The sequence below is a fragment of the Dryobates pubescens genome, chromosome 26, assembly GCF_014839835.1.
Source record: "Dryobates pubescens isolate bDryPub1 chromosome 26, bDryPub1.pri, whole genome shotgun sequence".
Classification (NCBI taxonomy): domain Eukaryota; kingdom Metazoa; phylum Chordata; class Aves; order Piciformes; family Picidae; genus Dryobates; species Dryobates pubescens.
Window position 1 is genome coordinate 6,045,861 of NC_071637.1, and position 140,324 is coordinate 6,186,184.

The 140,324-nt window shown below is 52.4% G+C and overlaps 3 protein-coding genes across 6 annotated transcripts; 1 reads left to right on the plus strand and 2 right to left on the minus strand.

Moving 5' to 3' along the window:
- Positions 1-5,236: 5,236 nt before the first annotated feature.
- ZHX3 (zinc fingers and homeoboxes 3) lies at positions 5,237-57,231 on the minus strand. Of its 4 annotated transcripts, none has more exons than XM_054173748.1 (4): positions 57,092-57,231; positions 35,049-35,155; positions 7,761-10,691; positions 5,237-6,302 (listed from the first exon to the last, which is right to left on the minus strand). In XM_054173748.1, exons 3-4 carry the CDS (start codon positions 10,528-10,530, stop codon positions 6,292-6,294), a joined length of 2,781 nt encoding a protein of 926 aa, XP_054029723.1. In that variant the 5' UTR covers positions 10,531-10,691; positions 35,049-35,155; positions 57,092-57,231; the 3' UTR covers positions 5,237-6,291. The 4 variants fall into 4 exon arrangements, with proteins under 4 accessions (XP_054029723.1, XP_054029724.1, XP_054029725.1 ...); XM_054173749.1 differs by lacking the exon at positions 57,092-57,231 and adding an exon at positions 37,761-37,833; XM_054173750.1 differs by lacking the exon at positions 35,049-35,155.
- Positions 57,232-66,605: 9,374 nt separating this feature from the next.
- On the plus strand, positions 66,606-76,435 carry LPIN3 (lipin 3). The gene is made up of 19 exons (XM_054173349.1): positions 66,606-66,807; positions 67,961-68,056; positions 68,811-69,037; positions 69,266-69,373; positions 69,802-69,922; positions 70,105-70,531; positions 71,297-71,396; positions 71,518-71,678; positions 71,759-71,852; positions 72,056-72,125; positions 72,718-72,810; positions 73,231-73,292; positions 73,552-73,681; positions 73,937-74,085; positions 74,249-74,335; positions 75,402-75,554; positions 75,833-75,944; positions 76,048-76,151; positions 76,280-76,435. The coding sequence occupies exons 1-19, from the start codon at positions 66,616-66,618 to the stop codon at positions 76,422-76,424; spliced, it is 2,631 nt and encodes an 876-aa protein (XP_054029324.1). The 5' UTR covers positions 66,606-66,615; the 3' UTR covers positions 76,425-76,435.
- Positions 76,436-80,517: 4,082 nt separating this feature from the next.
- On the minus strand, positions 80,518-88,901 carry EMILIN3 (elastin microfibril interfacer 3). The gene is made up of 4 exons (XM_009908657.2): positions 88,711-88,901; positions 85,019-85,141; positions 83,111-83,358; positions 80,518-82,475 (listed from the first exon to the last, which is right to left on the minus strand). The coding sequence occupies exons 1-4, from the start codon at positions 88,899-88,901 to the stop codon at positions 80,581-80,583; spliced, it is 2,457 nt and encodes an 818-aa protein (XP_009906959.2). The 3' UTR covers positions 80,518-80,580.
- Positions 88,902-140,324: the final 51,423 nt, after the last annotated feature.

Below are 140,324 nucleotides of genomic sequence, written 5' to 3' on the forward strand. Positions count from 1 at the left end.
GACCCAGCTGCGGTTGAGAGGATGCAGCCCAGCGCCATCCTTCCCAGATGCAGCCCAGCTCCATCCTTCCTGGCTTCAGGAAGTCTGCAGCTACTGGGGTTTCAAAATAACCAGGAGTAGGCCCAGCTTTAATGTTGTTCACTCAGAAGAGTAAACCAAGCTGTGCCACAGCTGACCATGCTGTTCTGAACCAGAGTGGGGATGAGCAGTCACCCCAGGCTGCAGGGGGTGCTCCTAGGATGGAGGCATCTGGGCTGTAGTATGCTGCTGGACTTCACCCTGCAGGGAAGCTGTCCTTTTAAAACACACATGAGGGCTGTGATGAGCACTGCCCACTCCTGGACAAGGCACATCTCCTTGCATCAGCAGGAAGCACCCCCTGGGCACTTCAGCACCCCACACTGCATAGGCTTCCCCACATCACCAGTCGACTCAGGCTCGTCTTTTACGCTCTTTATTTAGGAACAACCAAAAATGTCTGGTTTCATTTCAACAAACTGTACAAGCAAGCTCTTCCCCTTGCCCACCCTCACATCCACATATACAAAAGGAAGGGAAACTTGCCATTCACTTCTCAGAAGTGGCATTGTTACTACAGGGAGTTCTTGCCCTCAGCACAAGAGCAGGTGAAGTCCATAGCAGGTACAAGCTACCCTAGCCCTAGTAATAGCCACAGCTCACAATCACAGGCAGCTTCACTTGAGTTTTGTTTTTTGTTTGTTTAATCTCTTTAAAACCTTTACCAAAAGTAAAAACTTTTTTCCTGTCTCACACGATTGCCAAGGTGACCAGCTAAAATTGTGGTCTAAAAGAACAAAAACCCCAACCCAAACACAGTAATAAGCCCACTGGAACCCCACCCCAGACATCCCTGGTACAAAGACAGTTCACGCAGCAGAGCCCTTGCCCTGCTCCCTAGCTGCACAGCCACCCTTATGAAAGGTCCCACTGCAGCTACAATTGCATTTTCCTTTGGATAAATCCAAGCAAAACAAAACAAAAAAAAAGTAAAAGTAAAATAATTCCAGGTCATTCAGCACCAGCATGATCTCTAAATAATAATTAAAAGGGGAAAAAACAACAACCAAGGAAGAAAAAAAGAGACCCCATTAAGCTGACTTTGTGGCCTGCTGAGAACCAAAGTGATCAACACACCGTTCCCAAAGTCTCTCTTGTAGTGCAATGTTAGTGTGTGCAAGGGGGGGTGGGGATCACAGCCACGTACCCATAACATCACCACGAGCCAGCTGGGGCAGAGAGAAAGTGCAATTGGAGCAAGAAGTTTTTTTTAGGCCATGGATTCCGAGCCCAACCTTCACTAGCACCAGTGAGCAGGAGCCCTCCTAAAACCAGCCTCCAGCGGTACAGGAAAGAAGTGGCTTTAACTGTGCCGTCACAATATGGCCAACATCAGGCAGCGCTGCGCTAGAACAGGCAAAATGATGAGAACACACACACACAATGATACTAAATCAATCACTGCTTAGGTAACAGAGCTGCCTTGCTCTGCTTGGTAAAGTTTTGTGATGCCAATCCAGCATTCCTGGCAGGGACCACTGCCAGCACAACATACAGCAGAAACTAAATTGGCAGGAAGGGGAAAAAAAAGGTACAGCTTGCAAGGGTCTCATCTCCTACCTCCACGTGAAGCATTGCCTGGTTTTACCCTGCTGGGTTGGTGATCAGCTGGGAAATTGCTGCAGTAAGCTGAATCACACTGGGCCACCGAGTGACTCGAAAAGAGCAAAGCCAAAATCATCTGGGCAACAGGAGGGAGAAGTTCACAAGTCCTTTAAACACCAGCAACGTGAGGGGAAGGTGCAGAATCATGGTAGCTTTCTCCTTTGTGCCTAAGTGCAGAAAGATCACCTTCCTCTTCTGATCCCCAGTTTCCAAACACCACCTTCCCATCACGTTGCCTCTCTAATATCTCTGAGTGGGGCTGCAGGGAAGACAGAATACAACACTTCTACTTGTGACCAAAAATGGTTGCTTTTCACTAAAAAAACAAAACAACCAAACACCACAACAACAACAAAATCAAAGCAAAACTAAAAAGCCCAAATCCTAAACGGGAACCCAACCTTCTCCAGCCTCCTTTTCCTCCTGCACAGAGAGAGGACACCCATCAAAAACTAACCAAGCAGGTAGCTGGCAACTCCAGCCTCTGGAGCGTGGATGGGCAGGGGGACGTTCTGCATTCAGCTGGGGGCTGCCTACAGAGTCTCTCCTCACTGCTACCAGAAGCTGCTGCTTCTGCTAGTGGCTTCTCATGGTGACCCACACAAGTCCCTGGCAGGGAGGAGACAAATACCTACATGCCAGGCATCAAAGCAAGCTCCTGTGCCCACTCCTATGGCTATGGTTGCAAGCTGGATATGCAGCAGCACCTGGCTCTAAAGCCTGGACACCCTGGTTTGGAGATAGGAGCCTGGACACCCAGGGTTGGTTAGTGTTCTGCTGATGGAAAAAAAAGGAAAAAAAGAGTGATTGCCAGGTTGCTAGTTAAGGAGCTGAAAAATAAGACACACAGAGCCATGTCTAGAAATCTCAGGGCTTGCTGGCAGTGAATCAAGTAACTCTGTTCTTGCATCAGGAGAACCAGCAGCCCTCTATGCGAGCGAGCCAGGCACGGCACAAAGCAGGGTTTTGGGTTATTAAGCAATTGGATTGTGCCCTTAATCTAAGCAGCCTCAGAGACATAAATAACAAGATTCACAGGGATTACAAATGATGGTTGCTACGTGCCTGCCGAGCCCAAGCTCTCACACAGCGGATGGCGAAGAATTCAATTTCCCTTCCTCGCTGACGCTGGCCGCACAACCGCTAGCTCACAGCCCTCCTTTCAAGTCAAGACAGTCATCTCTGATTAGATGATGATAAATATTCACACACCGTGCAGAATTGTGGTGACACTTCCTCTCAACACCAGAAGAGCTGCTTGCTGGGACTGTCAAGCCACCTCTCAATTATTCCTTCGAGCTTCAGATGCAAACACATTTCTCACGTCCTGCACCACAACCTGAGCCTGTTTGGAGAGGGCACCTGCTGCCCCTCAGCTTCAAAACTGGTGCCATAGGGAAACAGAGGGCCACAGAGCTAAACCCTCTGGATCTTTAGCTTATACTTACAGGGGGGTTTCAAGAAGGAATGTAGCAGTTAGAAAGGGAACTCGATTTCCATTTGATTTTTGTCTCTGGCTCTCGCCCTGCCCCCTGGAACGGGGCTCTGCCAGCCCTGCTGCCACATCCAAGGGCAGGCTGCATGGAACCACTTTTTAAAATTCCTCTGACCCAAAAGAAAGAAAGCTCCTGCTGTGCTTGTATGAATGCATGGAGACAAAGCTCAGAAACCTCAGCAGCTTCCAACCCTCAAGGCTGTTTTTTCTGTGTACACCGGGAAATTCTCCCTCTAGCTCACAAGGCTTCTCTTTTCCAAATGGAATTTTTCATTTGGGGTTTTTTTTCCTCCCCCCACCACACTCTGGAAAACTGGCCAAATCCAACCCAAGTGCAAAACATTTCAGCTAGTGCATGGAAAAACGGTTCAAGGGGGCCAGTTCACACCACAGTCCTTCAGCATTTCTGTAGATGGAATGGGGATTGCTCTTCCAAGTAGCCATAGGGCCTTTAGAGTGTACACCAAAAATCCCACAGAAAATCACCTTGAATGGGCAAACTGCACTTCCAACACATTTATATAGCAAGTAGTTAGTAAAAGTGTACATTTTTTAATGTACAGCTTAATGCAATAAAGAATCAATGGCATATCTGAACTGTATATATGTGTACTTAAATAAACCTGCATGTACATAGACACTAGAGAGTAAATTGACCTACCTGTATTTGTTCTCTGAAGGTAACACTGTACACACACACTCATTCTCTCAGGCTGCATGGCTTCCAGATCGGCTCCCTCCAGCTCTAGGGCCACTCAGATCCCCCCTGTCACCGGTGACATTTCAGGGTGTGCAGGATTGAACCCCTGGGGCTCTGCCTTTGCAGTGCAGCTGGGTTTGCTCTGCTGGAGGTGAGCGGCAGGGATGCTGCCCAGCTGAGCCAATGCTCCAACCACGGCATGAGCAGCAACAGTGCTTCCCAAGAGAGAGCTGGGGAGCCAGGTGTCACAGCAGGGTGCTCCCAGTCAACACCACCCCTGCTCAGTGTTTTGGGGAGGGTTTGACTGCTAAGAGATGGTTGCAGCACTCTGTCCCATCATTCTGTAGGGTGCAGGTCATCTGCTGAAGCAGATGCTCAGGCTTGGCCCCAGGGGTTACACCATGTGCCCAGGGAGCTCAGCACCAGCACCCACCACATATCACCAGGTGAGAGGAAGCCCTTCCTCTTGCGAAGCACTGAGAGATTAAATCCCTCCTAGCTGCTCAGCAAGGCAGCCTCTTAAGGCAGGGATGAGGAAAGAATTGGAAAAGCAAGGGCATTTGAAGGTAGAAATCAGACACCCTCCTTGGAAGAGGTTCTGAAAGAGCTTTTTGTTTTTAAACCAGATTTTTCTGTAAATCTCTGGATCCGATCCTTTGGGGCTTGCTACCCACCCTTCTAATAAATATCATTTACCACCACCAATAAAGTCTCCCACATTAAAAAGCTCTCACTAAATAAAAACCTTCTACTGAAAAAGCTTGGAAAAAAAAAAACCAACCCAAACCAAAAAAAAAAAAAAAAAGGAGCCCTGACTACTCTCCATAAATACATCAGTGGCTAAAACACCAAAAGCTATTTAAGTTAAAGGACAATGTTGGCTCCAAAACAAACCAGGAATAAACCAGCCCCCAATTAATGCAAGCTAGAAATTTAAATAAAGAAAGTTTCTGAGCATTGTGAGGGCAGTGAGGTTCTGGAGCAGCCTTCCAAGAGCAAAAGTGAAGGCGAGACATGGAACTAATTTCGAGCTGGGGCTTGATTAGTTTGTGACAGAACAGCCTGACACAGCATTTGGCTGGACTAAGCAGCTCAAGAGCTTCCCTTCTAGATCTTGTTTTCTATTAGAAAAGAATCTGGAAAAAAAAAAGAAGGAAGGCAAAAAAAAAAAGACTAAATCTTCAAGTGGTTGCATCACACAGCAAGCACTCAGAGCAAACACGGGCAGGTTAGAAATGTGCAGGGAGCGGGAAGCAGGAAGGCTCACTGGGAAGTGGGTTTTGTTCTTTCACCAGAACTATTGCAGAGAAACTGGGATGAAAAAAAAGGAAGGGAAGAAAAAGCAAAAAGGCCTGGGACAAACACTTGAAGCACTGCAGCACTGCTGCAGGAGATCTGTCACGTAGGGCTGCAAGAGGGAAACTTCCTGATTGCAGAAGAGCTGCTGCCTCGCCGATCCCTTGGAGACGACGACTTGAACCGCTCACAGCGATGCCGCCTGCTCGCTGTGTTTGTTCTCTGAAGAACAGCTTGTTCTCTCTGAACAATGAAAAGGATTCCAGGTCAGGATGGAAAAATTATGATGTGCTAGTTCTCAGTGATTAAAGGGAGACTTGGAGATTTAATAGCCTGCTACAGTCAGTCTCCGGGAGCACAGGGGAAAAATATTTTAGCCAGCAAAGGACAAACGACACCGAGCTCCATCTCCTGGGTTGTCTGGGTCTGAGAACCTGCTGCTTATTGGAGATGCTAAACTGAACCTCATCTGCAGGGATGGAAATCTCACTCCACTCCCACTGGACTTGCAAAACTGCCTGTTTCCTTCTCAGGTACCTTTCCTTTCCTAACACACACACTTGTGTGCCTGCAAAGCCCTTCATTGCAGGGCTTAAGGACCATAAAGGGCAGAGAGGATCTGTGCAGCCATGCCAACCTTTAGAGAACAAACACCTTAAAGGACAGATGAAAAAAACCCAAACAAAACCCCAACCAAAACAGAAAAAAAGTACTGTGCCATGATAGTCCATATCTAAGCAATGACCTTGCTTACACAAGGTCTGAGATTTGTTATGCTTGTATAGGCAGCTGTAGGCATCGGTATATGAATATGAAATCTGAAAGTCTGTCCATTGGGAAGCAAAGAAGAGCATCCTCTTTCCTGGGTGCAAGCTGCCCCCTGCCTCTGCCAGCTCTCAGCCATCCCCTTGGCCGGGCCACTGAGAGCTCTGCACCGAGTGCCCAGTTTTGCACGTGTGCTCTCACGTCTGCTGTGCTCAAAGGTCTCATTTATGGCAGTGCTTTATCACCACGTCCTGCTCCCGAGGCTTGGATCACGCCTGCCCATGGGTTTCTTACAGACCAAAAATTTGTTCTCAAGGATAAAAGTTGATCCTCCAGGGCTGCTGGTTTCAGTTCAGTCTGTTTCTGAAAAAGAACAGAGGTGTCAGAGATGCTTTGGCTTGCTACAGGGGCCTAAAATCCACAGGGAGTGCTGAGTGAAGAGGAAGGGGTACAGGGATTCCCTGGGATAGGCAAAGTTGGGAGCCTCAATGGAGTCAGCTGTGGAGAAAGGCCAGGACATTCATAAGGGCCAGGAAACCCAAAATCCTTGTGGGAGTAGAGCTGGGTTTTGGCCAGCAGCTAGGCTGAGCCATGACACAGCCAACAGCAATCCAAAGCCATGAATCCTCACTGAGCACCTCCTGCCTCCGTGCCACAAGGGGTGACAGGGCCACCTTGCTCTGGGTACCATAAAGCCAGGCTTGGAAGGTGCTAGTAGGGGCATGGCCATGCCCCTGGCATGGGCACAAACACACCACCCTTTCCCAAAACCACTCCTGAGTCAGCAGCTGCTCCCCAGCAAAGCGTACAGGGCAGTGCACATCCAGATCTATCAGCTGCAAGGAGGGCAGGGCCTCTTTCGAACCCAAGCTCCACCTCTTCCAAACCAGACAGAGGAAGAAAGCAATGGATCTTACTGGGTTATCTTCTCTGAAGGCCTGCAGCCATGGCAGAAGTGCATGGGAGGCTCTGAAGCAAGGCAGCAGGCCTGGAGAAGATCCCAGCTGCCCAGCACACTGGCAAGGAGCTGTGTGCACGGAGGAGGCGAGGGGCTGCACAGTCCTTGGTGGGATAGGGTGAGCATTTGGCCAGCCCCATCTGGTGGGAATCCAGCCAGGGAGGAAACAGCCCCCAGCTGCATTTCTGAAGAGTCCAGGGAGAGCCTGGAAACCACCTCTCCTCTCCTCCACATACATGTGCACACACACAAACGCCTTTCAGAAGTGAGTTCTGGAGGAGAGGCAGGGCCAGCAGCTGTTATCACCATCCCTTCATGTCCTCTCCCTCCTTGTAGCCTGCATCTTCACCACTCGAGCCTTGCCCTGCACCCAACAAGGATGTTCTGAGAGCTGGCAGGAGGAGAGAGAAAGGAGGAGGCTCTCAACAGGATTACATCTGCTGCCCAAAGCCAGGGGAGGCATGGAAGAAAGCTGTGGCATGGGACACAGTAGCCAAGCCCCTTCCTTCCTAAATACCCATCCCCTTCATAAATAAACCCAAGGGTCACGTTCCCCTGGGACAGATAAAGGGACCAGATGCTCCTGCTGGTTTTACTTAGGCTTAAAATGAAGCCAAGAACTGGTATCTGAGTGGAGCCAGAATCCAGTGACCAAGGCAGGCAGGGGCAGGTGGGCAGCAGCACCCATGGCGCCTCACCACTCTCCTCATCCTCCTTCCCCAGGGATTTCTTCACCACTTCCTTGGTTAAATCCCAAACACCAGAACCAGACACTAGACCCTTTTACTAAAAGGAAAGGCTCCATGCCCCATGCTCACCCAGCCCCTAGGCAGAGCCAGCCCTGTCCGTGGCAGGGGTCTTACCGAGCCGTGCAGGGGGCGGTGGGCCAGGAGCGTCGGGCGTCCCAGCGCCGCCTTCCTGGCCGCCCGGCTCCCAGGACTCGCTGCTCTCCGACACCTCCGAGCCAGCCTCGCATGGCCCTTTCTGGCTCCCTGCCGCCTCACTGCCAGCCTCCTCGGGGCCGGTGGTGGCCTTGCTCTCCTCCTCTGCCTTCATGGCAAACCACACCTTGAGCTGCTGGGCGCTGAGGTGGGAGCGCTCGCAGAGCGTGGGCAGGTCCTCGTCCCGCAGCACCTTGTGCTTCTCGTAGTAGTCCTCCAGCACTTCCCGCCCCGCGGGGCTGACCTCCACCAGCCCTGGGGGGAAGACTCCCCTCCTGTAGTTCTCATACCACTTCAGCTGCCCGTTCTTGTAGCCGTAGCGGCTGTCCCCGAACCAGCGAATGACCTCTGCCCGCGGCAGGCCGGTCTGGGACACGATGGCGTCGTACTCCTGGTTGGTGGGCCGCTGGGTCTGCACAAACATCTGCTTCAGCAGGTGCCGCTGCTGGGCTGTTTTCTTGAAGTTCATTTTGGTTTTTGGAGGGGTGGGTGGCCGGCTGGAGCTGCCGTCCCCTTTCTCACTCACGCTGGCCCCCGGTACCTCATCTTTGCCATTGGACTCGGTCACTCGTAGGTTCTTCAGGTTGATTTTGATGGGACTCACTTTGCGCTCGGCTGAGCTCAGGCTGGCATCCACTGAGCCATTTTCACCTGCAGCTTTCAACTCATCTGAAGAGTCCTCCCCTTCTCTACCGCCATTTTCTGCATCCTCCTCCTCCTGCTGAGTTGCCTCTTCCACCTTCTTATTTTCTTCTGCCACCTTCTTCTTCCTCCTCTCGGAGAACCAGCTGTCAATCTCCCTCCGGGTCATCTTCGTCTCTCCCCTCAGGCGGTTCACCTCTTCCTCTGCAGGAAGGGGATTTTGGGCAAAACTGCTCTCCAGAGCCTTCAGCTGCTCTGGTGCCCGCTCCTTGTACTTGGTTGGCGTGAAGTCGGGTGCCTGGTGCCACGACTGCCGCCGCGGCGGGTGGTGAGGGGCTGGCACAGCTGCTGCTGCTGCTGCAGGGCTCAGCTCGGCTCCTCTGGACGAGGCGTCGAAGGTTATCTCAGGCAGCGAATCGAGAGCGCCGTCTCCGGGGAACACGGCCCGGCCGCCTCTCACGTTCCTGTAGTGGTACCTCCTGTCACTGAACCATTTTCGGATCTCCTTGGTGGACAGGCCCGTGATTTTTGTCAGCCGCTCCACTTCAGCCTGGCCAGGGAACTGGTTTCTGCAGAAGCTGCCTTTCAAGGCTGAGAGCTGCTCATGGGACTTCTTATTTTTGTAGACGTTGGGATCCAGGAAGGTCTGGGAGGAGATGGTGGGGCAGGCGGTGAGCAGCGACTGGCCACTGTTGACCACCTTTACCCCTGACGTGTTGCTGGAGCTCACCGTGCTGTGCTGTGCTGCCGGCTGTACCTTGGGGACAGAAGTCACTGACAGGGTGAAGGAGGAGCTGGTGCCCTTCAATCCATTTGCCATGATGGGCTGTGTGACCAGCAGCCCCCCTGTCCCCTCTGGCTGCCCCACCACGTGGCCTGGTAATGTAGCCTGGATCAGATGGGGGACAGTCCCAGGGTTGGCCACCAGCGGCGTGTTCAGGACTGTGATGGTGGGCTGCGGGACGGACTGGATAACAGTGTTGAACATCTTCTTCCTGGCATCCTCGATCTCCTCTGGCGACCAGCTGATGCCTTGCTTCAACCTCTGGGCAGTGAACCAGATCTTCAGCTGCTCTTCCGGGTACTTTGTTACCACGGTCAAGTAGCAGAGCTCAGCTTTGGTGGGGTAGGGGAACTTGTGGAAGGAGTTTTTCAGGAAGCTGTTGGAGTCCATGGCTGCATTGTAGGTTGGAATGCTGCTCAGTGGGATCATCACCTTGGGAAGGGACTTGGAGGTGGGTAGTTGCTGATGCAATGGGGGTTGCTGCTGCAGGGACACAAGCTGTGCAACGCCTGCCTGCAGCACAGGCACGTTTCCTATGATGGAGCCATTCATGATATGAGATGATTTTGCTGAACCTGCAGTGGGCTGGCTAACTGGCACAGACCCATTTGGGAATGAATGCTCTCCATCTTTCACCTCCAACTCGCTGCCCAGCTGGCTTGACACATTCTCCTTCAGCGTGTGGATTTTTTTGGCCTCAGGTTTACCTTTCATGATCTTCATGATGGGGGTTTTGGTAATGATAATTTCAGACTGGCCATCCACCCCTTCTTCAGGGGCCTCTCCTGGAGGGTCATGGCTGCCGGTGGCCTCAGAAAGACTTTGCTCCACCGTTGTACGACTGTCCTGCTTAGCCACCCTCCAGATGAAGTTCGTTTCTCCGGCGTGTGACTCCGCGTTGTGGTGCGAGAGCCCTTCCTGGCTGTTTGCCAGAAAGCTGCAGGCAATGCAGGCAAACACAGGGTCTTTGCTAAAGTCTAAGTGCTCAGAGTCCAAGTGTGCAAAGAACTGGTGAACCTCTTGAGATCCAAAGTCACAAGACTTGCAGATGTAAGTGTCACCATCAGCAATACCACGGTGCCCATTAGACAAAGCTCCATTGTTACTGGTACTGGCACCAGCATCACTAGCTGCTGGCCCTTCTGCTGGAGCATCCTGTTGTGTTCCCTCATTGTCATCTTCTACAGTGTCCAGTTCAGTCTCCTGCAGCACCAGCGTTTTTACTGGTATCATGCAGGGAGTCGTGGATTTTCTTTTGCTAGCCATCACTGCGATTGGTCCAGCTGACTACTTTTGCTTCGATTTCAATTAAATTCAAATTTAAAAGGTGCTATTGCAAGTGCTCTGTGGCCCAGATTCCAGCAAGTTCATGGTGTCCCAAGGAGTCATTGTCAAGTGTTGATGAATGTTCATATTTGCCTCTGAACCTGACGACACAGAGAGAGAGAGGAGAGGTTAGTTTCTTTGGCATTAGACAAAGCACAACTGTCCTGCTAGTTAACTGCTTCACTCAATAAATCATTTTCAGCATGTTTCACTGGAAAAAATTGACTTCACCCTGGATTTACCCTCTCTTCACACACATGAACCTGAGAATCACCAGTTTAATATCAAAACCACAAAGATGCACCTTTTATGGCCCACATCAAAATCTCATTTGAGAAGGAAACCCACCAGAATTTCCCCTCACCTTGCCAAGACCCATCATTGGTGTTCCAGCGTGGACAGCAGCGCCTGGGCTCCCTGTATGCACAGACTTCTGGCTTAGCAGCACGCAGGAGGTAATACCAGACAGGGTCACCCCAGGTTTTTCCATCACAAAACCCCCTGAGGAAATAGCAACAAGTTCCCCACAGAACATTTCAATTTCTTCAAAACTGGCATTTTCCAACCATTCTGTCGGGAAGTTCCTGGCCGGCTCAAAGCACCATGCCCGTGCCAAGGACCTCTGCCTGCAGAGAAGCCCAGAGCTCTGCTGCAGGGAGCAAGGAGGCCAGGCCCACATATTTTCATAGAATCACAGAATTGGTTAGGATAGAAAAGACCTTTAAGATCAAGTCCAACTGTTAACCCAGCACTCACAGGGCACCACTAAACCATGTCCCTCAGCACCGCTTCTACACAACTTTTAAATCCCTTCAGGGATGGAGACTCCACCACTGCCCTGGGCAGCCTGTTCAAGAGCTTCAAAACCCTTCTGGGGAAGAAATTGTTCCTGATGTCCAACCTATACCTCCCTTGGTGCAACTTGAGGCTATTTCCTCTTGTCCTATCACTTCTTACAAGGGAGAACAGACCAATCCCAACCTGGCTCCAACCTCCTTTTAGGGAGTTGTAGAGAGCCAGGAGGGTCTCACCCAAGCCTCCCTTCCTCCAGGCTGAACACCCCCAGTTCTTTCAGCTGCTTCTCACCAGACCTGCTTCTCCAGACTCTTCACCAGCTTCGTTTCCCTTCTCTGTATCTGCTCCAGCAACTCAATGTCCTTGTAATGAGGGGCCCTGAGCTGAGCCAAGTATTCCAGGTGCAGCCTCATCAGTGCCAAGTACAGAGGGATGATCCCTGCCCTGGTCCTTCTGGCCAGTTTCAGCTCTCCTTGTTCAGTAAGCTCACAGAGCTTTTGTGAGATTCCCTCCTCACCCTGTGCATACTTCATTACTTTAATAGCATCTGTTGAATCTTCAGCTGGAGCTACATGAGAAGGTAAGGCCCCAGAACTCAAGAGCAGCATCACACAGACATTCCTGGCTTCCAGCCTTCCCCCATCCCACCACATTTTCAGCCTCTGGCATTCACACATTTTGCTGGGCTTGGGGTGAGGAGAGATCTGTCAAACCAGGAAGAGAAGAAAAGGGAAAGGGTGGGGGGAGGAAAAAACAAGGAATTTTTTTTCTTTTTTCCCCATTTTTCTGAAGCTAAAGCAATTCCCAAACTGCTCCAGCCTGTGGCAGCTGGAGCATCAGCCAGAACCTTATTGCTGGCCTGCCACAGCTTCACCATCTGCACCGCGGGTGCTCCGTGCCGGAGATCACGACCCGAGGGCAGCAGAGCTGCCTGCTGTAGCTGGCACCAGGAGTCCCTTGCCTGGTGACAGTCCAACGACAGGGAAAGCAGCACACTGGAAGCAGCACAAATCTCTGCCTTAACCCCTCCATCAACTATTTTTTTTACAGCAGCTCTGTTTTTTTCCCCTTTAAACACAGGGCTCAGGAGGTATTTTTCCAGCCTGCCAGGTCCCTTGGAAGCGTATGGATGCACTGACTCATCCCACCAAGCCTCTGTGCCAGATCTGCCTGGGATTTACTCTCACAGCCCCAGAGAGCTTTGTAACACACTCATGAAAACTTGCACTTCAAACAAATAACCAGACCAACTTACCATCCTACCAGCTGACTCACAAGGTAACTCCTATCAGCCACAGCAGCTGTGCACCAGGAGCTTTCTCCTATCAGATGTTCTGAGCTGATCTCATGCAGCCAGAAACGCCGATCAGGCAAATGGCTTGGTGGTGCTTATGCAATACCTCCCCCTGCTTATTGCTGTCGGTAGCTTTTTAGAACAGAGGAATGCAAGCTCCTGGGGGGGGGGTGGGGAGGGGAGAAACAACAACAAAAATAACACACACACACAAACACAAACCAACACCAAAACAAAACCAAAAAGAAGAGAGGGAAAAAACAAAACCCCCAAAATTCAAACCAGAGGAAGTAGAATTTGACCTTCCTAAGTTCATCAGGAATTTTTTAACAAACTGTTGGGAAAGCTGACATCATTTTTTCCAGGCTGCAGAGCCTGGATGGCCGACTGGCCTCAGCAGCTCTCCGGCACCGGGCGTTGGGAGGACTGATGGGAAAACGTAACTTCCCGTTAATGTGGGCTGATCTGAGATTACAAAACAGTCCTGTAAATAGTGTTAGTCATCACTGAACTTGGCATCAGGCAAGACTGTTTGCTATGCTAAAGGCTTCAGGAAAAGCTAGACATTCTACCTTAAAAAAAAAAGGAAAGGAAAAAGCAGCATTAAAGCTGGGATCTGGATTTTTGCAGCGCAAATTCACCCTCTCAATACCTGCTTTATGCTGCTCTCGTCCCACCTTTCAGTTGGTTACCATTCCCCTCTGCAGAGGGCCAGAAAGTTATTCATTAGCACCAGCAAGTCGAATACTTGGATGGCTATGAATGGGCTTTGCTATTCAGAGGGGAACTGCATCATATTTGACACCGGTCCCAAGCTCCTCATTTTTAATTCTAAGTTAAATATTACACAATCGAGCAGGTTATGATGACCTTTCCAAGACCAGCCAATTAGGGAAAAAATAAAAACCAATAAGAGCAGCCTGAAGGCTACAAAAATCTAGCTTGAAAGGTTGAAAGGAGGTTCGTGTCAGGGAGGCAAGGGTAAAAGGGAATTCAGATGGAATTTTGTTCTGCAGCTCTCACAGAGGCCAGGGAGAAACTGCTGGGCTCTCTGCAAGCCTTTTTTTTGTTGTTTCCAGTAAACTCCTGATGGAGATCCAGTTCCAAAAGCTCCATTACTGAGACAGCCAGAATCCCAGGTAGATCTCACCTAGTGTTCAAGGAGCTGCCAGCTATCAAAAAGATGATTTTTATCTGTCAACAGGGAAAATTTGATACAGAGCAACGGGGACACACAAAGACCCCCATTGTGCCACGCTAGCAGAGTGCCTCCCCGAGCACGCCATCCCTATTATTTGGGGTAAAAGGGAAAGGCCTGACCCACCTACAGAGAACCTAAAAGCTCTGCATTTCATTTACCAGCACATTTGCATCGAGCTCTGTGCTCTCTCCAACAACTTCAGTTCAAAATGCAATCAGAGCGGCCCCAGCCACCTCGGCTCTCCTGCTGGGGCTCTGATATTAATGCCACCTGAGAACACAGATTGTGAGTTTAGCTGGAAGTGAATCACAGTGCCAATTTACTGGGGGGGAGGGAGGGGAGGGGAGGGGAAATAAATAATAAAATTAATCAAATGTACTGTTTGTCCATTTCATTTCCACGGAACAGTTGCATAACCACATGTTGGGAGCATGTTTCATTCGCTGCTCACCTTCTGGAATGCACTAATGCTGTAATGCACCACTAATGTATCACAGGATGGATAATTCATCCATTTCTTCATCATGTTTTAATGGACAGGATAAAAAAATATTCATCAGTTAAAAACCAGCCATACAAGAGAGCTCAGAAAAGATACCCCTGTGAATGCCTCAGACCAATTCCTACGGCTGTGTGTGAAGGATTTCATTCCTTGTGCACTATTTTATGATGAACTGGAGAAGGAGAAGTTAGCTGAATTGGAATAGCTACCTGACAGCCAGGAAGACAAAGGGATTGTACTTAAATTGATGGCTCCCTATTGAATTTATGCCTGCTAATTCAATAGAGAGGTGGGAAATCTAAGAGAAAAACTGACTTAAGGCAGAGTCAAATCAATTCAGCCCCAGTGACGCTCCCAGCAAAATCAATGCTGGAAGAAAAGAAGCCCTAGGCTCCTTTGGGCAGGCTGGACCCAGAACGTGGCTGGGAGTATGGATCTCTCATATCTAAAGCACCAGGAACTGACCCTGGGGCTGATGTGTGTTCACTCACACGACAGTGAGACAGTGCACACCCAGCTCCTGTGACAGAGACGAGCAGCTCTTTGCACAAGGCAGGCACAGAACCATGAGAACAGGTTAGGCTGGCTTGTGTTCCCCATGCTTGATGTACAGCCACAGCTGCCCCTCTGCACAGCTCCCAACCCGAAACAGCTTAAAAAACATAAACACTGTAGAATCACAAACTACTTTGGGTTGAAAGGGATCTTTAAAGCTCATCTAGTCCAACTTCCCTGCAGTCAGCAGGGACACCTGCAACTAGAGCAGGTTGCTCAGACCCCTATCCAACCTGACCTGGAATGTTTCTAGGGTGGGGCATCTACCATCTCTTTGGGCAGCCTGGGCTTACCACCTTCACTGTCCTGCCATTAACAGGCCCTGCTAAAAAGTCTTCCTCAGAAACCTCTGTAAGTGCTGAAAGGACACAAGGTCTCTGCAGAGCTCTCTCTTCTCACCAGGGAAAGATCTGTTCCACTGCAGGTTCACACTATTATCACAACATCATGGCAACAGGGACAGACAGGTTGGTGGCCACCTGACAGTTTCTGAAGGGCTGCGGTTCACGAGTGACAAGCCTCAGATCTGGGGCCATGAGTGAGGGCAAGGGAGCTTCGGGCTCCTGGACTGCCCATGTCTGCCCATCTCTCCCCCGTGAGAGAGGTCCACAAAGGACACACACCCATGACTCACCTCCAGCTTACCAACAAGAAGAAAGAGGACCATGAGACGTGCTAGGCTGTGATTTCAAGCACTCCCATGATTCAGAATGGAATAAGACAGGAACTGTGAAGTCTGGGTTCCACATCAACGAGAACAAGGCAGCAACAGCCCCAAACCTACACCACTGCTGTGAGCATTGCCCTCCTGCAATGCTCCCTCCACCAACCCTCCTTCCTCCCCAGCACAGGAACCTTCCCATCCCCATCAGCAGGCCCAGGTACACTCCACTAACCCTCAGCAGAGCGGCTTCGCCTCTGCTGAGCAAAACAATGCCCAGAGCGGTCAAAGTGAGCTTAGACACTGCAGAAAATTTACTTCTGCAGAGATTAACAAAGGGAGGTTTCGAAATCTGCATTGCTGAGTATGAACTTTCAGCTTTTTCCAGCTTGGCTGGATGTAACTGGTTTGGTTTTAAATGTTTCAGTGAATTAACGAGTTAGGTTGTTAATGCAAAACATTCATTCCCTGCAGTGCCAAGGTCCCCAGTTAGAAGATTAATTTTTGTGACCTTTTGCAAACCTCGCCTAGAAACAACCACCAGAGAACCCCCCAGGCAGCAGCACTGACCAGCCAGGGCACAGCCAGGCATGGCAGCTCCAGTCCTGGGCACGGGGACCGCAGGACAGTCATCATTCTGCTCCCAGACCGGTCATTTCCTGCGTGCCCGACACTCACACAGGCAAAAGACTCCACATAGAACCACAGAATGGTAGGGGTTGGAAGAGCTCTCTGGAGATCATCTAGTCTAACTCACCTACTAAAGCAGATTAACCTAGGTCACACTGCACAGGAATGTATCCAGGTGGATTTTGAAAGCCTCCAGAGAAGGAGACTCCACCTCTCTCTGGGCAGCCTGCTCCAGTGCTTCATCACCCCCTGAGCAAAGAAGCTTCTTCTTAAGCTCAAGTAAAACCTCCTGTGTTCTAGTTTCATAGAATCATAGAATCAATAAGGTTGGAAAAGACCTCAAAGATCATCAAGTCCAACCTGTCACCCAACATCTCATGACTACTAAACCACAGCACCAAGTGTCATGTCCAGTCCCCTCTTGAACACCTCCAGGGATGGCGACTCCACCACCTCCCTGGGCAGCACATTCCAACGACAAATTACTCTTCCTGTGAAGAGCTTTCTCCTCACCTCGAGCCTAAACTTCCCCTGGTGCAGCTTGAGACTGTGTCCTCTTGTTCTGGTGCTGGGTGCCTGGGAGAAGAGACCAACCCCCACCGGGCTACAACCTCCCTTCAGGTAGTCATAGACAGCAAGGAGGTCTCCTCTGAGCCTCCTCTTCCCCAGGCTAAACAATCCCAGCTTCCTCAGCCTCTCCTCCCAGGGCTGTGCTCAGGGCCTCTCCCCAGCCTCACTGCCCTTCCCTGGATATGTTCAAGAGTCTGAATGTCCTTCTTAAATTGAGGGCCCCAGAACTGGACGCAGTACTCAAGCTGTGGCCTAACCAGTGCTGAGTACAGGGGCACAATGACTTCCCTGCTCCAAAAGCAGGGAAGCCTCCAGAGGAGACGACTCCACCTCTCTCTCTGGGCAGCCTGCTCCAGTGCTTCATCCCTGCCTGAGCAAAGAAGCTGCTTCTTAAGCTCAAGTAAAACCTCCTGTGTTCTAGTTTATACCTGCTGCCCCTTGTCCTGCCACGTGGACCCGTAGGACAGCTTAGGAGCTCTGCTTTGGGCTCCAGGGTTTGATGCAGCTCTGCTGAAGAGCAAGTGCTCAGATTTAAAAAAAAAAAGAAAAAAAAGGAAAAAAGAAAAAAAAAATCAACACCAAAATAGAAGTAAAATAACAGTTTTCTCAACACTTTCAGTGCCTGCTAGGCAGGCAGACACACTACCCCAGGTCAGTGACGACGTCGTCGTTTCTGTCTCATATGAGGCCAAGCACAATATTGGCACTTTCAAGAACAGTGGTGTGTTCTGAAGCTGAAACTCTGCACGCCCCAGATGAAAGAATAATATTGGGGGAGGAGGGAGAGGATTAAAACAACATAAAATCCAAAGAGTTAAAAAAAAAAATAGTAATAATTGTGGTTGAGAGGTTTGCATCTCTCCCCTTCAGGCTCTCCAGCCAGGCCCAGAAGATGCACATCTGCCCTTGGGAAGTCCATGGAGGATGTCCCAATTCCCCACTGGTAATTAGCAACTAAAGGTCAATAAAGAAAAGATTCCTTCTTGTAGCACCCAGCCCTGAGGGTTGATCTTTCCCTTTCCTATCACCAAGCATCCCAGAGGGAAACTCCACCGTGTTTTGCAGCAGGTCCCCCCAGTGTGGCAGACACCCAGTTTGCACTGGGCAGCACTGGGTGCATTCATCTGAGTGCTGTGGAAGGGAGCAAAAAGCCCCACACAGCAGCAAGCTTATTGGCAAAATATACCTGGCGTGGGCTGGCAGGAGATGGGGAGGAGGCTGGAGACTCCTGCACCCTCTAGACCCAGGTGAGAAGGGCCAAAGGCTTATTCCCCAGCCAGAGGCTTTGCCACACCAGCTCTAACCTGTGTTTCAACAGCACACACTTGGAGCTTCAGGCTTTGGTTACAAGAAGAGCGTAACAAAGTGCAGGGAGAGGTCATGCAGCAGCACAGTCCCCAGCCAGGAACAGCACAGCTATTGCTGATGCATCTCAGGGACACAATGCGGAGGAACAAGCCCTAGCAACTCGACAAGGTCCTCTTCAGGCTACATCTTTGCAGTTCATTATGGACAGACAGTTAGCAGGAACAGCCTACCTCTCCAGAGCAAGCCCAAACTTCCCAGGTGCAAACAGGGCCTCTCATTTAGCTGCACCAGCACAGCCCTTCAACAGAGAAAAGGCAGAGTTTGGCAGGGTTGAGTTCCTGTTCCTGGTCTGTGGCTGTGCATCCCAGCTGGGGTCCAGCATCCTCTGTGGGTCGCTTTGCAAAGCCTGCAGCTGGAAGGGGAATGAGGAGATGTAACCATCTCCAGCAGCCTAAAGATGCCAGGATCAGAGCATCATCCTGGCTCCCAGCAAGCGGTGCACATCATGCCCCTGCCCAGAGCTGACACCTGTAGGCAGCATCTGCCCCCCAGAGCACGGTCCATAACCCAGACCAGGGTCATGACACAACTAATTCTGGGGTTGGACCCCATATGGGTCTGCACGTTCCCTGGAATAACAAAGTTATTATAACAAAGACTCCCTCCCCAGAGCAGATCGCTCCCACGCTAGCACCACAGGCACTCAACATTCAGGTGCTCTCAACCCAGAATCACTGTGGCTGGAAAGAGACCCTTCAGACTAACTACCAAGGAAAGCAACCAGCAAGGAAATAACCACCACCTGAGAGGGGCCACGCAGGCACAAAAAGCCTCCTCGCATCTCATTATTCTGCCCTGCACAAATGTACAAACACACGCACGAATCTCAGCGGGCTGGAGCTTCAAGCAGCATCACATAGTCAACATTTGTCCTAAGGAACAATCTCTCTTTATGCAGGCTGGTCAGGGGGCTTTGGAGCTTAAGCCTGGCTTTGAAACCGCGGGTACAGTCTAAAGGCAGCGGCAGCCGGCTGACTGAACAATCGTTTTCATTCTCCATTACTTGGCAGGCCTGAAGCAGGAGGAGGGGGGTGAAAAAAAGTCTTTTCCATCTAGGCTAGTTAAACAGAGCTATTCATTCAAATTTCACCCTTCTACAAGCTGCTGCACTTCTCCAGCTAAAATCTGCTTTTAAGAGAAGAGCTCTCTCCTCTGCCCCCACCACGCTCCTCATCGCCCCGCTTCAGCCGTCGCCCATCTCCGAGAGCGGTTTTCGGATCGCTCTCACTGCTTCCATGGCAGCAGCAGCTCCTCGCCTTTGCCATCGTTACCTGAGCAGAGGCTGGCACAGCCTCAGCACTTGGGCACCAGAGGTAATTATCTGCCCTCTGGTTTTTCATTATTTTTTTTTCACCAGGAGAGCACAAAACCCAGCGAGATGGAAGGCTGGGAAGGGGTGGCTGAAACAGAACGCGATTACGAGTATAAAAATAGGTCACTAGGATAATATAACCTTTAGACTGTTGGCAACGTGCCCCCCTTAGAGACAAGCCTGTGTGCTGTACTGCAGGAGAATGTCAGGAATATAACCAAAAGAAGAAAAAAATAAAAAAAAAAAAAAGAGAAGAAAAAAAAAAAAGAAAAAGACACAACAGACATCAAACCAAAACCACCGCTCGGCCCTCGGAGCGCTGCGTGCTTCTGTTTGAACACCGCTAACATCAATTCATTCACTCATTTTCCTCTGCCCTCATCCATTTGCTCAAGCACAAAATAAATGTTATGCAATCAGACCATTAACGTCCTCCAAAAAAATAAATCATCATCCCTTTTGGCGTGGAGGCTTCGGTACAGACTCGCTCCCAGTTGCGCTGCCCAAGCAGGGTTCACAGCCCCAGCATCCCACGGACTCACCTCCACTGCTTCAATCCTTGCCTTTTCTCCGTGCTGCAAATCATCCCTAGCATTCCCTCAAAGGAAAAGGTCCAGCAGACAGATAATCATCTCTGGCCAGAGCCCATTCTGAGGTTAGCGCTACCAGCAGAGGACACCAGATAGCATTAATGGAGCTTCAAGAAGTCCCTCATCCAATCCATACCTGGGTCTCCCAACAGCTTGCACTCCTCTGGTATTCACCAGCGGGGTGGTTTGTGCCTGAACAGGACAGCATGAGAACATTGATTGTGTTTATAAATGCGCAGGAGCTCCAATTTCAGCTCCCTGGGCTTTCTCCAGGAGGTTTTCTTTCTGTTTGCATTGTAAGGGCTCTGCCTGTGACTGCAGCTGGATCACAGGCACCACAGCCAGCCTCACACTGCACTCGGACTTGCCACACACCTTGCGATTCCATACTGACTATCAAGCATCACTAGGAGCCTAGATTCATCTCAGGAGAGGATGCACTTCCAGAGAAGAGCATTTTGGGGTCTGCACGTGGACAGTGGACACAGTGGCTGTGGTGCTTGGGGATATGGTATAGGGGTGACCTTTGTAGAGTAGGGTTATTGGTTGGACATGGTGATCCTGGGGGTCTTTTCCAACCTGAATGTTTCTGTGATTCCGTGATCATCACTCAAGTAGGGCAAGACCAGCTTTGGCAGACACAGTCCTTTGGAATGCATGTGAAAAGGGGGAGGTTACACCAAATATACCCTACTTTGTGGTTTTATTATCTGGAATTGCTGAACTGGCCAAAAAACTACCAGGGAGCTTGGAGGAAAGACTTCCCATTCCCAAAGCAAAATGAGAAGCAGAGGTAGATCTTGGTCCATGCTAAAATTCTGACAAGGGTACTCAACTGCTGCTTCAGCCTGCCCACACCCAAGGAGTCATTCTGGGGGAAGCCTCCAAGCCTGTGTTTCTAAAGCACTTCTGCTCACTACCCCACTTCCAGGTTTGCACATGGGCTCCACATGGGTCACTCCATTTGGTGGCCATCACTCCAAATCCAGGCACCACAGCCCTATATTGCTTAGAACCAAATCCATTGTTGAAAGAGAATCGGCATTAGCATTTACACCAGCACCAAAACAATCCCACTAAAGAACCACAAACCCTAAAGCATGCTTGAGGGTGACACAGTTTTCTCACCAAACATCCAATTCCCTTGTGCAACCACAAAAACAAAGCCTGCTGAAGACAAGCTGGTCACCAGCTACCAAGGAGCCATGTATGGGACAGACCTGCAGCAGTTCCAAGGAAATAAAGAGTGTCCAGAACCTCAGTGGGAAAGAGAGAATTGAGCTACTCAACAGCATCAGACAGCAGGTCAAGGGAGATGATTCTCCCCCTCCACTCCACTCTGGTGAGACCCCACCTGGAGTACTGCATCCAGTTTAGGAGCCCCTATTACAGGGAGGATCTGGAGGTGCTGGAAGGTGTCCAGAGAAGGGCCACAGGGACGATCAGAGGGCTGGAGCTCCTCTCCTATGAGGCCAGACAGAGCGTTGGGGCTGCTTAGTCTGGAGAAGAGACGGCTCTGAGGAGGACCTTACTGTGACCTGCCAGTACTTGAAGGGGGCCTACAAGAAAGCTGGGGAGGGACTTTTTAGGGTGTCAGGTAATGATAGGACTAGGGGGAATGGAACAAAACTAGAAATGGATAGATTCTGATTGGATGTTAGGAAGAAGTTCTTCCCCATGAGGATGCTGAGACACCAGAACAGGTTGCCCAGGGAGGTGGTAGAAGCCTCATCCCTGGAGGTTTTTAAGGCTGGACGTGGCTCTGGGCAACCTGCTCTAGTGTGAGGTGTCCCTGCCCATTGCAGGGGGGTTGGAACTAGATGATCCCTGAAGTCCCTTCCAACCCTATATGTTGATATATAGATGTCTGGTGTGTGTGTATATATATATGATATGTTGGACACTGGAGCTGATCATCTGCAACGCAGCCTGAAGACTGTGAGTGCTGCAGCCCCTTCCCAGCTGAGCATTTTTGGATCACTCCCTCCTCCCTGCCCTTTTGCAATATGCTAGCTTTGAACGCTGCGTTATGCTCTGGCTCCGCATCAGCTCCTCTTCCCCCACTTACAGTTGCTGTAACCAAAAGGACAACTGCAAAATACTTGCTGAAAGCAAGGCAACAGGGGTTTGGCAGGTCGGGGTCGTGGGTTTTGGAGGGGTTTTTCTCCCCCCATGGATCCTGCTTTGGGGTTGTCCTCTCAGGCCCCGAGCGCAGCCGATGGCTTTTGCAGCTCAGCGAGTCCGCTGGTTTATGGCAATGTTTTTCTGCTCACTGAACTGGCTCATTCTTTTAGCAGAACAAACTGTTCCACGTTGAGGCAGGAGTTGGCTGTGTTTTAACAAAGGATTTTTTCCCCTTCTGACAGTGTTTTGCAAAAGACCCAAAAAAAAGGAGTTTGGAGCCAAGTTACAAAAGGTCAGGAGAGGCGAGTCAAGCGCTGGGTGTAGTTCCTGTATGTCACAGCCAGTCAAGGAAATGGGTGGGGAGAAGAGGAATGGCATTTCGAGCTGCAAGAATATGTATAAAGTGATATCAATGAAAACTGGCCTTCTGAATGAGGATGGCAAGTACACAGGCACTGTAATTCTTGCTTTATGAGAGCAGGCTGGTTAGGTAGGCTGAGGTCTCTGCAATCATTTATCCACTGAAGTATGCATTTGAGAGGGTTCAAGTAGCACTAGCAGCAAGAGAAAGGCGGTCTTCTTTGCTTCTCCTCCCTGAGCTGATTTCAAGGAGCTCCCATACTCTCATCTCCTGTCATCCAAATGAATATTCAAAAGACTTTTGCCAAGCAACTGCTGGTCTATCACCAGCACAATCCTGGGTGAAGGAAACACCAGGCTGAGAGATCTATGTGGGACTGGCACCTTTTGTCCCTCCCAAACTCTGCTCCAGTATCCTGACCAGTTTCAACACGGGCCAAGGTCCTCCTGCAGAGCTTTGTTTGGTGCCAGGGTTGCTCTTCCTTCTCCTTTCCTTGCCATATAATAGGACAACAGTACTAGAGCAGAGCTGCTGCATGGTGGATGGCTATCCACTGGCTATGAGTGGGGAAGGACCTCATCACTGTGGTCCCAGCAACACAGCCCTCCTTGGGGAGCCAGTGACAGATCTGCCCTCTCCTCTTGTAGAGGCTGGGATCATAAATGTTTTTGGCATTGGATGGATAGATTCCTGATGTGGTTCCACTCTGTTCAGCAGCTGGTAGGGTCAGGGTCCTTCTGTGCTATGCATGGTGCACAGTCAAACCAAGATGGCCCAAGTGACCATGCGGGTATTGGAAGAAGGGCAGCCAAGGAGATCTGCAACAGTTGACAGTATGTCATGTCTCATAGTCAAGCTTTCCCAGGCCTCAGAGGATCCCTGAATAGAAAGAAACCACCCACCACTGGAACACAGCCACCTTTGTGGCTGGAAGAGGCAGATGTTCAACCCCACACAACAATGCAACACAACAGTTGAGACTGTGAGTGAAGAATGCTGCATCCACTTAAAACTGGAGAGGGAAGTTAGGGACATCATCTAATTCCAGAACTGCCACTTGGTCCTGATGCTTACAGTTCACATACCTACTCTGCAAGACTGGCACAGGGTTTTCTTCCATTGCCTTAAATAGACAATACCCTGGCCTAAAGTGTTGAACCACAAGAACTTCAGAGGCATCTGGTCAGACTGGCAAGTGTTCAGCTCCTTCAGCTGGAACATCACTTTCCAAACAAGTCCAGCTCCTTTTTTAGTGCCTACTTAAGTGACAGACTTCCAGCAGTACCCACTTCTCAGCAGGTCCTGCTGGCACAGAGTAGGGCAGACCATTAATGGAGCTCAGCATCCTACTGGCCAAACCTTTTGCTGAGACAAGAAGCTGAGCTTCAGAAGTCCTCCTCACCACAACTAACATTAGGTGCTCCACCACTCAGCTGCTGAGTAAAGTGGGCATGGAGACCTACATCATCTTATCACCAAACCCTTCACCCACTAACCTCCGAGAGTTCACAGGGGACAACCTTCTCCCTTTCTCTGAAATACTCACCATTTAGTTTAGGATAGATAGCAAGAGGAAAAATTGGATTTGGGATTTCATTCAAGATCTCCATGGGCACAATCCAGGTGTCCAAATCATGCACCTGCCAGCCAAGCACAATCACTGTCATCGGCTCTCTGGTTTGAAAACGATTTGTCCAAAACCATTTATCAAGCCACCCTGGGCAGTATGCAGACACAGAGAAAGGTTCAAAGGTTCTTTGTGATATGAACTGTGCTTGTCAGGACTTCTCTTTTCCTCCAGCTGTTCTGTGATACTTGGAATGGATTTGCCTTACTGGAAAGTCAATGATATTTTTAGTTGAAAACTCACCATCCTCTGTAGGTCAGCTGTGAGCTGAAAGCATCCCAGTTATTTACTGCTGGAAGCAAAAGGAATTTCCTTGCTCTCAGAAGACAGACATTTAAAATTAGTTTCAAGCACAGTTGTGATAAACAAATAATGTTCTCCTCTTCTGGTTTTTTTGGCTTGTTGTTTTGGTTGTTCTTTTTTCCCCAATCCTGCCTGCTGGTCTAACCAGCTTTTCCCTTAGCTGCCCTCTGCAGCTCCTCATTTCAAAATTCATTCACAAGGGTGCAGGGGAACTACAGAAACCAGCAAAACCAGATCCCTGCTCTCAGAGCCGACCCTTTGATGCTCAGTTCCACAGGACTTTGCTTTTTCTAACATCCCCCAGCAACTGATCTAGTTGAAGATGCCCCTGCTCACTGGACTAAAGGACCTTCGAAGCTCCCTTCCAACCCAAATGATTCCATGATTCTAAGCATTTGACTTTCTTTCCCTCTTTCTGTGAAGAGCAGAAGAGGTCATTCTCCCGCTGTGCACCACACTGGTTAGGCCACACCTTGAGTCCTGTGTCCAGCTCTGGCCTCCTCAGTTTAGGAGAGATGTTGAGCTGCTGGAAGGTGTCCAGAGAAGGGCAACAAAGCTGGGGAGGGGTTTGGAGCACAGCCCTGTGAGGAGAGGCTGAGAGAGCTAGGATTGCTTAGCCTGGAGAAGAGAAGGCTCAGGGGAGACCTTCTTGCTCTCTACAACTACCTGAAGGGAGGCTGTAGCCAGGCGGAGGTTGGTCTCTTCTCCCAGGCAGCCAGCACCAGAACAAGAGGACACAGTCTCAAGCTGTGCCAGGGGATGTTAGGAAGAAATTCTTCATAGAGAGAGTGATTGCCCATTGGAATGTGCTGCCCAGGGAGGTGGTGGAGTTGCCATCACTGGAAGTGTTTAGGAGGAGACTTGATGGGGTGCTTGGTGCCATGGTTTAGTTGATTAGATAGTGTTGGATGATAGGTTGGACTTGATGATCTCAAAGGTCTCTTCCAACCTGATTTATTCTATTCTATTCAGAGTTGGGTTGTTCTCTTTTGTCAGGGAACAAGGTGCTCAGGTCTTCAGCTCTTTACAGACATCCAGTCTCTTGATGGTTGGAAGACAAGCCCACCAGCCTGCTCCACCAACCCTGCTCAGTAGCTGAGGGATAGAAAGAGCTTTCAGCAGGCTGATGAGGAAGCTAAGAGGTGGTTTAAAACCGTATGATGGCCCAAATAAAGGGCTTGGGGGGTTGGCCTGAGGTCTCATTCAAGCCTTTATTCAAAATATTGATGCACTCATTAATTTGTGGATCACAAGGCCTCAACAGGAGGAGATTCCCTGCAAACACTCAGGCATGCTGGGAGAATTGCTTCCTTGCCATGTGCTAGCATCTACCCAGGAACTGCCAGCAACTACTCAGCCTCCACTCCATATTCAAAGCCCTCTACAATAGAGTTTATGATTTTTAAGCCTCTCAAATATCAATGTAACAAACTTAAGAGAGCTGTTTGGAAGATTAAGATGCAAACACCACCATATTATTCAATTTAGCTCCAACACTGAACACTTATTTCTGTAAAGAGTCACAGCTAATGCAACATTTCCAACTGCCAACAGAGACAAGCACAGCTTTAAGTCACACTGCAGCACGGTCTTGAAAACTCAATTTAGCAAATAAGAACAAGGAAATTACTATCATTATGCAAATACTGCCCAATTACTGCCAAGCCACACCAAACCTATCCTCAGGTCTTGGCCATAGGCTTCGAAAACACACTCAGAGAAATGACAGCCCAAGGAAATTCCTGCTTCCTGTGCCTGCAGCCAGGTGTGAAGGTACCAGCACAGCTCCAGCAGCTGCAGTCAGTGAGTTTTCTAAACATTCCAGGTGTTCATCCAAGTGCCATGAGGTCTGCTACCACCCCCCTGCCCCAGCTCATTGCCTGCTTAGTCCAGCCCCACAGAGGTAGAGCAGCAGCTCTGGGGTTTGACCATGATTATGCCAGTCCCAAGAGTTCCTGTCACACATGTTGGGGTCTTGCTCCCAAGTTCTCCACCTGCGTGGTAGAAACCTCAGTCCCAGCCCTACAAGCTCACCTGAAAAGAATGACACCACTTGCTTTCCAAAGCACTCTGCACAGCCCCCTTTGCAGAATTAAGGTCATTGCTGGCTCCATTCCTCAGTCTCCTGCTTTGGGGCCTTTGCAGACACCATAGACACGTGTAACAGCTGAAGCTGGAGGACATCTGAGCCAACCCCTTGCTCCCAGCAAAGAGCTTCCAGCAATTCTTCAGCAGGCAGGCAAAGCTGCCTATCAGCACTCCCAGCTCCTTTTCTTATAGCCTGCTGCTGCATGGGCACAGAACAGCTTTTAGGCCACCTGTGTAATTTACTGAGACATTTGAGTTACCCAGTTCAATCCAGATTAATTGCTTGAAGGAAGAGACTAGGAAGGAAGAGACTAGGAAGGAAGAGACTAGGAAGGAAGAGACCTTTGAGATCATCACATCCAACCTATCACCCAACACCATCTAATCAACTAAACCATAGCACCACACCTCCAGTGATGGTGACTCCACCACCTTCCTGGGCAGCACAATCCAATGGCCAATCTCTCTTTCTATGAAGAACTTCTTCCTAACATCCAGCCTGAACCTCCCCTGGCACAATAAAACAAAGCAGGGGGCAGGAACAGAACACCAACCCATAAACATAGGCAAGTCCAGAACTTTTTGGCCCTTCCTGTGACAAAGGCAAAGATAGTTTACTAACAGTTGCTTTATTTGCCCAAATCAGACACGCAGACAGGTGATGGAAGAAAGCAGGGACAGGATCTGTGCCTGTTTTGTCTCATTATGCTGCTTATGCTGCTCATAGGTTGGACTTGATGATCTCAAAGGTCTTTTCCAACCTGGTTAATTCTATTCTATTTTATTCTTAAAGGAGAGCTGGCAGCTGCATTCTGCCCTCTTGAAACCATCCCACCCTCCACAAAGCATTACATGAGTTAGACCAGGCTGGGCACAGGACTAGCAGGATGGGAACAACATCCTTCCATAGGAGTAAGGGAATAACCAAGGAATGACATGGAATAGGAGTCAGTACAAAAATAAATCAGTTTCCTGTTTGCAGGCTCTCATTTCAGCAGAGATGATTTAACCTGAAGCTTCTGAAGAAAAGCTGTCTTTCAAGGATCTAAAACTTCCCAGTCCTTACACCAACATGGGAAAGTTCTCCCACAGGTAATAGAAACAGGCTTGACTTACACCACCAAAAGCATTACAGTCTATGGCATAACCTAGAGAAACAGACATTAAGACTTCCTCCTCCTCCTTCAGGAAGGAATGGTGGTCTCATTCCACCAGTCTAAAGCATTCATCATCATCATGAGGGTGAGTGGCACAGTACACTTCAGTAACTAAGAAAACAGCAGGATGAGCTCAACTGCAGGAGGAGTCAGCACAGGGGACAGTAACATTAAAAAGACCCAAACCCAAGCACATTTATGCTGTGCCAGCAGACAGCCTGTGACCACTGGGTCACTCAGGCCTTGGTATGGCAGGAGGAACCTTTCACTTCTAGGGCAGCAGTCCAGACTGTAGCCATGTGAGCAGAAGCTGCTCCTCCAGGCATCTGCTTCTTCCCTGGGCTGGCAGAGAGCAGACTTAGAATCACAGAATGGTTTCAGTTGGAAAAGGCCTTTAAGATCATTGAACCAAACCATCAACCTAACACCACCATGGCCATTAAACCATGTCCTGAAGTACTGCCCACACCTTGCTTGAACACCCCAAGGGATGGTGACTCCACCACCTCCCTGGGCAGCCTGTTCCAATGCCTGACCACTCTTGCAGGAAAGAAATGTTTCCTAATATCCAATTTAAACCTCCCCTGGTGCAGCTGGAGGCCATTTCCTCATGTCCTATCACTTCTTAGTAGGGAGAACAGACCAAATACCACCTGTCTCCATGCTTCTTCCAGGGAGTTGTAGAAAGCAACACAGTCTCCCCTCAGCCTCCTTTTCTCCAGACTAAACACCCCCAAGCTCCCTCTGCTGCTCCTCACCAGACTTGTTCCCCAGACTCCTCACCAGCTTTGTTGTCCTCCTCTGGACACACTCCAGCACCCCAATGTCCTGCTTGGAGTGAGGGGTCCAAAACTGAACCCAATATTCAAGATGTGGCCTCACCCATGCTGAGTGCAGGGGCACTGTACTTGGAAGCATCTGAATGCTCCTGCAGCAAAACGACAGCGTGTCAGGCTGGGTACAGCTGAGGACAGCAGGAACTCCTCCATGCACAAGCCCATAACCACCTGCTGGCAACAGATTATGTGACTCAGTGTCTCCAGTGGCAGAGGAGAAAACCAAAGTGGGGAAAGATGAAACAACCTGCCCAAGGTACATCCACACACTATGGTGGGGAGCAGCTACACGTGCCAGCATTCACAAAGCCATCACCTCTCCCGAGCAGCCACCTGAGTTTAAAGCAGAAGGTAGCACAGGAGCAAACACAGAAGAAAAACTTCAGGAGGCCAAAGCAGCACCAGAAACCTGCTCTACCCAACCTGACCATTGATTTAAAGCTGAAGGAAGAACTACTGAAAGTGCCTACAGAAGACTTCTCAGCTCAAGGAACAACCACCTTGCTACCGCACAGCTGCAGTTACACAGAGTCCCAGGATCCCACAGAGCAGAATCTCTGGGCACCTATAAAACCATCTAAATGGATCATCCCGTTCTGATTAGCCCAGGAGAGCACAAGGCCGGCCCATGAGATGGTCTTGCTTTCTACTCCATCCAGGTTCCTCACAGACCAGCTCTGTGCTAGGGTACAGATGGCTGTGCTGCTGCCACAGCTCCTGGCTGGAAGGGAAATGCTGTCACCGGCGTGTTACTGAAAGGGAAATGAGGCACAGAGCAGTTTTAAATAACTCACCCAAGGTCACAGGAAGCTCATAGCAGAGCAAGTAATTGAACCCAGGACCTGAGAGTCCCCAGCCTAGTTCTTTATCAGAGATCATCCTTTTAATGGGTCACCTTTAGTCAGAAGCCCTCCCGGTTTGCACACACAACACTGCCGAGGGATTGCACTGAATTTTAATGGCACGGAGAATCGTGACCAGTTTCCCTGCCAGCCCAACCTGCTCCAAGGGTTGTTTTGGAAACAAATAAAACAAAACTTGCAGCATGCTTGGTTTACTGGAACAGACAACTCCCCAAATGCTGCAGACAGTCGAACCACCAGAGTGCTGGTAAGGCTGCAGATTGAGCTGGGAGATAAGGAGGTGTTTCATCTTTGCAGTTTATCACCTTCTTTTGAAGAGTGGCCTTCAATGACTAAGAACCTACCCATTCCTGAGCTTCTCCTTGGATTTGCATCTTCATTCATAAACACCTCTGGATGAAAGAGAACATTGCAGCCTCAGCTCTGAGTCAAACATCAAAAAACCTTTCCCTTCCCATGAGGTCTCTCTTTGAGCCTAGTGTGCCATCAGTTTGTGTGCTACAAAAACAACTCCATGTCCTTCACCCATGGGCCATGGGCACAGAACTTTGCCTTCCTGTAGAAAATCTGCCTACAGCATCTCACAAAACTAGAAACAGCCTTTGCTGGAGCTTACCTCACCCTCAGGGTACCCACACCAGGCAGGGTGAGTTGAAAGCATCTCTGTGGCATCCATGCTGGCAGCTCCTGCAAATCTTCAGGGTGAAGACAGCCACTGTTGGAACCCCCAGCAGTGCCCCAGTCTCTTCACAGACTCCCACGCCTTCTGGGGGCAGGCAGCTCACCTTGCTCACAAACCCCACAAGAACAGCAGAGCCCAGGCTGCTGCACTGCCAAGCACTCTGCCCTCCAGCATGGGGAGAGCTCCATGCATGTGCAAATGGGAACAGCAACCCCCAAATCCTTCTGACAAGCAGATATCACTTTTGATACAACAGGCAACCAAACCATGTCCACTGATACCTACAGCACTCAGATGTCTCAGCTGATGACAAACAGTGGAAGTGCTGGGCAACAGGTTTGGAAAGGGCCACGCAGAATGGAATTCACCTTTCCTGTGTTACAACAAGGGCTGCACAGTGAAAGGAGAGTCAGAACACTTGGTGCAGGGCTAGCCAAGAAGCTTCAGCAGTGTTGAAGCATCCAGTGGCCTCATCTTGCTGTGCACAAGCAATTTCATTCGTTAAACTGATGCTGCATGCACGGCCTGAGCAGATAGGTCAGTAAGAAATACGAGCAGCAAGGGAGGGATGAAGGGAAGGGGATGCAAGGGCATGAGGAACACAGCCTCTAAGCTGTGAGGTGAGGAAACTTTACAGTTGCACAGACTGCCTGGGGAGATAGGAAAATGAAAGCCCAGGCGGACTGCTGCGGTCAGATCGAAGAACAGCCTCACGGCTCCGTGCCTGGGGCTATAGCCACCTGCCTGGGGAACAATGAGTGCTAGATGGTGCTAAGCCCCAACCACCACCTTCCTAGGGAGCACCAAATTCCATCAGCTCAGCAAGAAGAGAGAAGAAAAAGAAATTTGCCTCCATTAAGACTCTTACAGAGGAAAAACAAATAAATAAAAAAGCCCCCAAACAAACAGACTAAAAGCAGGCAAGCACTGGCAAGGGAAAGAGATAAAGACACTTCTGCTTTGCCAAGCCCTGCAGTGAGGAGCTCTTTACTTTGCACTCTGCTGTGGATTTGCAGGTCAACATTTGCTCTCAGGAAAAAAAATCCCTGAAAGATTGGGGAAATCAATGAAATCTTTTCCCTAACTGAACTTTACTGGCAGAGCAGAGGCAGCTGATCACAGCCATATGGGCAAGATCTCCCTGCCCCAGCCCTTTGCTACTTTAAGGCTATTCACTTGCTGTCACTCCACAACACCTGCCTGCAACCCCCGCCGAGGAGCACCTTCAGTGCTGCAGCTGGGACCAAAACTTCCATGCAAAACACCCAGTCTTGGAAAGCACCTCATGCTTTACACATTGGCTTATGTCTAGAATAGAATAGAATAAGACCAGACCAGACCAGGTTGGAAAAGACCTTTGAGATCATCAAGTCCAACCTATCATCCAACACTATCTAATCAACTAAACCATGGCACCAAGTGCCCCACCCAGTCTCTTCCTAAACACCTCCAGTGATGGTGACTCCACCACCTCCCTGGGCAGCACATTCCAATGGCCAATCTCTCTTTCTATGGAGAACTTCTTCCTAACATCCAGCCTAAACCTCCCCTGATGCAGCTTGAGACTGTGTCCTCTTGTTCTGGTGCTGGTTGCCTGGGAGAAGAGACCAACCCCCACCTGGCTACAGCCGCCCCTCAGGTAGTTGTAGACAGCAATAAGGTCTGCCCTGAGCCTCCTCTTCTGCAGGCTAAGCAACCCCAGCTCTCTCAGCCTCTCCTCACAGGGCTGTGCTCCAAACCCCTCCCCAGCTTTGTTGCCCTTCTCTGGACACCTTCCAGCAAGTCAACATCTTTCCTAAACTGAGGGGCCCAGAATGCCCTATCTGACCAGGATCAAGCCCTAAGCCCTCTGCAAGAACCAGCACAACAGAAGCATCTCTAGTAGGTTATTAGCAAGAAGACCAAACTAGCTTCCAGATCCATGGGTTCTAAACACAGGGCTGAAGAGGCATGACATCAACTATGTCAAAAATGTGCTTGCTTTGAAATCTTACTCCTGCTTATTTATGTTACAGGAGCACCCAGAGGCCTCAGCCAAGCCAACATCTGCCCTACAAAGCTGGGGCTGCAGGAGAAGTGCATTTGTATATGTGATGGCCACCTCCACATGCAGCTCCTGTCCCATCACCAGCAACAAGCAGCTCATAGTTTTGCAGTATAAATAAGCAATAATCAGGTTTTTGAGGTGAGGAGATGCAGCAGCAGGGTGTAGGAGAGGTCCTACACCTGAGCTCAGAGCCAAGCCACTGGCCCAGGCATCGTGGACACTGCTGTCCCTGGGGCTTTTCCATTGGTCCTAGAGTGGAGCTGAACTCTGCATCCCAGAAGCCAAAGCACCCTGGTGAAGAGGCTGTGCAGGACCATGCTGTGCAAGCCCCTGTCAGGATGCAGAAGAGGCTGTGACCTCAACAGACAGGTCTGAGATTGATTCATAGGAAGGATGGAAAAGGTAAAAATAACACTTTCAGCAGAGCAGTGATGCACCAAGCCCTTCAGCCAACTGACTATTCACAGGCCAAAAGCATCCCTCACTGTTCTTCACCTGTAAGGTCCAAGACAGCGACTGCTTTGGAGGAGCCTGTCTGAAGGCAACAGGCAGTCCAGGGAACAGCTGAGCCCAAGAACTGGGATTTGCAGAAGTCTGAAGGGACAACCAAGCACAGCTCACTAGATTTGGCTCCACAACCTAAGAAACACTTCCTCCCTGACTGCATCAAACACCCATTTTCCCGTTTCACAGCCTTCTGCTCGCCTTCAGCACCCAGAGATGCACTTCCCAAGCACACTGCTGGGAGCAGGGTGCTGTGGAAAGGCTTTACCAGCAGCAAGGGTAGCACACAACAGGTTTTCCCCATTACTTCAATGCATCCTGCAAGCTCGGCAAGCCCTGGCAAAGAAAGAGTCTATTTAAAAACCCAGGGTGGGGAAGAATTAGCTCACCAAAAACCATAAACAGATTTGCTTTGCACTTGGGAGTCCGAGAGAAAAACAAGGCAGGCTCTGCGCGTATTGATGCAGACAATAGCACAGCCCGTTTGAAAACAAATGAACTGGGAGGCAGAGGACACCAGAGGGTGGGGGCAGGGGGGAAGGAGGAGTGGAGAGAAAAGGGGCCACGTCCTAGAGCAGAGATGCTGAGTTTGGTTCTCTGAGCTGCCTAAGACAGCCCTGGAAAGCCTCCATGTGCCGGCCCAGGACTGCCAGCACACGGGGAGGATGACACACAGCTAGTGCCGTGATCTGTCACCAGGAGCAAGCCTTTGTGTAGCAAACAAGATGAATTTATGCAGCTGTAACACCTAGGAGTCCTTCTCACTTACCCAGTGACCTTCCTCACAGAGCATCCAAACACGTTATCACTGTCTTTCAGGGAGTTATCACTGAACACCCCTCTCCCTACCCTCCCTCTCAAGAGCCCCCGACTCCGTTTACCAAAGCCGAGTGAACATGCAAGAGCTTTATCCTCCTTCTCCTCCTGCCAAAATCTCCACCTACAATGGTAAGAGCCATCTGATAAGCAGGTTGAGGGAGGTGATTCTGGCCCTCTGCTCTGCTGAGACCCCACCTGCAGTGCTGGGTCCAGCTCTGGAGTCTTTGGCACAGGAGAGATATAGACCTGTTGGAGCAAGACCAGAGAAGGCCCCAAAAATGGTCAGAAGGCAGGAACCCCTCTGCTGTGAGGATAGGCTGAGACAGTTGGGGTTGTTCAGTCTGGAGAGGAAAAGGCTTCAGACCACCTTTATTGTGCCCTTTAAGTACTTAAAGGGGGCCTATAGGAAGATGAGGACAGAATTTTTGGTTGTGAGCCACCTGCTCCAGTTGAAGATGACCCTGCTCAGTGCAGGGGTTTGGACAAGATGACCTTTAAAAGTCCCTTCCAACCCAAACCATTCCATCACTCTAAGACAACCCAGACAGCATTTGCAAGATCACTGCCATAAGGTATTTGAGGACCCACCAAGTACGCAACTAATTGAAGCAGCTTCAAAGAGGACAGCTCTCAGGAGGCTGAGGGTGCACGTGGATCCCAGAACATCCCCATGCTACAGCAGGGGCTGTTAGTTTATTCCTACCAGTTTAACAGACTGGATTTAGCCTGCAGAACTGGAAGTGTGTCAGGAAAGCTACAGCAAACAGCATCAGTCCAGTTGTTCTGCTCCCAAGGCTGATTATTTAATAAAGTCTAGAAACAAGCAGTCTCCAGGCGTGGCACAAGCTGGGCAGAAATCACTGCAGGGCTTGAAAAATCCCCATTTCCATGGGGACACTGTCATTTATCACACAGCCATGAGCTGGCTGAATGCATTTCTTGCCAATCTGCTCACTAACAGTCAACGGTAGAGCTTCACCGCTTACAAATAAAATGGCTCTGCTCTGCTAGGAGAGCCAAGTTCTCCTTCAAAAATGTGGAATGGTGCAATGGAAAACTGGAGTGCTACTTTGCAGCACACTTCTTCCATCCACAGAAATCAAGGGGAGGGGGTGGGGGGGGGGGAAAGGCATTGCTCTCCTGAGCCCTTCACATCCACACCATGCGAGAGGTGAACGTTTATTAGGTTCTGTGATTCTTAGGGGTCGTGGGAAAGAAAGGAATCAGTGGTCTAGCACAAAAGTAGAGGGGCCCCAGCCAGGAGAAACATACAAACACACAGGAAGGACCTCTGAACCCTGCCCTGCACAAGCAGCAAATGAAAAAAAATCAAATAAGAAATCACTCCCTTCTTAGGGTCACCTGAGAGCATAACCCAAGACCTGTACTGACCAAGGAGCAGAGCAGGGCTCAAAGGTTAAGCAGCAAACCATTGCATGATTATTGATTTCAGCCCTGGGGCTAGAATAGTCTTCCCAGGAGAATCCTGCTGCAACACACTACATTTCCCTGTCCAGAAGGTGCCAAGTTAGAGGACACACAGAGCCCAAGGTGGCAGTGGTGACCTACCTGCACAAGGGACCACATCCTCAGCCTGTCATTCTCCAGGTCCTCCTCCACGCTCCTGAGCATCTTTAAAGTGCCTGCAGCCGCTTCAGATGTGCTGGGGTTCGGGGCTGGAAGAGAAGATGTTACACTGAAGACTGCTGCTGTACCTCCAGAGGAGAAGGTGACCCTTGGCTGGTAAATGCTAACAGTAAAAATAAAACAATGGTCAGATTAAGGCACCTCCAACCCAACACGCTCCCACAGCACATCCTCACACACCTCTGGGGCTTCCCCTAACCCAGCACAGCCATCCCTCATCAGAACTTAACCAACTTTGCAGAATTATCCCCAGGCATTCAACCCTGCTGCTTTCCACCCAGTGCAAGCTAAACACCTCCCAACTGCAGCATGCTGGAAAGCAGGGATGCTGCTCCCCAGCTCTCAGGAAACCTCAGTGGCTGAACATATTTAGAGAAGCAATCAGAGCACCCCGACTGCCACGCCGCAGCCTGCAGCTATATTTAACCTCCAGCTCTGCTCGGAGCTTGGGCTTCTCTCTCCCCTCCATTTTCCTCTGCTGCTGGTCAGTCTCTGCTCCCTCATCCCCGGAGAAGCAGCAGAGCCAGCCCAAAGCATTTCATAATTTCTAAACTTAACTGTCTGAAGGGCTAATCAGCCAAGTGGCTTTCTGGGATGAAGTTCAGGCTGGGGAGAAAACAGCACGCTGAAAAACAAAGAGTCACCCTGGAAAAAGGTGAGAGAGAGCTCGTCATCAAGATGAAAGAGAGAAAAATCATGTTGAGATTCCTCACTAAAGGAAAACTCAGGCTTGTATGCTGCTCCTGCCCCAGCATGGCCAGCCACAGGTTTTCCTCCCCCAGCAGCACACCCCGAGTGTCTCTGCTCCAGCCAGTGTGTGTGTGTGTTCAGGCTGAAGTCCTCTGCCAAAGCCCCACGGCTTGGATCCTGCTGACTAGACCCTTTGCTCACCACCAGTGAGTTTCTTCCATTAAAATAAATAAGTAAACAAGCAGCATGGAAAGATTGAAACAAAAAAACTAGCACAGATGCATTACAACTAGAGAAGGTACCCTCCAACCTCATCCAAAACCCTGCAGACAGCAAACATCCACTGTGGCTGCAACTGTCCAGAGCCAACCTCAGCAGCAGTTAAAAGAAAAGAAAATGTTAAAGAATGCAAAGGAATTGGACAAGTCTTGAAGGCTGGATAAAGGTCTTCTGCTGCTAAGCACTCAGGTTTCCTGATATTCCCTGCTGCAGAGCCACACTTGGACCCAGACCCACAACGCTGGGTGCATGCTGCTGCTGTTTGCTGCTTGTTATTCCCCCCCCAGCTTACTTCACAGGAAACACAAAGCGAGCACAAAACCGGAGCAAAAATTCAGCCCCAAGTCTGGCAAATCACAAGTGTTCAGAGAACAAGAGGAAAAAAAAAATGCTTTAGATGCCTGCTAGATGCCAAGGCTTTTTCTTTTCTTTTTCTCCCTCCCCCAAAGTGAAGGGAAAAGCTTCTTCTGCACCAATTGGATTTCAACACACTTGGAAAGATCCCAGCGTTGAATGCCGAGACCTTGACATAACAGGTGACAACCTTTTCTAGGCCAGAGAAAGTTTAACATATAAGAAGAAACAAATACTAGACTGCTGATGGAGTGGGTTTTGATTCCAGCAATCTGTGCAAATGTCCTGCAACGACTTGCACAACGCTGAAGTCTCCCAAACAAAGTGATAACAGCGTGGCCCCAGCTGCTTATCTGCCATCCCTCCCTGTCAGCGACGCTGCTGCTCCTCTCCCTGTATTATACAAGCTCACTGCTATGGGAGGTTTAGTATCATCCACACACTCCTTTAAGGGACTCAACATATGCCCAAGACTTCAATAAACAACATTTCATGATCCTTGGAGTACCTAAATTAAGAAGAGTGACCTTGATCACAGCAGCCTGAGTGGCTTCACACTCCCTAAAATTAAAGGTGGTTTAAATAGAAACTGGAGGCAGAGAAAAAGCTGAGTTTCTCAAAACCTTAATTCTGAAACATGGAGTAAAACCCCTGCAGATTTGGCACTATGAGCTGCTTTTACCCTGGCAGCTCCTTCTTGAACTGCCTGCAGTTGCTGCTGCAAGTAAAATACTACAGGAGAGAGCTGGGGCAAGGGGGCAGGGGTTGGGGTTGCTCCGAGCAGCACACACAAAGAGTTCAGTTGCTGATCACTGAAACCAGAACAGCAACAAGGACAAGCAAGACAGACTTTTTTCCAAGAGTCTTTCAGATTCTAATGTCTCAGCATCTGGTAGCCATGAAACACTCTGGGCCTCAGGGATACACATTGAAGCCTCAGGGACTTCAACTGCCTGCCAGAGCCACTGGTCACAAATGACCATCCCACTGCCAGACTCTCCAAGGCTTATGGTGTTCTCAGGCTTGACAGAGCTGCAAACTGTTCAAGAATGGAGAACATGTTCCCCAACCTAGAGAATAAGCCATCCCCATATACCTGGGGGGTTTCTGAACCAGCTGGGACAGCAGGCTCATGAAAAGACAGGGAGAAATGCCAGGCTCCCAGCAGCTGATTAAAGATGGTTGCTCCATCTAGCAAGCAGCAAAAGGCTCATTTATGCCTTGAGACCTGAGTTGATTTGTGTGGATCTAATATAAAAGGTGATGTGCAGTGATGCACTGTTGTGACCAAAGAAGAACCAACTCTCTTACCTGGCCTGAGATTTTGCACCTTGTTGGTGAATAACCAGCACAGATCTGCTCCCTGCTCTCAACACTAAATCAGTTGTTCCCTACAGGGGAGAAAGAAAAAAAAAGGGAACAAAAGGGAAGCTGGCATCAGACTGGCATCTTTGATAAGACTCTTGGAGGGAAGACTGGGCAGAGGATGCTGCAGAATATGGTCCTGATTTGCAAAGGATGCACGTGGAGGAAATGCTTCTCAGCCACATGGGACCTCCCAAGATAGCCCAGCACAGACTAGCTGGTCCTGCTGGCTCCCTGCATAGGGGATGCTGTCTTAAAAAGCTTCTCATTCCCAAGTACAGTTAGAGGACTGACAAGTCACCATTCAGGGTCTCTAAATTGGCTGATTCTATTTCTCCAGCATTTACACAGAGCTGGGAATGTGTCTGCACTGGTATTTCTCTAAAGAGAAAGAGCTACACTTTAGGAAACCTCACTCACAGCTCCTCTCTGCCTCTTCCAGCTCAAGTGACACAGTGTCCTGGAAGGGCTCTGTCATCCAGAGAGGCAAATCATACAATTTAACATCCACAACATTCAATTTTAGACTCAAAGAGCATAAAATACTCCCAGACAACATCTGATTTTGTAGACAGGCATGCAAACTTAGTGTCTTCGGTCACTTCACTCTTCTTAAGGGCCTGAAAATTGAAGCCCCAGAACACCATTTGTCATCCCTTGCTTATTTTAGACTGAAGACATCCATTTCTAGCCTCACCACTCCATGCCAGAGCTCCAGGAAGGGAGCACAGGGAAGCATCAAGACAACCTGCACTTGCAGGAGAATCAGCTGCACCTTCATCACACTAAACAGCCATCAAGAAATATTAGAATGGTATTTCCAAGCCATTTTCATCTTCCAACAACTGACACTCCACAATCTCATTGAATCATCAAATCCATTTGTTACCTTCAGGCCAAGTGTTGCCCAATAGTTAACCTGAACTTTTTTCTCTACAGATTTAGAACCATGGCCTCCTTGTCCTAGCACTGCAAATGCAGAAAGCAAACCCCACTTTCCCTTTCAGGCAGCTGAAGATACTTCTCCTTCCCTCCTTCTTCTCTTATCTAGAGCCAAACAACTCAAATTTGTTCAGAGGATTGGTTTCCACACCTCCAGTCAATTGCTCATTGTTAGAAAACTCTGGACCTCCTCCAGACAGCATTTTCTTGCCAGCCAGAACCAGAAGAGGACATCTTCAGCCCTCTAGCACCACACACCTATCTACTCCACAATGTTTATTTTCAGCTAAGGAGAGATGACTTTTATGCCCAGTCTCCCAAGAATTTACCAGCAGATAGAGACACCTTCCAATTTACATCTCCTTCAGTCATTTTTTTTCCATCTCAAAGAGGAATTGTGGAATGATCTTGTTGAGCTAAGAGCTCCCATTGCACAGTTTAGAAAACTTTAAATCCTACTCGGGTTGGATTCAAAAAGAGAGGCAGCTCAAAGCTCAGCCTCACCTGGAGCACTGTGTCCAGTTCTGGGCACCCCAGCTCAAGAAGGATGAAGAGCTACTGGAAGAGTCCAGCACAGAGCCAGTAAGATGCTGAGGGGACTGGAACAGCTCTCATTTGAGGAAAGGCTGAGAGAGCTGGGGCTGGTTAGCCCAGAGAAGAGGAGGCTGTAGGGAGATACTATCAATGCTTACAAATACCTAAAGGGGTGGCAGGAATATGGGGCCTGACTTCTGAGTGGTGCCCAGAGACAGGACAAGAGGTAATGGGCATGAACTTGAACATAGGAAGATCCATCTAAACACAAGAAGGAACTTCTTTACTTTGAGGGTGGCAAAGCACTGGAAGAGGCTGCCCAGAGAGGTGGTGGAGTCTCCATCTCTAGAGACTTTGAAGGCCTGCCTGGATGTGTTCCTATGTGATCTGCTGTAGGTGATACTGCTCTGGCAGGGAGGTTGGACTCAAAGATCATAAGAGGTCCCTTCCAACCTCTACCATTCTGTGATGTTGTGAATGACAGCCAGCTTCTCTCTCCAAGGAAAGGAAACCAGAGAGCAGAGTCTCCTCTCATTTTCATTTCAATGCCTACAAGGATGCTCTGAGGACCACAGGGGACACAAAGATCTACATTTTCCTGCCTATTATTTGAGAGCAGAAATCATCACTCTGTTACATATTTTCTACAAGGCCTAATGGAGTTCTGATCATCTGTGTGATTACCCAGTTTGGCTGTAACAGAGGAGCACTGGTTTCCCTTTCATCCAAACCCCTTCAAGCCTGCAGCATCCTGCAGGGCTCCATTCCTGCACCGGCTGGAGAAGTTTACATCATTAACTCCAGCTCCTGCTGTCAGCTAGGATATTCTGGGATGAGGACCTCTGTCAGTCTCCTGGGATCTGCTTTCCATGCTGAATAACATGCCTAAACAGTCAATATGCTCCGTAACAGATCTGAACTGCAGCTGGAAGAGACTGGAGATGAGGGCAGAGAAGCAATTTCTGGTCCTGTTCACAAACAATTTGTTGGAGCAAGGAGACAACAAAATGAAAACTAAAGTTCTGTCCTAAAAAACATTCCTTTAGATCAAGAAATCCCCCTGAGCATACTGGGACAGGCAGCACTGCCCTTAACTGGGATATAAAAATCCCTGGAGGCCAGCAGTGCTGATATTCTGCTAACACAAACCACTCACACGAGGGACTCCTCGCTCTCAGTCTCCACACAACAGCATGGCTAAAGCCTATTATTTTTGGTGCAGAGACCTTGCAAATCCCACAGTTAGCAAAGAAAAACCACACTGGCAGTTTTTACACTGTCCACAATGTCTTTTTCTAAGGTGATTTGTCATTTAAACTGTCAGCTTGAGAGCTAATAATTTTTTGTTTTTTAAATGAATAAGATATTCTGAACTGCACTCCCAGGCTGGAACTGCTGCCAAATCCCTCTGTCAATCTTTACAGGATTATAATCACATCCCTCTTTTTAATGTTTTATTCTCTTGCTCCCCTGCCAAAGAGATGGGAAAAGAGCAAATGGCTACTTAAGAACAGCGTGTGATGATCCAAACCAAGCCTGAAAAGGCAGCAAAGTGCTCCTCCAGGGTGGATGCTCAGCAAGAGCATCCTCAGGTGTTGGTTGTAATGCAGCAGCCAAAAACACTTTCAGGTGCCAGTGTGATTTTGAAGCAGGTTTTCCACATGAAAAAGCCTTTTTCTTTCTTTTTTAATAAGCAAATGTATTTATAATTGTGAGGCAAAGCCATGGGAGAACAAGCTCTGTGTTTCTTTCTGCCACTGAGGAATACGCAGCTCTTGCAGAGAGCAGCCACAGCTCAGCTCAAGAGCGGATACAGAGGGAAGGTCGGTGGGACTGGGAGCAAGGGCTGACACACCACAGCCCCCTCCCAGAGCCTACACCTCCTCCCTTACTACCCCATTTGCTGCTCAGAAACCCTGCTGCCCTGCCTTCTCCATGAACCCTCCTTCTGCTTGAGGTGGAACAGATGAACAGAGCCAACTTTGCTCTTCCAGCTACGATGGAGGCTCTGTTTGAGCAAACTGTCAGCTGGATCTTGATCCCAGCTCTTGCCTGGATCTGGCTGGGGCTCAGCCTGAGGAGAGTGAGACAAAACGAGGATTTTGGCATTTCTTAGTCAGAATCTAAATCTTTCTTCTCCCTCCAAAAAAACGCCTGGAGCACAATGGTGTTTGTTTGTACAAAGAGGACAAACAAAAGTGTCTGGAAATGGAAGGAAAACCTTCTTTGCTGCTCAAATTAATGGGCAAAATTTACAACAATGAGCACAAGGAAAACATTGGGCTTGGGTTTTTTGGTTTGGGTTTGGCTTTTTTTTCCCCCCCTGCAGTACACTTTGGGTTTTTTGCAGGACAGCATTCCTTTATAAAAGCATTCTTCTGAAAGCTCTTCTCCGGTGAAGCTCCCCCTCCAACAGCTACTGTTACAGATCTGGGATAAAAGGCATATTCAGCAGGGCTTGGCACACAAATAGCACCCAAAATGGCCCTGCCAAAGCCTTGCAATTTTATCATAAGCTTCAAAATATTTGGAGAAAGAAAAGATGCTCTTGCTGGGAGCATCAGCTAGGAGAAGCTTCAGCTCTTGGGGTTGTGGGAACCTCAGATTTCAGCTGTGAGAAAAAGAAGAAACTTAAGCACCCAGACATTATCCTGGAGGAAAACTATCAAGCAGCAGTGCAAACATCATCCACATTTTCAAGGACTGATGGACAAGCAGAAGTAATCTTTGATGGATCAGCATAAAAACACAGAATGGTTTGGGTTGGAAGGGACCTTTAAAACCTATCCAATCCAATTTCCCCTGCAGTCAGCAGGGACAGCTTCAGCTAGAGCAGGTTGCTCAGAGCATGGTTTGACCCAGGGTCTGGATTCTGCAGAATGTCACTGGTGACTTCTGAGTATTTTGGGGGGAAAACACACTGTGAACTTCAGCCCTGGCAGCACCAAGCAGAGTGGCTGTCCCCAGTGACACTGTGCTCTTCAGTCAGTGCTCCACTGCACAGGAGCAGAGCCACGGAGGTCACACGTGGCTGGAAGCAGACTTGGGTGCTGAGCTGAACACAGATGCTTTGCTTGCCTAGACAGGGTACATGTCCATCATGTAACCTCTTAACCCTGCCCAAAATAAGCAGCAGATCTTGGAACAGGTTGGACTTGATGATCCTTGGGGTCTCTTCCAGCCTTGGTTATACTGTGATACTGTGATCTTGCTCTGTTCTCCCTCACCTCATCTCCTTATCCTCATCTCTGTGATCTCTCTCTATCCCTTGGCATGTGCCACACCTCTCCAAAACCTTCTGCACCAGTAGAAAGCTAACTGTGGTTATGCCTAATCAGATCTGATCAGCTGTCCCAGAAACCTGTAACTCAAGTTTGCAATGGAAACAGAAATGGAACTATGGTCCCACAGTGACTTAGCAGCACAGCAAGGCAGGTCTCTCAGAGACCAGGGAACTCACAGGTCCTGATAGCTAAGGACAAGCCCGGGTGGCATGGATAAGGAGCTTTGCTACTTGGGGAGGAGGGGCTGAGCCCACAACACGATGAGTGTGCAGGGACATCAAACACAGCTCTTCAGTCCTGCTGCCCTTCCCTTCCATACCAGAAACCACAGTCAAACCAGACCTGACATCCACAACACAAGGAAGAAGAAACATCTCAGCAACGAATACACTTCAGCTGGAATCTCCCAGGAGATGGTATTAAAATGAAGGAGGAAAGAAGTAAATGGAGAAAAGAAGAATCAACCTGCCAGTATCAGCCATGCCAACTCCTACAACCATTAAGTCCAGCCCTGAATGCCATGACATCAGGTTCTGTTCTGGCATACTGGGAACAGAATCACAGAATCAGCAAGGTTGGAAAAGACCTCAAAGATCATCAAGTCCAACCTGTCACCTGTCATGACTACTAGACCATGGCACCAAGCACCCCATCCATTCTCTTCCTATACACCTCCAGGGATGGTGACTCCACCACCTCCCTGGGCAGCACATTCCAATGCCTAACAACTCTCTCTGTGAAGAACTTTCTCCTCACCTCCAGCCTAAACTTCCCCTGGTGCAGCTTGAGACTGTGTCCTCTCATTCTGGTGCTGGTTGCCTGGGAGAAGAGACCAACCCTCTCCTGGCTACAACCTCCCTTCAGGTAGCTGTAGACAGCAAGGAGGTCTCCCCTGAGCCTCCTCCAGGCTAAACAATCCCAGCTCCCTCAGCCTCTCCTCGTAGGACTTGTGCTCAAGGCCTCTCCCCAGCCTCATTGCCCTTCTCTGGACACAATCAAGAGTCTCAATGTCCTTCTTAAATTGAGGGGCCCAGAACTGGACACAGGACTCAAGGTGTGGCCTAACCAGGGCTGAGTACAGCGGCAGAACGTTTTCCCTGCTCCTGCTTGCCACACTGTTCTTGATGCAGGCCAGGATGCCATTGGCCTTCCTGGCCACCTGGGCACACTGCTAACTAACCAGCCTAACCCAGGGTGGTTGAGAGCAGGGCATCTCCTTGGCCATCCCTGCCCAAGAATTCCAATTTTCCAGCTTTGCTCCATAACCACAAAGCTCTGGAAGTCTTTTTTTTTTGCTTTAAGAAGCCAAGATTTTCACTGAACTCCCTGGTTGTGAGTGCTGGGCTTCAATCCAAGTGTCAGATGTCAGAAGATGGTGATGGGCTGCAGGAGCTGGCTGTCAGCCCAACCCTCTTCCAACCAGCTCAGCTGGGGTCTGGATTCAGGAATTCTGTTTCCCAAAATGCAGAGTTTAACCCCCAAACCTCACCATGCAGCAGGAGGTGCAGCTCTCCAGCGCTCCATAAACACGGGGCTGTGTGCCACGCTCGCAGGTCCAGCTCTAAACCTGCTTCACCCACCAGCCCACAGGAAGCAGAAACATTCTCCCTGCTTTTCAGTGCAGTATTCCCAAGCTGATCCAGAGCACCTCTGGAGTCACTAAGCTATAATTAGAGGTTTATTATGAAAGCTGTCTGGGATGCCTGTCAGCACTGAAGGACACACTGTATTTAAGGTACCCTTAACACACGTAGCAGCAGCGGGCCTGGGCTTATGGCTTTCATAAATGTGGACACCTTGTTTACTCACCTCAGGTGACTTTTTCTGGGTCTCTGCTTTGTGAGAGTATGTTTCAGCCTCCAACTTGATTCATGCAATTTTTGAAAGGCAAATAAAAAATAAAACAGCCATCAGCAAGGTGGTTATAAAGGTATACATATCTAAAAGGTGGAGGTCATCAAGATGGGGCTGGGCACTTCTCAGGGGTGCCCAGTGACAGGACAAGGGGCTGCAGGCACAAACTGCAACACAGGAGGCTTCACTTGAACTTAAGGAAAAAACTTCTTTGCTGTGAGAGTGATGGAGCCCTGGAGCAGGCTGCCCAGAGAGGTTGCAGAGTCTGTCTCCCTGAAGAGATTCCAAATTCACCCGGGCATTGTGATCCCGGGCAATCAGTAATAGACTGAAGCTTGAGGAGAGCAGATTTAAAGTGGGTATTAGGAAGAAATTCTTCACAGTAAGAGTGGTGGAATGCTGGAACAGGTTGCCCAAGAAGGCTGTGGATGCCTCCTCCCTGGAGATGTTCAAGGCCAGGCTGGATGAGGCCTTGAGCAACCTGGTTTAGTGGAAGGTGTCCTGGCCCATGGCAGGGGTTTGGAACTAGATGACCTTTAAGGATTCTGGTGACCCCTGCTGTAGCAGGGAGTTTGGACTAGGTGGATTCCCAGAGGTCCCTTCCAACCTCCACCACTCTGTGGTTTAACAGATGTGTTTTTATCCATAGCTCATAATGTGATTAGCAACTTCGTGCTTTTCACCAAAAAAACACCCCACTAAACACTTCATGGGGTGCAGGATGTGCACATTCACAGATTCATTATCATGGGATTGTTGACCTTAGCTTTTATTTTTAGCAAAAAAAAAAACAAAAAAGAAGTTTGGAAGGGGAAAGGAACAATGCCACACTTCTCTGGGACTGCCTCTACCACCAGGAAAGCATGCAAAGAAAACAGCACCGTGACCTGCTTGCAAACCTTCCCACAGAGCACTGGGACTTACACAGCAACAAATCCTGCTGCAAAGCACTCAGCCTGCCCAGGCTTTTTCTTCTTCTTCTTTTGTGAAACAGCACCTGCCAATGTCACTGAATGCTGAGCCTCTGTGCTCATCTGTACACTAGGGATGCTCACAGGGACCTGGTCTCCCTCATAGCTGTCTCACCATGTGGTGATCCTGGGCAGCTCTCATTCACCACATAGAATAGAACAGAAAAGGTTGGAAATCTATGGTTTGAGATCATCAAGTCCAGCCTATCATCCAACAACATCTAGTCAACTGAACCATGGCACCAGGCACCCCATCCAGTCTCTTCCTAAACACCTCCAGTGATGGTGTCTCTACCACCTTCCTGGGCAGCACATTCCAATGGCAAATCTCTCTTTCTGTGAAGAACTTCTTCCTAACCTCCAGCCTAAACCTCCCCTGGTGCAGCTTGAGACTGTGTCCTCTTGTTCTAGTGCTGGTTGCCTGGGAGAAGAGACCAACCCCCACCTGGCTACAACCTCCCCTCAGGTAGTTGTAGACAGCAAGAAGGTCTTCCCTGCGCCTCCTCCTCTGGACACCTTCCAGCAGCTCAACCTCTTTCCTAACCTGAGGAGCCCAGAACTGGACACAGGACTCAAGGTGTGGTCTAACCAGTGCTGAGTACAGAGGTAGAATGACCTCCCTGCTCCTGCTGGCCACACTGTTCCTGATACACACCAGGATGCCACTGGCCTTCCTGGCCACCTGGGCACACTGCTGGCTCATGTTCAGCTTACTATTGACCAGTACAGCAAGGAAGCAAGGAAGCAAGGAAGCAAGGAAGCAAGGAAGCAAGGAAGCAAGCAAGCAAGGAAGCAAGCAAGCAAGGAAGCAAGCAAGCAAGGAAGCAAGCAAGCAAGGAAGCAAGCAAGCAAGGAAGCAAGCAAGCAAGGAAGCAAGCAAGCAAGGAAGCAAGCAAGCAAGGAAGCAAGCAAGCAAGGAAGCAAGCAAGCAAGGAAGCAAGCAAGCAAGGAAGCAAGCAAGCAAGGAAGCAAGCAAGGAGTGTAGGAAGGCAGGGCAGCAAACACTTGTGGTAAGATGGTGCCCATCCATGATGCTCTGAAATCACTGCTTCCCGAAGGCTGGTTTCCATCAGCCCTTTCAAAGCACAAAACCAAGCTACTCAGGAGCTAGATGGATGTGTGGTAAAAAAACCAGAAGCAAATTTAAATATTAATGACCTCCAGTGGACTGGGTTGGGTTTTTTTTTTTGCATCCTGCAGCAAAGCCTCCCTGCAAGAGGTTGTTTTCTTCTTCCAGCAGACTATTTCCTATCACAAACTTGCATCAAATCAGGGATATTTGACTTCAAATTGCTATCCCACTCCCTCCTCCCCCCAACAACAAAAAAACCAACCACCCAGGCCACTGAAATCGAGTTCTAGGTTGCAAAACTGGCAATATTTTGTGCCTGCAATCCAGCTTCCAGAACCTCCCTCACCTCTTTATGATCCCATGGAGAACAGCTACACTGCACATCCCATTTTCCCCCCCCCTCCCTCCTCGCTCCACTGAGCTTGAGGAGAATTTAAGACTTCCTTCCCCACCCTGTCTCCTTTTTAATGGGAGATGTGATTATTGAAATTAATTCAGCAAATAGTCAGCATTCACCAATCAGCTCAGCAGTTTGAGCTTTCTTCATCTGCTGGTTACATGCTAATTATTGTACTGGTGGGATTATTCCCCATTCACATTTGGAATTCACAACACAGTAGGGAAGTGATTGAATTAGAAGAAAAATACCCCCCAAAAAAAAGAAAATAAAAGAAAAAGGGAAAAGAAAAAAAAAAAGGCAATCAATGACATTTTAAATCCAACATTTTGAATTTATTTCTTTTCTTGCAAGCCTCATGCCTGCAAGGACCTGACAAGGAAAAAAAGCCTGAGCCCCCAGCAAATAAACCCCCCCACACACCACTGAGCCCCCAGCAAATAAAAACTAAACACTGAGCCCCCAGCAAATAACCCCCCACACACACCACTGAGCCCCCAGCAAATAAAAACTAAACACTGAGCCCCCAGCAAATAAACCCCCACCACCACCACTGAGCCCCCAGCAAATCAGATGCACAAGGCAGCATTAAGGGGCAGAGCAGACATTCTGGGAGAGCAGTGCAGCCCTTCCGTGGTACCTCTGCTGTTTATCCCATCCTCCACTACCTCACTGCCCATTCCCTTTTCCACTTGTAACTAAGAAGGAAAACCTCCTCCTGTATGAGGTACCAGCCCCCAGCTCCAAGCCCAGGCCTCCAGGGATGCTAAAGCAGTGAGAGATGGGGTTTGCCTGAGTGGGAAGAAAAGGTGGCCATGAGACACATGCCATGATGGCCCCCACCCCAACAGCAGATCTGATGGGCTTGGGTGGCTTCATCCTCACCCCAGAAGAGTGACAGGGACAGAGCAACACTACTCCATGCAACACCATCAAGGACCTTGGTTCTATAGCCATCAGGTGCCCCAGCTAAGGGCAGGTCCCTGATGGGGACTTTTCTGAAGGTAAGCAGCAGAGAAATCCCTAATCAATATTGCTACATGCCTCTGACATGCTACCTGCTGCCTCATTTCAGCTGGGCAAGCAGGCATGGTGGTACAGCAGTGCAGGACTGCAGGGCTCTCAGCACACAATGCACTGTTAATCAGGGGGGTTACCCCTGAAAGCAAAGCCTCCTTCTTCCCCATCCCCTCACCTCCAACCATCCCCTTGGAAACTACCAAGCAAAAAAAAACACACCAAAAAACCAAATCACAAACAACCAAACCAAGCAAAAACCCAACCCCAAACAACAATAATCTGTGAAACCAATCCCAGGTGCCAGAGAAGAGCAGATGAGGAGCATGAGAGGTTTAAAGTTCCTTTGAACAACCAAGTCTCCTGCTCCCCACCCACGGCTGGGCACCCACAGGCTGCTCTGAGGCTTCCCCCAGCAGGGGACAAAAAAAGCAAATGTCCTGTGGCTCACAGGCCTGCAATGCCAAAGGGAGGTAATTGCACCCCAGAAAGTGTGTGGGTGTCCCCAGAGCAGAACATCAGATGGAAAACTCACACCTCAAGAACAGCCATGACGTAAGCAGTGGCACAGCCTGGCAGGGTACCAAGGCCACTCATGGTGCAAATCATTTTGCCTCCATCACACACCTCTCCTTTCTGCTGAGGGCATCCCCAGAGCCTCAGCTCAGCCCAGGTCCCCCTGGGTGGCACCCAGAAATGTGGGCATCTGCTCAGGGAAACCACCAAGCTCCTAACCACCACCCTCCAGCTGGGGTGCTGGAGCTGGTAGCCCTGAATGATGGCAGAGGGGAGGGGGCTTGCTGTGACCCAGACATGCAGACTGGAAATAGGTGTCAGCATGGAGTAGCCTGTGGAGCAAGAATCATAACACCTTGAGTTAGAAAGAACCCATAAGGATCATCAAGTCCAACATCCTGCTCCTCACAGGACCACCTAAAACTAAATCATATGATTAAGAGCATCATCCAGGGACTATTTGAACTCTGACAGGCTTGGTGCCATGACCACTTCCCTAGGGAGCCTGCTCCTGTGACCAATCAGTGAAGAGCCTTTTCCTACTTTCCAGTGTGAACTTTTCCTGACACATCTTCATTTCATTTCCTCCTGTCCTACTGCTGGTCACCAGAGAGAGGAGATCAGCATCTCCCTCTCTGCTCCCCCAAGAGAATCATAGAATCAATAAGGTTGGAAAAGACCTCAAAGATCATCAAGTCCAACCTGTCACCCAAGACCTCATGACCACTATACCATGCCACCAAGTGCCATGTCCAATCCCCTCTTGAACACCTCCAGGGATGGTGACTCCACCACCTCCCTGGGCAGCACATTCCAATGCCTAACAACTCTCTCAGTGAAGAACTTTCTCCTCACCTCAAGCCTAAACTTCCCCTGTCACAGCTTGAGACTGTGTCCCCTTGTTCTGATGCTGGTTACCTGGGAGAAGAGACCAACCCTCTCCTGGCTACAACCTCCCTTCAGGTAGTTGTGGAGAGCAATAAGGTCTCCCCTGAGCCTCCTCTTCTGCAGGCTAAACCACCCCAGCTCCCTCAGCCTCTCCTCATAGGGCTGTGCTCAAGGCCTCTCCCCAGCCTCGTTGCAGAGGGTTAGCTCCAGGTGGACACGGTGGTGACCATTGACCAGAGAGGGTTTTTTGCCCAATTAACCCCCAGCACACTGGCTCCAAAGGTGCCTCCTCCAAAGCACCTCCATTTCTAGTGCCTTCATAAGCACTGTTGTGATGGCTGGAGCCAAACCTCCATCTCCCAGACAGGGTGCTGGCACATGGCAGAGCACCATCAGCATGCCACTGAGACATCAACCATGGAGGGGAAAAAAAGCTACAAGCAAAGGCTCTTGCAGACCCTCAGTGGTCGATGCACCACCCTCAGTCTCCATCTCTCCTGCCTGTAAAGCAGGAGGAAGGTGGCAGACGTGGGAGCAGCAGCACAGGCAGCCAGAGCAGTGGGGCTGAACAGGTGGATTTATGGCTTAATGAAATATTCACAATCATCTGCTTGCTCCCAGTCCAGACCACAAGTCTGTCTTATCACACCACCAGCATTGCAGAGGAGCCGGGGGGGGGAGTGTGTGTGTCTGCCGGGATTTTGGGGTTTAAATTAGCTCTGCCTCTATAAACAAGTGAGACACTCCCCTTGTCTGAAATATTTTCTGATGTGGAAATGACTCCTAGCAAAGAAAGAAAGAGCAGGGTGCAGTTCAGGAGTCTGCATTTACATCTCACTAACCAAAGCAGAACACAACAGCACACCCTCGGCATGCGGGTCAGGATGGCTGCTCTCGTAATGACCACCCTACAATTAGCAACACACATAAGAGCCAGTTAACCTTAATGCAAAGAGTAAACATAGAATCGTGGAATCACAGAATTGTTTGGGTTGGAAAAGACCCTTTAAGATCATCAAGTCCAACAGTTAACCCAGCGCTGACAGGGCGCCACTAAACCATGGCCCTCGGCACCACATCGACACAGGTTTTAAATCCCTCCAGGGATGGGGACTCCACCACTGCCCTGGGCAGCCTGCTCCAGGGCTCAACAATGCTTTTGGGAAGAAATTGTTCCTCATGTCCAGCCTAAACCTCTCCTGGTGCAACCTGAGGCCATTTCCTCTTGTCCTATCAGCAAGAGCAGAAAAGGAGGCCGAGGGGAGACCTCATTGCTCTCTACAACTAGCTGAAAGGAGGTTGTAGTGAGGTGGGGGTTGGTCTTTTCTCTCCTCTGTCAGGTCATAGAAGAGGAGGAAATGGCCTGAAATTGTGCCAGGGGAGGTTTAGGTTGGATATTAGGAAAAATTTCTTTACAGAAGGAGTGGTCAGGTATTGGAATAGAGAGGTGAAAAGAATGTGTGGACACAGCACTTCAGAACATGGGTTAATGGCCATGGTGGTGTTAGGTCAATGCTTGGATTCAATGATTTTTGAGGTCTTTTCCAACCAAACCCATCTTATGATTCTAAGAGGATACACACATATCTTGTCAGGGCTACCAAAAACCCCAAGCATCATGAAGCCTCATTAGTCTCACATCCAACCCATCAAGACCTCCAGAGCTACTGAGCACCATGTGCAAGGTGCTGGTTTAAAGGTGACCATTTCAATAAGGTTGACCAGAGGAAAAAGGCTCAGTGCTAGCTGGAAGAGAAAGCCTGGCACATCAGTTAGCATTGAAAGATGAAATAGCCCTTGTGATGCCAGGGCCCCAAGACAGAACACAGAGCCACCAGGAAGGTTTCCAGCCATTGAAGCCTGCCCTAAGCACAAGCAGGAGGAGCCATTGATATGGTTGGATTCTGAATGCAGAGACCCAAGGCCTCAGTTCATTAAACATTCTGCACACCAAAAAGCATCCAGCATCCTCATCTCAAACATCCTCTTACCCAAAAGTGTACTCTAAGTACTCTGGCATGTTACAGCAAAGACCCTTGCTACTCCCACTCTGAGGAGCACTAGAGATGAAGAGTCACAGGATCAAGTATCAAAGAACTTGAACCTAATTTCTGTCATTTCAAACTACACTCATTATTCTTAGTAGTTTAAGAGCAGACAAGAACTTTCAATCCTTCTTTGAAGACACAGAGATATCACCTGATTCCTGATTGTATTGGGAAGACAGAAGAATGAGCTCTGTCAGTCAACAGGGTGCAAGCTTTCAGCAGTAAACACACTCTCCATCTGTGGGACAACCCAACCACTGGACTTGCTTTCCAAAGGAGCACCAGCACAGCACAGCTGGGGCTGCAGGATGGGAAAGCAAACCACCAATGTGACCATTTTGCTATTCTATGAGGCTCTTTTTTACATTGATTTAGCCACTTGGCCCCAGCGCTGACCAGAACTTCTCTGGAGAACAAAAAATATCCCACAGCTTTCTGTTAAACACCTGGATAGAAAGCAAAGAGTGTCAGGGCTTCTGCTTTACAACAGTTGTAAGAGCATGAGTCCGTAGGAGATGCACAGACCTCCAGCTGGAAAGACAGACAGACAGGGCTGATTACATACAACTATTAATGTGTCTCTCTACGCCACTGGAAAAAACACTGAATGTGCTTAAAAAGAAACAAAGCAGGGAAAATAAAATGACTGTCCATTCAAGTACTGGTGCAATCCTGGCATCACACCTCAGGGAAACAAATATTTGCCTGACCTATTTCCAAAGTTTCCCTGAGTTCCATGAAAACCTCTTTATTCATTGAAGCATGAGCACAGAGCATGTGTGAGTGCCCCACACACCAAACCAAGATCCAGGGGCAACTAGATCCCTTCTTACCCTCATGGGAGCAAATTGATCCCCTTTGTACCTGCAGGGCAGAAGAAAACAAATAACAACAAAAACCTTAGCCTCAAAATGACCTCAAGACACCTATTGAGGAGAAGAGTTAAAAGACACCAGCACAAAAAGCACAGAGTCACCTCCAGCTCACTGGAAGCCCCATTCAACTGATTCACCTGCCTCTGGTCACAGTGAATGTCCATTAGGCTGGAGGTTAGGAGGAAGTTCTACACAGAGTGATTGCCCATTGGAATGGGCTGCTCAAGGAGGTGGTGGAGTCTCCATCACTGGAGGTGCTCAGGAGACTTGACAGGGTGCTTGGTTGCATGGTTGATTAGGTGATGTTGGATGATAGGTTGGACACAATGATCTTGAGGGTCTCTTCCAACCTGGTTTATTCTATTCTATTCTCTAGCCTGTCCCACCCAAGCTCTTTATTAAGGATACTCCAGCCAAATATCAGGGCTTATTCCCCACCCTATTCTTGACACAGCCCACTCAAAAGCATCTCTGTATTAAAGAAAAAGAGCCTGAAGCTCTTCCCCTTGAGCAGCCCAGGGAAACCCAACCATCAGCCTGAATTTTGTGAGCACTCCTGGGCAGGAGCCATATGGAAACTTTTGCAGCCTTGACACCAGGTTATTTTAGTTCATTTTTCTTCCCCAGGTAATTGCTACAAGGCATGGGGGGAGGTTTACTGGGGGCAGTGAGGGCCATTCTTGCCTTCAGTAGGAGGAACATCACAAAAGCCATGGCTGGCAGTCACCATCACTGGAGGTGTTTAGGAAGAGGCTTGATGGGGCGCTTGGTGCCATGGTTTAGTTGATTAGATAGTGTTGGATGATAGGTTGGACTCTATGATCTCAAAGGTCTCTTTCAATCTGGTTTATTCTATTCTACAATTGAACACACAGTATGGAAGGGACATTCTCCAAGTTTTCTATTCCTGAAAACAAAAATAAAGTAGGACTAAGGGGCAATGTGCACACCGATAAAAGGGGAGTTCAGGCAAACATCACCCTGTCACACAGAAAAAGAAGGCAGACTGACACACTGCCCTTCTTGAAAAGAGGGGAGGAAAGAGAAGCCACAAAGCCTTTCAAAAGCACCAGAACATCCTCCTCACAGAGATGAGCCACGGCTGCAATGGCTGCAGCTGCATCTGGTGACAGCCCAACCACTTCGCCTCTGCTCTTGTGCCATGTGTCATCACCAGCTCCTCTCACTCCACTGCAGTCCTCGTCCAACCAGGGCTTCTCCAGTCACTTCACTTCATGCAAACTCACTCCATTTGCATTTCAAGCCTTGTTATTTAGAACACTTGTCCAGAAAACAAAAAGAAAAGAAAAAAAAGGAAAAAAGAGAGGAAAAACAAACAAACAAAGACGAGGAGAAGCATGAGCTTCCCCCCCCTCCCTGTTTAATTAAAAACATCACCCTCTCCTACTCCACAAAGCAGAACAGCCATCACAGCTGCAAGAGGGAGAGATGCTGCAGACCTTCACCACAAAGACCTGATACCAAACACCAGCAAGGAGGGGCCTCTCCAAATTAGCCTTCGTAGCAGGAGAAGACTGGAAAAGGTGCCTAAGTTACAAACATAATAATGACCCAGCTGCTATTTAGCTAATGCAAAGAGAGAGGCAGATTCAGAGTCTGCACGGGGCTGACCACCCTTAGGACAAGCAGGCAGAGGAGAACCTGGGCCTGACTCTAGGGTACTGCTTTGCAAACAAATTCCCTATTTCAGAGCCACGCCAGCTCCCCAGGGTGGCAATAACTCAGATTAACTGTGAACAAACCAGGGACCTCTCCACTGGATGAATCTTACCGGTGCTGCTTCTACGGGCAAAGCAAGTGGAAAAGACAGAAAGGAGAAAAAACAAAACACCAGGAGATGATGAGCAAGGGACCTGCTGCAGCAAAGGTGGTGGCAATGTGCCAGTCTTCATGGGATTGCCTGCACAAGCTGGGAGTCTGAGCAGGACCATGGCACAGAGGGGAGATGTCTGCTCCCATCTTCTGCCTTTTGCTTGCCCAGACTTCCACAGATATTCCATGATTTGTTCCCACTCTCAACACTTCCTGGGGAGGGGGGCTAAGGCCCTATGTTGGGCAGTGAGCAGGCAGCCTAGTCCTCAGAGGGAATGAACACCAGCAAGGTTTCCAGGGCGCATCACCCCCCAGGGTATGACCCTGTGTTGGGAAATAGCAAGAGATGCACCTACGCAACAGCCTTGCATAGAGCAGCAGCTCCTCGTGCCCTGTAACCCAGAGGGGGCTCCTGGGGGCTCCAGCCAGGGCCATGCCCTGCAGAGGATGCTGCCTCCCCATCTATCCCACCGCACAAACAGGGAGAAGCTTGGCGAGAGGTGGGTGCAGAACCCCCATGGCCCTGGGTTGCACTGGATAACTCCAGGAGCTACGAGGCGAGCTGCTCTTACGCAGTAACACCATAGTAACCGAGGAGGGTGAGAAAGCTGGCACACACTGGGGCACCACAGTGTGGAAGGGGAGGAAAAGGAGATCTAGATAAAAGGAAAACCTTCCTGCAGAACAAGGGGACACACTTGTGTGAAGAAGAACCAAAGCCACACTGCTGTTTGCATGTCCCCCTCACTGACAACCCAGATGGTTCTTGCTACCAGCCCAGCTCACCTGCTCTGGGCTTCCCCGCTCCAGGCTGCCAACGCTGCCTGCATCCATCCTTGCACCTCCCCACCAAAAGCCAGCAGCCCCCATGGGGCTGGTCCTGTGTGGCTTTACAACAAGGATTTTATTGATAGAGATGTGGCCCTGCCAGTCACTTTGGGGCTTCAGGTTACTTCAGCTTTCTCACTGTAGCAAGAACTGTGGAGGCTGATCCCTGTCAGAAAAGCCCAGGTAAACCCCAACCCATCTAGAATATAATTAGCACAAGGCTGTATCTGAAGCAAACCACCATCCAGCAGCCTTCTCTCTCCCACCCCCAAAGGTGGGTCAGGGTTCCAAAACTGTGTGGGCATCTGTGTGCTGCCAAGTCGCTGGGATGAACTCAGAGAAAACAATAAACAGACTGGAACAGTCTGCTCCTCTTTCTCAGCTACCCATCTCGAGCTGTAAAACACATCAAGGTCACAGCCCCAACCTAGTTAATGCAAGTTATCAGTCAATTGCTGTTTTCTTCTACGGAAATAAAATGCTTCTGATCCTCAGGCTCCCTTTTTTTTATTTATTTCCCCCTCCCCTTTAAAGAGAAATGAGTTTAGAATAAGCTGCTCCAGATAATTAAGTAAACTTCTCGCCTCCTACCCGTGGAGAATCGTTCCTCAGAACACCAGGATCCTCAGCTGGGGGCTGCAGCTGGAGGAGGTGGTCAGGGAGATGAGCAGCAAAGGCCTCCCTGTCAAGCCAGAGCCACCCTGGGGGAGGAGACAGCCACAACCGGGCAGAGTCTGCTCCCTCAGAGTAGCAGAAACAGGGAAACTCAGTGCAAGAGGGGCTTGTATTTGGGCTTTGTACCCTGGGTGAGCCCAACGAGACATCACCTACATCATCCATCTTTTCTCCAACACATACCTCTCCCCCAGAACCTTCCCAGCTCAGGGGAAAATCCTTATTGCCCGAGTTTTGAGGAAGCCCTTAACCAGGGGATAGAGTTTGAAGCCCCAGGCATGAGCTGTGTAGTCACTTCTCAGACACACCAGCCATCCAAGGAAATGTGATGCCCGAGCGGGGCATGCCTGCTCTCCATCTTGGACCTGCACACTCCTTACCAAACCATCTCCACTCCTAAAACCCGCTGTTCAGAGCGGAGAGGCTTCAGTCTGCTGGCAGCTAGCCACATGCCTGGCTGCCACTGCAGGAGCCCTGACTGAGGGCTGGCACGGCCCAGGCAGGACTTTACCCCAAGGGTGAGAGGTTAAACCACAGACCCCAGCCAGGCAAGGAAAGCACAGATGGAAACGTGGACAGAGCAACCCTGGGTTTATCCCCAGCTGCCACACAGGTTTCCTACACAGCCTTGAGCACACCACTTTGCACCAGCTCAGTTTGGTTTCCTACCCAAGTGAAAGGGGAGAAGCCATCTCCTTGCATCCCAGTTTGTCCAAGGCCAGGTTAAACTCAGCATCGTTCAAACATCAGGAAGCACAAAAATCCCAGCCGTGACTAACCCTCCTAATCCCCACCTGCAACACGAACGGGGCTGGCCCCCCCTCAGCGCTCTCTGCAAGCGGCCAGCAAGGGCTGGGAAAGGGGGACTCTGCTTCCCCTGAAGATCCAGAATAAAGGAAAAAGAAAAAACAAAACAGACTGCCCCTAGGGAGAGACAGCCGGGGACAGGGTAGCCCCACGCAGCCCCCGGTTATCCCGAAGGAGCCCCACAAAGTCGGGTCCCTGCTTATCCTCACAGAGACGCTGGTTATCGCCACGGAGCCTCACAAAGTGGGGTTCCCGGTTATTTCTACGAAACCCCACTAAGTCTGGTCCCCGGTTATCCCCCCAGAGCTCCACGAAGCAGGCTCCCCGGTTAACTCCACGGAGCCCGGTGGCGTGCAGCCCCACGGTGCCCCGAGCAGCCCCGCGGAGCCCGGCGCTCACGCAGAGCTCCCGCAGCGGCCGGGCAGCAGCTTTTTAATTGAATTTCTTTTAATCACCATTTGAAAGGCTGCCCAGCCCAGCTCGGCACTGGGCAGCGCCGGCTCCCCGGCCCGCGGCAGGGTTAGGCGGACTGGGGCGGCAGCGGAGTTGTCGGGGGGGGGGGACAGAAACACGACACGCGTGTCCCGATCCCCGGGCGGCCGCCGAGCAAGGCAAGGGGCGTTTGCGAACAACTCGCTCTCGGCCCCACGGGACAAGGGGGGACCGCGGCGGCGCAACGAGGCGAAGGGCGCGGGAACTAGCTCCCCTAACGCCGCTCCTGTCGCTCGGCACTCACCCGCGGCAGGTCCCCGGCTCAACTCGGCGCAGTCCAGCAGAGGCCCCGGCCCCGGCGGCGAGCGCGGGGCGGGCGGCACCGAGGCCAAGCATCAGCGGGGGGGAGCGCAGGGCGGGCGGGCGCGACAAACACCGGCATTAGCCGGGCTCCATCGCCAGGGGCGGGACCGGCGGGTGACGTCACCGCAGAGCGAACGGGGCGGGGCGCGCGCGCGCCTGCGCGTGGGTCAGCTGGCGGCGGGCGCCGGGCAGCGGGCGCTGGGCAGCGGGCAGCGGGCAGCGCCCGGGCTGCGCCGCATCACGGGGCCACGGGCACTGGGCAGCGGGCTGCGCCGGGGCAGGCTGCGCCGCATCACGGGGCCACGGGCACTGGGCAGCGGGCTGCGCCCGGGCTGCGCCTCATCACGGGGCCACGGGCACTGGGCAGCGGGCTGCGCCCGGGCTGCGCCGCATCACGGGGCCACGGGCACTGGGCAGCGGGCTGCGCCCGGGCTGCGCCGCATCACGGGGCCACGGGCGCTGGGCAGCGGGCTGCGCCGGGGCAGGCTGCGCTGCATCACGGGGCCACGGGCACTGGGCAGCGGGCTGCGCCCGGGCTGCGCCGCATCACGGGGCCACGGGCACTGGGCAGCGGGCTGCGCCCGGGCTGCGCCTCATCACGGGGCCACGGGCACTGGGCAGCGGGCTGCGCCCGGGCTGCGCCGCATCACGGGGCCACGGGCGCTGGGCAGCGGGCTGCGCCGGGGCAGGCTGCGCCGCATCACGGGGCCACGGGCGCTGGGCAGGGCGGCTAGCGCTTACGCCGGGAGTCTTCCCTGGGAGTCAGCAGCAGTGTGCCCTGGAGCGTGTGTCACGCACCCGAGTGTTCGTGGGCTGTGTGTCCTGGCCGTTTGAGCGGGTGTGCACATCGGACACGGGGAGGAGCGTGGCGTGGGCATGTGGCAGGCGCTGAGGGCAGTGGATGCCATGTGCATACCAGGTCGCTGCTCCTCCAGCCATGTCCCATCTCTGTCACAACCTTTGGGTGCCCCAGCTCAGCCCCTTGCCCCATTCAAACCAAAGCGGGTGACTGCTGCCAGCTCCAAGAGATGAACCAGCTTGGGTCAGAGGCTGGAGTGGCCCACTGCCCTACTGGTTGGCATGCTGGGCTCGCCTCTGGGGCTGTGGGAAGGATGATGGGTCAGGCATGTGCCACCACTGACCTCCCAGGGCTGGAGAGATGCTCTTGCCATGACCAAACAGCCCAGGGGCTTTGAGAACAGCATGCCCAGGGCAGGCTGGGGATTGAGCAGAGCACCAACTATTTGTTAAATAAAGTGTGGCATGGAAACATGGGCTGCCCTGAAATGAGACACCAGCTTTGGACAAAAGAGGAAAGAAGGATTTTCCAGCTGCCTAAATGTGCACATCATCCCACTATGCCTGGAGTCAGAGCTGATGGCCAGACTTTGCTCATAGCTAGGTTGGTAAAAAGGTGATGTCACTTATCTAAAGATGTTGGCTTTGGACTGCAGGTCCTGGTGGGATTATTGGCAGCTTGGACAGAAATGCTGAGAGCTCTTTGTGCCTCACAGGTTCAGAGGCTTCATTTTAGGACTGTTTATTTCCTGGGGCTATCAGCTCTCCCAGTTTTAGAGAGTGGCTGGATTTCTCTCCACACCCTGGCTCTTGGAGCCACACAACTGTGTGGGAATTGCAGCGCTGTGGTTTTTCATTTTGAAGTCATCTCGAAGCTTTTGTGTTTACAGCACGAATGTGAACTTCTGACAGGTCAGAAACTAGGAGCCAAATCAGCAGAGCGTGTTTATAAGCCAGTACAGATGGTTTTCAACCAGTCCTGTGGCTGCAGTTCAGTTTTTCCAGTGCTTGTGACTGGCGACAGGATGGTATTTTCTCCTCTCCAGGCAAAATGGCTCTCCCACCCACTCCAGCACATGCCAGGCCAGGCTGACCTGTTTTGGGAATGAGAAAGAAAGAAATGCTAACACCACTGTTTTCCTGGTGTATTCCTGGCTCCAGGGACAGCACTCAGAGCAGATGGAGCTCCAAGAATTGCCCCATCTGTGAGGGAGCTTGACACCTGAACCTTGCTCCCAGTGGCCCTCCCAGGATGGGAATTTCACAGGATCCAGCTGTGCTGACTTGGTGGTTTTGCCTTTCCTCTCATCCTCGTTTGCTGAATCACCCTTTTCACAAGCCTCTGGAGCCCTTTCACAAGCCTCTGGAGCTCTTTGTTGATTTGGAGAAGGAAATGGGAGCCCTTGCCCAGGCAGCTGAGAGGGACAGGAAGCTTTGCCAGCCTTCCCCGTTCTCCCCTAGCTCTTAAAAGGCTGCTCCCCTCTGCTTGCATAACTTGAAAGCTCTTTCACATCCCAGACTCTGGAGGGTCACAGTGAAGGGATATCACTCAGGGATAACAGCCCCTCCAGCAGCAGGGAGCTGCCTGGCACAGGGACCTTGGACCTGCTGGGCAAGTTTACAGCTGTCAGCCCCTCAGCTGGGTCACCCAGCCACATGAACTCATTGGCTCTGGACACCTCACCTGGCATTTGGTGCTTGCAGCATCCTGCTCAGTGGTTGTAAGGGGTGCTCAGCATTCAGGAAAAGGCATATTTGCTTTTTGTATCACAGCCTTGGATTTTGCTGGCATCTCAGGAAACCCTCAAGCATAAGGGGGGTGCTCGTGAGGTTAAAGGACAGGGCAGACACAGGGAGAAGTGGCCCAGGCTAGTGGCCATCAGGAGATCATGGCTCACAGCAGCAAAGTCCCAGAGCATCTTTCCAACATGGGAAAGGGGGGAGGAAAATGAAAGTCCCTGGCTCAGGGGTGGGAAGAGGATTTGGCTGTTGCAGTAAGGGGCCTGGCAAGGTGGGCTCCTAGCAGTCAAATGGTGCCAGTGTCCCTGGCTACTAGCTGAGCCCTGTGGCTGGAAGGATTGCTCCCATCCCACCTGCAGCTTCATTCAGCTGAACAGCAAATAAGACCCTTTCTGTCAACAGAGTTCCTGTCCCATTTGCAAGAGATTCTTTCTCCTCTGCAGCTGAACTGAACTGTGTCAGGTCTCAGCCAGCATGGAGACACATGGACTGGCCAGAATCCTGCAGCCAGATTGTCCACCTTTCCTCCAGACATTTCACCCCAGGCCCACAAAGAAGCAGGCAGCAAGAGGGAGATCCAAGAAGTGCCCCAAGGGGCTGCTTGGATGCTCAAAGATGAGCTTATCTGGGGAAATCCCAGACACATAATGATGTGACTGAGGGAGAAGGCAAGGCCCCCAACAACCCAAACCTTCAAGGAGGCTGTGGCCTGGTGTGTTGGCAGCAGCTGTCAAAACACAAAGAGGGGGAAAACCAAGCCTGTCTATGACAGGACTCATCCCCTCTCCCACCCTGTGACTGAAAACACAACTTGCTTGTCTGGGACAGAGGAACGTTTAGGAGTCCCCTGGGCAGAGAGTGCCTGGGGTGCTCCCAGCTGCCAAGTGGGAGCCAAGATGGAGGTTTTCTGGAGAGGCACTGGAAGTTCATGGTTTCCAGCACTGCTGGCTGGCAGAGGCACAGCTTGGCCTGCAAAGCAGCACTGAGGGGCCAGAGCACGGCCAGCCTTGTGGCTACCCGGTGCGGGATGAAGGCTGCAATTCGAGCCGGCTGGGAAGTGTCAGGGATGCAGGACCAAGGCTGCCAGGATGGGTGTGGGTGTGAGCCTTTTGGAATGCAAGGAGCTGAAAATACTGCATCTCAGCTGGCTAATGAAAAAAAAAGCAAGCTCTCTTGGTTTGCAAAGGCTCATTGCAAACATCTATGGGTTGGGGACATCCCAAAAGGGGGAAGAAACCTCTCCTCCTCGGAACAGCTCCTGGGGGCAGGATGCAGAGGGAACTTGAGGTGCTCAGGGTCATAAGCCCACAATGGATCTGCAGGGCTCACGTCCCAAAAAGAAGGAAGGGGGAGCAAGAGGGGGTATGGAAAGCAATGTCAGGAGCCAAGAGTAATTGCATGGCTTTGCAAAAAAGATTGCCATGGCAATTAAAAGTGTGTTAAGCTTTTTGGAGGGAAATAAGAGATAAGTAAAATGTCCCAGTGCTGCATGGCAGGGTGGCATGGAGGGACGCCACCAATTGTCGCCACGGCACAGCTAGGCATCTGCTGCAGGGGTGCTGGGGGATGACCAAATCCCAGGGTGTCAGGAGCTGGGTGTAAAGGACAGTGGGGAAAATTGGGAGCCTTGGAGGGAAATGGCGGGGGAAGCTTCTTCTGCTTGCTTGTGTGTACAGAGGATGGAGGATTGGAGCCATGGAAAGGCTGAGCTGCCCAAGTGCTCATGCTGGCTTCACTTGCCTTCTCTATCCTCATATGAGGATGCATCCAACTTCCTAAGGAAGAAATAGTGTCCTCTGTGCCATTTTGTGAGCAGGTGTCTGCAGCACAGATTTGTCCATCCTTTTGTGTTCCAGCCCCAGGGTTTTCAGGGTGTAAACCTCTGCCCACCATTCCAGTGGCATCAACAAGCACTAGTCTTAGATGCCATGACAAGGATGAAGCACTTGAGCTGTCACATCCCAGGGTGTCCAGACTGAGGTTACAACAGGTTCCTTCCCTGCTGGTGGCCTAGCCACAGGCTGCAGGGTCTGGTGGCAGCCACCAGCCTTGGGCTCCCCATGAGCCCCACTGGGGTCAACAGCCAATGCTGTCTGGTGCCAGCCCACCCTCCTTGGGGACCACAGCATTGCCTGGCCACCCACAATAGCTGCTTTCAGTCCAATTTCACTGAAGGGTAGAGCTCTCAGAAATCCTGATCTGCTAGAAAACATGCTGCCTTCCTTAGCTGATTTGTCACAGCCTTTAGAGAAGTTCCATATTGGGTCTAGGACCTTGTGTCCAGGCTGTGCTTGGCATCGTAAGGTCACAGGGGGGATCTCTGCCTCTCTGCTAACAACCTTGCCAGTAGTGCAGAGCTGAGGAACTGAGGCACAGAGAGGCAAGAGGGCTTGCCTGGAAATGAGCCATGGCATTTCTGTAGATCAGCCCATCGGCTGTGACCAACTGGGGTGGTTTGGACACTTCTTCTAAAGGACTGAAGAGGTCCTAAGCAGCCATCCTTCAGCTTTGGTGCTTCCCTGCTCTCACAGATAAACATCAGCTCCAAAAGCAATGAGAAGAGCCCTGTGTGCCCACCAGCAGAAAAGCCTTCATCCTCAAAGTGCCACCAGCTCTTGTGCAGACCAGGAGCCATCACCACTCAATCCATGTCACTCCAAAACTTCAGCATGGAGGGTGCTGGGGAATCCCCTGCCCAGCATATCAGGTGGTCATGGAGCAGAGCCCACATCAGCTCCATCTCTGCCCTTGGGGAACTGCAGTCTGGTGGGAGCCAATGCACTTTAGTGGGGACACAGACACATCCCTCCCACCCCACCTCATCCCTCCCTTCCATTTCTCACTTGAGCCCACCTGGCTATTCCTGCACCACTTCCCCATGGCTGTCAGGTTCACTGACATCTGGAGAGCCTCCATCTTCTGAAAGCTTCTGCACTTTGTCTATGTTTCTTTCAGCTCCAGCTCTCTTTTCTCATCCCACTGGGGATAACACAGGGCAGAGACACCCCTGGGGCCTGGTCACCCACCTGCTCCCTCCCTTCACTCTGAGCTTTGGTGGTGCCTCTGTAAAATGAAAATGAAAATGATGCTTAATGCTTCTTTGTGTCCTAAAACTTTCCTAAGGCTGGGGGTGGGACACACACAGAAAAAAACCCCACAAAACCAACAAAAACCCCCAAACAAACAAAGCCCACCCCAAACAGAAAGCCCCAGTGATGGGGGTGAAGAAGTGAAACTGGTGTGCAGGGTACCCATACTCTGGGACTTTGTGGGGCAGGGAGGTCTGAAGGCTGGGAGAAGGGGAGGGAAAGCCATCACAGAAAGCAACCACCCTGTGGGACAGGTTTGCAGAGCCCTCAGGGTGCACCTGGGAGTGCTGAGGGTGGGTGCTGTGGGCAGGGCAAGCTCCCTGTGGTGTGTGGCATGGCAGCCTCGGGGATTTTGCAACAGGATGGGTGACATTCATCATGTCTTGGCCAGATTCAGTCTCCTCTGGGGTCCCAAGAGCTGGGGCCTTATACAGTTTGATCCCTGGGAGGTTAAATGCTGGGGCATCTGGTCTGGAAAATGAAAGAGGGCTGCTGGAAGTGAAACTGGACCCTGAGAGCAGCAGGGAGCAGGAACTCGCAGGCATGAACAAGAGCAGAGGGAATGGGCTGGGCTAGGGTCTGGAGAGCCCTGGGAAGGGGGTTGCATAGGATTCAAGAGGGCAAAGACCTTGTGCAAGCTGTGGTATTGGGAACAGGTCTTGGCTCTTGCTGGTGTCGAGGAGGAAGAGGGTAACCCAGTGGCCATGGCTTGCTCCAGCTTAGCCAGCACAGCACCTCCGGGTGAGCACTTAGCCTGGCCCAGCTCCACAACCACCTTGGTTTCATTCACCTCCTTTCTAAAACCCCAGCCAGGGGCTCACCAAAGCTGGAGCTGCCTTTGGAAATTGCAGCCTGGTGGGTTGGAGAAGGAGGAAGGGTATCCATCAATGCTGAAGCTAAGCGTTGCAATAGGAGCCGTGAACTGCTTGTGATGGGACACAGCTGTTCCATGCAGATGTCAGCTGCCTGCCCAGATCCCACCTCCCAGCAGCACCCATAGGCTCTTTGAAAGCAGGGTGTGGGGCTGAGCAGGGCACTCCCCTTGCTCAGGTGAGAGGAAGGAAGCAACAGGGAGAGGAGGAGCAGCTGAGAGTTGGGAGTGTGACTGTGGGCAGCTCCTGGGCTGCTTGCCCCAAAGCTGAGGAGGTGCTGAGGAGCAGCAGCCACCACCCACCACCCAGGTAACGTAGAAGGTTCTGGGCAGTCTGTGGTGTGTGCTGCATGGGGGATGTGGATGTGTGTGATGGGAAGGGTGTGCTGCTCAGGAGGTGGCCTAGCTTGCAGCTACCTAGAGCAGAGCAGGCTGGTGTTGGCAAAATGCTTGCCTTGTTTTGGGGGAGCTCTTCGCTGGAGAGGTGAGAGTGAGCTGTACTCCTCCATGGGCAAGGGTTGTCCCCTTGGTCCCATGTTGAGGCCATATGCTGCTGCTGTTTCTGGGGCTGAGGAGCAGGGATGCTCTGCTCCTTCCAGGGGTTTATTTGTTGCATGTGACTTAGTGTACTTGGGGTGGTTTCAAAAGCTTTTGTCTTGCCTAGCCTCCCTGATAATCTCTCTCCAGAGTGTAACTCATTTGTCATCTCCCCAGTGCGCCTGCTTTGTCTGTGGTAGGGCTGAGGGTTGTGGGGAGAAGTCTGTGCTTCTCCTTTCTTTTGCCTGCCTGTCTTCAGCTGTCCTGGGTGAAACCCAGAGGGAATTAAATTCCCTGAGTTGAAAACTGCATCAGAGCCATCCTCTTCCTAGTGCCCCAAGCTCTGAGGCTGTGTCCCCAAGGGGCAGCTGCCCACTGATGCAATGGGACAGCAAGTACCACGGGGAGAACAATGGCTCTGCAGAAGGGATGAGGTGCTCAGGAGCACGTTTTGCTGGGTGCTGCAGGGCTGTGTTATGCTCAGCCACCCTGCATTCTCCTTGAAGGTGCTTCTCCTGAGAACTTTTTCTAAGGCTCCACATCAAGCCCTGTGGGTTGTGCCTGTTTATCTGCCCAGGCTTTTCTTTATGCACTTTTCAGGTCTTTCTCATCATGCATCTCAGCCAGGAGCCCATCAGCACTGCCCTGGGAGAGTTTGGGACTGCCCCATTGTTCCTGCTGCCCAAAATCCCCCCCTCTGCAGCCAGCAGCTCTCTCCTGTTTGCTGCCAGAGCCTGCAGCACAGCAGGGAAGGCATCTGGAGAGCTGCCCAGCCAGCAGCCATGCCCAGGAAAGCTGGGCTCAGCAGGTTGGAAGGTGGCCCTGTGACCCTACCCCTGCTCACAGCTGAGCTGATGGAGGCACAGAAGCTTCGGGAGCTGCCTAGTGCTTCCCTACCACCCCCCTGGGGGAGGATCTGGGCTTTGGGCTTTTTCCCAGTGGGGCAGACTGGATATGGAGCTGGGACATCATCTCATTCAGACCACCTTCCAGGAGGAATGTCTGAGAGCAGGACGGGGCTGAGCTGGTGCAAAACAGATCAGAGAGGCTGGGTGGCTGCTGGGGCAGAGGGCTCCTCAGCTGGCACCTGTTTATCCTCATCCCTTTGGGTAAGGAATCAGCTCTCATGTGCTGCCCCTTGGGTGGGCAGGCACTGGGGACTGTGTTAAAATCCTAAGGGACACTGTGACATCAACTGATTGTGCTGCTGGCACCAGAGGCTTCCTCTAGTTCATCTGGGATCCTTCTGAAGTGATCATCCTAGGCCCTTACCCTTTCCTTGGGGTGAGGTGGGGTGCAGAGCTGGCAACACAGGAAGCTGGGCTCAACCTCTGTTGTTCCCAGCCCCTGGATTGATGTGCTGACATCAAGATCATTGTCTTGCTGAAGCTACTGTCCTGCTCATGCCAAGCCTTGAGCAAGGAGGCTCCTCTGGCCCAGGGGCTGGAAGCTTCACCTCAACATAGATCTGCAGGAAAAGACTCCAGGGATTTTGATGTATTGACCAAGAGGCCACAGGAAGAGGCATTGCATGGGAGCCATTTGGAGCCTGCATTCCACCTTGTGTGGCTGGAAGCATGGCTGTGCTGCCACTCCCAGCATAGCTCACATCAACCTCTAGCTTTTCAGCCATGCCTCTGCTCCAGCACAGCAGAGAGGAATTGTGCTTTAGGAGCTGGTGGCTAGAGGATGTAAGTGGGTGAGAGGGTGAGCAGGCAGCAGGCAAGGCTTTCCTTCCACGTGGCCTTGCTAATGAAAGCCAGGAGCCATGCAGCCTTGGAGTGCAGCAGTGCCTGCAAAAGCAGCACTGCAGAGCTGGCCCAGTGTCCTGCAGGCAGCACAGCCTCTTTGCTGGCATTTCCTGGGAAGATGGATGATGGCAGCAAGGGCTGAGGTGTGAAGAGCTCTGGCTTTTACAAGAGCCAAGCCTGGCAGATTTGGCAGTGCCCAGGTGGGACGCCTTCTCCAAGTGGGAAACACTAGGTTTGGATTCTGTTCCAAGTGGGCATGTGGTGTAGGCAGCAGCTCCTCAAACTTCCCACCTCTCTGCCCTGACATTGTTTGGGTTCCTGGACAGTGCAGGGCAGAAGGTCCTTGCTGACAGTTTGATTGCAAAGGTAAGACTTTTCCCTCCCTAGGGGCAAATGCGATGGTGCATCCCAATGGCCAAGGCTGGTCTCCTCCATGTGGGATGCAGTAGTGCTCTGGCTCCTGGCCTGTTTTCTGGTGCTCACAGAGGCCCTGGGTGGTAGTCATCAAGATCCTTCATGTGTTTGGCTCCGTTTCCCTAGAGGTTTACATGTCCCTGTGATGGGGCTGTGTTTACAGCCGAGAAATGACTCTCCTGGGGTAAACTCAGATTGCATTCAGCTGCTGGAGCCCTCTTCCCCACCTGAGTCTCTGCCTGTCTCTCGCTCGCAGTCTCAGACGATGAACTACGTGGGGCAGCTGGCCGAGACCGTCTTTGTCACCGTGAAGGAGCTGTACCGGGGCCTGAACCCTGCCACGCTGACAGGCTGCATCGATGTGCTGGTGGTGAGGCAGCCCGATGGCTCCTTCCGCTGCTCCCCCTTCCACGTGCGCTTCGGGAAGCTGGGAGTGCTGCGCTCCGGGGAGAAGGTGGTAAGTGACCTGCTGGATGGGTGTGCAGTGGTGGAGACATTCTTGACCGTGAGTCTGGGGAGGCACTGGAACAGGTTGCCCAGGGAGCTTGTGGCTGCCCCTTCCCTGGAGGTGTGTGGTAGGTTAATGCCTATCCTGAAAGAGAAACAACAGGGGGGAGGGCTTGCGAGTGCTTTGCCCTCCCTGCAGGGCATTTTCCCCCTGGGAAACTGAGTCTGTTCCACTCCCCCTCCCTGCCCAGCTAGGGTATAAAAAGCAGGGCATTGCAGCCGTTAGCTCTCTCCTTGGCTCCTGCCTCTCCTGGATGAGAGCTACCGTGGCTGCTTTCCTGCTCCTCTGCCGTGCGGTCGGGCCTGATCCTTCTCCCTGCTGCCTCCACACCTCTTCAGAGAGACTGGTTTTGTATTCTTCTTCTTCTCCCCCCTCCCATCCATCCTTGTTCCTTGCCCTTGTGAACCTTGCCTGTTATTGTTACATATATATTGTTTAAAGAAAACTCTTTACCTCTCTACTTCCAAGCTGACTCCAAGTTATTGTTTGGTGGATTTGCTCCTTCCCTTTCTTTTTGCTCTCTGTTGGGAGGGAGGAAGGGGAAGCGATTCTCAGCCTTGCCCCCATCTGAGCTCTGAACTCCCAGTTAAGGCTTAAACCATCACAAGGTGTTCAAGGCCAGGCTGGATGAAGCCTTGAGCAACCTGGGCTGGTGGGAGGTGTCCCTGCCCATGGCAGGGGGGTTGGAACTGGATGATCTTTAAGGAGTCTTCCAACCTAAACTGTTTGATGGATCTGTGATATCTAGATCAGGATGATGCTTACTCTCTGGCATCTCCAGATCTAGGATCTTCGGTAGATCTTCAACAATCTCTGGGTTAATCCTGGGTCTGGAGACACTAGAGAGGTGGATTATGAAAGGACTTTGAGGGGGAATGGGAGCCTTGCCAGTTTATGGAGGGGATGCCTCCAAAAGGAACTCCTCCTCTTCCAGGGGGGATTGTACTTCTGAGCAAAACTGGGAGAGGTCCCTTGCCTCAAAGGCTGAGTGGCCATCAGCACTCTGAACAACCCCAATGCATCTTCTCCTTTGGGAAGTGCCTTTCTGCATGCTGCTGGGTGAATGGGTTCAGAGGGATGAGCTGCTTCTGCCGCTTGCCAGGTTGACATTGAAATCAATGGGGAGCCTGTGGACCTGCACATGAAGCTGGGTGACAATGGAGAGGCCTTCTTTGTCCAGGAGTCAGATGAGAAAGAGGTTGGTGATGACAAGGTGCTGCTGGGCTGTGTCTTCCTATGACCACCTGAAAGTGCATGCTTGAGGTGGAAGGACTGGGTTTGGACTGCTCTTCTTCCCCAGCATGGCTCCATTATCCCCTCTGATGTTTTGTGTGTCCAGAAAGGTTCCTACCTGAAGGACCTTGTGAGCAATGTGGAGGATCTGAACACTGGAGCATCCTGAGGGACCATTAGACCAAATATATGCATCCCAGACTGTCCTCTATCAATGGCTGTGGCTGCTGGCCAGACAGGCAGATCTCTTGGAACTTGGCCCCTTGGGGCATCTTGTGACAGGGATGAGAGAGAGCCAGATGCTGTGGCACACTGCCTGCTCCACTGGGAAGCAGGATGAGACTAGTTGTGGGTTCCAGCAATCTTGGCAGCTCTCTCCCAGGCTGTCTTGTGGTCGCTGCTAGCTTGAGCTGGGTTTGAGAGCAGGGAGAGGGCTCTAGAGCTGAATCCTTTTTGATTGTAATTCTGGTCTCATGGTGCCATCTCCTGTCTGCCTCTCCTTGCCTTTAGCTTGTAGCTGGGTAGGTCTGCTTCCTTTCCATTCACTTGTATGGACAAAACCTTTACTCTTGGGCCTAGACACAAAGCCACCCCCAAGATGAGGGCTCAGTGGCGTTGGTTGTGCTCATGGCTTATGTTGCATGGACAAGAGCTGTGTGCTGCCAGGCTGGGAAGGAGGGTGCTGGAGCTGATGGGATCTTCCCATCCTTGTTTTGCAGGGCAGCATCCCCTCCTGCCTCTGCACATCCCCCATGGGGCAGAGCCCAGAGGATGCTGCTCAGTCATCTTGGGGGCAGGAGATCTCCAGTGCTGAAGCCACCCTGCCCAAGAGGCGGCACCGGAGGAAGCCCAAGTGGCAGGAGGTGCCAGGCTCTGAGTTAGAAGGCTGTGAGGAGACCCAGAGTGAGGTGTCCATGGAGGAGCTGTGCAAGCTGCCAGCTCCCAGGTGAGCTGCTTGGTCTGGGCAGGGAGATGCAGTGGCTCAAGCCTGTAGGTTTGCTTGGTGATGCCCAGCAGTATTGAAATGAGGGGTGGGGAGGGTAGTCTTTCACGTTGGAGCTCAGCCTCCTGTGGACTAGAAAGCCAGTGGAAATAAAGTGGGCTACCACTGGTTTTCCAGGTGAGGAGGCTGGTGCTTGAGAGTAGCATAACTGACCTCTTTGCTCATCTGCAGTGATTCATTGTATTTCTCCTTCACTGAGCTGCCTGAAGAAGAAACCAGGTCACTGCAGTCCCCAGAGATGCACCCTTACTCTGATGGGGAGCTGGGATCCATGGACAGGTAACAGACAAAGCCAGGGTCATCTGCTCATCTTTGGTGAGAGCAGGGGACATGCCTTGTGGCTGGGAAGGTGGTAAGCAAGAGGGATTTGGGGTGACAGGAGAGGAGGTCTTTCCTGTCCTGATATGGTGTGGCTGGAGGAAAGCTCAGAGCCCATGAGGGATGCTTCTGGCCATGGTCACAGATGTAAGAAGACTCTACTCAGGGTTTTCCTGCCTATGCTGCTGAGCTGCTTCTGGACAACCAGTGGCACAGAACTTTGCTTCCTGTAGGTCCTGCTCATTTGCAAGTGGATAGTCTTGTGGGACAGAACTGACTCTATGGGAAACCAACCTTACAGGGTTCTTGGCCCTAAGTGTCCTTTCAATGATAGGAAAGCATGGGTCTGTAGAGTAGGTGAGGTCCCATATTGCCTTCTGTTTTTGCAGCCCCACCTTGAGTCATCCCTCTTCTCCCAGAAGTGACTCTGAGCTGGAGATCAGACCACGGGAGAATCTTGCTCTAGGAGCTGAATCCCACATGCAGTGGACCTGGGGAAAGCTCCCTCAGGTGAGTCTCTACTCTTGCTCCTCTCTACCAGCTGATGGGGGGATGGGTGGGGGGTGTGTGTGTGTCTGAAAAGCCTACAGGAAAGTGAAGGATGCTGTGGCCAGGCAGCCTCAGGGCAGTTGTCCTCTTCTGCCTGATGCTTTGAGTAACATCTTCAAACCTGTTCTCCTGCTTTCCTTGAGGTGAATAAATCTGAACAAGTTGAACCAGCAAAGTCCACAAAGACCATTGCTACTGCAGCAGCCAGTGCCTTTGCAACATCAGCCCCAGTGCATGAGGCAAGCCATCTTGTTGCCACCTCTGAAGGTCTGGGAGGAGGTCCAAGCCCAGCAGAATTTCAGGACATGCCTTGTTCTTCCACTGTGTTTGTTGTTAAGCCAACACCCACACCTCAGGATGGGAATAGCCTCTCTGGACTGAAGGACATCCCCAGTCCTGTGGGGGCAGAGAGCTTGTTGGAGGCCTCCTCAACCTTACAGAAGAGGCAGGAGGGAGATGGGAGTGTTGTGCCAGAGGTTCAGCCAGATGTGGAGCCAGAGGGAGCTGCTGCTCTGAGGCAGGTGGGCTCAGAGGGCCTTGAGTCACAGCTGGAAAGCCAGAGGAGGCAAGGTGAGTGGTGACAGGTGCTGCTGGAAGAGGTCTTTGAGCCTGCTGATGTGTCTGACTTGGGTGGTTCATTCAGTGTAACTCCTTCCTGAGTGCCTTTGCTCAGCAAGGTGACATGTTTGCTTGTGCTAAAAGCTCCTTTTGAAGAGGTATTCCTCACACTTCCTCCTCCTCCTAGCCCCCCAGGAAAACATGCTTGCTTTGTCTCCTGAAGGTCCATCCTTAGATGGCTCTACTTTTGCTTGCTTAGAAGATTTCTCAGCAGTATAAATCATACCTTAAGTGGAAGTGTCTGGCAGTGCCTGACTTGTGTCTTCTTCCCAAGCATGCCAAGTCAGGTGAACAAAGCATGCTTAAGCCTCCCTTGATGGTGTGTTTAAGGACTTCTGTGTTGTCAAATGTCCTAAGCAACCTTATCCTTCTAGCCAGCACAAGTTCAGAACAAAACTGTCTCCCTGAAGAGGAGATGCTTGGGGTTCCCCACTGTACAGAGAGGTAACTCATAACAAGCTGTTACCTTGCATATGGGGCTCATTTCAAACACCACCTTGAGATTGTCATAGCAGAACACAGGCAGGACTCTGGCTTGTCATTTGGGTCCTCTCATGCCAGTGCAGCTGTCTTGAGGTACTTCTGCTGCTGTTGATTTAAATCAGCTTTTCAGGTAGGAAAAGAGATGCCCTCTTCATGTGATAGGATGATGCTCTGTAGATACTGAGATGGTTGGAGTGGTGATTCCAGCTTTCTCCTTTCTGTCTGTGCGTTGAGGCTCTCCCAAAAGAAGTCTTCACTTGGGTCCCAGTGATGTTTATCTGGAAGACCTCTCCAAACAGGATGAGGAGCAGGTGGCTCTCTATTCCCCCAGGAGGTATGGGTTGCCCTAGCCAGCCAGGCTTGGAGCTTCTTGAGCCATTTCTGTTACAGCAAAGGAGAGAGGTATGTCTGAAGCTGTTGCCTGATGTTGCCACTGCTGCTTCTCTTGCTGGTAGTGACACAGAGCAGAGTTCACAGTCTGTGGCAGACCCTGGCAATCCTCAGCTGCCGTCTGACACTCCTGCTGAGACCCCCGTGGACTCTCACCCTGATTCAATGCCCACCATTGCTCTGTCACTGTGTGGAGGCCTGGGTGGCAGCAGGCAGATCTCTCATGGTAGGTTGAGGGGAGGGGGATCTGCTGTCCTGAAATCCATTCCATACACCAGTGGTATGACACGATCTCCCTCTCACCAGAGAAGTTCATGGAGCACATGGTCTCCTACCAGCAGTTTGCTGAGAATCCAGGACTCATTGATGACCCAAACCTGGTGATATTGATCAACAAGGAGTGAGTGGCATGTACTTTCTGCTGCTTCATCCCCAGGCAGCTGGTGGGCACCTTTGTCCCAGCAGAAACACTCCTGTGGGAGTGTGATTCCAATCTAGACAATGCCTAAACTGCAGCAGTTGTGGCCGTGCTGCATGGTGGTGATCTAGAAACAGCCCTGTCTCCAGGAGTGATGATATTCCCATCCTTCTTGCTTCTTCCAGGTACTACAACTGGGTAGTGGCTGCTCCCATGATCCTGTCCCTGCAGGCTTTCCAGAAGAACCTTCCTCAGGTCAGTGACACAACATATTTATTGGCCATGCTTCTTGGTGGGGCTTGAAGGCTGCAGAAGACCAAGTTCCCCATCTGGGGGTTTGCAGGCAGTCTGGGGCAGAGCTGAGCATCACTCCAGCCCACAAACCCTGAGGTCTGTCCTTTCCCCCAGAGAGACCTTAGGGTGGCTTTGGAATACCTGGGTACCACTGATGCTTAGAAAGCAGAGGTTTCCTTGTCAAAAAGCTCCTGTTCTGATGGTTGTATCTAGGCAAAGCTGGCCAGAGCCATGGGACCTGGCAGTCTGGAGGATTTTTAGACTGCAGAAACCTACTCCAAGGCTCTGCAGACTTTTCTGGGGTTATAGAATAAGGCATCTAGATCATCTTTTTCTAGCTACAAGAAGGGAACTAGTCATTGTACCCTTCCTCCCCGCCCCCCCCCCCCCCCCCCAAAAAAAAAAACCAATCCCACCTCACAATGTAGCAGGAGTCCTATCCTGTGAATAACCTTGTAAAGGAAATCCAGCCTGGACAAGGGTCTCCTCAGCCTGTTGGCAGCTGAGCTTCCCTGGGCTGAGGATAGACTTCATCCCATGTGCTGTCACACAGAGCACCATTGACCAACTGGTGAAGGAGAAGATGCCCAAGAAAGGTGGCAGGTGGTGGTTCTCCTGGAGGAGGAGAGAATTTCCAGTGGAGAAGGTATGTTTGCAGCAGCAACCCCAGGGGACAGGAATCGTCCTGGTGGTTGGCAGGGGTGGGGATAGGAGAGCAGCAGGGTCTTGGGGCGACCTGGGGCTGAGTAGGAGTGCAGCATGTTGGCAAGGTGACTTCTGAAGGTTGCTGCCATCCCCTCAGTTCTGAGCAGCAGAACACATAGTGATAGAATAATGTGGATCTTGTTATGGTGAGACCTCTTGCCACATCCTCCTTGTGCCACAGCCCAGGCATTGCCTGTGCTTGCTGCTCTCCCTTCCCAACTGCAGCACCAGGCTGCGGTGGTTCTTCCATGGGGCAGTGCCTTTGTGAAGGCAGGGGAGGCACCATGCAAGTAGCAATAAAGCACAGCAGCTCCTGCCCTTGGCACTGAGGTGCTCTAATGCCATCTCTCTCTGCCTGCAGCAGCATTCAAGGCCAGGAATAGCCAGCGTGGAGACAGTGCAGCCCAGCTCTGCTCAGCAGAGGTGAGTACCTCCCTCCCAGACTGCCTTTAGGAGTCTCTGCATGCTTCTGACCTCCTCTTAACTGGCCAGTTGTTCCCCAGCCACCCCAGGGTATTAGCAGAGAGCTCTGTTAGGGCTCTGGCTCCCCAAGTCAAGCTCCTGTGTGACTGCTTCCTGGTGGGTGGGGTGTCCTGGGTTGCCCCCAGGTGTGCCATAGTGCTGAAGGGGAAAGCCATGGCCTGCAGAGTAAAGTCAATGTATTCTTCCCTCCTTTGATTAGGCAGGAGGAAGAGAAGTCATCCAGTGATGATGAACCTCTGCAGCCTGGGGACATGCTGGAGGTGGCTGCCCCTGCACACCGCTCCCAGCCCACCTACAGGAGATCCCTGCGGCTCTCCTCCGAGCAGATCGTGCGTGCTTCCTCCTGCTCCTCCTCCTCCTCCACTGCCTGGGGGCACTCCCCCCCCACCCCCCTTACACAGGGCTTTCTGTACTTCTGACTTCTTGCTTTCATAAGGCAGCCAAGTGTTTAGCCCTGGGTGGCCACCTTGTAGAGGTGTTCGGTGTCTGGTCCGGTCAGATGGCAGCCTGGCCTCCAGCAAGCCTTGGACTGGTGCGAATCTGTGCTGGCACCACCACTGGCTTTTTGTTCTCCCCTGCCACAGGAGAGGCTGAGTCTGCAGGAAGGCCCCAACGAGGTGGCATTCAGTGTGACAACTCAGTACCAGGGCACGTGTCGCTGTGAGGCCACCATCTACTTGTGGAACTGGGATGACAAAGTGGTGATCTCGGACATCGATGGCACCATCACCAGGTAAGAACCTCTCTCCCACACCGCATCCTGGCTCCCTTCCAGCAGGGAAAATGTCCTATTCAAGGCTTGCAGAGGCAGTCAGGAGGGACCCCAAGGCCCTTCATGGTTGAAGGGGATGCCCACCAGGTTGAATCAGCCTAACTTGATCTCTCTTTCCTTGTAGGTCAGATGCGCTTGGGCACATCTTGCCACATCTGGGAAAAGACTGGACTCATCATGGCATTGTTAAGCTCTTCCACAAAATCCACCTGTAGGTATTAGATCAAGTGATGTCAAGGGGAGGTAGGAGAATGCTGGAGAGGCAGAGTGGGAGCCAGAATCAGGGTTCTTCAGTCACTGATGCTGGCCAAAACAGCCTCACTTCCTGCCTTTGATGATGGTTGGTGCTTGCTGTGCTGTCTGGGTGATGATGTGGGGTGAAAGCAGGGGGCTGCCCTGGGAAGGGTGAATGTTGATGGAGGTTTTGCTGAGCCCTGAAGGAGATGAGATCACACAGGACCACAGCTGTGAGGCCTCAGGCACAGCCTGACACCTTTGGGTCTCTGTGCAGTGGTGGCATGAAGGTTCACCCCTCATTTGGGTGCCAGTAGCCTTTATGGGTGCCCAGTTACACTTCCCATGTCTCCAGGGTGCTGTGATGTCCTCGGGGCCACCATCCCACTCCAGGCTACCTTAGCTGTCCCCAGGACAGCCAATGTGCCTCGGGGTGGGATGTTGTCCCTGCACCCGCTGGAGCCTGGCAGCAGGTCCCAGCAGAGCCTGGCCTTGAGCTCCATGTGCCTGGCCCCTGTGGCCACTAAGAGGCACTGTGGGCCCGTGAATGGTTTGTCCCAGCCCCTGGGTGGAGAAATAGGGGCTCCCACTCTACGGCATCTGGGGGTGCAGGACTGGGACTACCCTGTCTGACATCTCAGCTTCTCCTGCACCTTGTCCTTCTGCCAGCTGTGCTGTCTGCCTGGGGGGTCTGCAGTGCTGCGCCTGGCTCCCCACAAGCTGCAGTCATCCCCAAGATGAAGGTCCTGGCCCAGGGGTCCCATCTGGGTGCCCAGATACTAAGCAAAGGGCACTTGGCAGCCAGGATGGGTGTGCAGCTGCTGGGAAGGGCCTGGAGGGTGGTATGGGGTCCCTCTCCAGCACTGCTCCTCATCAGTGGGATGAGGGGAATCTGTCCTGCCATCTGGCTTGCTGAAGGGGTGAAACAGGGTTTGAGCTTAGGCCAGGTGCCCAATTTCTTCCTCTTTCTCCTCCTCCCCCCCCCCACCTCAGAGCAGGAGTGGGAGGACACCAGCCCAGAAGACTTCTTGTGCTCTCTCTAGGAATGGCTACAAGTTCCTCTACTGCTCTGCCAGAGCAATTGGCATGGCACACATCACCAAGGGCTACCTCAAATGGGTCAGTGAGCAAGGCTGTTGCCTCCCCAAGGGCCCCATCCTGCTTGCCCCCAGCAGCCTCTTCTCTGCCTTCCACAGGTACCACAATCTCTCCTCCTCCCCAGCCCTGCACCTCCTGTGTCTCTGGGGGTGGTCAGTGAGGGATGTCACAGCTTCAAACTGCTTCTGGCCTCCTGGGTGCAGGATGCCTTTCATGGGAGGCAGCAGAGAAGCAGCCTGCCCTCCCTGGAGCTTCATGGGGAAGCTCCTGATACACAAAACCTCTCTTGCCCCTCAAACCACTCCTCTGAGCCCCATAGTCCTGGCCCCCTGGTGCCCCTCTGACCTCTGCTCTGTGCACACATCTTGTGCTGCAGGGAGGTGATTGAGAAGAAGCCAGAGGTGTTCAAGATTGCCTGCTTGATGGACATCCAGAACCTGTTTGCCACAAACCTGCCCTTCCACGCAGCCTTTGGGAACAGAGCCAGCGTGAGTGAGTGGAGCTCCTGGGGGGGAGGGAGAGAGGGCTCGGGCTGAGGTGGAGGCACTGCCTTCCTGCAGCTCTCTCACCTTGGTGGCCTGCCTTGGGCAGGATGTCTATGCCTACAAGCAGGTGGGCCTGCCAGAGAGCCGCATATTCACCGTCAACCCCAAGGGAGAGCTGATCCAGGAGCTCACCAAGAATCACAAGTCAACGTAAGCAACCTGCTCCTTCCTCAGCACCTTTGGGTTGATCTGCCTTTAACCCAGAGAAGCATCTCATGGGGTAGAAAAGCAAACCAAGCCCCAGTGACCCCAGTGCCACTTCTTCCCTGCCCTCGCAGGTACGAGCGGCTGTCGGAGCTGGTGGAGCTCATCTTCCCTCCCCTGGGCCAGGGGGGGAACGTGGCTCTGCTGTGGCCAGAGTACAGCCACTTCACCTACTGGAGAGCTCCACTGCCTGCTCTTGACTTGGAGGACTTTCCCTGACCCCATCACCTGTGGAGACCTGACTCGGGGCTCTCCTGTGCATCTTCTGCCAGGGCTGGATGCTTCAGCTGCATCTCCTCCTCTTTGCTGCTCAGCCATTTGGCACTTCTATTGCAGGTCACTTTCTGCACTAGAAACACCCATTTGGGGGGGTGGGGGGGTGTCAAAGTGGGGTAAGAGGGAGCTCCCACTCTACAAAAACTCCATTTACTAAATGAACAACCAACTGGTAGGAGCACTGTATTCATGTTCTCAACACCTTTAAAGCCTGGCTGCCTTTTAAAGGCAGGGGTGAGTCACTGTTATTTATTGATGAGCCTCTGGTGTAGTTATCACTGCCTCCAGTATGAGCAGTGTTACCAGACAGTCCAGCTACCTGCAGTTTGATTTTGGGTGGGTGGAAGCTACTGGGCTTTTGAGTGTCAGAGCAATAATTAATAAACAAATGCCTTCATCCAGGCTGCCTCTTGTCTGCTGTAGCCCTGTGCATGGGAGTGGGAAGTGTTAAAGTGTCCCCTGACAAATGTGGTTGGGTTTATCCTGATGGAGTGGCCTGTCCAGTGGTCTTGGTGGAAATAGGGGCAGGGCCTGTGGAGCAGCTGCACAAGAAAGGATTTGATTTTGCCTTTTCTTGCCTCCTACTTTCAGGTACAACATTTATTCAGTACAGGAAGCAAGCTCTGGCTCCGTGTGTGGATAAATCTTTTGCACAAGAGCTCATTCCTGTGCTGGAGTGTTCAGGCAAAGCTCAGGTGTCCTAAAGCAGGGGTGGGTTGGGATTCAACCAGCCTGTCCCTATATTGGCTGAAGGACTTCTCTGAACCCTGGCTGCCAGCACTGCTGTGTTCAGCCAGCCTGGTGCCCTTGCTGAGAGCAGGCTCAGCTCTAACCACACAAAAGCTGGGGAGGGATCTGGAGCACAGCCCTGTGAGGAGAGGCTGAGGGAGCTGGGGTTGCTTAGCCTGGAGAAGAGGAGGCTCAGGGCAGACCTTCTTGCTGTCTACAACTACCTGAAGGGTGGTTGTAGCCAGGTGGGGGTTGGTCTCTTCTCCCAGGCAACCAGCACCAGAACAAGAGGACACAGTCTCAAGCTGTGCCAGAGGAAGTTTAGACTGGATGTTAGGAGGAAATTTTTCAGAGAGAGTGATTGGCCATTGGAATGTGCTGCCCAGGGAGGTGGTGGAGTCACCATCTCTGGAGGTGTTTAGGAAGAGACTGGATGGGGTGCTTGGTGCCATGGTTTAGTTGATTAGATGGTGTTGGATGATAAGTTGGACTCGATCTCAAAGGTCTCTTCCAACCTGGTCTATTCTATTCTAAAACAAAACAGGCAGGAGCCCTGCTGGAGGGATCTAAGAGATGTGGTGCTGAGAGCCATGTCTTAATAGTGGACTTGGCAGTGCTGAGCTAATGGTCTCAATAGCAATCTTAAAGGTCTCTTCCAAACTCAATGACTCAGTGATTCCATGACTCTCCTTCCTTCAGCACTGTGAGTGAAAACCCTCTCCTTGTGCACCTGCCTCTGTGCTTGAGCTCTGCTTGTCTGAAAGCCACACAAGGCCTTGGGATCCTGGAAACCTCAGAAAGAAAGACTTTATTTTTTCCCCTCCTTTCCAGTACAAACAGCTTTGTGTTTTTTTTTCCTTTTCTTTTAAAATCTGAACAAATGCAGAAGGTTTAAAAACAACAAACCTTTCACCAGGATTAGTTACCAACTGCTTTGGAAAGCTGCCTCTGTGAGGACAACCCCACAGGCACCAGCTCCTTCCCTCTCTGCAAGCAAAACAAAACCAAAATAAAATGCCCTATTTTGTACCAAGTTCCTTTTACTTTTTAAACATGGGTAGCTGAGAACTGAGATACAAACTGTCCATAGCTTCAAGTGACTGTTCAGGAATAGTCCATACGTAGCACCATGTTCTGGAAGGTCAGACTTCTTCCTTGTCTTTTTTTTTCCTCTTATGGCCAGCCCCAGTTCCCTCTGTACTGGAGGAAGCTGCTGCTGTCGAGCTGCTCTTCAACCCAATCCTGGTCTGGGGAAGGGGTGAGCCTGGCTCTTGGCTTGATTTCTCTTTGGTTGCTGCAGCCCTTATCTCCCTGTTGTGAGAGGGGAGGGGGAAGGGGCTTGGGTGGGATGCTCCTCTGGGGCAAGGGCTGACTTGAAACTCCTTCTGTGGGCTGGGGAGGGGGGAAAATAGTTTTTGCTGTCTAAAAAGCAGGTTTTGTAGGATGCCCAAATGCAGCTGGAGGTTGCTCCTTGGCTGGAGAAGCATCTCAGCAGCTGCAGTGTTGCTCTGGATCTGGCAAAGCTCAGAGCAGCAAAAGTGGATCCTGGTGCTGTGGGCATCTGGTGGAGTGAGGAGTGAGAAGCCTGGTCCTCTCTCCCTGCTCCTACAGCTGATGGCCCATGCTCCTTTGGTAGGGGAAAGAGCCAGAGGGTTGCATCAGGGTAATGTGATGCAGCCAGTGGAGCTCAGTGATCCCTGTGGTCCTCCCTAGCCTAGAAGCATCTGTTCCAGAGAGCTGATCTGGTTTTGGGGGAGGAGAAAAGGCACCCAGATGCATCTCTGCTGGGAGCTGCTGCTGCTTCATGCTTCTCAGAGCCCAGTGCTGCTCTGTTGTTGCAAGGTGGAGGGGAGCAGGAGGGGAACTGTGGTTCAGAAGAGCAGGGGTGACCTGGTGAGGGTGACAAGCACAAAGTGGGAGCTGAAGAGTAGCTGGTGTGGAAGGATCTGTGAGCTGCAATGCTGAGCATGTTCCTCTGCTATAAAGTGCCAGAGCTGGTCAGATGGAAGCTCTTTAACTTTCTCTTCATCTTTTCTGGTTGTGAAGACACTGGTGGCTGGGCTCCCCAGGAGAGGTGGATTTTGTGTGCAATAGCTGCATAGTCCAGGTGCCTGTTCCACAGGGCAAGGCTGGAGTTCCTGAGGACTCTGTACAACCTTCTACAGCCTGCATGTTTAGGGAAACTAGAGTCAAATGGAGGCAATAACTTTCTCAATCCCAGGCTGAGTAGAGGCCTTTGCATAGGTGCTCTGCCTTCTTCCATGTGGTGTGGCTCCTTCAGGGCTGTTGGCATCCCCGTGGGCTCAGAGGAACGTTGCAGCCTCTTACTCCCACACACAAGCAAAGCAGCTGCAGCTCTCCAGCTGGGCTGAGATGAGGGGCACCACCTTCACAGTTTAACCAATAAGACAGAACACCAGAGCTGGAGGACAGGGCTGCTTCATGCCTACCTTGCTCTCCACAGCCACCTCTGGTCTCACCTCTCTCTTGGGAAGACACAAGTTTTTCATAACCCTTCATGTATCTAGTTTTCCATAACCAAGTATAACCAGACAGCATGGCAGCCCTGAGGGTTCAGGGCCTCTCCCACAGATGATGCTGTGGCCATTTTTAGCTGCTCATTGTGGCCCTTCAAAATAGGGCAAGGGCTGTGGGCACAGCAAGGGGAAGCTTTGCCATCAGCTGAGCACCATGATGGTGGATTGTTCCAAGCTCAACCTGCACCCACCACACTTATGTGCACAGGTTGTTTTCCCAGTGCATCTCCTCCTGTGCTCTGTCAGGTGTTTGCACAGAGGAGGGAGTGCTATAAAGGGATTCAGCACAGAGGAGGAGGTGAAGGCATTTCCCAAGGGATGGGAGAACACGGTCTTCTTTGATAGCCACAATTCCTGTGGTGAATTCTGCTTCCTCCAAGGAGCCCTGGCTCTGCTCAGTCCCTGGATTAAGACACAAATGGTCTTTAGGTCAGAGGAATTCTATTCTTCAACTGTTAAGTACAGGGTTTATGTTTCAAGAAGGGTAAATCCATAAAAATTAAAGTTAAAAAAAACATATATATATTCCTGCCTCCAGCTTCCTCCTCCTGGATGGTCCTTCTGGGGTCATCAGCCCTGGAGCCAAAGCACCACCCCTGGCCAGGAGGCAGTGATGCTGCTGCAGCAGGAGTGGCACCAACAGGGGGGGGCAAATGGGGCTGACAAGATGTAAAAACAATTAGAAAAAGGTTTTGTAGCAGCTTTATCTTTTCATTGGGGGGAAAAAAAACCCAAAGTTATCCCAAGAACTGTTGTCACATTGGAGTGAGTCTGTGTGATATAAGTTAATCCTGTCCTTCATGGGGAGAAGGAAGCAGTGCATGGTGGCCAGGCTAATGCTGCTTCCCTGCCGCCTGCTCTTCCAAGTGGCCAACCTGCTCTGCCAGCTCTGAGACCTTGGCTTGGCAGTCAAGCAGGTTGTCCTTCAGTCCTGTTATTTCCTGAGAGTGGGCAGCCAAGGTCCCGTTCATGTGGTCCATGTAGTCCCACAGACTGCCCGTGTGTTTCTCCAGTTCGTCCCTGATGCCATCCAGGCTCCCTGTGACGGCACCCAGCCTGCCACAGACGCTCTCTACCCGGGCCACCCGCTCGTCAAAGTGAGCAATGTCCTGCTGCAGGCCGTGGGCCACGCTCTTGCAGGAGCTCAGGTCATTGATGATCCTGGTTTTGAGCCTCTCCAAGTCCCCCTTGAGGTTCAGGACACGCCGGTTGCTGAAGAAGAGCTGGGAGCCCTGGTCGTTGACTTTCTCCTGGATGGAGTGGACCTCGTCCTCGATTCTCCGTTCGTGCTCATCCAGCGAGGAGTTGACGTGCGTCACGGTGTCCGAGTACTGGGAGACCGAGTCCTTCAGTCCCGTCAGAGACTTGCTCACGGTGTTCAGGTTGATCTTGAGCAAGGTGATCTCCCCTTGCAAAGCCCCCGACGCCTCCTCCTCGATTCGCCGCTGGATCTCCAGGATGGTGGCGTTCAGCTTGCGCAGCAGGTCGGAGTTGCTGTCCATCCGGAGGAGCAGATCTTGGTTCTTGTTCTGGCAGTCTTCGATCTCTGTCCGGAAGGTCTCAACGTCTTTGGAGGCAGAGGTGCAGCCCAGGGAGCAGATGTTCTCCAGTGTGACAAGGCGATTCTGCAGCCCCTCCAGCGTCTCATCTGTTTGTTTCCTCATGCTGGCAAGTTCCCCCTCCAGCACGGGCACCACTGCTCCGTCCATGCCCACAGGAGAACTGACGTTGTTCAGCTCCCCGACGATGGTCATGAGCCTGTCCTCCAGGGTCTGCATTTTATCTTCAAAGGCAGTCCTCATGCCATCCACCTCTGCTACCACCGTGCCTCTCATGCTGTCCTCTACACTGGAGCAGCAGCTCCCTGTTTCTCTCTCCGTGGCATTAAGTCTGGCTTCCAGGTCCTCAAAGCGCCCTTCAAAAAGGTTCCCTAGGGTGACAGTGGAGATTTCACCATCCAGACGTGAGTGCAAGTTCTTCTGGGACTCAGAGATGCTGTGAAGGCCTTTCTCAAGGATGTTCATGCGATCAGTGAGGTAGTCCAGGTTGCTGCAGCAGCTTTCCACCACCGTCAGCCCTTGGATCTGGGTCTCCAGCTGGGAGATCTCTTTTTTGATCTCTAGCTCCTTCCCGTCCAGCGTCTGCTGCAGCCGCAGGTTGGCAGCCTTCTCCTCCTCGCACTGCTGCCGCACCTCTTGGATCCGGAAGTCACAGGCGGTCTGGATCTTCCCCAGCTGCTTCTCGAAGCCATCGAGCAGCTCCCCGCGCAGGCTGCTGAGCCTCGTGTCCACGTACTCCTCCAGCAGGTCGATGGAGGTGAGCGGCGAGGGCCGGGCCAGCTCCAGCAGGTGCTTGATCTGCCCATCGTGGTCCAGGACCATGCCGCGAACCTCGTGCAGCAAATCCGCCTTGGTTTTCAGCACGTCGCTCACCTCCGTCACTTTGGTCAGGATCTCCCCCACGGGAGGGTACGTGGCCACGTCGGCTTTGTCTGCCGCGTCCACCAGGCCGTCAGGAATGATGCCGAAGCCCACTGCAGAGTCAGGCGTGCCCGGGCTGTTCATCAGGGAGCCGATCATCTTGGTGGTGTCCTCCTGGATGGCCAGCCGCAGGCGGTCCCCCAGCCCGCTCACCATGGTGTGCAGGCTGTTATAGGACTGGGACAGGCGCCTCACCTCCTCCTCTAGCCGATCCAGGCGGTCCCCAAAGAGGCCAGGCAGCTTCCTGCCTGCACAAGGAAAGAAACAGAGCGGTCACAGTCAGGGCTGGTGCTCCTTTTCCTTCTCTCCTTGTCTCTCTGCTAGATTTTAGGAAGAGACTGGATAGGGTGCTTGTTGCCATGGTTTAGTTGGTTAGGTAGTGCTGGATGATATGTTGGACTTGATCTCAAAGGTCTCTTCCAACCTGGTTTATTCTATTCTATTCCCTTTTCCTTGCTAGCAGAAGCTCCTGCCTTCCCCTTACTGCCATTTCAGCACATACCAGCCCACCCGTCCTCCTTTTCTCTACATCTCTTCTTAAGCTGATCAGAAAGCCCTCTGTCTGCTCCCAAGTTCATCAGCAGATGATGAGAACAGCCTGGGGGGAGGCTCTTCTTGAGACACATCCTATCAACCCCCAAATGGACGCAAAAACGCTTCCAAGTGATAAGGAAAAGGTCATTTTGAAGCAGCACATTTTGAAAGAGACTAGATTTAAAAAGCAAGTGGCCCTCAAGGCAATCACATGCCAGGTCTCTGGTCAGAAAGCATGACACCTACTGAAATCTGGTCCAGTTCATGCCCTGTGCTGGAACAGAAAGAACCAAGTGGTTTGAGAACATCTAGTGGTAACTAGGGATGTGAAGCAAGAATGAGATCTCACCATACTGATTCTTCTTTGGTCCTGGAAACAGGTCAGGATGGCTTTTAGGATAGGGAGGAAGTCTGGGCATCGGAAACATCTTTTGTCCAGGAGGCATTTTAGGGCTGGGATGTTGGGGCAGAAGGCCAGGTTGGTCAGTGGGGCTGTCATGGCAGCCTTCTCCCATGAAGCCTGGGCAGCACCTCCAGGCCAGCTCGGTCACTGTCTTGTAGCCAATCTTGTACCTGGGTCTGAAGAGGGTGCGGTACCTTTCCAGGAGAGGGGAGAAAGAGAGAAGCCACTTTAGAGGGGCAGCTTTAACATCAAGCAATAGAGAAGAGCAGGGCCATGGGTCTTATTGGGTGTGGGAAATCTGGGAATGTGGGAAAGCCTGGCTGAGACCCATGTGCTGAACCTGCAGACTGTGCCCCACCTCCACCAAGACCTCTTGTTGCACCACAGCTCAGTGCCACTGCCAGACAGCTTGCAGTGCAATACAGTTCCCTCCAGCTGTACTGCAGGGCAGGAGCAGAAAGCAAACCCAAACCCTCTGTTCTTTGAATGGTTTCAAAGAATTTCTTCACTTTCCATCACCAACAATCTCCCAGAGGCACAAACAGTTTCAAAACAAGCTGCTCTTTCGGTTGTCCCTCCTCACAGATGCTGCTGAGCTTCTATGGTCTTTCCTTCTGCCTTGGGGTGTAGAAACCTGCCTGGGTGTACCACAGCAGGAGCCTGCTACACCCAGCAACTGTTAGGAGGTGAAGTGAGGATGAGGATGGCATGCAGAAGGCACTTTATGTCACAGCCTTTGCAGAAGAGCCCTTGAGCACTTCTGAACCCTTCTCCAAATGACAGCAAGGGGAACTGTTTTTTGCAGCTTACAGACTGCTCATGGTCCCAGGCATGGATAAACCACATTTCCCTTGTGTGCCTGGATGCAGCATCCAAAGCTGAGCAGAGACTGCAGCTGCAGGTCCAATTGCTTCCAGAAAACACCCTGGGTTCACCCCAGTTTTGTCTGAAGAGCTGGAGGGGCTGAGCAGCAGACACAACAGAGATGGGAGAAGGACCTCCTTCATGAGTACCAACAGCTGCAGGATGTCCTGAATTCCCCAAATTCTGCTAATGCACTTGTGATGGAGGAAGAAAAGAACCAGTTGATGAGTGAGTCAGCCCCTCTCTGCTGACAAAGGCTGCATGTGGACCCTGAGGCACTGGTGAGTCCTGGCTGGCTGCAGCACCATGTGCCAGTGCCACAGGAGGGATGCCAGGCTCCAACCAAAGCCCCTCTCAGGCTGGCTCTCATTGGTGCCCAGCTCTGCTGCTCTCGGTGGGCTTGGGGAGGATGCAGGAGAGCAGCATTCCTGCATCAAGCAGCATCCGTGGCCAGGGGCTGCAGGAGGGTGGTGAAGAACTGAGCCCCAGTGTCCGCCCTGCCTCAGCTGTGGCACTGCAGGGGGTTTCCCTGCAGGCGGTTTCCCTCCAGCACTGATGAGGTGGCAGTTTGGAAGTATTTTCCTGGGGCAGGTGACTCCCAGTCATCCCCAGCCATAGACTCAGTTCTTCCTCTTCCTTCTCATCAGGCTCTCACCTAGCTGCCATCTTCCTACCAAATTGCAGGTCTGGGACAGAACTTTTCCTGCGCACATGAACCCTCCCAGCTTCCCAGGATTTCCTGAGTTACTTCTGATGAAAGACCAGAGCTCCCTATTCCTCTTGTCAGATCCCAGCTTGCCTCCTCCCGGCACCACTGCCCTGGCACTGACTGCCTCCTCCAGGTAAAACCCTTCTGCCCCTTTCCCTGCCCTCTGGAAAGCAAGGGTTCATGGTCAGAGGGATGACACAGGGGTTTCAGGAGGCTGAGGAGACCTGTGACTTGAACCTGGATGGGAAGGAAGCTGTTGCCCTGGTGTTCCCCCTACTCACAGCACTTTTCCTGGGCACTTGGGTCCCCAGCTGCACTTGTGGTACTCAGCCTTGACGTAGCTCTCAGCGCCATCCTGCAGCGTGCACGTCACATTGCGCTGCACCACATAGGCACAGTAGCTCCTAGAAGGAAGCACATGAGACACTGTCACCCCCTGTCCCAGCAGATAGCAGCACTCCAATATTCACTCCCTGCCCAGTCAGGTCTGCCTGCCCTGCCTAGCACTGCTAGAGAGCTCTGAGGAGGGCAGGAGCTGAAGAGGCCACCCCAGCTTGTGCAGCTGCTGTGGAGGGGACATCACCCATGCCACCCATTGGGGATGGAGACAGCAGTGGAGCCTAGGGGAGTGCAGGTAGTAGGGACAGAACCAAGTCCCCCATGCCCAGCCTGTTGCTCGGTGCACAGAGAAGAGGTGGGCAGGCACTCCTGGACCAGCCAGAGTGGGTGAGTTGACTCCTGCTTCTGGTATCCCCATGCACCTTGTCTTTCATCTGACCAAGAGCCTCAGTGAGAGCAAGCCCTGACAGCTGCCCTCCAGGTTCCAGGGTGCCACCCTCCAGCAACAGTGAGGAGCCTTTTCCTCAGTCCAGGTGGGTCCAGCACCTGTTCTCTGGGTTAAGGGGTGCAGCTAAACCCCTGCATCCTCAACACATCTCTGCTCACCTCTGCTGTCCTGGGTTCTCTGTTCAGCCTCAGGCAGTGCCTGACCCACAATGTCCCTCCAAGCTGGTGGCTGCCCCATCCTCCCCCATCTGTGGGCACTATGCAGTTGAGCCCTGCCTGAGAAATCATTTGTGGTGCTGGAAACAGGCTGAGCACCTTCATCTTCCATTTTCACTCTCAATTTCACTGTCTGTAAGAAACCCAGAGCCGCATTGGGCAGGTCTGTGGTGCTACTGTGCTGTGGGAAGCTGGGCACTGAGTGCAGTTGCTGCTGTCATGGTCACAGTCACGTTGTCACCAATGCTGGGGTCACCCAGAGCTGTGCTCAGCACAGCATGGCCCAGGGTAGCAAGACAGCCAGGGCAGACAAAAAGAACCCCACTAGCAACAGCAGGTATGGGAATAGCATCCCAGAAATAGCTCCAGCAGCGACTGGCAGGGGTGGTCTGTCCTCCTGCAGCTCCTGGAGTGCTGCCAGTGTCAGCCCAAAAGCTTTCAGACCTTGTTGTGGGAACTGTCACACAGAACAAGCATGACACTACTGTAAGCAGAGGGAGAGGAGCTGCAGGCTGGCTGCTTTGCAGGCTGCAGCATCACACTCCCACCAAGCATGGAGACAGTGACAACCCAGGTTCTAAGCCTGCTGGAGGCTAGAGACCTCTTCAGATTCCCTGGACAGGTGGTGAAAGGAGTGGAGCCTCTTCCCTCCTGCCATCATGTCTGCAGCTGAGTGTCACAAGCTACCAGCCAGCTCCAGGCACAGGACTTCTCCTGAGCAGAGCAGTAAACCCAAGTGCTGAGCATGAGGTGGCCAGGAGGAAGGCTGCATGGGAAAGATGCTGGTGGGACAGATGGAGACCAGGGCTGTTCCAGCTGAAGGCAGGGCTGCCAGCAGGAGCAGATGGACTTGGTCCATGGGAGCAGAGACAGCAGGGATGTGCAGTGAAGCAGGGATTAAGGGTGTGGGGATGTGGCAGATGGCAGAGCGGGAGGAGAGCAGGGCACAGGCAGACAGCGCAGAGCTGAGGCAAAGACAGAGGGTCAGCAGGATGCTGCAGATGGGTTGGTGTGTGCTATAGGTGCAGGGAGGTGTTCATTGAGGCAGGAGGACACAGCTCTCCCCGTGCAAGTTTGGGTCACTGCTGCTCAGCTGCCTGGCCACAGGCTGGGATGCAGACAGGGCCCCTGGCATCACCATTGCACAGTCTGCAGAGAGCACCCTCAGGGCTGACCAGAGAATGAGCTGCAGGGCCTCTCAGCTTGGCATGATGGTACTCCAGATGGTGTTGGGACACTTCTGGCAGGTAGAGATGAGAGAAGGGACTGGGACAGTCGTGATGGGGTAGAAAGGGTTTGAGGAGAATGACTTTGGTGTCTCCTGTTTGGGGTTGGGCATGCACAGAGTGCATCCCTCCAGAGCTCTGTCCTCTGGCTCACCCTCAATGGGGAAAGATAGGTAAAAGAGGGACATCCATCTGTGGCAAATACATGAAGCCAAAGTACATCCTCTACCCCTCCCAAGACCCATCATAAGCCCCTCAGTGCCCCCATCCAGAGGCCCTGAGCAGGTTTCTCCACCTCCAGTAGCACCCTCAGTGAAGCAGCAAGGTGCAAGCAGGCTCATCCTCCCTCCAACACCCCAGCTCTCTCTGTTCCCTCCCAGCAGGGACCTTCTGGCCCCACACCTGGAACACATCCCCCTTACTCTGCTCTGCAGCAGCATCAGAACCTCTACCCCAGCCCCTTGCCCAGTGCTTTCTTTGCTCCCCAAAATGGACACCCAGGAGCAGCTGGTGTCTTCCAGTCTGCCCAGACACAGGCAGCTCTGCCCAGAGCATGTGTGTGGGGACTTGAGCTGCTCCCTGCTCCTCCAGAACTGAGTTCTTTCTCCATGCACAGGGCCACACGAGAGCTAAGGCCAGCCACTCATCTTTGCTGGAGGGAAGAGACATCATGTGTGTGAGTGTGGAAACTCAGCATCACCACCTATCCATCTATCCATCCAGGATCTGCTCACAAACACACTGCTAACCTCTGCTGTAAGTCAGCAAGTAGCCAACACAGGCAGACCTACTGGCCACTGCTAATAGCTACTGCCTACCTGGGACTACTTGGGTTGGGGTAGTTCTGGCTCTCACTCCTTCTTCCCGACCCCTCTCCTCCTCACCCACCTGTGGCTTGCAGTTTTATAGCCCCAGCCTGATGTTTTAAGAGTGAGCAGCTGGAAAATGTTACAGGCTTTGGAAAGCTCTCCCTGGCACTGCCAGTATTGTTGGTCTCCAAAGTTATTTTATTCATTTCAGCTTGTTCACAACACCACATCCTCCTCTTTACAAAGGAGCCCGGCAGAAACACTTCTAGCAAAAAAATAGGGAGGGCAGCAAGCTTCCCTCCCTCCCTCCCCAAATGTAACAGCCTTTTTACGAGTGAATGGAAAAAGTCTATAGCATGTGTGAAGCCACATTCCTCCTCTGCCTGAGCTTTCCAGGTTACTCAAAACCGTATTTAAGCTCTGCTAGCTCTGTGCTTTACAGGCAAATGAGCACATTCCCTTCAAACCCGGCGTTTTCACGCAGAGCTCTGTGCACTGCCTCTTCCCTCCTCACCTCACCTGTGTGCAGCCAAACAGGTACATTCCCCTACCCAAAGACGTGCACGGGCATCCCACCCTCACCACCCTAGCTCTGTCCCACACGGGACTGCAGTGTACCCGTCCCCTGGCAAGGGATGGAATCCACACTTGGTACCCAGAATTGAGTACCCACCAAGGAGTGCTTGCAGCTGAGCCCTGGGCGATGACACCCATGGCTGTTAGGTTGGGTACCCACCACGGGGTGCACGCAGCGGCCGTCCCGCGGGGATGCTGAGCGCAGACCTGCGGCCAGTACCCGTGATCTGCGCCCGGTAAGGGATGCCCGACGCGAGTCGGTACCCAGGGCCCGGTGCTCGGGGGCGATACCGGCTCTCCGTACCCGCTGACTCGGTTGCGCGGGCGCGGGCGCGGGCGGAGGCGCGCAGAGTTGCTTACTTGTGCTTGCCCACGGGCTTGCCGAGCTGCGGGCTGGAGCCGGCCGTGTAGAGGCTGTACCTGCCGCCGTAGGGCAGCGGGGCGGCGGGCGGGTAGAAGGCACCCTTGGCGTCGGCGAGGGCCAGCAGCGTCCCCAGGGAGAGGCAGGCGAGCAGAGCTCCGTGGCGGCGCAGCGTCCGCGCCCGCCGCATGGTCCCGGGCCCGGCGGCGGCTGCAGAGCGGGACGGGACGGGACGGGACGGGGCGGCCGCGGGCTCCGCCGGGCCGGCGCTGCGGAGGGGACCGGAGCACCGCCCTGCCCCTTGCCGTGCCCGGCCGTGCCCTGCCCGGCCCTGCCCGGCGGCACACGCTGCTCCGTTGCCCGCCCGACCCCTTTTGTACGGCGGCGGTGGGGGCGGACCCCGCTCCTCCTCCCGCCCTCCCACGGCCGCCGACCCCCGGCCCCGCGGGCGGGGAGACAAAGCAGCACCCCCTACTCTGACCCCCTTCCACCCCCAACATCTTCCCCCGGCCCCACAGGCGGAGACACAAAGCGGCCTCCCACCCCGCCCCGACCCTCCGTGTAACTCCCGCAGTGCTGAAGCTCAACCCCAGAGCGTTGTCGACTCCGGGGCGGGGGGGCTGGAAGGGGCATGAACCCCCTTCTCCGGCCCCAACACCGTCTCGCCGCTTCCTCCCCGAGCACCGGGCGAGGGTAGCAGGTGCAGTGGAGGCTGGAGCCGCAGGGTCCGGGCACGTCCTTTGGGTCAGCCCCGGCCCGCAGCTTCTGCTTCCCCCAGAGCACCTGCAGGGTGCTGCAGGCTGGAGGGACCCTGCCTCTGTCCTGTGGGCTTCCAGGTGATCTGTGCTGCTGGGGGACTGACAGCTGCCAATCATTTGGCTGGCACTGACGAGGAGCCAGCGAACCCAGAACCTGGGTTTTGCGGGACAGGGTGTTTTGGAGCTGGACTCAGTGATCTTAAAGATCTTTGGCAACCACAATGGTTTTGTGATCACCCCTCTATGTTAGATTTTGCCTTCAGCTCCAGGAGAGGGAGGAATCCCTTGCCTTTCTCTGCAGACCCTTGGGTCTCCCACAGCCTAAGGCTCTCCCTCCTAATGCCTAAAGGCACTGTGTCCTTTGGAAGGCACATTTAGGTATCCTGTGCTTTTCAAAGATCCCTTCTGACTTGCCCCCCATCCACAGCACTGGGTGCTGAACACCCTGCCCTCTTGAATAGTGCTCCCCAGGCAGTGCACTCTTAACCACAGTGGTGGAAGAACCTTTGGGTGAGTCATGAGCAGCCATGTTTGGTGAGTGGGAGAAGACCCCCACCTTGGACACTGGGCAGTTTGGGATGTGGGTAATACCCCTAGTGCTACCCAGTGGAGGTCAGCTTGCAGGGGAGCAGGAGATTTTGTCATATAAGCAAAGCTGGGCTGAGCATCCCACAGTCCCTGGGCTCCTCACACCCTAGGACATCACAGTGAGACCACACCAGGGGCTTGATGAGGCTCCAGCCTCAGTCTCAGAGCCCAGCCCCAGGTTGGCATGGGCAGAGAAGCACCATGAAGAGGTGTGCAATGCTTCTCCAAAACCCTTGGAAGCAGCTGAGAAAGGGTGGCTGGGTGGAATCCCAAATGCAGAAGTGAAACCTGCTGCTGGGGGAAGGAGGCATCAAGGCTTGAGCTGACACTGAGACAGAGATGATAAGATATGGAGACAAACGGCCTTTTTCAGTTAAAAGGAGCATTTGGCTGGATCTGAGGTGGATACAGAAACATTAGCAGTAGAGGAAAAGTGCAGAGGAGAGCCATGCAGGGGGAGGCAGGCTGGAAAAGTGAGCAGAGGAAGTCTGTGTAACGAGGCAGTGCATCCTCTGGAGCAGCTCCCTCCGCTCATTCCAAGCTGCTGCAGGGTGTTGCTGCAAGCTGCCATGCGCCTGTCAGGCTGCACCCCAGAGGTGGCTGCATTCTGGCTTTGGCATGGTCTGTCTGGCAGCACGTGAAGCACTTCCCATCCAGCTGGTGCATCGGATTGTTCCCCTCCGCCGGGATGCTGCAGGAGGGACGATCTATCAGCAGCCCTATAAAAACAAACAAAAGCCAGCCCAGCCTGCGTGGTTTACTGCTGGATGCCAAAGTTGAGAGCTAACCTTGCACACAGCCTTCATTTTTTTCCCCCTGTGTGCAGGGAGCTGGAGGCAGTTTTAATAACAGCTGCACGTGTGCATCTGAGGCCTCCAGGAAAAACCATCTGGTGCTGCAGGGTCTGAGCTAAAGCTCTTGGTCCTGTCTGCCGAGCCTGTGCTGTGCTGAACGGCCACCACAGGGTGAAGTGCAGTGTGCTCATTCATTCTGTCCAACCTGGCTGTGAAACAAGAGAAGGTGGGAGCCTTGGGTGGGTGCATGTATGTGTCTGTCTGTCCCTGCCATCCAACCCCACTCCAGGTCATTTTCTGCCAGTTTTCATAGCGGGACAAAACCCTCACAGAGCTTGAATCCCATTTTGGTGTTCTATTGTCTAATTGTTTGGCATCTGGGCAGACAAGGGAGTGCCAAACTTGCATCCCCATTGAGGAAATGGATTCGTCATCAACTCTACTATAGGACATCAAAGAATCCACACAAAGAGAGCCATGATGAGTGCCCCAAACCATGGGAAAAACTCTCATGTGCCTTATTAGCAGTGAGCTAATCCAACCATGAGACACAGAGGCAGGAAATGGGGATTCGTTAAGTTGCACTTCTCAGGGAGCAGCTGGGGTCTGACTCTCTGATGCTCAGCTGTGCTTCTGCCAGTCCCCACCACACCACAAGCTCTGTCAGGGCACAGGAGAATGCCTGTGTGAAGTGTGGCATGGCATTCTGGCTTTGGAGAGGTTCTCCTCTGGAGAAGGAACAGGATAGTCCTTCCTATTAGGGCATCCTTCTGGCATGGGTATGTCCCAGGGGTTAAAAGAGAAGATGCCAACCCCCATCACCCAAAGTTGTGAAGCCTGTACTGAGCACTGAGGTCTCTAGTAGGGTGGAAGAGCTTTGCCAGAAGAAAGGACTGGAGAAGAATGGAAGAGCAGAGCTGAAAGGCTTTGCAGACCTGCTCACGGGTAAACTGTGGATCAGGGAGCACCAGCCCCTGGTGCTTCCCAAAGGAAAACTCTGTTTTCTCTCCTGGCCTTGGCTGGAAAGTAAAAGGGATTGGATCAGAGATGATAATGATGATGATCAAATTTGGATGCTTGGCAAACCTGAGACCCTACCAAGGGACCTGGGAGGCTGTGTCCATTACCATCCATGTGTGAACACCTCCTGCAGCAGCTCTGAAAGTGACTAGGGAGTTTGTTTCTCTGCCTGGACTGCCAGAATTGGATTATTTTGGGTACATCCCTTACTCCTGCTCAGCTATGCTCCAAGCCAGTCCAGGGATCCACCACAGATCTCTCTGAAAGGCAGGGACATTGTTTAGGACTCAAAAGTAACTCAGAAACAGGAGCTCAGCTGGAGAAGAGAGCAAGAATAGAGGTGCTGCCTTTGGGAAGAGGAAGAGCTCTTGCCCTGCTCTGTCTCCCAGGGGCAGCTGGGTGAACCACTGTGAGGCTAATTTCACAAGTGGATGACACCAAACAGTGACCTGTTCTGCTTCACAAACTTTTTAATTAACACCTGCATGGCCTCATCAGCTGAGTAATTGCCTCCTTTCATGGGTCAACAAGCCAGCAGCCTCCGACCTCCCATTCCCACCCGGGTACCACGTTTGGTGCCTGCACAGGGTGCGGTGGGTGTGAGCTGCTGCACCATCAAACCCCTCCAGACAGTCCAGGGACTCTTCAGCTCTGCTCTTGGGCCTCATCCATCCTAATCCTATGCTTTAAGTAGGTCTTGCTTCTGACAAGGCACTGTGCTGGGTAGAATGAGGTGGGCTGGGCACAGCGGTCAGAGGAGAGTTGCCCTCTGTGTTTCCATGGGATAGGAGCAGATTGCAGCAAGGGAAATTTAAGTTGTATGTTAATCATGGTAAAAATATCGGGTAGTAAAATGAATATAGCCTGGAGGAGACTGCACTGACTGCACTGGGCCATCTGGAGATTTTAAAGGAAAGGTTAGATTAAAAAAAACCCTGTCAGGACCAATTTGGGGTGGGGAAATGAACTGGATGTCTTCCCAAGATCTCTCCCAGCCTGAGTTTTTCCAAGCACAAATTCATTTCCCAAAGTGGCAAGGCAAGAGAGCAGCTCAATTTAGAGGGAGTTGCTCCCTGATGATTCCCACTGGATCAAAAGCATTCCTGAAGCTGGCACTGACAGAGGCCTTGTCCCTTGGCAGCAGGTCTGTGCCAGAGTGGGGTCCTCTGGCAAGCCCAGCTTTCCCAGGGGCACGTCCAACCAGACCCACCCAGGGTCTGCTGTGGCAGAGTGCCTGTGAAGCCACTGCAGCTATCCCACAGCTGCTCCTCTGGCCCCAGGGAGGAACAGGGACACTGTATCACTCAAACTGGCAGGCGAGATGCATGTCCCAAATGCCACAGCAGTACAGTCCAGTACACAGCAGTACAGTACACAGCATACCAGCCCTAGGAGAGCTGTGACCTCAGCAGGGCCTTCTCCAGGTGCTGCAGTTCCCAGGAGGAACACCTGGAGGTGTTAAAAAGATGTGTAGGCATAGCACTTTGGGACGTGGTCTAGTGGATATGAGTATTGGGATCATGGCTGGACATGATCTTAGAGGTCTTTTCCAACCTTAATCACACAGAATCACAGAATCACCAAGGTTGGAAGAGACCTCAAAGATCATCAAGTCCAATCTGTCACCCAAGACCTCATGACTAAACCATGACACCAAGTGCCACATCCAATCCCCTCTTGAACACCTCCAGGGATGATGAATCCACCACCTCCCTGGGCAGCACATTCCAATGGCTAACAACTCTCTCTGGGAAGAACTTTCTCCTCACCTAAAGCCTAAACTTCCCCTGGCACAACTTGATTCTATACTTCTATTCTATGATTCTAAAACTGAGCTCAAGGAAGCCCACCATGGCCATGGCTTAACTGCAGGACTGGAAGCTCTTGGCAGTTTCCAGCAGATGCTTCTTCCACATTCCAGCTCCATGCTGGGCATGGACCACTTCTCCCATTGGCCACAATGGGAAGGAGATGCAGGAGACAGCCCTGGTCCAGCCAGGGACATCATAAACCCCAGCAACGTCACAACGTCTGCCTCATTCGGAGGTTGCCAAGGTTCCGTTCTGACTCGCACCCGGGCCCCGCTTCCAAGGGGTGTGATTGCCATGAGTGTCCCCCCTGCAACCCAGGGGGTGGGGGGTACCTGGGTTTGCCCAGGCTCTGGGGGAAGCTGTGCTGAGGGCTGAGAACAAAATCCCTTTCTTCGTGGGAAAGTGCAGGGACTCGAAGTGGTCAGACAGCCTTATCTCTGGTTTCGAAAGCCACACGCTGATCATTTGTCAAGATTAGCGCGTGCGGTAGAAGGGATGGAGCTGTTCCAAATCCATGCTCTCAGCTCTGCCCTGGGCTCAAGGCCATTCATAAAAATGCCAGAGCAGCGGCAGCAGGGAGCACATCGTGGGGCTGTGGCTTGGGGAGGACTCGGGGGGGGATCAACCGCAGGTTATCCAAGCGCGGGGCGGGGAGAAGAACTCACAGGTTGCTTTATTTATACATCCATTACAGTCCTTACTCCAGGAAAATGTACAGGGAGGCTGCCAGGGGAGATTCAGCAAGAGCAAGGAGCAGGCAGGAAGTCCTCTGGATAGGACAGGGGTGATGTGCTTAAAAAGCCTTTTCTCAGCCATGCCAGGACCCCAGAGACAGGCAATGGCTGTGGAAATGGAGTGGGAGCAGTCTCCAGGGGCAGTTCCAGCTGGATTCAACAGGGCATGGATGCAGGGTGAAGAGGATGCAGAGTGAGCAAGGGAAGAGGTGACATCCTCCCAATAAACCTCAGCATATTATGGTGGGGTGGTGGGGACCTAGATAGAGCCAAGGTTTGCACTAGGGTGGGCTGGCCCAGCAAGCCCCAGAGAGGAAGAGCTCTGACCTCAGCTGGTCCCCATCAGCTGAGGTGCGGCTGAGCAGGAGCCTGGAAATGCTATGAAAAGCTGAGTGTGTGGAGTTGGAGGGCTGGGAATGAGGGGTGTGTTTCCTACAAACACCGTTGTCTGCAATGCTTGAGGAGCCTTGCGGGGGAGTTGTGTGGCTCCAGGGCAACCTGCTGCTTTGGCTGTGGCCCAGCATGCTGGGGAAGGCTCTCCCAGAGCAGGTCTGTGCTTCATCCTAGCTGGTGCATGCCCCAGAGCCATGGAGATGTCTTCATCAGGAGAGGAAACCTTCATGTGCTGCTGAAATACTTAAGTCATTTCCACACTATTGTAGTAGTTCAGCACTTGGATTTCAGATGGTCCTTCCCATCTTCTGCATGGATGCTTCTCTCGAGGGACTGCCTGGTGCAAGAAACAGTTTTGCTGGAAGGGGAGAGAACAGCAGCCTGGGCTTTGGTTAAAGAAATGCCCACAGAACTGCTGTCTTTGATCACTTCTCCAGCATGTGGTCAGGTCCTTTGCAGTCACATACCTCTGGCTTTTGGCAAGATCCACATTCTTCCTTGGCTGCAGGACCAGCTGGGCCAACTTCTGCCTTTCCTGGGAATGGGATGATGGCAGCAATCCAGCAATTTAGCCACAAAACCTCTGCTTGGTTACCTCATTGCTGCACATGGTGGAAGAAAAACACCACAATAGCAGAAAGAAAACATCTTTTCCTTCAGGACCTGGGGAATATGGAAGGCCATTACTACAACCTGACATCTTTGATGATATCTTTTTTCAAAGTCACCCAGCACCATGACACAGTTGAGCTAACTGTAACCCTTGAGCTTCTCTTCATACCTCATCTTCAACATTTCTGTAAAGCAAAGAGCTTGCCCAGCACTGAAGTGCTGGGATGCTCGGGAGGGATAATTGTGTTGAGTTCCTGCAGGCAGGGTGAAGGCAGGGAACTGGGTCTGCTGAGGTGGTTCAGCCAGAGAGATGGACCTCAGAGGCAGCTGTGGATACAGGTTTGCCTGCATGTGCTGGGACCAAGGGGGTGAGGATCAAGTACAAGAGGCTGCTGTAGGGCTCCGCAAACAAGCAGCCTGAGGGTTGTCTCCCCCATCTTCTGCATTTTGGAAGTGGAAGCCACATGAAGCTTTCCTGACTTCTCCAACAGCCTGCTTGCATGAAGGTCATCTCAGTGGCACCTGTGTTTGTGGGGTGGATGGTGGAGATCATCCCTGTGAGCCCATCTAGGGTAAATTATCCTGCACACCCGATTCTCTGCTTTGTGCCTGTGTCCCAGCTGTGGAGGTTTTGCCCAGAGATGGGGTCCTGAGGCAGCAGGAAGGTTTCCCACAGCCCAAGGCTGCTTTTTCTTAGAATCATAGAATTGTTTTGGTTGGAAAAGACTGCTAAGATCATTGACTCCAATCCATCAGCACCATGGTCATTAAACCATTAAACCCTGAAGTGCCATCTCTACACTTTCTGTGTTTTTAAACACCTTCAGGGATGGTGACTCCACTACCTTCCTGGGCAGCCTGTTCTGTTGCCTGACCACACTTTTGGTAAAGAAACTCTCCTAATAGCCAACCTAAACCTCCCCTGGCAGAATTTCAGACCACTTCCTCTCTTTCTGTCACTTGATACTAGAGAGAAGAGACCCAACCCTCACCTGGCTGCAAACTCCTCTCAGGGAGTCAGAGAGAGCAATGTGGTCTCCCCTCAGTATCCTGTCCTCCAGCCCCAGTTTCCTCATCTGCTGCTCACAAGACTTGTTCTCTTGACCCTTCATCAGCCTTTTGGCTGTGTCCAGGACCTGCTTTCTCCAAGCCATGGGCAGCACAGCTCCCACATGTCCCCAGACACCTGGTGACTTCTGGATAGACGAACTGTGGGAGCAGCTGGGCTGAAACCCTGCCATTATCCATGTTGCTTGAGGGAAAGGGATGAGAGGGAGTTATTTTTGGGGTCCTAAGAAGGGCCCTTCACGCCCTCCCACTGCAGCCAGCTCTGCTCTGTCCTCTGAGGTGACCCCACAGGCGGGCGTGCAGGGCGTGCGCTGTGACCAGCCATAAATAACGGGCGGTTATTTATGCACAGGCAAAGGAACAGGGAAGAAAGTGTAAGTGATACCAGCTTGGGCTGCTTCCAGCCCTGCTTGGAGCTGGGACCTCATGGCTGATATTTGGCTTTGCCGGCTTCCCTTTGCAAGCAGCTGTTCCTGAGGGCCCTGCAGCTGCGTTTGGCCCTCGGCAGTGTTTCGTTAATCCTCTTTCTCGCTGTACAGCAAAGTGCGCTCGGCAAGGTCCCGCTGACCCGTCACCGAAAGAGCAAAGAGAGAAAAGAGGAGGAGGAGAACTTGAGCTCTTCTGCAAGAGAAATAGCTTGGGCTCAGCCTTGGAGAATTTCCCAAGCTCTCAAGGAATTTCCTGATCTCAGGAATCTGCCAAAATTTGGGATCTGCCTCAGAAGGGCTGCAGATATTTTCAGAGCACATGCTGTGATGCTGTGATTTGGGTTTGCACCTCTGTCTTTGTGAGGACACGTTCTCTCTGAGCAGGTCAGCACAGCCAAGAAAGGAAAGCCACCCTCTGAGCAGCTGCAGGAATATGCAGGGATTTATTTAACATCCTCTCATCTCCTTTATTTTGGGATTAATGTGACTTTTGATCCTGAACTCCCATTTTGCCTCCCTGTGCCAAGCCCTGCCAACCCTTGTGTGAACGCAGAACTTTGGGGTCGGATGGTTCGTGGCTCGCTGGCAGATCTAGAACGACAAGCAGAACCCCAGCTTGACTAACATCCCATATTTTCACCCAAAACAAAAAAAAAAAAGCAGAAGGCAGCCTCCTTGCTTGTAGCTGGGGCTGAGTGTTTATGTGTTTATTGCATCTGTTTCAAAAGCAAACAGACTTCTGGGTGGGAAGAGCACAGCCCCTCCCCTCGCAACAAACCCGAATGAAATTCCTCAAGGTCTTTTTCCAAAGACTGATGCTGGCTGGATTTCGACCAGGTTGTTTTTGACCTGCTTTAATCTCTGAAATCAACACCGAGTCAGGAAATGCTTAGATTGACTCTGAAGGAGGATTTGGCCAGAGCTGTTCTCCTGTTTATGAGGGATAGTTGGAAACAGCAAAACCTCTTGGACGGGACCTGTCCTGACCTCCCCGCTCATTTAGCCCAGTGTGGAGGGGCTTTATCATCCCCTAAAGCCTGATTTCATCCCCAGGAGCTTGGCAGTCTTGCTGGGTCATGCTTGATGCTGGAGTCTGGGACAGTTTTTCCTCTGGCTTCAGTGGGCTTTGGACCAGGCTGGTGGGACCAGTTTCCCTGTGGGCCAGCAGTATTAAGGGGAAAAGCCAGTCCTCCCATGCAATGGGTCAGGGTTGAACTATTTGAAACCGTGTCCCCCTCTCAGGTCTGACACAGATGAGCCCAAAGAGAGACAGGGAACTACTGGGGAGAGTCCCCTGAGATAGGCAACTACTGGAGAGAGTCCAGCAAGGGATAAAAAGATGCTGTGGGGCCTGGAGCATCTCTGTGAGGAGGAAAGGCTGAGAGACCTGGGGCTGTTTAGCCTGGAGAAGAGCAGCCTGAGAGGGGATGTGATCAATGCTCAGCAAGAGCTAAAGGATAGGGGGTGAGAGGATGGGACAAAACTCTTTCCAGTGGTGCCCAGTGATAGGACAAGGGGCAACAGACACAAACTGGAACCCAGGAGGTTCCACCTGAACATGAGTAAAAACTTCTTTGCTGAGGGTGCCAGAGCCCCAGAGCAGCTGCCCAGAGAGGTTGTAGAATCTCCTCTGGAGAGATTCCAAGTCCACCTGGACATTGTGATCTTGGGCAAGCTGCTGTGGGTGACAATGCTTTAGCAGGAGAGTTGGACTAGATGGTCTCCAGAGGTCTTTTTCTACCACCACCACGCTGGGATTCTAGAAGGAGTCACTGTCTCTGCCTCTGCCTCCTTGTTATCTCCCGATGCCTCTGCATCATGAGTTCTCCAACCCAGGTCCAGGACTGGGCTTGAGTGGAGCCTGATCCAGGAGAGCCCATGGCACCTCCCACACCCCTTCATTCTTCACTGTCCCCATTCCCCGTGCAATGCTTTCACAAGGGCATTGCAACTTTGTCACCATTCAGAAGAAGGAAAAGAAAAAACCCAGCGAGAGCACATGCGGCAGGCAGGGGGAAATGGCTGCTGCAGAGTAAGCAGTGCCTTTAAAGAAGTGTTTGTCTGGGGTTTGTTTAGTTATCCTCTAGGTAATTTTACAGCTGAGGAGACTGGGCCATTCAGGCAATGGGCAAAACAATATCCCCACTGTGTGAGCAGCTCTCGCGGCTCGGCACGGCTCGGCGGCGCTGGGGGGGCAGAGGGAGATGGGGAGGAGAAGTTTCTTTTACCGGCCGTAGCCAGCGAACGCCGTGGAGGACGTCCTGTAATTAAGATGTCGCTTGGAACGATCAAGTCACTCGGCTGTCAGGTTGAATAATCCTCTGGGCTCAGGCTGGCTGAGAGGGGGAGGAAGGGACACTGCTGGGAAAGCCCAGTCCCATGGTTTTGATCTGAATGGTGGCTCAGGGTGCCTTCGGATGCTCGCTGAGGAGGAGGTTGATGGGATGGGGGCTTGGATCTGTCATTCCAACCCTAACAGTTCCTGTGGGAAACTATTTTTGCGTGCCCTGCATGGAGCTGGAGGCAGGTCTGCCCTGCCTGCACCTTTCTGCTCCCAAGCCCTGGCAGCCATCAGCTTCAGCCTGTTGGAGAAGGGGAGCCACAGTTCTAAAAGGCCACCTCACCCCCTTGGAGCTGTGTGCACCAGGGCAGGTCCTGCTCCCCACCCCACCAAAGGTTTGTCCCATCGCCCTGTCTGAAACCGCCATGCAATTCCCAGGCAAAGCTCCCTTGCCTCTTCCAAAGCCCTGGTGCAGCGCGGGCTGGAAGCATGGGGTGCTGGAGTCTCTCAGCACGACGTGCAGCTCGCTCCCATCAGCTCATAGCGCTGTTCCCAGCGCTGCAGCACTCGCTGCTGGCAGCCAGCTTGCGGGGGGACACTGAGGTTTCAGGCAGCCATGGCGAGGAACCAGCCCTGTTTCCCATTCACGAGGGGTGGCTCCGAAACAACAGAGAGATCTGTCCCAGCCACATACACAGCATCTGTGCAAATTGGCCTGACTGCCTAAATAATTCCGTGGATATTTATAAACTGTCAGATGTTGAGGTTTTTTCCTGTTTACTTTTCGGTTGAATTCCTGGCTCATGGAAATGAGAGCCGCAGCGCGGCGGCTAGACACAACCATTGTACGGGGAGCACGCTGTACAAACTGTCCTAGAAAATCCTGCCAAAGTGCCAGCCCATATCAGCCCTGATCTGCAGCCCCTCGACCCTTCCCACACATGCACACACACCCCCACCCTCCCCAGCTCCAGCCCTCCATGCTGAGCTGAACACAGGCAGATGCTCTCCTCCCAAGGGGGTGTTTGGGGTTTGCCTAAACATTAATCGCAGGGGAGTTGGCAGCAGGTAGGTTGGGTTGGGACACACGACAAGAGAGGTGGGAAAGAGGGAGAAGAAGGTGGGGAAGTTTTCCACCCTGCCAGGGTTGTTGGGCAAATCCTCTGTGGATAAAACTGGGATGTTCTCTCTTGTGCTGCTGCGCATTGTGATGGCACTGAGATGATGGCAGCTGGTGGTGTGAGCTATGGCAGGCCACGGCTGGTGGGTAAAACTGGGTGATGTCTCTCATCAGACACGAGTGGGATGTCCTCTCTTGAGCTACTGAGCATTGTGATGGCACTGAGATGATGGCAGCTGGTGGTGTGAGCTATGGCAGGCCACAGCTGGGACAGCAGCCCTGTCATCCCCACAGAGATCTCAGTAATCAGTGTTTGCTGATCTCTGGGTGTTGCTATTGTTCAGCACATCCAGAGAAGGACAATGAAGCTGGTGAAGGGTCTAGAGCACAAATCTTCTGAGGACCAGCTGAAGAAACTGGGGTTGTTCACCTTGGAGTAAGGGAGGCTGAGGGGAGACCTTCTGGCTCTACAACTCCCTGAAAGAAGGCTGGAGGCCGGTGTGGGTTAGACTCTTGTCCCTAATAACAAGTGATAGGACAAGATGAAACAGCTTCAGGTTGCACCAGGGGAGGTTTAGGTTGGATGTGAGGAACAATTTCTTCCACAAAAGGGGAAGCCCTGGAACATGCTGCCCAGGTCAGTGGTGGAGTCCCCATCCCCGGAGGGACTTAAAAGCCTTGCAGATGTGCTGAGGGACATGGTTTTTGTGGTGACCTGTCAGTGCTGTGTTAACAGTTGGATTTGATGATCTTAAAGGTCTTTTTCAACCAAAGTGATTCCATGAGTCTGTGATTCTGTAAATCACTGTGCCCAGAACAGTGTAGTCAGCCAACACAATGCTGCAGCAGCAATTTGGGATGCTGGGAGGGGCAGATTCCTGGGCTCTGCTTCTTGTTGTGTGCTTTGGGGGCAAGGACACAGACTGTTCCCCCAGTCAATGGCAGCTGCAGTGCTTGCATCAGATGCAGCTCTCTAATTCTTGTGTAGGTTCAAGACTGAGGTGTCCAGAGCATTTGGTATATGCAACGTGAGGGATAGGTGCAAAGTGACTGGCTCAAGGAGCTCATGTGGCTTCTGCATCACCCTGCAAGGGGGCCACAAGCCCAGATCTTGCACATCCTGCCCTGTCCAGCTTCTCCAAGTTTAGCAGATCCAAGGTATAGATAGGAGAGTGCTTAGGAGCTGGAAGGAGGGAGGAGCCTCTGGGTCCTGTGGGCTTCTCCCCAGCAGGTTCTACCCAGCTCCCATTCCATAGTCACTCTCAACTTTGGGAGGACTCACTCCCAAATACCAGCTGTAACTCCTTTCTCCCTCCAAAGCAGAGATGGGTGAAAAACCATTTCCATGGCTTGCAGGCAGCTGGGATGGAGTGAGGCAAGTAGAACATGTGTGGGACCTTGTCCTGTTTGTGCCTGCATCACACCAGTTACCCCCCGCTTCAAATCCATGTCACCTGCTGGTGACATCTTTGCTTTTGATTCTATTTATACCATCAATTCAATGTAAAACTTATTTAGCAATGATCACAGTTATTGTGTCATATTTATTTATAGTCTCTCTCCTTGCTTCTGTCCACTCCATCGTTATTTCAGTCACATTTCTCATCCCTTACATAAAGGTCTGGGAACAGCTGTGCTGGAGCAGATCAAAGGTCTACAGAGCCCCACGTCCCCTCTCAGATATTAGCCAGCAACAGGGACTGGGGAAGGAGGAATGAAGCAAGTGTGTGGTGATCCTGCTGGCAGTGAAAGGGTGAGGCACACCTCCGGGTCAGCCCTGCACAGTCCCCCAGGGACCTCCCTGGATGGCTCTAATCTCTTTTGCAATGCGGTTACACTTCTGACCTCCCCATCACCCCCACCAGCAAATGTCACATTTCAGGGTGCCCCAGGTGGAAGGGGACCATGGTTGCAGTATCTGCACCCATAGGGAATGTGAGGGGACTAGCTGGTGGTGGCAGGGACCTCCTGTGAGCAAGGTGGGGCTAAAACATAGTAATTATAGGCAGTAAGTGCCTTAGAACTAGGAATTTCTGGGGAGGCATGGTGGCCTCCCAGCCTCTGTCTATCACTAGAGGATGCTGCAGAATGGCCATGGTTTAGTAGTCATGAGGTCTTGGGTGACAGGTTGGACTTGATGATCTTTGAGGTCTTTTCCAACCTTACTGATTCTATGATTCTATGGGTGTCAAAGGCACCAGGAAGTCTCCTGCCCCAGAGACCTGAACTGGGGATGTGGGTTGAGCTCCCACAGGAGTGATGGGATGCAGTGACTAAGGGGATGCAGTGACTGATGGGATGCAGCGACGGTTCCCAGCCGTGCCAGGACCCCAGCTGCTGCTCAGTGATGGGTGCTTGACTCAGTGCCTGGAGGCCAGCAGGCTGTGGGGTGGGGAGAGCCTCTGCTTGCAGGAGGTTAGATGGGGCTCCAAGTACGGAGCTGGGCAAGTGTCCCGGCTTCTGGATGTGATTGTTTCATACAATGACCAAAGAAACTCAAAAGGAGATGAGAGAGGCAGAAGGGAGAGCGTAATTGGATGTTTTGGTAATCCTTTTCTGAAGGAGACAGAGCGGCTCGTCTGACCGGAACGGGATGAAGGCTCATCCGCTCCAGGCTGCTCGGCAGGAGGGCTGGGAAAGGGCCTGCCCCGCCGAGAGCAGGGCTACAGCTCTCCTCCCTACCAGCACGGCCATTAGTGCTGGTCCAGGGCACCCCACCTCCTGTCTTTTCCTTGGGCAAAGGGAAGCTGATCCAGAGGTGAGCGAAGGATGGGGACAGCAGCTCCTGGGCAGGAGAGGCGTTGGTGGGGCTGTCCCTTGGCCGCTGCCCTGCTGGCTTTGCCATCAGTCTCTGTATTCATCACCAGGGATGTCTCCTTTAGACAAATCTCAAGCCTTGTGCTTGACTTCAATCGGGTGATTGCCTGGCTGAGGTATTCTTGCACCCTGCCTTGGGTACCACATGCCCCAACCTCAGGTCATGCTTTTGTCCCTGCTGGGAATGATGTGGCTGATGGGCAGTAAGCCCTTTCCTACAGGTCTTTAAACCTCATGCTTCTTTGCTTTACCAGCCTGGCCATGAATTATGCAGGAGGATAAGAGCCTGGGGCGTGCAAGTGGGGGCAGCACAGGGGCAAAGTGCTGGCCAGTGTCTGGACCTGGAGGAGGCAGGAAGGTGGTGGGGTGATGTTCTGGTCCTCTCCCCAGCTGCCCAGGATGCTTCCCCCACCTCTCCATCAGGGTTTTAAACAACGTGCAGAGAAACTCGCAGCAAAGTCAGGCCCACTGCCTCCACTCTCCAGTGAAACTGGATCTATTTCCTGGGATTACATGCAGCACCTTAAAGAAAATATTTACAGAATTTATATTCACATCCCGTTCACCCTCTTCTCAGGGGGCTCTCCCTCCCTCCCGCTCACACTTCATCCCCCCCGCGCCTCCTCCCGCTCGCCTTTCCCCCCATCCTGCTACAATACCCGCCTTTGTGAGAGGAACAATGTTTACTCTCCATCGAGGATGGGGGGATTGGAAATGAAAAGGGCTGTCTCTCCCTCGCCCCGGCCCCGAGCTGCACTCGGCAGTGGGAGAAGGAGGAATTCCTGCAGGAATGCCGATGGCTACGGCCGGCTCGAAGGCAGCCCAGGCGAGGGGATAAATATTCATGCTGGAAGAGAGAGGGGGGAAAGAAAGCGAGAGAAGGGCCTGGGGACCGGCACAGTCCAGGGTCCATCATTTTTCTCTGCAGCTTAAGGGAGTGTTGGAATTTCCCCACCATCCCCGCTGGGTTTACAGGTCCATGATGCAGAACGGGTGCAGCTCTGTCTTGGCCTAAAGCAGGAGATGAAAGGAGATGTCTGGACAGGGGAGGGCTGTAGAGCAGCCCCAGGAGTGGAGAAGGGGATGTGGGGCTGGAGCGAGGTGAGGGCTGGGAGAGCCAGCATGTGGCTGCAATTACGGAGGCTGCGAGGATGCTGTGCTCCAGCACTGGAAATGCATCGCTCTCCCTCCCCACCCTTCCCCGCCGCTGGCTGTGTTTCCCCACCAGAAGCCAAGATTTCTCCTGCTGCTCCTTGCTGGGAAGGGATCCAGTTGGAGAAGGAGAGTGCTGGAAGGAGGGCTGCCCTCAGCTGTGGGTGCTGGCAGGGACGGGGACCCCAGCCCAGGCACTGCGAGGGGCACTGGCAAGCCTTGAACAGTAAATCAGTGCAAAAGGCAGCCTTTCTCTTTTTCTGCCAGGGGATAAACACGAGGAAAGCTGGAGAAACTCTTCTTATGGGATGACTTCACCACCTTCAGTGCCCTCTGCCGACCAGCACCAGCGGCCCTCGTTGCCAGGGCTTGGTGGCAGTCAGCGTCAGGCTTTCTCAGTGCAGACTGGCCCTCCGCCAGCTTTTCTAAGCCATCCCCCACATGAAAGAGTGGCTGGTTGGGACCCACAGAGCTGGCTTCCATGGACAGAAGCTCCTTTGGGGTCCCCTGATACCTGCAGGAAGGGCTGGCAGGGCAGGGAGGACACATGCAGTTGGCACCAATGCAGCAATGACTTTTGGGGCCAGCCCTAGTCAGGAGGCTAGGAGCCATCTCCAGAGGTCAACACAGAGTTTCATAGAAGCCTCCTTCTGTTTCCTGAAAACCTTGGTGTCTAAATATAGCAAGTACTTGGGCATTATACTCTGGGAAGAGAAAACAGCTCCAGAGCCAAGAGAGATCCTCTTCTGTTTGCACAGTGTGAGCGCTGTGTGTCCTCTGCCTGCTCCCATCAAGAGGGATCTGTGCTGACAGGGACTGGCTCACCCCCAGCCCCATCTGTCCCCTGGGACCCTTGTCCAGCAGTCTGGGTGATGGAAGAAACCCTGTGCTGTGCTTTGGGCATCGAGTCCAACTGATGCACAAGCACTGTGCTGTCCTGGATGCAGCACAACCTCTTTCCACTTTGTTCCAAGAAAAGGGAGAAGATATTTGCTGTTTTAATTCAGGGCTGAGGCAGGAAATCTTTGTTCCCAGGGTCCCGCCAAGGGACAGCTTGGCCAGGTACCATCTGGAGCACCAACAGGCTGCCCAGGGAACTGGTGGAGTTCCTACCCTTGGAGAGATTTAAAAACTGTGTAGATGTGGTGCTGAGGGACATGGGTTAGTGGTGATCTGGTAGTGCTGGGTTAACAGTTGGACTTGCTGATCTTAAAGATCTTTTCCAACAAAAGCAGTTCTGTGATTCCATGATCCTCTTCTCCAAGCCAGAAAGAAGCCCTAGGAGGAAGCATTCATCAGGATGTTCATTCAGTCAAATGCCCTCACTGGGCTCCAGAAGGACAATTGGGCATGGGGACCCACACTGTGGTCCATCTGTGTGGCAGACAGGAGCCCAAACAACCCCTCTGGGCACTGTTCATTTGCTCCTTGACAAACAGGAGGATGCAGCTATCAATCTTCTCCCTGACAACCCCACCAGATCGGTGGGGTGGGAACCCTCAGGGCACTCAGAAGTGTTTTCTTCAGCTCATTTCCAGATGTTAGAGGCACAACAGGCTGTGCAGTGCATTCACACAGCTGGATTTAGCCCCATGCCTGGCCAGTCCTGGCCCTCGCCCACTCCCATGCTGTCGGGAGCAGCAGCCGAGCAGCTGGGCACCGTCACAGGCATCATGCCACAGCTTATGCTCATCAACTTTGCATCTCACTGGCTGGCTGCAGCTCTGCTACGAAGAGGCTGGTGGGTTCCTCCTGGCCCCATCACTCCCTGTCACCACCAAGGGCTGTGGGTGGTCTGGGTGACCCACCTTTGCCCTGGCCTTTGCTTCCCAAGTCAAGGAAAACAAATGAGCAGCAGTCATGTTGCAAAGTGCTTGGTCTGTGTGCTCCCTGGGCTCTTCACCTCACTGACCTCCTGCCTGCTTTTCCCCTGTGCTCTCCTTCAAAGTGTGCTGCTGACCTGGGAGCTTGGAGCATCCCTGTGCCATCATGTCTGGCACCCCTCGGTCCAGCACCCTGGGTTCTGGGCAGCTACAGAGAGACGCAGGGCTCTGCTCTGAGCCAGTACACCTCCTGAGCTCTGGGAGAGACTGTAGCCTTCAAGGTGAGTGTTGGTATCTCCTAGCAAGTAACAAGTTATAGGACAAGAAGAAATGGCCTCAAGTTGCACCAGGGGAGGTTTAGGTTGGATACTAGAAGAAAATTCTTCACTGAAAGGGTTCTCAAACCCTGGAACAGGCTCCCTGGAGCGGCAGCTGCAGAGATGTGGTGCTGAGTGACATGGCTTAGCAGCAGACTTGGTAGAGTTAGATAATGATTGGACTTGATCATCTTAAAGGCCTTTTCCAATCAAAGCAATTCCATGATTCTCTGATTCACAGGCTGTGCAGGGCTGAGAAGAGAGCAGCTCCAGCACAGGGCTGGGGTTTTGTGGTTCCCCAGCCCTGTGGAGCAGCAGCTACTACTGGATCAACAGCACATGGTGCTAACTGCTGGAGAGTCAGTCCTGGCGACACCCTGGGGAAGTGCAGCATCTGACTGGGAGTGACCATCATCCTGATGGAGTGGGAGGCCAAGATCTCCATACTGCTCCAGGAGCAGCCCTTAGCTCGTAGGGATTGCTCAGCACCAGCTCCTGCTGTCTCTGGGCTGCTGGGCTGGAAGGGGCACAATGCTCTGCAAATGGCACCTGCCAAAGAAAGGCCACCAAGGCCAACCCTGAAAGCTGCAGGGATCAGCTTCTGCACTCAAAGGGTTGCAGAGCAGTTGGGCTCCTCTCACTGGGTCAGCTGGAGGAGGCTCTAATGGAGAACAGGAGTGAGTTCAAGGGTGGAAAGGGGCCCTAGATTCCTCTGGGAACGCAGGAGGATTAAAATCTCTGGTCCCTATATTGCTTTTTCTATTTCCTTTCTCCTTTTTTTTTTTTTTTCTTTCCCTCTCCTGATATTATTTGATGGTTAGAGAAAAGAACCTCTGGAAACATGAGTGCATCCCTTGCTGTGATTTCCGGCTGTCCCTGCGGAGCCCGGCTGTCCCTGCACCAGATGGACAGGCTTAGGCAGCCTCCCTTCAGCACAGCTCCAGTGCCCCAAGCCTCCCTCAGCCACCCTCAGTTTGGGTCCCAGCACCCAGATGGGAGTGGGAAGCAACTCCTGGCTCCCTGAGCCATGGAATGGAGGCAGCTGGGCTTCATGGACCCTACTCCAGGGGGCAACAAGTCCTTGTTTGCTTTGGGACGTGAGACCCATGGACAGCCCCTAGCTGGAAGAGGTTGGGAAACTGTGCTGGACTTCCACATTCAGACTGGATGTTAGGAAGAAGTTTTTCACCATGAGGCCATGAGGGTGGTGAGACACTGGAACAGGTTGCCCAGGGAGATAGTAGAAGCCTCATCCCTGGAGGTTTTTAAGGCCAGGCTGGATGTAGCTCTGAGCAACCTGATGTAGTGTGAGGGGTCCCTGCCCATGGCAGGGGGTTGGAACTGGATGGTCCTTGAGGTCCCTTCCAACCCTAACAATTCTATGATTCTATGATTCTATGCAGCACTTTGGGGTGAGCAGTGGGGATGCTGTGAGGTAATGCCTCAGGGGTACAGTGCAGTGCTGTGGTGGGACAGCAGAGTGACCATGCAAATGTGGAACCTCCTAGAGGTCAGCTTTCTCCTCACTATGGTTGTGCAAGGGAGTTTGGGCCAGTTTGTCCTTCCCCAGGGACAGCATTGCTCCATGTACCCCCATGATGCCTCGTGGACATTGAAGGAGGGTGGGCACAGGGGCGAAAGCATCAGGATGGAAGAGGAAGGAGTCCATGGCAGTGATTGGTGTCTAGTGGGCCCTAGGGAGGTGGACATCTTGATCATAGAATGGTTTGATAAGGAAGGAAGGAATCTTAAAGACATCTCATTTACCCCCCCTGCAGTGAGCAGAGACATCTTCAAACAAAGCAGGTTGCTCAGAGCCCCATCCTACCTGGCCTCAAACAATTCCAGGGATGTGATACTCACAGTTCCCTGGGCAACCTCTTCCAGTGTTTCACCATCCCCATAGTGAAGACTTTCTTCCTAATATCTAACTTAAACCTACATTCTTTCATTTTAAAATCATTACCCCTCATGCTATGCCTACACTCAGTGATGAAGAGTCCTTTCCCATCCTTCTTAGCAGCCCCCTTTAAGTACTGAAAGGCCACAAGGAGATCTCCCTGGAGCTTTCTCTTCACTAGGCTGAACTACCCCAACTCTCTCAGCCTGTCTTCACAGCAGAGGGGTTACAGCTCCCTGACAGGGACACTGGACCTGGATGAGCCCCACGGGACCAGCAGCTCCTGCCAGTGTTGTTATTCCCTATAAGCACACAGCTCCTAGCCGACCCTCTGCTGAAGAGGTGACCTCACAGGAGCTGTCCCTCAGCCCTGCCCTGGCTCCTGTGCCATGGCCAGCAGAGCACTGAAAAATTCCTCACGTGCAAGAGCAGCAATGTGTTCAGTCTCCCATGCAAGGCAAAAAGTGTGTATGTTCCATATGCACAAGAAAGAGGCCTTGAAAACCAGGAGGATGTGATGATCAATAAATTATAGCCTGGAAAATATTTTTCACCATCACCAAATAAATCAGACCTCATTTTCCCTCCTTGTCCAGAGATTTAATGGCAGCAACAGTGCCCTTGGTAGTCATAAAGCTTCATCCTCTTGCCAAAGGGCCTCCCAAACAGTTTGTCATTTGCCTTTTGTTTGTTTGCTTTCAAATCAGCTGGTCAGGACATTTCATAGCCTGGGAGCTAAGAAATCCATATCCCAGTTTCCAGCTATCTCTCTGTGTGCTGTGAGGCTGCGTTGCAGCACAGTGGATAGAAGGGATGGGGAGAGAGCAAGAGCTGGAGTCAGGGGTCGTGGGGGATATTTTTACCTGAGCTTTAAGATCACCTTTCCCATTTCCATTTCTTTTTTTCTTCCCATCCTTTCTTTCCCCTCTACAGTCACTTCACCTCTCCAGCTGCCATGAGCTCTCCTTCCAGCCACAGCCAGCAAACCAGGAGCTGACCCTTTCTCCTAGGTGTAAACACTGCCTTGTTAAAAGGGGATAATTACCGGGGTCTAGTTAACCCTGGTGTAAAATCAAAGTGAAGAGAGCCCTGCTGAGACTTCCAGCCATGCAGACCATGACGCCTGGGCTCTGGGGTAAGCAGCCAAGGCTTCACTGCTTGTCAGCTCAGTGCAGTCAGTGGAAAGTTATCTTCTCCCTGAAACAGAAATGCTCTTTTGGACTGATTTATACCCCCCAGACACAGAACCAGCTGAGGGGTGGGTCCTTCTCCCATCAGAGAGCCTTGCCAGGATTTTTGTGGCTGCCCTGTTGGGAATGAGCAGGGGTTGAACTGTGGGGAGTGGGTAATGTGTCAGCAGCCACTGCTGGGACTTGCTGAGCACTTTCAGCCCCAGTGCCCTGTGACGATCCCCAGGGTCCTGGGAGAAAAACTTGGAGCTGTGCATGGGGGCTGGGGTGCAGCTCAGATGCTATTGTTCCAGTTTCTTGGAGGAACTTGTTTATCACCATCACAAGATGGTCTCTGCATGTTTTGAAGCCACAGGGCTGCTGTGGCATTTCGAGCATCTGCTGTCTCAGTGCTGCCCTGACCCACATCCCCACAGTGCCCCATTTTCCTGGGTCATGAGCAGATGTTAGCAATAAGGATGCTCAGAAGGCTTTTCTCAAGTGGCAGGAAGGTGTGCATGAGATCTGGGAAGGGAGGACAGGTCATTCCCCCACGTTCTTGCCAGCAGCTTGCCACAGCCTCCTCTTGCACCCCAGCCCAGGTGTGCTCAGCAGGGTGGGGAATGGGGGACAGCAGCACCCTGGGAGTGATGTCCTGGGCAAACCACAGAGCAGCCAGTCCTGCCTCTGTGAAACCCAAGCACCTGAAGGGCACTCCCAGGCCAGCAGGAGCAGACACCCTTCAGGCTTCACCAGCCATAATGCAAGTGAAGTCAGCTCCCTCATGTTATTTTACCCTATTCAACCACGGGGCCAGTCAGCAGCAGCTCCAGTAATTCAACCTGAAATGCCAAGAATCCAGCTCCTGCCTCTGCTCACTCGCCTGGCTCTGCTCGTGGCCCCAGAGCAGGATGAACCGTCTGTGTCAGCCCGGGCTGAGACCAGCGCCCGCAGGCTAGGGCTGGCTGCAGACACGATGGGAGAGAGGAGCTCTGCAGGCATCGAGCTGAAGGCATCTTGATCACTTCCAGGATTACTACCCTGCATGTTTATTCCTCCAGCGAGGAGGACTTCATAACTCAGGGGCTCCTGACAATGTATATATATTGAAATCTTAGAGGAGTAATGACCATATCCAATGATATTTTCTCCTCATCTTGCCAACATAAACAGCTCGCTGGGCTCACCGGATCGCATTGGGTCATCCTGAATAATTGGGCTTGCATGTTCCATTTATTACCTCCAAAACCCTTTCTGAGTGCATTGTGTGTGCAGCTATCTCCACATGTAATATGTTTAAATGAAAACCAGATACGGCTCTGAAGGAATTTGAAATATGAGGCTGCGAGCGCAAGAAGCGGCAAAAAGGTCCTCTGCTAATAGGCAAAGCCAAGTCGTCTGGGGCTGAGGAGAGCAAGGAAGGTCAGGTGTGAGCTGCTGCATGGAGCTGGGCTCAGGCTGTGTCTCTGCAGACAGTCTTGTGTTCAAGGAAATCCAGTGAGTAACTGGTGAAGGTGTGGGGAGGAGGAGGGTGGGATCCTCATGGCTGGGTCTGCTCTGATGCTCCCTTCAGCGCTGAGGTCTCTCTTCAGATGGCGTCAGACAATCGCTAGGACGAGGCAGTGTGAGTCCAGAAAGTATCTCCAGGCTTTTTAGCACACCTTTGTTCAGAGACCAGAAACTCTCCCACAGCATCAGCAGGCCAGAAGCTGCCAGCACCTGACAAAATGAAACTGTAATGGGGTGAGGCAGGACTGCTGGCTGCTCCTTGCATAGCGGTGAGGAGCAAGCCTGCTGTGAACCCCGACAGCATAGCCAGTAGAAAATGGAAACACCTTCCTTGGAGCCATGTCTGAGAGGGAAATCCTAGACATGGACATGCTCAGGAGCAACTACCCACAGTGACTCACAGCAGCTGTAAATCACCACTGTGTCATCCATAAAGCAAGAGACCACATCATCAGTTGTTCTTAACCTGGCCACTCCCTGAGATCAATGGATTCATGGTAGGGTTGTGGAGAATCCAGTGCTGGTCCCAGCATTTTGCTGATGATGTACAGCATGAGCAAGGCAGAGCAGGAACTCTCAGGATGTGGAGCTGTACTTGATCATCTCCGCAGGGATTCCCAACCCCAGCTGGCCACAGCTGTGCCTCGGGATGCAGTGTATCACAGCTTGTCTGTTCAGGAAAGGCCAAATGAAATGGTCCCTCAGCTAAAAAAGTGCCCTTTGCCTCTTAACTTCCACTATTCATCCTTTCAAAAGAACATTCTTCAGCAAAATTAAGAGGAATTGTAGCTAGGATGGATCTCAGAGAGCTAGGTAAGTTGCATGCCTGGAGTGGGGCACACCAAGACACAGCTGTGCTGAGGAACCTTCTCTGAACATCCTGCACCTCTCCTTGGCTCACTGACCCACAGTGCTCATGGCCATTGGCCTTTAATAGCAGGTCCCTTGTTATTTCAGTTTGGTCTCTCAGCAGAGACGAGAAGTCTGAAGTGAAGCAGACAAATACATTTTGCCTTTGCCATCTTCCACCTTGAAGACCATGGGCATTGCTATCCTCCAGCAAGACATCCCCCAAAGCCTCCTGGAGCTAGTGAGAACCAGCACTTGGCCATCTGTGGGGATCCTGGCGGGACAGAGCTGGTGGCAGGGTGGCAGGAGGACCCAGAAAGGATATTTCAGGTCAGTGGGGAGGCGAGCAGGAGATCGGTGTGTGGGAAGCTGGAGCAGCTCTGTTGGCTCTCCCCATGGTTCTGGCCGGTGCTGTTGAGTGCTTCACTTGCATGAGCAGCGAGAGTAAAACCAAAATGACATTCATTAGATGTTTTAAGGAGTGTTCAGGCATGTAATCCTCCTGGAATGAGGCAGCCATAACAAGTTACTGTAGTTATTGATGGCCATGTCAGTTAGCTTTTTCCAAGGATTAATCACCATCCTGCACTTGCCCTACAGGATGTTTTTATCTCCATTTTCTCCCAGTGTTACAGTGTGCAAAGCTGGCAAAGCTGGCTGGTCTGGCTCCTGAATCTGGGTAGGAGGTTAGCTCCTCAGACTTGGAGCCCAAGTATTGAACAGTTTGGAAGAGCCCAGCATTTAGAGGGATTGCTGGGGCAGAGCAACAGCTTTTCAAGGTTTCACCGTGGAGAGTCTGAATTCAAATGTCCCCACCTCTCAAGTCTGGTGTGCAAAATGATGGCAGTTTCCCCAAGGCAGTTTGCAGCCTTCAGGAAACTGCCCCAGGAGGTGTCTTAATTTGACTACTGCTGCCTTATGTACTCTGCCAGTGCTGAGCCAAGACACAGCTCCTCATACTCAAAAGGACAGCAAACCAGGATGTATCCTTAAGTAAGACACCTGAAGATGATCATTCCTGTGCATTGTTCTGAAGAAGAAAATAATTAGGGGGTGGCAGGGCCATCACTGAGCTCAGCATGGGAAGACCACAGCACAGGGGTGACCCAAGCAGCAAGTGCCAGCATTTTCCCAAAGCTGAGGCTGCCTTGAAAGATCATTGAGTCTGAGCAGTCTCGGAGGCTGAGGATACAGCATGCAGGGGGGGCTGTCCCACACAACAGCTCAGTAGTGGTACACAGCATCTGAGCACCCATCCTAGACTGAACTCCTCAGCTCTGCCCTACTTACCCCTGAAGGCAGCCAGTGCTGCCCCAAAACCCACTCAGGACACAGAATGGAAACAAAGCAGAGGGAAATGTCCCTCTGCTCACTTGCAGGAGGGAGATCCTGCCGTGGCTGGCTTGGAGGGTGCAAATAAGTCCAGGATCTTCAGCTGGAATATCCCAGGGGAAGCCTGGCTGTGCTCCAGAAAGAGCTCCCTGGCTGCAGCTGGCGTCAGGGTCCCAGAGTGGAGGTGAGCAGGGCTTGCACAGCCAACCTACGTGTGTCCCTGGCTGCTGGCTTGCAAAACCTGGCAGGTCTTGGTGCGCAGCTGACTTGTTAATTGGGAACAAGTGACTCCAGGAGGTCCTGACCTCCAACATTTGGTCAAATCCTGTTGCCTGCAAGTGCTGTGAATCAGTGGGGGCTCAGGGAGGAGGGGATGCCTCTTTTTTACCCTCTGGCTGGTGCAGCCAGATGAGGACAAGGATTTGTGCTCCTCAGCAGTGGCAGCACAACCAAAGTTCCATCTGGAGCTGGGTTTGGCCTATTGCCCCCAGGCATTTGAGTTGGCATTTCCAAGCTTACCCCTTGTGTTGTGTGGGATAGCCTCAGAGCTCATTTCCACACCACTCCTGGTGCTGGTCGTGGTCTGGAGAATGGAAAGGGCTCCAGACTCCACACAGTAGGGGTGAGCTAGGGAAGAAGCTGACCCACTGCTGAAGGGGTGTTGCAATCTCGCTGATGATGCTCTGCTTTGGAGGGGAGGGAGAAATTCAAGAGCCCAGCAGGAGCTGGCTGGCTCCCCAGCAGGGCTCCTCAGGCTGAGAAACACCTCCTTGCACTTAGGGAGCCCTATAGAATCACAGAATCATTTAGGTTGGAAGAAAACTCTCACATCAAGTCCAAGCATTAACCCAGCCCTGCCAGGTTATCACTAAACCATGTCCCTCAGCACCACATCTACACAGCTTTGCAACACCTCCAGGGTTGGGCATTCCACCAGTTTCCTTGGCAGCCTGTTCCAGGGATTGGCAATGCATTGGGGGAAGAAATTGTTCCTCATGTCTAACCTAAACCTCTCCCAGTGCAACCTGAAGCCATTTGCTCTTGTCCTGTCACTTGCTCCTTGGGAGAAGAGACTGACCCCCATTTGGCTACAGCCTTCTCTCAGGTAGTTTCAGAAGGTTGTAGAAGTGATGTCTCCCTTCAGCCTCCTTTTCTCTAGGCCAAAGAACCCCAGTTCCCCCAGCTGCTCTCCAGCAGCCTGCTTTCAGGGTCAGGAGCAGTACAGAGTGGGGGACATCACAGGTGCCCTCTGGGGAGGCTCTTCTCCCAACTTCTTGCCCTCACAAGAGCTGGCATTGCCTTCAGCCATCATGCCATCAGAAGAGCCCAACCTTCCTCCTCTTGAGAGCAGAGATACTCCCCAACCACTTTCACATCCATTCACATCCCTTTCTGTGTGCCTGCAGGGACATGGGGGTGTTTCTTGTCCTCCTGGTGCTCTGAGCAGTAGCTGGACACAGGGCTCTCGCTGCCCCTTTGTTGTCCTCACTGATGTCCCACTGATGGCTGGATGACTTGGAGACGCAAGCACTCATCAAAGCAGCTGTCTCAACAGCAAGGAACAATGGGTGACAGTGATCACTGCCACCAGGAGGACTGCCCACTCATTAGGGTCCCATGGTGTGTGTTGAAACCAAGCATGCTGCCAAGGCTGGAACACTGCCGTGGAGCAGAGGAATTAGCATGAACCAAACCTAATCCCCCACAGGAACTGCCTCCAAGTGTGACACCCAGGCATGCTGCAACCCAGACTGGCTGCTGGGTCCTGGGCACCCCCTGGCTGAGGCACCTTACTGACTTACCAGTGTTGCCCCCAGAGTGGTGGTTTCCAACTTCCAGCAGGGAGAAAAGGAAAAGCAAAAAGCTTAATGATACTTTTTCCCTTCCCTTCAGTGCCTTTGGCAGACCTGCCCCCCACCTGCTTTTCCAGAGCTTTCCCAGGAGCTGATTAACCTCCCCACTGAACACAGGGTTGAGCCAAACTGGGTTTGATTGGGTGAGTGTGGGGCTGCTTTATTAGCCAGCCCACCAGGATGGAGGAACTCTCGTCTGCCTACACCAGCTCTGTGGGCTACAGTGCCACAGGAGCAGCCAGTGGGAGAAGTGATTCAAAGCCATGGGAGATGCAACAGCTTCAGCATGCTCAGCTCAGCTTAAGGCATTCTGAGCTCAAGTAGGGATGGTCTCCTGCTCAGTGACTGGGGACAAGAGGTGTTTCACAGCTCTTTTGGTGCTGAAAGCTGACAGAAGCAGAAGAGCTGTGGCAGCAGCTTTGCATTGGTCCTGCTGGGTCTTCCCGTCTCTGCCTTGTGTGCTGCTTAGGAAGGGGTGGGAGAGCCAAGCCACCTTTCTCTCAGGCCATCTCTCTCTCTTGCCCATTCCAGCTTTTCTGTCCACCTCCACAAACTGGTGCATGTTACTGCCCCAATGGGATAAATCAAACTTTTTTTCTCAGCATCATTTCCTCTGGTTCAGCTAGGTGGGAAACTGCATTTTACAGCCCCTTGGCTTCTCATCCAAAAGGAGAGGAAAAGAAATAAAGATGAGAGAGAGGAAAAATGCCCTTTAAATAGAACTTTCCATGCTGGAAGTACCTCTGGAAACATGGTGGAGGGGGAGCCATCAGCAGGAGTGATAGTACAGTGCAGCATGGTGCAGGGCATCAGGGATAAGCTGGGATATGGCTCATGAACAGATTTCTCTATTTGCCTCCCAGTATGGCCATGAGATCCTTCTCCAGCCATAGGCTCCATGTGCCCTGCTGGTGCTCTGCCTTTGCCAGGCCAGACTGAGCCCCAAGTTCTTGTCCAGCTCAGTCACCCCAGGGAGATTGGTAGCCATGCTGATTCCTCACCATGTCCAGGGCATGCGTCACTCTGGCGCCCTCCAGACAAACATTGTTCCACTATCAGCCCCAAAGCAATGTGATACCCTTGCCATGCCCCAGCAGAGCCACATTCTCAGGGGAGCTGCAAACATCTCCTCTTCTGCTTCTAATTTTGCCCAGCTTCTGGGTCCACCCCTCCCCACCCAGCTTGTCCTCTCCATCTACTTTGCTTTTTCCCCAAGTTTGTTTGACAGGAGACCTCCCTCTTGCAACTGGAGCAGCTGCTGGGAATGAGGGCAGGGAAAGAGAAACAAGATGCTCGGCTCCTTTCTCTACCTTCCTGGCCCCTGATAAAAGCCATGCTCACTGGAGGAGACCACCTTTAAAGTCCAGGCACAGCTTGGAATTCATGTTCAACTGGTGATGCCATGCATGCAGAGTGCCCTTCACTTGCTGGAGCCATGAGCTATACAGAGGTAGAAGGGCCATGTGTGTCTGAGCACAGCCTGGGCATGTCACTGTCATCCCAGAGGCTGCTTTGCTCTGCTGTGCCCTCACCAGCTTTCAGCTATGTGGGGGACACTGCTGGTTGGCCCTGCTGGAGGTTGGTTTTCAGAGCTTGGTACAGTGCAAAGCTGCAGACCTGGGCATGTAATCAACTAAAATTCATACATCTGGGGGGAAGAGCACAACCAGATCTCCTCTGGTGGAGGATACAATCCACTGGAGATGGGGATGAGGAAGGATCTCTCCAAGGTAAGGATATCTGAGGACACAGATGCATTGTGCATTGCAGAGCTCACAGCTGGGAAGGTTTTGCGTTGTTCCAAGTAGCAAGACAGGCTGGTTTGCAGCAAATGTTGCTTCACAGACCTTGTTGTTCCACTGGCCAAGTCATTGGCATTTGTTTGATATTATTCTTGCCCTTTTTTTCCCTTCTGTGCAGGATCATTTCATACTGTAATGATTTATCTGTCTTGCTTCACTGTGGTCTGGCACATGCCACTGATGCTGTTTCTCTACTGGTATGGGATGAGCATGACCCAGGCTACCAGGAGGTCTGGGATAAGCCATTGGGATGCCACAGTGCCTTGGGAAGTGGGAACAGTCCTGAGGTGCTGGGACCTGGAGAAAGAGTGACACCATTTCCCATGTTTTATTCCTACAAGAGTTAAATGTGCTGGGGATGTGCTGGCTGGCTCCAGCACTGCCGCTGAGCTTTCTCTCCTGCACATCAAGAGATGAAACGTGTTAGCAAGGAAAAAGGTCAGCCCTGCCTGTGCTAGGGTGTTTGCTGGCCCCTGCTCTCCTGGAGCCCCACATGCAAAGCCTGACCATTTGCTTTCCATCGTGCTCTGCACAGGTGAGGATCAAAGGCTGGGATGTCGGCGGAGGATGAGAGCTCAGCTGCGCAAAGCTCAAGTCCTCCGTCTGAGCTCATCTCCATGGAAAACATTTGGGGAGGACGTGTCCAGTTCAGATTCATCATGTGGAGCAGCTTGGCAGGTCCAAACCCCCCCGGGGGCCCTCCGTGAGCTTTAAGCAGTGGATTAAACGGGCCCAGCCATCCCTCTTGCTGCCGGGATGGGGAGTTCTCAGCCGAACGCCGCTGAGATGAGTGGGAAAAGCGTGGTCTGCCCCTTTAAGTCCAAAATGATGAGTGTATTTCTGGAGGCTCTGGAAAAGAAGTCAGGACTATTGGCTTCTGCGTCACCAGCACTGGCCACTGACTCCCTGGAAATGTTTCATATTTGGCCAAGCTGGCTGTTGACGGAATAGTTTCTGATTTAACACTCTCGGCTGCGGGCGGGACCCAGCTGGGTCTTGTTAGCTCCGGAGAGACCGGCCTTCCCAGGCAGAAATGCTTCCAGCATGGCTCCCTCCTCCATATTCCCAAACAGCCACTTAAGGCCCTAATGAGATTTGCACAGGAATCCTCCTTGTTTCAGCCTTCAGCTGCTCTTGCCTTATATTGTTCTTATTATTTACTTTTTGCTTTAATGCACAAAAAACCCCCACGTGTGACGGCCAGCCCCAAGCTGGACTCACCCCCACCTCCAGCCCATCCCTCAATGGGGAGCAGATGTGGGTGTCCACAGAAGCTCCCAACCTTCCATCAATTCCTTCCCCATATGCTCCCACCAGACCCCACAGCCTGGAGAGTGTCTTCCCCACTCCTCCTTCCCTCTCATCCTCCCACCCTGTCTCTCCCAGCTTCTCATCGGCCCTTCTCACTCCCTCTCTATTTAGTCTCTGTGTTCAAAACTCGGCACAAAAGCTCTTACAGCTCCCTGGGCTGTGACCCAAACAGTAAAGAATGTTTATATGCTGGTTGCCTTCCATAGCTGTGTATTAATATTGCACACACACGCTCACGCACTCACACACGGCGGTGCTGGTGCCTCTGCGGGCTGCTGGCCAAGGGAGCCCAGCCAGAAGAAAGGCATCTGGGCCCTTCTGCAGAAAGCAGGAAAAGAAGGAGGAAAGGCAAAATAGAAAAGCAAAAAGGATTTGGAGACAAACAGTTCCTCCAGCCTGTGCCCCTGCTCCCATGGTGGATAGGACCAGGGAAACCTGTGGAGATGGGGGTTGGTCAGGCTGCGCCTCCCCTAGCGTGTCCCCCTGCATCCCTCGTCGCCTGTGGGGCTCTGTGTGAGCCACAGACTCAGACAGAGAGGAAGCAGATGCACAGAAATTGGGGGTCTGGTTTTGGACAGGGCTGCCTGTCAGAAAGGTGCAGCAAGGTGCTGGAGCCCACTTTGCCACACGATGCCCAGCCTTGGGGAGAGCAGCCACCCCAGACAAGATGCTGGAGCCCCGAGATGATGCTGGGATGACTGGGCGAGGTGCCCACTTAAGAGCTCTGTAATTGGGGTTGGTGGATGGATGAGGTTTAGTCTCCCTTTTGACTGATGCCAGATGAAAGCCTGAATATCTCATTAAACCATAATGGGCCCTGCAAGCTGGCACAGGTGTGAACCATAAACTGGACTGGGTTGGAAGGGACTTTCAGAGTCCAATTCCCCTGCATGGTCCATGCAAGCAGACATGGCTGCCTGCAGTCAGAAGTAGGGTGGTCCTTATTGCCTCTAAAATCACCCAGGGATGCTGCTAAAAAGTGGGAAAACAAGGCACAAGGTGAGTGTGAAGAGGACCAGGAATCTGTCTTCCCCTGGTCTTGCAGGAAGCCCCTGGGTGCTGGGGCTGCAATGCTGGGACAAACCTACAAAGCCAAAGAATGTCTCAAGCTGTTCCAGGGGAAGTTTAGGCTCGAGGTGAGGAGAAAGCTCTTCACAGAGAGAGTTGTTAGGCATTGGAATGTGCTGCCCAGGGAGGTGGTGGAGTCACCATCCCTGGAGGTGTTCAAGAGGGGATTGCACGTGGCACTTGGTGCCATGGTCTACTAGTCATGAGGTCTTGGGTGACAGTTGGACTTGATGATCTTTGAGGTCTTTTCCAACATTATTGATTCTGTGATTCTATGATAAGGGGCAGGTCTTTGGCCGAGCTCATCCTGCCCTTCTCCAGGGTCCCCAAACTAGGGCCATACAGGCATGGCATTACCGGCACCTGCAGGCTGGAATTTAGGGATAGGACAAGAGGAGCCTTGCTCATCTGTGTGGTGAAGATGCTGCCTTATTCAACACTTGCTGCCCAGGTTGATCACTGCTGCTCCAGGCCTGAAGGCAGCTGGGCTCACCCCTCTTGCAGGACACACAGCCTGTCCCTGACCGCTGCGAGGGCGATAAGCTGCCTGGTGCCGGCGAAGCTGCCGAGGCTGCCGCTGGACACTGTGAAAGCTTTGTGCAGTGCACAGCTTTTAACCCCAGCAATCTGATGGGCACTGATTTTTCCTCCTCATCTTCCAGGAACTATAAAATGAATAAAAAAAAAAGAAAAGACAAGACAAAGCAAATGCCCTCCTGAGGTCCCAGCAGGGGTTAACTCCGCACAGAGCTGTCACGCAGCAGCGAGGGCTCGTTCCAAGCACCGAATAACTTGCAGGAGTAATGCATTTGTTCCTAATTAGGATAATTGCCCCATCACTTTTCTCTGTGGCATTGGCCAGCCTAACACACTAAAGTCTGAAAACACCAGCTAAAGTATGACCAAATTTAGGAGCTGGGTCGAGTAATGTATCGCCTTGATGTGTCCTAAAACATGCATTGGCTGGGAGTCCTGCCTCGTATTGCATTTCCAGGGAACATAAGGAACCCATTGTGTCATTAGCAGCAGTGTTTTCAACACGCTGCGGTGCTCTGCCCTCCTCTCCCGCGCTACTGCACCTCCTGGGACCCCCAGTTGCTGGATATGAGTGGGTGGGGGCCTTCCAAAATGCGTCTGCCACAGAAGTGCTGAGCGAGGTTATGGCAAAGGAGGAGAAAAGGGCTTGCCTGCTCCTCGCAGCACAGCTGGGGAGGGGTCTGGAGCACAAGCTCTGTGAGGAGAGGCTGAGGGAGCTGGGGTTGCTTAGCCTGAAGAAGAGGAGGTTCAGGGGAGACCTTATTGCTGTCTACAACTACCTGAAGGGAGGTTGTAGCCAGGCGGGGGTTGGTCTCTTGTCCCAGGCACCCAGCACCAGAACAAGAGGACACAGTCTCAAGCTGTGCCAGGGGAGGTTTAGACTGGATGTTAGGAAGAAATTTTTCATAGAGAAAGTCATTGGCCATTGGAATGTGCTGCCCAGGGAGGTGGTGGAGTTACCATCACTGGAGGTGTTTAGGAGGAGACTTGATGGGGTGCTTGGTGCCATGGGTTAGTTCATTAGATGGAGCTGGATGATGAGTTGGACTCAATGATCTCGAAGGTCTCTTCCAACCTGGTTAATTCTATTCTATTCTATTCTATTCTATTCTATTCTATTCTATTCTATTCTATTCTATTCTATTCTATTCTATTCTATTCCTATTCTGTTCTCCTGCACTTGGGCCACAAACAACCCACGCAATGCTACAGGCTTGGGTCAGAGTGGCTGGACAGCTCTAGTGGAAAGGGACCTGAGAGTGCTGACTGGCAAGTGGCTGAACATGAGCCACCAGTGTGCTCAGGTAGCCAAGAAGACCAACAGCATCCTGCCCTGTGTTAGAAATGGTGTGGCCAGCAGGACCAGGGAGGTGATCTTCCCTCCGTCCTCTGCATTGGTGAGGCCACACCTCAAATATTGTATTCATTTTGGGGCACCTAAGTGATTCTATGATTCTTCCCTCTAACTCCCAGTTTGGAGGAAGCTAGAGTAGAGATGTCCCTGGCTGGGAGGCCAGGAAGAGGTCTGGGGACAGGATGAGGTCCCATGCTGGAGGATCCAGATCACAACCATTGCTGTCTGCCTGCAGCTGTGAGCAGCCTTATCATCCCCCACTGGGAGCTGGGCACTGCAGTGAGAAATCCTGTCTCAAAGGCTGCAGGGAGGTGGTGAGGCTCAAGTCATAGTACAACCATGGGTCCTACTCTGCACCCTCCTGCCTGCCCATACCCTGCTCTGAGCTCTCACCAATGCCAGCTGCAAGGACTTCCTGTGCTCCCTGGTGGTAAATCTGATGGATCTATTCAGCTATGGACAAGAGATGGATTATCCCACTCATCCCACTCTGCCTGCAAGATGTGATGCTGAGATCTCATCAGGGATCAAGTGCCACTGCTCTCCCATCATACAGACATCTCATTCTCCCTTCCCAAGCTGCTTTGAGCCACTCAGGCCCCAGCTAACTGGCAGCCTCAGCTGAGCTGGCTCTCAGATGAGCAGGCCACTGGATGTGACCTAGGAGAACATCCTGCAGGAGACCAGTCTTCCCCACCATGGTCTAAGCCTGTTTGACAACACTCTCTTCTCCTCCCACTGTGCATTCCCCTCTTACCATGCAAGGGATCACATTTGAAGGGCATACCTGGGGCTGGAGTGGCTCAAGGCAAAGCCCTGGGGATAATGTCTGCTCCCCACAAAGTGACAGGGTGTCTCTTTCATTCTCATCTTCCCACATTTACTCACCCACTCTGAATGCCAGATAAGGCCACCTGGCCCAGCAGAAGGTGTCCCTTCCTGTGGCAAGCTGGTTGCAGTGAGATGCAACCCAAACCATTCTGTGACTCTTTGCCCCAAGGGTGTTGACATTTAAAGGTATTTGCAGAAATCCATCTGCACTGTAAATGTTACTAATGGTTAAGCCTGGAAGTTAATTCAGTCTCCTCCATGGCTCATCCCTGCCAGCCCAGGAGCAAGCCAGGGAACAAGGAGAAGCACTTTCCTCCTCCTCTTGGCTGTTTGTTGTCAGCCCTGTTGTGTTTACCTTTCACATCTCGCTTCCAAATGTTTTCTCCCCTTGCAACTTTCAGAAGCTTTTGGGAGGCTGCTGGCCTGGTTAAGGAGGGTAGGGACTGTCCCTGCTCCCTCCCCTCCTCTGTCCTCCCATGGAGGAACCACTGGCAGAACCACAGCAGAACCACTGGCCAAAGCAGGAAAAGAAACTGGGAGGACTTTCTGTGTTCCAGGACAGCTATTCAAAACAGCTAGCTGGCCTGTCTGGAGACCTGCTCTGCTAAAGGCATACACTTCCCTCTGTATGGATTTTCCACCTCATCGCCACATTTTACATGGACGTGCTGGGGGGGAGGCCCCAGGCTGAAGTGTTCTGTTCATTCATTTCCCCAGCCCAGCTCTGTTTCCATCAGCTGTCTCCTGGCTTGGGTATGCCTTTGCATCTGCACTCCCCTTGCAGCCCCCCCCAGGCTCTGTCCCATGGCACTGGGAGGAAAGCCCCTCTGATGCCCACGACACATCTGTGCCCACGTAGGGCTTCATCAGGGGGAGAGAGGACAAAAAGCCAGAGACAAAGCAAGAAGAGTCCCTTCCCTTTGTTTCACCAAGCCATGGAAACCTCTCCATTCCTGTGTGAGCAGATGGCTTTCCAATCGAGTTTGTGGGCCAGGCTGGCTCCATGTGCAGAGCAGAGCCCTGGAGTCCTCGTGCTGCTCTGCAAAGAGGCCAAGGAAAAGCCAAAGGCTGAGACAAGCACGTGGCTGCAGCGCAAAGCAAAGCCAGCTCCACAGAAGTCTCACTGCTGATAAAATCCAGCACAAGAGAGGATGTGAACCTGAGCACCCAGAGCAGCCCTTTTGCCCTTAGGCTTCGCAGGCTGCAGCCCAGCAGTGCTTTTGTGCCACTTGCATTTGTTTGGTTTTGACTCTAGGGAGCTTCAAACTGAGACACAGTAAACCTAGAGGAAGGTTCTCATTTCCTGGTGACCTGGCAGTGCTGGGTTAAGGGTTGGACTTGATGGTCTTAAAGGCATCTTTCAATCACAACATTTCTATGATTCTGTGATTTTCTCACTGCAGTTTTGCCTGAGCTGCTTCAGGCATCCCAGCCTGGGAGGTTAGCAGTGGTGGTGCAGGACCTGAGCTGGCAAGACCAGGTCAGGGTGCAGATCAGTCACTGCTCCCCTAACCTTTCCTTCTCCTTGGAGATGCAGCTCAGACCATGTCCCATGGGGTGTTGCAGGGTCACTATTGCCTCTCCAGCTCTTTCCTCCTCTCATCAGGTGGTGGTTACATTTGCTCCTCAGGAGAGCCAACCCTGGCCACTCACATTTCTGCACCGTCTGGAAAGTACCTAAGCCTCTGGCTCTTGGTTCAAGTGCATCCCCTTAAATCTCTCTCCTGGATCTGGGCACTTAATAAGTCTTACCATTTTATTAGCAGATGCTAATAGCAATGGCACAGAGCCACATTCTTTGAATTCAAATCCTCCTCAGCTTAGCATGCACCACTCATCTCCTTGTCCACACAGCAGCTAGGAGCCAGACATCTCATGCATCCCTGTTTGGAACTCTTCCAGCCAAAGTTTCCAGCTAATTGCAGTTCTTGAGAGGAGAGACATTCAACCTGTGGCACCCAGACCTGCACTAAGGAATGGAGAAACCACCATGTCCCAAAATGCCTTCAAAAACCTAATCTCTAGCCTCCAACAGGGAAGTGGACCTCTACCAGGCAAGATGAACCAGGCAGCAGCTCAGTTGGTAAACATTGATGGCAGCATAGAAACTGATCCAGAAAGGTGTGTGGACTGGTCCCACCAGTGTTCACAGAGCTGTTCCCACAGTCTCAGCTGGAGGGTGGCAGTCTCCTTCCTCAAATGCTTCCATTTTGCTTGTCCAATTCCAGGTCTAAAATGTTACTGCTTGAAGAAACCCCTGTCTGGCTCCTTCCTCTCAGCAGCCATCCTGGTCTGAGTGGTTCTCACAGCTGGAAAGGCACAGAACAGGCTCTGGAAAGTCAGGACACAGTCAGTCCCTCAATTCCATTTAGCTCCTGGTCTTCAGTCCCTGGTTGTTGTGACTCTCCAGTGTGATGGTAATGTGATGCCAGTGGACAGTCCCAGTGAGTCCTGTGGGACACTGTGGCACTGCCAGAAATTGTTCCTTACTGCAGCCTTGCTCATGACTCTCCATGATACCCCATCATTCTCTCGTGGAGCTGAGCAAACCCTTCTCACCAAGCTCCTCCCAAAATGAGATGTGGGACCTGAGAAGGCAACCTAAGCTGCACCAGGGGTGACCAAAAGGGTCAGTGAGCACTGGAACAGGTTGTCCAGGGAAGTGGTGGAGTCACCATCCCTGAAGGTGTTTAAAAGGCTTTTGGGTAAGATGCTTAATAAGGACATGGTCTAGCAACTGTGTGCATGTTAGGTTATGGTTGGACTCGATGGCCTTAAGGTCTTTTCCAACCAGGTGATTCTGGGACTCTGCTCTACGATTCTAACATCTCACCTTAAAGAAAGACAAGCAAAAGCAGTGCTCAGGAAGCACACCTGTGCCAAGGAAGGTCCCATCTGTGATGGAGGCAGTTCCCCTCTCCTGCCCAGCACGGTGAGCCGGCTGCTCCCTCCTGCTCCACGGATGACCAAGCAGAGGCCCCCAGTCCGAGCTGCACATCTGGAAGTCAGCTCCAGTACAACAAACTCTATTACATAACAGCAGCCATCTGGAGCCTCTTACCACGACATTTTTAGTTAAAATAGCTTTTTGATATGATCTCTCCCAAGAATGTGGCAGAAGGGCTCGCAGCCAAAGTCCTCCAAGAATGGTTAGAACTGCTTCTCATAAACCATCCCCCACCTCCTGCTCGGGGCAGGGCTGTTTCCTCTTGGTCCTCACTCTGCGCCTCCGTGCCGATGCTCCAAGGCACAGAGGAGAAGGTTGCAGGCTGGAGGCAGGTGCAGTGCTACAGGCAAAGCTCTGAGGTCTGTGCAGACTGTGTCTCCACATACATCTCCTTCCTTTCCATCTGCTGGCTGTAAGAGCACAGTCCCTATCCGTGGACCCTCTGGACTCTGGCTTACTCTGACTTCCCCAGTGGGCCATCTTGCCTTCTTTCTCCTGAAGGCTGCACACCGGCCATGAGCTCGCTGGTGCTGAGCAGACCAGGTTGTGGCAAGTCCAGCTCATCTGGGAGAAGAAGAGGAAATGTTGAGCTGGTGGTGACTCTGTTGGTTGCTGCTGTGCTTCTGCAGCCAGCTCAGCAGCAGTGCTCTGGAAAGGACCTGGAAGGTCATTTGGGCACATGCATTTGGTGCTAAATATTGAAGTGTGGTTGCTAAGGAGACTTCAGTGCTCTCAGCCAGGGCAAGGGACTAACTCGGGTGCTGTGGCCAAGATCCAGTCTGAGCACCAACCAGTTCCTTCCTTCCACACTGGCTTTTAACAGTGCCATTTTCTCCAGCACCATGGCTGCAATCCTGGCTCCCTCAAAGCTCCTCAGCTGCTCCAGGCCATGTGTTGGCTGCCTGCAGATCCCAGCCCAGAGCTGGCCCTGTAGCCAAGGAGGTTTGGTGTGATGCTAGCAGACCCTGGGCAGCAGCAGCTGCAGCAAGGCAGAGTTTGGCTACCCAGACGCAAATCATCAGCCTCCTCCGCAGGTCGGAGCTGGACTGGCACAGCAATAATGGAAACTCCTCCTGTGCTGTCAATTGATCTGCAAGAAAGGGAGTGAGGGTTTTAAGGATGGGTGGAGCTGGATCAGGATGGATCCCAGCTGCCACAGTTGGGACACCCACACGAGAGAGGGATTTCACAGCTGCATCGAGATGCCAGTCCTGAGGAACATCAGTGAATGTGTGGGTAGGTGCTGAGTGCTTCTCTCCGGAGCATGGCTGGCCAAGGCCTGACACAAGGAGCAATGAGACATCTGAGCCACCAGTCAAAGGCTGCCCACTCTCCTGAGCCCTCTCCACAGGGTGCTTCTTCAACATGCACTCCCTGTCCCATCCTTCTTGGGGAGCATCCATGGAGGCATGCGGTGCCTGGCGGGGGGACCTCCAGCATTGCTCATCCTCCTGCTCTGGGCACACAAGGTGTGCACCAGCTCAAAGACCATCAGCTGCTTCCCATGCTCCAAGACATCAGGAGAGAACAGCAACATGGGAAAACTCCTGGTGTGAACCCACTACAGCCTGAGACCTCATCCCAGCAAGGGCCAGCTCCTGACAGATAGCAAGGCCGTGTCGTAGGTCCCACCACAGCAGCTGTATTGGGGTTTGCTGTGCAGGCAGGAAGCCAGGCCAGCCCCAGCTGCTCTGGACTAGTGGGTGATCCTTGCCCTTCATTCCCTGTTCAGTCACCCTCACCCCAAACTGCCTGCTGCTGCCTCTTAATGCTGAGAAAATCTCCATCTCCAGCATGACCATGGCCATGGCCACATCTACTGCCTGGAAAGTCCTCACCCACAGGAAGAAAATCTTTGGGGTTTCCATGCCAACACAAAGCACACTGAGAAAGATCTTCTTCCCCCAGCACGGAAAACAGTGAGCAGGAGTCCTGGGCTAGGGCCAGCTCCTTCCATCTTCCCCAGCCCCACACTGCTGGCAAGGCAGCCAGGCACCGGAGCGGGGTTTGAAATGATACCTGGCCACGTCTGAAACACAAACCCACGTGAAGCCAAGTGATAAAAGCTCTTCTGGCAAGGAATGAAAGAGCAGTGACTGCTTATTGCAAACCCTTTCTTCAGAGCTTTTGGCAGGAGAGGACACTGCTGCCTTGGGGACAGACAGGGTACGGTGCTGGGTCCCCCCTGCTTCCCGTGATGTTGGCTGGGCTCATTCCTGGCCTGTAATTCCCCAAGGGGAGAGAGCAAGGAGAAGGAAAGCAGATTCCCTGTTTGGACTGGAAGGGTGGATTTCTGTGTGGATTTTAGCACTTGTGCTGCCACATCACTGTGGAAGCTGGGGTGGGGCTCAGGTTAACACCTTCAGCACTCAGAGCATGCCTGCACCCTTTCTGTTTCACACCAGGCTGGAAATGACATGGATTTAAACCTGACCTCTCTTTTATTTTCCTGTCATAGGAACCAGCCAGGCTTCAGATCTCCAGAGGTTAGAACCTGGGTGGCTTTTTATTGCATTGCCAGCAGCTGCATCTCTGGGTGAAGTGTATCTCCTTGCCAGAGCAGCAGCCTGCCAGAGCTCTCCTGCAGAAAATGCTTTTGTTTTGCCTTCGCCTTGTCCTTGCAAATGGTGGGGCTGGTTTGGCTCCTGTGCAGCCAGCCTGGAGGAGTTCAGGCCAAGTGGTTAGTGCCTGACCAAGTTAAAGGCAAATGAAACCAGAGCCTTGTAGCTGGAAGGGGCAGGCTGCTTCCATTGCATGTGGGGTTACGAGTTCCACCTACAGCAAAAGCTGCTGGGAAGCTGTCAGAATGCCCTTTCCCCACCAGCCCTTTCTTGCTCTCAAAGATTCTCTCCCACTGCAGTCTCTGGCTAAAATCTAAGCAGTTCTACTCCTAGGCTCATTTCCCACCTGCTCTCAGACCCTCTTGCACCCTGTAAGCATCCCAAGTGGGCAATGCACAGCCAGCGTCTGACATGCTGAGGGCAGGAGGGAGATGGGTCGGAGACAAAGACATCAGCTCCAGCCGTGAGGCTGGTGCCTGCTTTTGGTTTCGTCTTTGTAGCCATCATCTGGGGAGATGCTGTCCAGCTGCTTCAAGCCTTGAAAACAAAAAGGTCTTTATTTTCCATCTTCCTCTTTTCTGAATTTGTGAATGCAAACATTGGACATTAATGGGAAATTCCTGCCCAGAGGGAGCAGCACATGGGGGCTGCTGAGAGATGAGCTCTGCAACTGAGTGCACTTTGCTCATGCCTCTTAGATGGCCCTTCTGAGATGCCTCCTAGTTCTCACTCTTTGCTGGGCCTGCCTTCTCTCCCTGGCTCTCTGTCTGTCCCTCCTTTCAGAAGGCTGTTTGTGATGCTTCTGACTGTCTCCTAACTGCCTCAAAGAAAGACTGCCAACAAAGAGAGCAATCTGGATTAAAACCAGGGGCTCAGATTAGCTTCAGTTTGCATCTGCATGGCCATTTGCCCCTGGTGCTCTCCTCACCCACAGCCTGTGCATGCTGGAGAAGTGACAAAATCACTGGGTTTGGTGTCTTTCTGTGTTTCTGGCAGGTGGTTCCTCACTGGTCGCTGTGTCTCTGGGGAGCAGGTCCTGGGACCAGGGAGAGGGAAGAAGAGCTCTTTCTGCAAGCACCAGGTACTGCCATGGGAAATGGAGACACAGGAAGAAGCTGTTCCCCAGGGATGCTCCAAGGGGAGTCAGGGTTCATTAACTGCTCCTCTAGAGCACAAATCTTAGGAGCAGCTAGGAGAACTGGGGCTGTTCAGCCTGCAGAAAAGGAGGCTGAGGGGAGAGCTTCTCAGTTCTCTACAGCTCCCTGAAAGGAGGTTGGAACCAGGTGGGGGTGGTCCCTTCTCCCTGGTAACAAGCATTAGGACAAGAGAAAACAGCCTCAGGTTGCACTAAGGGAGGTTTAGGTTGGACATTAGGAAAAAAATCTTCCCCAGAAGGGTTGTCAAGCCCTGTACAGAGCAACAGGGGAGTCCCCATCCCTGGAGGGATCTAAAATCTGTGGAGGTATGGTGCTGAGGGACATTGTTCAGTGGTGACCTGTCAGTGCTAGATTAATGGTTGGACTTGATGATCTTAAAGGTCTTTTCCAACCAAAATGATTCTGTGATTCTACACCTGGCAGTGTCCCCAGCTCCCTTGGGTACCTTCTGCCCTCCTGCCTCAGGTCTATCCCCCAAGAGACACAGAGGTGTGTGTGAGTGGGCAGGACTGATCAGAGCAGGACCCCCTCACACCCAGTTCCCTCATGGATCTTCCCACATCCTCTGCTGCAATTCCCAGGCTGGGCTTTCCATGCAGGAGATAGCTTGGGGCAGGGCTGCATGCCCCATGGTATGCAGCTAGGTGCTCTCCAAGGATGTCACACCGCCCCCAGCTGAGGGCTGTATGACATCCTCAGCCATGTCATGGGGCCACACTGCTTGATCCCATCACAAATGAGGTGCTGGCAGGCTGCTGCAGCCCTGTCCAAAACCGCAGAAGTTTGGCCTCAGAGAGCTGGAGCATGAGGAATCCACCAAGAAAAGCATGCAGTGAAGACACTGATTTGCAGATACTGTTGTGAACCAAAGCCCAGAGCTCTGCTCACTGTAATATCTGACATAATTGGGGTCATTATTTCTCCATTATCTGCGTGAACATTTGACACTGGGAAAATACTTGCAGTTCCTGAAAGACTGGCAGCTTGTAGCACAAGTGTTGATTCATGCCAGAATCCCATCCAGAAACTCCTCTTTTTTTCCTTTCCCCCATTGGATGTTTTATCTGATGAGAGCACAGACTGTGGTGAGCAGGCAGAGCCTGGTGCTCCTTGGGTTGAGCTGCTCTTGGACAGCCTTTGCCTGCTGGAGTGGTGCTGTGTGGGTAGTGGTTATGGGAACACATCCAGAAACCTCCTGCTCCATGTCACTGCACCTCCCAGCAGCAATACAGAATCACAGAATTAACCAGGTTGGAAAAGAGCTCAGAGATCATCAAGTCCAACCTGTCACCCAGCACCATCTAATCAACTAAACCATGGCACCAAGTGCCTCATCCAGGCTCTTTAAACACTTCCAGTGATGGTGACTCCATCACCTCCCTGGGCAGCCCATTCCAATGGCCAATCTCTCTTGCTGGGAAGCATTTCTCCCTAACATCCAGCCTAAACCTCCCCTAGTGCAGCTTGAGACTGTGTCCTCTTGTTCTGGTGCTGGTTGCCTGGGACAAGAGACCAACCCCCAGCTGGCTACAACCTCCCTTCAGGTAGTTGTAGACAGCAAGAAGGTCTCCCCTGAGCCTCCTCTTCTGCAGGCTAAGCAACCCCAGCTCCCTCAGCCTCTCCTCACAGGGCTGTGCTCCAGACCCCTCCCCAGCTTTGTTGCCCTTCTCTGGACACATTCCAGCAACTCAAGGATGGGCCACTTGGGAGATGTTCCATCATACACCCTGGACAACCTCACTGAGATGGAGGTGACAGCAATTTTCCTGAAGCCCACCCTGGTTTACTGAGTCACATAGAGTGGTGCAGATGGTTCCTCACTGGTGTCTCTGGGGAGCAGGTCCTGGGACCAGGGAGAGGGAAGAAGAGCTCTTTCTGCAAGCACCAAGTACTGCCATGGGAAATGGAGACACAGGAAGAGGCTGTTCCCCAGAGATGCTCCAAGGGGAGTCAGGGTTCATTAACTGCTCCTCTAGAGCACAAATCTTAGGAGGAGCAGCTAGGGGAACTGGGGAACCATCTGCCCATTCTGGGGCAGCACCAGCTGCACCAGGCACAGCTTTTGGGGCTGTGCCCTGAGCACCTGGAGAGTCACAAGAAACATGGGTTTCTCAGGGCCTTTTCTACATGGTTGGGCAAACTGCACTTGCAGGGCAGATCTGAGCTGAAAGCCACCCTTTGAGAGCTGCTTTGTAGGCTCTGTGAGAGAATCTGTGTGCACAGAGCACCTTTGTCTCCTCTGTTTCCCAGCCTGGTGCTGCAGGAAGTGTTTCCTCCTTGGATTATGTCTCTCCTGGCAGGCTCTGCTGCTTGTGTACCTCTGCCCATCACTTTAGTGGTTGTGAAGAGAAGTGCTCAAAGAGGAGGGAAGTAAAAAAAGAAAGAGAGAGAGAGGAAACATGAAAACCAAATGCACTGTCAGGCTGAGGCTGGAGCTGAGAATGAAATTCTAACCACCAGTTCCCATCCTGAGAAAGTGACAGTGCCAAGGAGTTGGGGGGGGGGGGGGGGGGGGGGCTGAGGTGGGGGCTGGAGCTGCAGAGAGGAGATATGAACTCCTCTTCTCTCCCTGCACTCACACAAGGGACCAGACATCCTGTTTACAGCCACAGACCCAGCAGTCAGACCCCAGGTTACAAACTCATCCCTTGCTGATGCCATCAGGAAGCACATCCCTGGCAGCTGCCACTAAGGGAGCAGTGAGGGGGAAAGCCCCAGGCTGGAAATGACACTTTGCTAATTGGAAAGCAAGCCCCAGGTTGAAATGACTTCATTGGGAGCCATCAAGAGAAGTGTGAAGGAGCCTTGAAATGATACTGGGAAAGGAGAAGGGCTGAGAGAGTTGGGGTTGTTCAGCCTGGAGAAGAGAAGGTTCTGGGGAGACCTTACAGTGGCCTTTCAGCACTTAAGGGGCCTACAAGAAAGATGGGGGCAATCTTCTTAACATGGCCTGTTGCAACAGGACAAGAAGTGATGGTTTTAAACAAAAAGAGGGAGATTTAGGTCATGTAGAAGGAGGAAATTCTTCACTCTGAGGTTGGTGAGGCACTGGAATAGGTTGTCCAGAGAAGCTGGGGATGCCCCATCCCTGAAAATGCTCAAGGCTAGGTTAGATGTGGCTTTGAGCAGCCTGGTCTAGTGGAAGGTGTCCCTGCCCATGGCAGGAGATGTAGAACAAGGCAATTTTTAAGGTCCCTTCCAACTCAAGCAAGAAAAAGTGCACAAGAGATCCTGGTGCTTCTCCTGGCCTGGAGGATTAATCCACCCCCCTCTAAGGGAAAGGGAAGTGCTCCTGCAGGTCACAGCCAGAATCCCAGTGGGCAGCTGAATCCCATCACCCCCAGACCGACCCCACCAGCAGTGATTTACTGCAGGGAAGATCCTCAGGGAAATAAATAAAGAGCAGGGGATGGCCTGAGCGCGAGGAGGGCCCTGAGGGGGGCCCAGCTGCCACGTGCTGCTGTCCCCATCACAGCCCTGCACTTTCAATAAATATTTGAAGTCCCTGTAAATAAAGATCTCACTCAGGAATGGGAAGAAGCACTTTCACTTCTCCCCCAGCTGTCTGGGAAAGGCGAGTGGTTGGCCACCAGCCAGGCAGGGAAGTGCTCACTGGGATGTGCCCAGGCGGGTGCATTGGGATGGAGGTGGTGGTGGCTCACTGGTAAAACCCCACTGAGACCCTGCTGTGGGCCACCCCTGATGCCTAGGGTGGCCTGGGGGAGGGGGGAGGGGATAGGATGCCCCTAAGATTTCCTCTTTTAGAATGGGAGATGGCAACAGCTCCAGATGCACCGTCACTCTCAGCCTCAGACAGGAAGGACTTGCACAGAAGCGTTGTCAAGCCCTGCAACCAGGCTGCCCGGGGCAGTGGTGGAGTCCCCATCCCTGGAGAGGTGCCGTGGAGATGTGGTGCTGAGCACCATGGTCTAGTGGTGACCTGGCAGTGCTGGGTTAACAGTTGGACTCCATGACTCTAAAGGTCTCTTCCAACCAAAACAATTCTGTGATTCTATGAATGGAAAGCGTGCCCAGCGTGGAGCAGAGCACAGGGACTTTGGCTTCTTGTCCCTCTGAGCCTCCACACCCCGGTGGGAACAGCTCCATTTTCCCTCCTGCACCCCCATGCCTTTGTCCCCTTCCCACTGCAAGGACTTTCCACTGCTCCTCTCAAACCGCAGCCCCGTGCTCGGGAACCTGAAACCTGCCTGTGCCGGAGAGAAGGAAATGCAGCACAGGAAGAGTGAGGAGTGGAGGTGGGGGGTGGGCTGGGGGGAAGCAAAGCCATGTTTTATTGCTCCCAGAATCTCTCACCACAGCTCCAGCCATGCTCCCTGTGCCAGCCCTCAACAGGACAGCCTCCCAGAGCAGCCTCTTCACTAGGGAGCCATGGGGGCTTTGGGGTAGGGGAGGGGAGCAGTGGTCAGGGAGAGTGTGGTGGGAAGAGGGGGGTGTGGGGTGTGTGTGTGTGTATTTTGTTCTGCAATCTTCCCCCAACTTCTAATCCCAACTTTGCTTACTAATTTCCATCCTGGCCCATTCCCTAACCCCTCCCCTTCTCCGTGGCTGTCACATTGCCACTTCTCCAGCCAAGACATGATGGAAAATGTGTTTGATTTTTTATTATTCCTGGCACATACCTGGTTTCTGTTTTCCTTTAAAATAAAACCCTCATCCCTTCCCCCCAGAAACACAGCAGTGGTCCCATCCTGGTCTTCCCCATGTTCATGCTGGGATTGCTCCCCATCCTGGCAGGGCCAGCACTGGCACAGCACAGTTCCTCCAAGAGCCAAAGGCTGGGCAAGAGCCAGGGTCTGTAGTGGGGAGATGGCAGGAGCTGCTGGGTAGAGAGGGGTGTCCCAGCCAAGATCCCTGCCCCTCTTTCCCCTACTTCCTCCCTTTAATGAAACCATCCCAGCTAATTAATTGTATCTCATTCTGTCCACCCGAGGGGAGCAGTGGAGTTGTCAGCACCATGCCATCCAGTCCCAGCACAACTCAGGAGCAGGGCAGAGCTCTTGGGAGGATAAAACTCCAGCATGTCTTTGGACAGGTCAAAAAAAATGAGAGAGAGCAAAACTTGTGCTCCCACTGATTAAAAAATCTCACAGCCCCTTGGTAGGGGACACTAAGACCCTCCAAAGGCAAGAACTATGAAGAACCCTATGGCTCCTCCTGTCCCTAGACCTGCAAGTCCACCTGTAGCATCTCCCAAGCTTTATGTCCTCATTTTCCTGCTGCCAAACGAGGAAGACCTAATCACCACCCTTCAGCAGGCTGTGAAATGAGCAGGCAGCCCCACAGCACTCCATCAGAGAGGCTGGAGGAAATGGAGCCCCATCCTGTCCCTCACAGGTGGAGTCGATGCTGGTTCACAAGGGATGGCCTTTACTCAGCCTCATGCCTGGGCTGCAAGGAGAGGAAGCATCTTCATGCCAAAAAAACGAAGTCAGGCAACGTGGACACCTCAACAGCCTTCTGCATGCTGGAGCATGGATCCAGGGGCTGGGGACACAGTGAGTGCACTGTGAGCTCCTTCTGTCCCCCAAGAACACAAGGCTTCAAACTGAATGACCTTGACCCTGCTCAGCCCCAGACAAAGCATGCTGAGTTGCCATCACCATGCTTGCTGAAGGGTTTGAAGCTCTCCCTGGGAAGGGCCAAGAGCATCCCCAGCTGGGGCTACTGCCAGGCAGCCCATCTGCAGGCAGACAGGTCCAAGCCACAGCTACAAGCACAGGCTGGAGCTGCACCCAGAGAGCAGTCTTGTCCTGCTGAAGATCCAAATTAAAACAGGCAAGTGGTGGAACACAGCCTTTGAGGAGCCCAGAGTGGGGATGGCAAGATCACATACCAGCCAAGCAGGAGGAGCCAGGAAGGAGGAGGCAGCAGGGAGGCAGCTGATCCAAGGTTGGCCCAGCCCCACCAGCACCTGCCTGATGGTGAGGAACTTGAGGACAATGGCACATCCTGCAACGAACAGGATCGACAGCCAGAGAGAAAAGATAAAACAACAGGAATTGCTGAGTTGTAGAGCATGAGGTTAGCAGAGACAAAGCCAGGAGTCGTGTCCTGGGCAAAGCAGTAAAGGCCAAGAGCTCCAGCACCATTGCTGAGGGCCTTTTCAATGTGCAGAGCACCTGTAGATGTCACAGCTCCTTGATGAGCCCAGAGAGACCACTTTTCAAATGTCCCAGGAGGAGATGGCAGCAGGGGACTCATCCAGCAAGACCTTCCCAGGAAGAGGTGAGGGAGTCCTGGCCTGTAAAGCCACCAGGAGGGATCTGGGGATTGCCTTGAACTGAAAAGCTTCAGCTGCAGCTTTTAAAGAAAAACTTCACATTCTCCATGGAAAGCAGCTGGATGTCTGCTGCTCTGAGCCAGAGCTCCCACGTGGGACAGCTGGCACAGCCAGCCCTCCTGCTCATGATCAGAAACACACAGAGGAAGAAGGTGAAAACAAAATAACAAGTCTAAAGTTTGGGGTCATCTTCTTGCTCTGCTCTAGGCTCTTTGATTTCCATTTCATCATCTTCTTCCCAGAGCTGGTGACGCTGGGACCTGGGTCTCCCTGGGTGTAAGCACAGAGGTGATGATGTTTCAGCCTCTGAGTTTAGGGAAGAACCAAACTGCGGGTTCCTTTTGCTGCTGGGTCGCATGTTGGAAGACCACATGAAACCAAGGAGGGTCTGGAGGCAGAGCAGAGTGAGCTGCTCATCTGCTGTGCAGCTGTGGGCAGGGCTGTGCTTGCACACCTAATGCTTGGGAACACCATGCCACAGAATCTGGGAGGGACTGGGGGAGAGTCACACACTGCCTGTGCTCTGCACCAGGGAAACCTTCGCAAGTACGAGGGGGTTAGGGAAGTGGAACCTCTACCCAAGGAAGGGCTGAGGGACCTGGGGTTGCTTAGCCTGGAGAAGAGCAGCCTGCAAGAGGATCTTCTCAATGCTCAGCATGAGCTAAAGTGTGGGGAGCAAGAAGATAGGGCCAGACTCTTCTCACTGATGGGCAGTGGCAGAACAAGGGGCAATGGACACAAACTGGAGCCCAAGTGGTTCCACATAAACATGAAGAAAAAATTCTTTGCTGTGACATTGCTTGAGCCCTGGAGCAAATTGCCCAGAGATGTAGAGTCCCCATCCCTGGAAAGATTCCAAACTGGCCTGAATGTGTTCCTGTGAAATTTACTCTAGCTGATCCTGCTCTAGCAGGGCAGTTGGACTGGATGATCTTCAGATGTCACTTCCAACCCCCACCATGTTGGGATTCTGTGGCTTTTGTGTCTTTGCTGGTTCTCAGACTGCCTCAGCTGCCCTCTGTCAGTGGTGTTTGTGCATGCAAACACACCTCTCCTGGCTCTCAGTGGCATGAGAAACCTGTTACTTGCAGAGCCCCTTGCTGCAGCTGCCCTCATCCCTCCTGCCGCTCCATGCCAGCCCCTCTCCATTCTGTCCCAGCCTTCAAAGCTGCCCGGTGTCCTCTCCATCCCCTCTGCAGAGGCAGTGATGATTATGCAAAGTGGGAAGCAAAGGCTTTGTTGTGCTTTTCCATCGTGTGCCAAGGGCTGGGGGTCATGCGGTGCTCGTTCCAAGATCCAGCTTGCAGCCTCGCTCCCCATCGGCCGCCGGCCAGAGCAGCCGGTTTAGAGTTTCAACCACAAGCAATGCGAAGGAAGGAACAAAACCCAGGGGCAGCAGGTCCGTGACCTGAATTCAACTTCGGGGAGCTGGTGTGTCTCTGGTCCCGCCTCCACTCCTTGACTTTTGAATGGTGGTTCCTCTCCACCCCTGCTGAACAGCCCGTGGGGGATGTCCAGCGCTGCCAAGGAGGAGCCAGTCCAGAGGGTCTGTTTCGGTGCCTGTGTGAGTCCCCCCAGCCCTGCTCCCATGGGCACGCTGGGCTGATGGCCCAGGAAATGCTTTCCTTGGAAAGGCAGAGCTTGGCCCCCTCTGAAGCAGTTTCCTTCCAGCTCCCACACAGCAGAAATACCTCGATCGATCTAATCTGGAAAGGAGCCTCCCTCTATCCCTGCAGGCTTTGCTCCATCTCCTTCCCCTTGGAGCTGACAGCACCAAATCTGCATCTCCCCGGCAGACATGATCTGACACCCAGTCCTGCAGCCTTGCTGGTGATGTGGAGGTTACCCAGCAGCAAAGGGATGCAGGGAAGCAGCACTGGTCCCTTCCCCTTCTCCTTGCTGGTTACCTGGGGCTGCTCTAGCACTGGGGAGCAGAAGGAAATGCCAGACATTCCTGCTCCGTGCTCTCATTTCTCAGGCAGACCCCGCAGAGCTGAGCTCACCAGGCTCCTGTTCCCTTATTGCACACAGCATCCCAGCGTGGTGGGGGTAGGAAGGGACCTCTGGGGATCACCTACCCCATCTCCTCTGCTAAAGCATTGGCACCCACAGCAGCTTGCCCAGGATCACAATATCTAGGGAAGTTTGGAAACTCTCCAGAGAAGGAGACTCCACAACCTCTCTGGGCAGCCTGCTCCAGGGCTCCTGCACCCTCACACCAAGAGGTTTTTCCTCCTATTAAGATGGAGCCTCCTGGGCTCCAGTTTGTGCCCACTGACCCTTGTCTTGTCACTGGACACCACTGAAAAGAGTCTGGCTTCATCCTCATCTGCTGGCCAGGAAATCAGGGAGCTTTGCTCTTCCCTGTCTCTGCTGTTCCCCTCAACAAGCCAGGCAGGTGGCTCTGCCTGGAACGACCTTGCAGGCATGGCCCAACCCTGGAGAGCTGCAAGACTGCACTGAGGTGAATAGAGGGGACACAGGAATGCCCTGCTGCTGTGCTGGGGCCAGGCAGAAACACTGCTGAAAGGGGAGCCTGGGCTTGGGCACTGCTTTTGCTTTCTGTCAGGGGAAGGGAAGGGAAGGGAAGGGAAGGGAAGGGAAGGGAAGGGAAGGGAAGGGAAGGGAAGGGAAGGGAAGGGAAGGGAAGGGAAGGGAAGGGAAGGGAAGGGAAGGGAAGGGAAGGGAAGGGAAGGGAAGGGAAGGGAAGGGAAGGGAAGGGAAGGGAAGGGAAGGGAAGGGAAGGGAAGGGAAGGGAAGGGAAGGGAAGGGAAGGGAAGGGAAGGGAAGGGAAGGGAAGGGAAGGGAAGGGAAGGGAAGGGAAGGGAAGGGAAGGGAAGGGAAGGGAAGGGAAGGGAAGGGAAGGGAAGGGAAGGGAAGGGGAGAAATGTCTGTCTTTATTTCCCCTCTGCTGCTGCTGGCCAGCAGCTGTGCACAGCTCCTCCAGCATCTGGAGTCTCTTGGCCAGCGGCCGGGGCTCTTGCAGGACGTGTGCGCTCGAGCACACACTCGCTGAGCTGCGGCACACCAGGTTAGGGGGAGTGTGGCTGCAGCCAGAGGAGCGGGGTGGTTGTGCTGGAGGAGCAGGGAGCTTTGGCAGGGCCACCCATGCGTGGCCAGCCACCAGCTCAGCAGGACATCCAGCCCCATCACTTTCTCTCGTGTCTGTGCCCAGTGGGTGGCAGATCCCACCCAGATACAGGAGGCCTGGGGTGTTCCTGGCAAGGGGAAGGGTACCCAGGTCTGCTGGGAGTTTTGTGCAGCTCCTGATCAGGTGCAGGGTCGAGACGGGTGAGGCAGTGGGGCTAAGCCCATGTCTCCATCCCCAGCCCCATTTCTCCATTCATGGTTCCCAAATGTGGGAGGCAATGGCTGCAGCAAGGCTTAGGAGAAGCCCCAAACCCAGGGAGATGCATAGTGGGGAAAGGAGTTGCTGCAAGACATACTCCATGCTGTGGGGCTGGCATGGTCCCTCTGCCATCCCCTGCCACCTCAGCACTCTTCCACCCCCAGCAACCAACATTCTCAGGAGTGTCCAGAGGGGGAAAAGTGTCTGATGGCATCTACCAAGCACAGCATATAGGCTCCTGGGACAACGCAGGAAATCCCCTGGGCTTGTGGAACCCCTGCTGTGAGGGCTGGGAGGCAGCTGGCTGCTGAAATCTGGGACGTGCATGCACGAGGGACCCTTTCTGGCACTCTGGCTACAGCACCAAGCATGCCCAGCCTCAGGGGGGGTGTGTTTTGTGGTCCATGGGGGGCTCAGTTGCAAAGAGCAAAGTAAAATTTCACCCTGACTTTTGGATGGATTTCACACTGCCCAACCCACTCTGCCATTCACTGCATCACAGAGCCCTTGGCTGCTGTGCCCGTGGAGGGGACATGGTCTGTCTGTCTGTCCATCTGGCACTGGGGTGGCTGGGAAATGGCTGTTGCCCTCCAGTGCTGGCACTGACAGAACAAACCCTGGCTGTGCTCTACTTGGCTGGGGCCACAGCCTATTTTTGGAAGCTCTTGAGACATTCAAGGAGGGCCTCACCCTTTCATTCACAGACAGGGTCATCTGGATTTCTTATGTCTTGGTGCAGGGATGTTATTTTTGTTGTTATTGTGAGTTAGTTATGTCCTTTTCTGTGTGGCATCAGAGAAGTGGAGCTGAAGTGCAGCAGAGGTGGAGAGGAAGCTTTGGGTTCAGCTGTTTGGAGGAGCAAAAGCAGCTGGGCAGCAAACACGGCAAGGATGTGAGTGTCTCTGTGCCATGAAATGTCTGCTCTTGGTAACTTGCTGGTGGCATGTGCCAGCCTGGGGGAAGCAGAGGGAAGCAGAGGAGCAGGCAGGCTGCCACTTGGCCACAGCCTGGTTCCTCACTGCCTGCAGGGACACTGCAAAACCTGCACCTTTTCAGAGAAATCTGGCTCCAAAGCTGATCCCCCAGAGCAAGACCAGCCTGCCTCTGGCTGGGGGAGCTGGGCTCCCTTTGCCACCTGCTCTGCAGTTTCCCAGCCCAACCTTTTCCTTGCTGGGGAGCAGCCTTTTCCCTGCTCCTGGTGTCCAGTGTGACACCCAGGCCAGAGTTAGAGGGAAGCTTCTAACTCTGCAGGAATTGCCCCAAACCACCAGTGCAGCTGTTCTACAAAGGACCTGGAAAGAGCCAGGCCAAAACAGATCCAACTTTCAGGAGAATTTGACCCTCTCTACTATAGTTTGGGTTAGATCTTGACTTCTCTGGTGACAGCAGTGGAGGACAAAGAGGGCTGCATGATTTGTGAGCCAGTGCAGACAATGACACCCCTGGAGAGCCAAAGCCCTGGCTTCCTTTAGAGGATGGATAATTGGAGTGGGGATCCTGTGGGCATAATGCCCTAGCAGCCTTGGTCACAGCTCCTGTGTCTCTGATGGAGTCTGCAGCCTTCTACAAGGACCCCCAGGCACAAGTAGGGAAGGCAGGAGGGGCAGGACCTTCCCCATGGGCTCAGGACTGGATCTGGGTTGTGCTGATATAAATCATTGTGGCAGGGAGGCCAAGGAGGCCAATGCCTCCAACCCCAGCTCCTGGGCTGTCCCCGTGGAAGGGTTTAATGGAGGTGGTAGCACTGCGATGGCTGTGGGTGCCTCCCCATCCACACCAGGAGAGGGGACACCAGGCCAGCACCTCAGATTTCCCTCTTCCTGGGGCTGGCTTGCCCTTCCTCTGCACTGCCTGTATCCCATGGTGCTCAGAGAGGTTCTAAGACTCCCCAAGGGTCAGAACGCCCCCAGTGCAGCCAGCTGAGCTGAGGTCCCAGCCAGTGCAGTGCTGGGCTGTCCCTGGGCTGTCCCTGGGCTGTCTGGGAGCTGAGGCAGGAAACATAAACGCAGTCTGGGCTGTGCTTGGCAGTGCTGGAGCTGCAGCATGCACAGGGACTGCCACGTCTGT

Coding starts and splice junctions, on each gene's coding strand:
- ZHX3 (XM_054173750.1), bottom strand. CDS start 10,530: ATGGCTAGCAAAAGAAAATCCACGACTCCCTGCATGATACCAGTAAAA.
- LPIN3 (XM_054173349.1), top strand. CDS start 66,616: ATGAACTACGTGGGGCAGCTGGCCGAGACCGTCTTTGTCACCGTGAAG. Junction 68,057..68,810: donor AGGAGTCAGATGAGAAAGAG/GTTGGTGATGAC, acceptor CTTGTTTTGCAG/GGCAGCATCCCCTCCTGCCT. Junction 71,853..72,055: donor GTGATATTGATCAACAAGGA/GTGAGTGGCATG, acceptor TGCTTCTTCCAG/GTACTACAACTGGGTAGTGG.
- EMILIN3 (XM_009908657.2), bottom strand. CDS start 88,901: ATGCGGCGGGCGCGGACGCTGCGCCGCCACGGAGCTCTGCTCGCCTGC. Junction 85,142..88,710: donor AAGCCCGTGGGCAAGCACAA/GTAAGCAACTCT, acceptor GCTTCCTTCTAG/GAGCTACTGTGCCTATGTGG. Junction 83,359..85,018: donor AAGTGCCCAGGAAAAGTGCT/GTGAGTAGGGGG, acceptor TCTCCTGGAAAG/GTACCGCACCCTCTTCAGAC.